Consider the following 144,179-nt stretch of genomic DNA (forward strand, 5'->3'; position numbering starts at 1 on the left):
GAGCCAGGTTCCACTCCCATTTACCTGCACTCACTATGCTGCAATGGGTATGTGTGAAGATTAGGAGTTTACGTAAAATGCCCGTGTGTGTGGGTGAGGTGAGGTGGGGGGTGTGCTACAGTCATTCCCTAGGCTTCAGTTTCAGAAATGCACCCATACAAGTCGAGAGGGAGGGGTGAGCCCATGCACTAGGACTGTGCATCCAGCTGCAAGCTTGGCTGGGGGTTCCAGCACAGAGACTGGGCCGCCTGCACCAGAACCACGGTGTCTGTTGTGACTGACATGCTGTGGCAGAAGCCCGGCAGCTGGTAGGGCAGGACCACAATCCCCCCCAGTCCCTCTCTTCCCAGCTGCCAATGTTGGGAAATAGGGGTGGGAACTATAGCACTGCTCTCTGAGGAAGCCAGACGTAGCTTTTGTTACCATCACCGTCACTGTTCTGGCAGGCAACACTCTGCTTCCAGAAGCCAGCTGAAGGGAAGCAGCCTTAGGAAGCACCTGGAAGGTGCTATGTCCTGGAAATAGCACCAGTGACACCAGCCAGAGACTCCCGTGCCAGGCAGCAAGCTCGGCCCAGAAGGAGTCCCACAGACAGGCAGGTCTTCCCTGGGAGTGCCTGGTGGCAGAGAAGTTTTCAGAGCAAAAGAAGTGGGACTGGTGGGCCTTTCTGAGGACAGAGGTAGAGCACTTGTATGGCCAGGTCGAAGGCTACTCATCTGTACCCCTGTCTATCACCCCTTGCCGTGGTTGTCCCTCTGTGGGTTTGGGTGTGTGAAAGCCCAGGCGGAGCGAGGAGGCAGTCATTCCCCAGACAGGAAAGAATAAAATGAGTGTTCAGAGAAGAGCAGAGGCAAGAAATGGGTGTCACCCAGGGCTTTTCAGGTTTGGGTCCTGGGCCTTTTCTCAAGCTGGCGTCTGGGCCTGGGATTCTGCACGGTCTTGGCCATGAAAGCTCTCCTTTTCTTTTTTTTTCCTTTCCCGGTATCTTTTTATTTTTTATTTTATTTATTTATTTTTTGTTTTTGACAGGCAGAGTGGACAGTGAGAGAGAGACAGAGAGAAAGGTCTTCCTTTTGCCGTTGGTTCACCCTCCAATGGCCGCCGCAGTAGGCGCACTGCGGCCGGCGCACCGCGCCGATCCGATGGCAGGAGCCAGGTGCTTCTCCTGGTCTCCCATGGGGTGCAGGGCCCAAGCACCTGGGCTATCCTCCACTGCACTCCCTGGCCACAGCAGAGAGCTGGCCTGGAAGAGGGGCAACCGGGACAGGATCGGTGCCCCGACCGGGACTAGAACCCGGTGTGCCGGCGCCGCAAGGCGGAGGATTAGCCTAGTGAGCCGCGGCGCCGGCTCCCGGTATCTTTATTTGGGGGCCTTCCCTTCATCCTTGCTGATTTTAACTCAAGTTCCCTTTCTTTAGATAAGTCCCCCCTGCCTCTCCTGGTACCTTTGTGTGTCCCATCTGTAGCCTGGCCTCTGGTGCCCACCAGATCTGGTGTCTGGAAGAGGTTCTCCTGGAATTCAGCTTTGAAGCCCTGTGGTGCATCCCAGGGCCTGACCATCACAAGAGCTCACACAGAGTTTAAAGACTGAGCATCCCAAGGTGAGGATAAAACCTTCCCATAGCTTTGGGCAGAAGCTCGGGCATCTCCCACAGAAGACGGATTAGGGCATGGAGTGGTCAGGGCAAGTCAGGATGCCGGGGATTAAACAGTGCTCAGGAGAGATGGAAGGAAAGGAGGAAACTGAGAAAAACTTTCAAGAAATTTATCTGTGAAGAGGAGACAGCATCATCATGTCTGAGTGGAGCTTATCCCTTGGGTGACAAAAGGAAAGAGTGGCCTCAGGACGGAGCTGGGTTGCAGCCCAGTTATGACTGTGCAAAATTTGAAATGATGGACTTTTGGACATTGGGTCCAGACATCATGGACCTGGTGGTTGCAGGCTCAGGACTAGCCTCCAGTCACACCTACATGGGGAAGGAGTGGGTGGGTGGTCCCATGGGCCAGAGCAGTGCTTCTGGGTGGGATATTTGTTGAAATAGTTATTGTGTGATCCTGAGCTGCCCTTGGCACACATCTTTGGGGTCCTCCAAAGGCTCACGTGTTAAGACAGGATGAGGCCCATTCATTGAGGTCATCACCAGTCCTCAGCCCCATTTAGAACCTGTGAGCAAGCTGGGGTTTGCCCTGGGAGTGAGAACTGAGTAGGGAAGGGGGAGTTGGCCATGCGACCGCTGGCCCCAAAGATTCTCAGGCAGTGACAGTTGCTGGGGGCCAGTTAGAACCTGAGGCAGTTGGAGAGGCTGGTTCCTCTGTAGTGAGTGGGGTTGGCAGTGACAGCTGGGAAGCTAACAGCCAGCAGGTGCTGTCGGCAAGCAGCTGGGGCTGAGGCAGGGTGAAGACCCAGGAAATGTCACATCATTGAGACCCTCTATCCTATTTTGCTTCACAGTTCCCCACTTGCAAGCTTTGGTGGATGGTGCTGAGAATGTGAAGAGCTGGAGGGGCGAGTGCTCTTCCACTTCAGCTGCAAGGTGTAGGGTGAAGTTTACCTCAAGGAGCAGGGGTGGGACCAGAGGGACCCGACCTGCAGGGACAAGTTTTTCCTGTTCTTCCACCTCTGTGGTCAGGTGTTTTCTCCTGTTCTACCACCTCTGAGGTCAGGTGGCCCCTGCACACTCTGGTTACTTTCTTGGCCCTCATGAGCACAGCCAGGTGGGAGTCAGTCTGGTCCTTTACTAAAAGGCCAGTGGAACAAATGGGAAGACCAGGCACTCCCCAAGGAGATCATTGCCCTTGGCAGTAGCATCTGCCGGAGGTGTTGGACTTGACCATGATTTTGGCTCCCAGTTCCCTAACAACCTGTGTGAAAGGAGGAGGGAACGCTCCCTCCCGATTCCCATAGCTGTCACCTGGCCCTCACTGCTCTCAAGCCAGTGGGACGACTGGCTATTCTGGGTGGCCTACCTCCACTCTACTCTTCACAAAACAGCTGGAATTTGAAAGTGGGGCCCTTCCTTCCACAAGCCCTTGCATGGCCTCGGAGGCTTCCCTGGCCTCAGGCCCCAGCGCACTGCCCTGCTAACTACCTGCCTGACATCACTGTATGCTTCCTCCTCCTGGGGACTGTCTCCCTGCCTGCCTCTGGGGCCCTGCAGGTCTCACCAAGAACACACATTCTGGAAAGCATTCCTGTCTCCCAGTGCCTCCCTGCCTGGTCTCTGCCTCTGGTTACACTGTCCAGGGCCATGGTCACAGAGCATGGGTGTTTCTCTGGTCAGGTCTGTCCATGTGTGACTTCGTTTTCTTCCTCCAGTGCTGAATGCACACGTGGTACAAAGCTGAGAAGTGAACAAAATCCAGATTTCTCCTTTGGGCAACCTGGCCTGCCTTCTGCCATGAGGAAGACTCCATTTGTGCCTTGGTCACTTGCTAGGAAGTTTTGGTGGCTTTGTGTCTTACGGGCTGATGCTACAGTATCACAGTGGGGCTCTCGTAGGCACCAGGATTTAACACTCTGGCCTAGGTGGTCCCTGGAGAAACCCAGCTCTTTTTGGACTGTGGTTGGGGCTGTCTCTCCTGCACACTAGATGCCTCCCAACTCCCTTCAACAAGCCTATGGCCTCCTTACATTAAACTCTGATTTCTCTTCCTCTGAATGATTTTAAGGATTCGTTTTTGGCCCTGATCATACTACTCTAGCCTATGTCTTTCACTGATAATTGTTTTTGTGTGTCTGATTTCCCCTCAGCTACTTTTAAACTTTTAAAGGGTGAAGACTCTTGGTTTTGTGCTTCTCACAATGCCTCCAAGGACGTTAACAAAACCCCGACATACGACCCTCTGCACTGAAATCAGAAATATGTGGTTCCTGGTAGAATATAAGGATGTGAGACTGCATATGCACATGGGCAGTTGGGGGTTTTGTTTGTTTGTTTGTTTGTTTTACTGTTTTGATCACTCCTACACCCTTGGAACTTGAGTGTAAGTGCTTGGAGTATTGACACTAGTTGAAGAAAGTAATTTTTTAAAACATGGTGGGGAAAATACACAGGCTCATTCTTACTCTGAAAAGTTCTAATAATAAAAAGCTGTTAACATGGCAGCAATCTTCCCAGTTTTTCCTGATCAGTGGTTTTTGGCTATTTTGAATAATATACTATAATTTACTATTTATACATTATAAATAGTATATAGTAATAATTTATCGGTTGGTTTCTGACGTGTTGAACTCGACCAAATAACGGCACCGCTAGCAAGATTGGTTTAATCTACAGGAAAGTAGTATTGGATGACAGAAGGTTGCTTCCTAGCTGGATACTTCAGAGATGTGACCCTTAGGCAGGGCAGCAGCTTCTTAAAAGAAGATTTGCAGAAGGGCAGCTGGAATACAGGGAGGAGCTCTTCTCTGTGATTCCAGAGACTTAATGCCCTGCTGTGCTCCTAGGCGAAGCAGCCCTGTGACTTTGGGAGGGGAATAAATAGGAAGAGGTCTTACTGGGTTCTCATGAATTTTAACACTGGAAGGGATATTATATCAGTCGCAAGCTTTTCCCAAAGGTTGCCCTGAAGCAGATGGGGTAAAATGTGGACGGGGGTCTGGGAGTCATGCTGCTTTGGGGTGACAGCATGACATATCTGGAACTTGAGTTGATGGGCAGGTACATTACGCAGATAAGAGATGTGTTAACTCGTGCTACCTCACCACTGAGTTTCTGGGCCTGTAAAGCTGATGACCAGATCCACCCAGAAGGCAGGCATCTTTCTTGGTGTAAAGATCTGACCTCCACAGATTTTGGGGGAGATGATCTGTGTGCAAAATGGTTCACACAGTTAAAAGAATCTGAAAATAAGTGTGACAGTAAACAGGAGATGGCAGCCTTTTTAATTTATTTCTTTACACTGTGATAGGTTCCTCCCTGATTTGTACCTTTGTGGGCCCACAAACTTGCCCAAGGTACATTGAAAGAATGTTTCTGATCTCATTGTTTCTAAAACAAGGGAGTTGAAATAGATGATCCCTGGACTCCCTTCAGCTTTACCAGTCTGTGATTTAAGTTTGCATCCCTGAAATAATAGGTGCTTGATAACCTTTTGCTCCGATCCTGCCCTCTTTGGTTTACTGACCTGGTATTCTTTGTTGGCAGCAGGATCTGGGGCCACAATTGCTGCAGCCCAAAACAACTAGTGAGAAGTATTGTGCAAAATGAATTCTATCACTTCTCAGGCTAGGGCTTCCTTTATCCTTGTGGATGGGTTAGAGGAAAAGCTTCATGCCCACACAGCACTGCTTGAATTGCTACTAGTGGAATTGATGGGCAGGTGTGAAATTCTCAAGCTTGCTTGCCTCCCTTTTATCCACAACCCAAAGTTGCTCCCATACAACATTTGTCATTTTCACTGAACACATGACTGAAAATCTGCCTCAGTTCCTTCCTTCCTCTGAGTTGAAATAATGTGACAACACTGCAGCCTGTTCCTCTTTATTTTGTTTGCAAGTCCAAGCATCTTGAAGCTTAGGCATGTTTTTGGTAGCCATGCTCCCTAACTACCAACACAACACTTTTCAGAATACCATGATTACTATTGTGTCAAAAAAAAAGAATACCATGATTATTGATGAGCAATACTATTGATAATAACTACAATGTAGCAAGTGCACTCAGATTATTATGCATTTTCCTTTACAATATTTCTAGCAGGATATTGAATATACTTCCCAATTAATAATTTAGCTATATCAATTCACAAAGTTTTGCTTTTTGATGAATGCTAGCTGTGAGTCAAAACTCCTGGTTGCAAGTGACAGAAACCCAACTTAAACTAGCTTAAGCAAAAGGAATTTCTTGGATCAGATCATTCAAAAGTGTTGAAATGCAATGGTCTCAAGTTTGCCTAAATCCAGGCGGCTCAAACACCATCAAGACCCTTCTCTATCTCTTAGCTTCACTTTCTCTCTGCATTGGCCTATTTTCCAAGCAGACTATGTATGCAGGAGGAGTCAAATATGGCTTCCCTAACCTCACAGTTCATTCTCCAAGCCATGGAAAGTTGTTTCTTTCCTGATAATTCCAGCATAAGTTCTAAGAAGAGGTCTGGCTGGACAGGTTTGGAATGCGTGCTCCCTTCCGAATCAGTCACTGGGACCTGGTTGAGAAAGCACCCTGGTGGGCTGGGCCTGGGACACATCCCTAAAACTGGGGGCCAAAGATCAGTCTCCCCACCCCTCAAACAAAGCATAAGAACTACAGATGAGGAGGGCTGGAAACCTGGATAGACACTGGGCAGGCAAAGTACTTTATCCATAGTTATGGAATGAACAAAACCGATGCCACCTTCCCAAGCCCCCTAGCTTTCCTGGGAAAACCTATGTGGCCATAAGCTGCATGACTGTAGATTACAGCTACCATGACATCTGCCTTGGGTTTTAAAGGGACTTGACATTTCAGGCATGTGTGCTTACCACGTGTGGCCCTTCACCTCTTCTGCACTGGTTCCCTCCAAGTGTTGGTTTTGTTTTGTCACTTCCCCAAGTGACAACACCTATATAGCAAAGAATTTTTGACAATGTGGCAGTTGCATTTTCTTGCAAATATTTAAGAACAGGTTTGGAGCTGCACCCAAAGGCTGCCAAGTGAAGTGGGGGGTGGGAGTGCGGATGGGGGTGGGGAAGAAGCACTGGCCCCACGTGAGAGACCCTGGACTCAACATGTAGGTGTCTATTTTAATAACATTGGTGAAGGAGCCTTATCTCACCTCACTTTTCCTGATTGGCAAAACTGGGATGATTCTATTAGTTTCTTCTGCCTTAGAGGGTTTTGTGGGGGCGGGGGGTGGGGCAAATGAGAGTGTGTGTGGGAGAGTGCTTTGATAGGATGGATAAAGGTCCTACAATTTAAGCTGATACATAAATGGTATGTGGCAGGTATATGCTTGAGTGGGTGAATCTAAGCCTCTTCAACGAGTTGTTCTCCTAACAAAGCTCACTTTTACATCCAGCAGAGACAGAGCCACCTATTTCTGCTGCCAGGGCATGTCACAGCATCACCATTCTGGACAGGGCAGCAAGAGGACCAGGCAGGAGATAGGGCCTCCTCCCGGTCATCAGGGCCCTCCTGGGAGTGCTCCGTGAGGGACCTGGGGCTTAGAGACAGCCTGGGTTCTCGGCGTCCAGTAAGCTCTGACAGCTGTGCAGGCCAAGCAGTCGTCTGTGGCCCACGGGGACTGTGTGGAAGGGATGGCAGACCTCTTCACAGACAGATTGTAGCCCAGGCACTTCACTTTCTTCACTTAAGAGGCTATTTTAAAAAATTGTCCTCCAGAAGCCCGGGAAACCCTGGACAAAAGCGTTCCTCTCTGCAGAGAATGCGGAATTCACCGGAGACCCTAGGAGCTGGCCCGGGGCTGGGATGGTCTCAGGACGGACCCCCTGCTTGGGGCCTGGGTTGTGTCTGAAGAGCTCTCAAAAGTCTCGGACTTTGGGAAGCTGCTCCACTGTCCTTCATCTGTGCGGTGTTAAGGATTCTGTGAGTGCCAAGCTCCTAACTGGAGGGCTGTAACTCAGCAATGAATGATGCCACGCTGCCCTTTGGCCTGCCTTGCTGTCCGTTCTTCCGAAGGAAAAAAAAAAAAGGAACTTTCTAAAGAAAACAGTACCTAGAGTGCAAGCCTATGTGATGATCAGATCGACAATTTCAGAAAACCTTTCAATGTTGCTTGAAAGAGAGGCGGAGGAGCTGCTGCCTCATAGGGACCATGCAATACGAATGCTGGCTTGGGGACAGCTCCTTGGATAAGCCCCTAGGAGAGTTGTGACTCCCCCCACCCCCACCTCCAGGGCTGGGAAATGTGTGCGAGTTAAGTAGCCTCAGCCCGAGGCTGGCCCTGAGCACACACTGGCTTCTCATGGGCACACTGACAAAGAGGTGTTCTTTAGTTCCCAAGGGATTTTAAGAAAGTTTGAATTGGTTACAGACAACTGAAAACTGGGGATTTTCACACACACAAAATTGTGCTTTTGGCTCCTTTTGGGGGCAACAGACTCAGGGATGACATCCTGCTGCGTGTGAAGTTTCAATTTCCACGTCACAGTGAAAGGGTATTGAATGGACACACCCAGCCTCTTGCTCTCGGGTGTGTTTTTCAGTGGTAGCTCCTCAGGATAAAGTGAAAACTTGCAGAGGGTCCCGTGCCAGCTCCCACATGCTGTCCTCTCCCTCCTGCTCTGGATCCCTCCTGACGTGGCAATGAACTTCAGCCGGTGCATTTGAGTCCTGTAGGGTGAGTTCATCGCCCCTGGCAAATTTTCATTTCTTTCATGCTCTTTGGAATTCTTTTCCTCTTCTTCCCAAATTAGCAACATCTTACATGTGTTGTCAGCTCCAACAAGAGAATTACTTTGCTTGTATGTTTGAGTCCTGGGTGGAAATACAAGGTGAATTTAGGGTCCTAAAAAGTTGCTTCCCCTGCCCCTCCCACTCCCAGACCATAATAGGCAAATGTGTGGGCAGAAATCTCAAACAACAAACAGGCAGGCAGTGTCCCTAGGCACTCCTGAGGCACCTCCTGCCCATGCCCCCTCCACAGCCAGCATCTCAGCTGTCTCTCAGTTGTCTTCCTCATTTTCACAGTGCACTCATTTGTCACGGCATATATGCTGACTTCTGTGTTCAGTTAGCTTTGTGACTGTGGTCAGATGGTGTCTCTTCCCCAGAATAAAATCCTTTCCTCACTTGGAATAAAATCCAAGTTCCTGGTCTGGGCTCAGAGGGTGCTGCATGCTTGATTTTGGTCCTGAGTCTCTGAGCTCAACTGGAATCTTTGCTCCCTGGGGCTGCCTGCCTCTCTGGCCTTTGTCCTGTACAGCGTCCCTGGGACACAGCCACGCTGCTTCTCCGTGCCCTCTTTGCAGAAAAGCTCTCCTCAGGCCTCTGCACTCTCTCCTTCTGGAGAACATAGCATCTCCATCACACTTTGGAGAAGACACAGGCTCCAGTCAGTAGAGGAGGGAAGACGCCCCGCATGGCCGGACCTGCCCCCATCACAGTGCCCTTGGGGATCTCTGCCTGAACTTGGCTGCTTTTGCCATTTTTGTGTCGCTAGCTTGGAAACTCCTTGAGGGCAGGGGGCTGGTCTGTTGAGTTCACTGCTTTGCTCGTGCCCACCAGAGTGCCTCAGTAAAAACTGTCGGGGAAACGTTTTGCTTCTCCAGTGTGATCATAAGCTCTTGGGCACGGGGATGCATGGCAGCTTAATCTCACTTTCCTTCCTTCTCCCAGTGAGTGTTCACCTGAGGCTCCCTTGAGTGTAACCAGCCATCACATGGCAGACGTGAATGGGGGAGGACGACACCTAGAGTAATAGTTTTCAAAGTGGGGCTATGGATTTTCTCTTGGAAACTGGGTAAAAACTGGGAGTATGTGAAGTGGGGGAAAAGCTCTGATTTGGATCCTAGTTCTGTTGCTGCCACTACCGAGCTGTGGTTCCCTGGGCAAGTATTTTTATTTATTTATTTTATTTATTTTTTTTATTTTTGACAGGCAGAGTGGACAGAGAGAGAGACAGAGAGAAAGGTCTTCCCTTTGCCGTTGGTTCACCCTCCAATGGCCGCCGCGGTAGCGCGCTGCGGCCGCCGGCGCACCGTGCTGATCCGATGGCAGGAGCCAGGTGCTTCTCCTGGTCTCCCATGGGGTGCAGGGCCCAAGCACTTGGGCCATCCTCCACTGCACTCCCTGGCCACTGCAGAGAGCTGGCCTGGAAGAGGGGCAACCGGGACAGGATCGGTGCCCCGACCGGGACTAGAACCCGGTGTGCCGGCGCCGCAAGGCGGAGGATTAGCCTAGTGAGCCGCGGCGCCGGCCGTATTTTATGCATTCTCCATGTCTCTCAGCCCCTCTGGTCCTTCCATCTCGGATCCATGAAGGTTTCAGGATATTGGAAGTCGCCTTTCCACTTCTCAACTTGAGACCTGGGTCCTTTTAGGCTGGCACTAGCACCATCATGAGGCTGCCTTCATGTGGCTTTTTGAACAGATGTAAATGGGGGCTGGTTGCATAATCACAGGATGACAAAGGATGAAGCATTGTTGTTCCCATGGGGGAGAAAAGGGACAATGGTGAGAGAAGCAATGGCTTCAATGAGAAGTTGAGAGATGTTGGAGGGAGAAGAGGGCTCTGTAGCTGGAGAACCAGGGTCCTGGGCTGTGCATGGTCCTGATGCTCATAGTGTGTTGCACACACAGATGCCCCAGTGTGGCCAATGGCTAATTTGAGAGAACTGGCCTGGAAAAGAAATCTTGTCCTGGTCATGAAGGAGGCAAAGGAGTAGGTGCAAGGAATATTGAACTCTGCAATGACTCAGGTCTGTGTTACACCCAAGTTCAACATGTACTCCCCAGGGTGGGGAGGGAGAAGCTGCTTCATGAGGTTGTTCCAGTGAGGATCCAGCTGAAACCAAGATGTGCATGTGGTGCAGGGTTGAGGGCTTTGCAGGTTGGGGCTTCCCAGCTAGATTCAGGACCTGTCCCTGGTGAATGGCAGACGAGTACTTGAATGGAAAACAAGATTCAGTTGGGCCTTAAGGAAAAATCTCCCCAAGTGTGTCTTCCTCAGCTGCTTCCGGTGGCCTTTGTGTTGGGTCCAAGCTACATATTTTTCTTTCCTACGTTCCTTAGCTAATCTTAACCAGGGCCCAAGGAGTAAAATCAGCCTCAGACTGTAGTCATTCTACTCAGCGTGATGTGGGATTTGTGCTTCTCCGGGAGTTACTAAGCAGCTCATATGCCTTCCTCTCCTTTGCTCCAGTTTGTGTGAGTGAGTTTTTGCCTTGGTTTCCCTGTCTAGCCTCCCAGGGCACTGCCCTCAAAATTCCAGCCTGAGTGCCAAGGATGTTGACTTGCTGCCTGACTCCCTGGTCCTCCTGGCAGGGGTAGGTTCCCCCTGCCATCCATGTCTGGAAACAAGTCACCAACCTGCTCAGGACTTCCCAGAGCTGTGCTCTCTATGCCTGCATCTGCCCATGGCAGCAGACCACTTCTAATATTAACAAGCCTGAGCTTACTGGACCCCTTGGGCTTCATTGTTGACTTTGTAGGTAGGCGAGTCTTCTCTTTCTTATGGACCAGAGGGCCCCTGATGCTCCCAGACCCATGTCCTTTTCCCTCCTGAAGGCTTGCGTCTACACCATGATGAATAGCCAGATCCTCTGAGGAAGTTACTTCATGTTTGAAAACCACCCATCCCAAACCCAACTCTGCCTTGTGAGTATGGGTGGTTGGTGTGAATTTTATCTTTGAATGTGCATAACGCAAAGAAAACTAACTGGGAAAAATAAAATTAGTCAATGAGTTCAGGGATGATACATCGAAAGGAACATGAAAAAAAGCGTACAATTTCAGAGAACTGTGTTGATACCTACAAGCCAATGGGACTTTCAGGATGGCTACACTTTGCAGATGGAGTGTGCATGTGCTATCAGTCAAGAAGGCTTGGGAATATTTGTATCTTTAATCATTTCTCAGTCTTGATCTTCTGGCTATGATACCTTTATTTGGGCCATGGTAAGCCAGAAGCTTCATAGAAAACAGCTCTTTGAGTTAAGGTTTGCAAACTAAATAAGTATCCACATTTTAGTGTCTTTCTCTAACCAGACATACAAAAGAGCTCTTTGTGAAATACAGAATTATAGAATGCTCAGGGGAAGACAAGAGTTTGCCCATCCTCGCTGGAGGCTGAGGTCCTCTCTAAAACCCTTGCAGCCCACCTGTGATTGGCTGCCCGTAGTCTTACCTCTGCTGGTGACAGAGCTCATCAGTTGTCAAGAAAGACCATTGCATAATTGATTGTGCTGTTAGATGGGTCTTGCACAGAGCCCAAATATGTTCCCTTCCCCTACTTTTTTTTCCATGCTTCCCTTTAGTGCTGGATGGAAGCAAATCCTCATTTGCACCTAGGTTCTCTAGAAATCAAAGCCCAAGGCAGAAAGAAGGCATAGGAGTAGGGCTAATGAGGACTGGGAGATGGAGAATCTCTATCAGGGAACTTATGTCACTGAGGGTGACCAACTTCTCAGTCTCCTAAACTGTGCCTCAGAGAGGCCCCACCAAGCCCAGGCTGTTCCATCTGCAGTGGAAAAAGGGGCTACTTCACTTGCTGGTTCCCATGCCAGATGGGGCTGCCAATTCCTGGGCATTCTAGGCTCATGCATATGTGAACGTGGACACATGGTGACCCGTCCAGGCATATGGGTAGGGGTAGGAAAAGGGGAGGTGGCACTTTCAGCCTGTGCCTGTTGAAGTTAGCCACAGCTCTGTGGCCATGGTTCTTACAGCTCAAACTAAGACACTTGTGAGTGGGGGCATAGCAACGATGCCAGGACAACAGAGGTGGACAAGGAGATGCATCTGGGCCCACTGTGATGTGACTGCCACCCACCTCTCCAAAGCCCACAAAGAGATCTATCAGACACTCCTGCAGCCTTGAGGCCCTAGAGGGGTGCAAACAGCAGGTGAGCTACTACTGGACCACAGGAGGGCAGAATGTTGATGGATTCCAATGTTGAAAGCTTAGGGACAAGGAAGAGCAGGAGGGGGACTCAAGGGAAATTCAGACAACATGGCTTATGGAATCAGAAGGTATACAGAGAGCAGTTACTCAGGAACAAGACCGGTAATGCCGTGTAACGCTGCTCAGAAGTGTAAAGGGAAAAGACAGTGGGAGGATCAATGTGCGAGTCACTTTGGGCCCAAAGAAGGGCTGCTGGGTGGCGAGAAGCATGCTTGGAGGGGAGAGGAGTGAGCCCGGTGGAAGGGTCAAGGTCAGTGGTCAGCCCGTTCAGGAAGAGACAGCGTGTGTGGGAACTGGAGGGAGGGGATCCTGCCGGGAGAGCCTGAGGTTAAGAGGAGGAAGAGGGTAAATGGAGTACGGTTCCTAGGAAGGCACAATGGGGACAGAACTCAAACCCCGGGGCTTAGTAGGAAAGAGAACGGAGCGGAGGGCGCTAGCTTCTCTGAAGTATTTGAGATAATACCACCATCCAGAGCACGCTGCAGAAAGAGGTGGAGGTCTGAGGAAAATGGAGACTGCCTGAAACCGGTCTGCGTCGACCAGCAGAGTTTGGGAATCTTGATGCACTTAGAAGAAAATTTCTCTAAGAGGCCGCCAAGTTGAACGGGCAGCCGAAAAGCCAGGACACTTTCTTGGGCTGTCCTTTAACCCCCGATGTTCATCAATTTCTTTCATGGCCCCGGAAGCAGTTCTGCACTTCCGGAAGCTGTTTTGAAATTCCTGAAAGCGGTTCTAGATTCTATCTCCTAGGAGCGTTTGGGCGTGGAATCCCTGGAACTTCCAACTGATTCAGCCAACGTGGTTTCACACAGCTCTCGTCTACTCCCAGTCTGGGGATCTGAAATGTGGCTTGAAAGTACAACCGAGTTTCTGGGAATGTTTGTGACCCCACAGTGGAAGCCATGGAACCTCCGAGAATAGCATAAGTTTTGGGGGTTCTTACTCTTGTGTTGATGCGATGCGGTAGCCATGAGGTGGACTGAGGGTAGAGGTTGTTGAGGTCGGAGGTGGCAACTGCCCCCTCCCTTGTGTTTAGCCTTAGCTTTGTGTTTCTTAGTTGTAGGAACGGTGGCCAAGTTCTCAGGACAATGCCTGAGTTTGCTAAAATGTGGCATATACTTCAACAAATCAGACTTTTTATGAGAATGCCATTCTGATTCAAAACTTTGAAATAGTTAGTTCTGAAGCACTCTATAGTGAGTAGCCCAATTTTGACTTGTGTCCCAGTAAGACTCCCTGATAGTGGGCCTGAGACGTTCCTGGTAGGGACAGAGTAAGGATAAGGAGAAATGTTGATCTGCATGCCAGTGGTTTGGACTTTGGTACCTTCTTTGGGGATACATTTGTAAAGTGAATGGCTACTTATAAACCTAATAACTACTGCATGCCCTGCCTTGGTTTCCAGTGCTCCACGATGTGGTTTGACTCTGGTGTTATCTCTGATCCCTGACAGGAGCCTTTTACCTCAGTTATACTGATAATGTAAGAATGCATCACCCTTGATGCATAGAGCACTCCTGAGTCAGTACCTTCTTTTACCATTGTTAGATCAGTTTCTGGAAGGCGGGATAGTGTCTGTCTGTTTTGTATTCCCAGTGGCCACCATTGAGTAAGTCCTTTTTTTGGATATGCTTACCTCCTTGTATTGTTAGAAAAGCTGCTCAGTTATAAAGACTAGAGACTGAATTTGCTATTGAAATTTCTGAAGCTGACACCCTTTTTTTTCTTTTGCTGTGAAGTCAGAAAATCCTGTTTTCTGGTCTGTGTTATCCTTTTGCACAGTAGTTTCTTTCTCAGGTTCCTCCTCTTTTTTTTTTTTTTTCTCTCCATGGTCTCTCTACTGTTGAATGCGATTCGATCATTTGGAAAACAAATGGTTAGTATCTATTTGCTAAAGCAGATATTTAAAATGAACATTTTGAATTTCATTCCAAATTGCAAGCCACACTAGAAAAACAAACAGTGGGTGCAGATGGCCCTCTGCTGGTTTCCCCCAGAATTGCAGAGCCCCGGTTGGGAAGAAGCTTTGCCCAAACCCAGAAAGATTTAGCTTGTTGGAATTGCAAAGGCAGAGCCTGCGCCTGGTCCTTTGAGCCCCCTCCCTGCAGCTGTAAGGAATGTCAGTAAATAGCTTAGCGTCACTTGGGAGCTTATGTAGCTTTGAAAATCAAATATTTCTGCGTTGCATCTTTGGACTGCACCTGGGCTTGAGGTGAAGCTGCCCTTCCCGATTCATACTCAAGCTTAGAGTCGAAGAGGGCAGGGCTGTGCCCTCTGGGGCAGGCTGGTGCCATCCTATGCTGGGGAACAGGGCCATGCTGGGGTTTTCTCCTTGAAAAATCAAGTGGCTTGACTAGATGATTTTTAAGGAGCCTTCCAGCTGTATATCTATGGCGGGCAGCACCATCTCTGCCTCCTGAGCTGCCAATGGTCAAGGTGGAAAGGGCAGGCAACATGGCAGGTTACCTGGTGCTATCAGACATGATGGATGTCTTGCCACCTGTAGGACTGGACCTGGGCATCTTGAGTTTGCTGGGACACACACAAGCACACACACTTCCTTCCAGGGCTCTGTCCCCAGATGTCTGCATTGGCCAAAGTCCCCTGGGTGTCAGTTACCACCTGAAAATTCTTATTTCTGGTACAGCTTGCCTTTCTCTGGCACTCAACACAGGCACTGTTTCTACAGGTCTCAGCTCTCCCAGGACTTTAATGCTGACACCATTTGTCCTACTCTGAGCAGGTGACTTTGCCTCCCTCTTGAAAGACAGAAGCTAGCCCCAATTCCTAGCCTGTCCTACCTTTGAGCAAATAGCTCTCCCTGGATGTCCAGTATCTCATTTCTCTCTTCTCTTCCACAGCTAAATTTCTTGAAAGCAGTGTCTACATCCACTGTCTCACTGACCACTGCGGTCTGGCTGCCTCCCTCATAGCTACTCTACCCAAATCACACTAACTCAAGGTCAATCATGACCTGCAGGTGGCTAAAGTCAGTGAACCCTTGGAGCTAGTTCTTGTGATTTTCCCAGCAGGGGGTGTTCCCCACTCTTCGATAATATGCTCTTTCTTCTGTCTGTGGCTGCCTATGTTTGGGTCAAGAGTCTATGTCAAGAGTTCTGGTGCCTTTGTTTCTCCTTTGGTTATGGTCCCCTCTGCTTCCCTCTTTTGCTCCACGCACTTCCGCCATGGAAAGAAGAAGGGAACAGAGGCAGGGGCCCAGAAACATAGTGGGGGAAGTGCCTGCATCAGGTTGGATAAAAAGCCAAATGCAGAAGGGACTCCTGAGGGGTGGAGGACTTCACTTGGAAACATGATGATGTTCAAGTGCTCGTGCACAGCTGGGTGGGACCAGCTGTGCATGCACACCCACAGGGCAGGGTATGGGGTGGGCCTGAGGGATTTGCTGGGAGCAGCCCAGGAAGGCTGTCAAGATGGACCAAGATGGGTACGGTAGAGGGTCCTGCACACCAGGGTGGCCTGGTGAGCTGCCTGGGTCAGGGATTGGAGTGGAAGGGGGTGGCAGTGCATCAGGTGGACTCCACAGGGCCCACAGTATCAGGAGGGGCTGGGAGTGTAGGCTAGCTCTTTGGCAGGAACACTTATGTGGAAGCAAAAGTCTAATTTTTTAGCTGGGTTCTAGGAGTAGGACCTGCAATCTCACTGAATGAAACCAGCCTGTGTGCACCCGCAAGAGGCTCCAGGCCGGGGGGTGGAGGGAGTAGATGTTATTCGTCCTCAGAAATCACTGCCAAGAGCTTATTTAATTGGACAGGGCCTGTGGCAACATAAAGCGTCAGGTTCAGATACTCATCCCCCATAGCTCAGAGTGCGTGGGAGGACTCAGACTATCTCTGAGACATTATGGGGCTTGGCAGGGAGAAGCCAAATGTGATCAGTGAGAAATTCATCAATTTTGCAAGAAACTTGAAAGGGACTATGGTAACTCACAATAATGATGAAAATAAAGTAGGAATAACCATAGAGATGTGATGTTAAGTGAACAAAGAGTAAAACTGTTAGCCAGGTCAGGCTTTTATGCATTTGAGTAAAATCTGGGACATGTGGGAAAATGAGATCAGTTCTGTCACAATGGTAGGCATGAGGGTAGCTCAAGAAACTGTTTCAATTAGTAACAAAATGCAATTATTTTGATATGTTTTTAAAATAAATGAACAGAAATTATATTTTCATCTCTTTTGCTTGTGGTGTCATCTGCGCCACACTTTTCTTTCACTGGAACTACTAATGTTTCCATTTGAAAACCACACATGATTAACGTTTCAGTAGCCATTAATTTAAAAATATCTTTTTTTAAAAAAAACATGAAAAAGGCATATTTCTGTTTCCCTGACAAACTATATAAATGGTAAGAGTGAAATGGGCTCTGAATACTAAGCACAGTGTGATCCCATTTGTGGAAAATAACCAGTTGTCTCCAACTGCATGTCACTTTTCTGTTATAAATTCTTTAATGTGTTCTCTTAATTCATTTTGGTTTCAGTATATTTGTTTCTTTTGTAAAATTTTTTATTATAAAGTGTATCACTTATTGCTGCATACCAAATTACCCCAACACTCAGTGGATTTAAATGATAGTAGCTCGTTTATCATCTTATGCTAATGATAAATGAGCAACTTTGCACTGTTGTAGCTGGAAGTTGCTCATGGAGTGGGAGTCAAGACCCCAACCAACACTGCAGTTACTGAAAGTTTTGTATTGGGTGGACTATCCAGCTCTTGCCACTGCCAAAGCTAACGCCACAGCTTCTCCTATGTCTTAAAGTCTTTGTCATTGAAGCACTCTATTGCTGCATTTCAGCATAACAAGTTACCTCAGCAATTAGATGCCCAAAGGCACATTTTAGAGATGTCTCACTCACATGATTGGCACACTGGGGCTGACTACTGGCAGGAGCCCTTGGATCCTTGCCACATGGGACTCTCCATGGAGCCATTGAATTTCCCGAGAAAGGTGATCCAAGAGAGCTAAAGGGTGGGCTAAGATGTCCTCTGTTACCTAGCATGGGATGTTGTACCCTGTGATTTCTGTAATATCTCATTGATTGCACACACAAGCCCTGTGCAGGTATACACAAGTGTGTTAATACTAGGAGGTGAGGAACAGCAGCAGGTGTCTTGCTGACTGGCTACCACAATCTGCCCTGGGGCCCCAGAGGACTCATGTCCTCCTCACAAAACATCTCTGCTCAAGACCCTTGAAAGTCTCATTCTGTGAAAGCCTTACTGTGGTAGGTCCAGGGTCTCCTTATTTCTCCGGCCTGGGTGTCACCAAGGCTACTTGGGTCTAGTTCTTTCCAATATAAGCAGCTAAGAACTACAGAGACAAGTTGTTTACTTCCCACAGGCCTACCACTCCATGGTGGGACAGGCCCAGCGTGTCTAAATGGAGGGTGGGTGGGATGTGATCCAATCCCGAGGTGGATCCAAGGTGATTCTGTAAGGCACCTGGCCCATTTGGAGGGTTACTCCTACAGGATGCAGTCCTGCTCCTGCCTGCCTCCTGGCCCTGCCTCCCCATCTTACTTCCACCGTGACACATCTTTCCTTGGAACCCGTGATTACAAATGAAGAGTTTCCCAGCCATCCTGTCTTTGGATAATTGCGGGTTCAAAAACCACTTTTTGACTGCTGTATAGTATTCTATAGAGTACATGTCCCATAATTTCTTTATCCAGTCTACTGTTGAAGGGCATTTGGGTTGGTTCCAGGTCTTAGCTATTGTGAATTGAGCTGCAATAAACATTAATGTGCAGATGGCTTTTTTGTTTGCCAATTTAATTTCCTTTGGGTAAATTCCAAGGAGTGGGATGGCTGGGTTGAATGGTGGGGTTGTATTCAGGTTTCTGAGGAATCTCCAGACTGACTTCCATAGTGGCTTTACCAGTTTGCATTCCCACCAACAGTGGGTTAGTGTCCCTTTTCCCCCACTCCTCTCCAGCATCTATTGTTGGTAGATTTCTGAATGTGAGCCATTCTAACCTGGGTGAGGTGAAACCTCATTGTGGTTTTGATTTGCATTTCTCTGATTGCTAGTGATCTTGAACATTTTTTCATGTGCCTGTTGGCCATTTGGATTTCCTCTTTGGAAAGATGTCTGTTGATGTCTTTGGCCCATCTCTTAAGTGGGTTGTTTGTTTTGATGTTGTGGAGTTTCTTGATTTCTTTGTAGATTCTGGTTATCAACCCTTTATCTGTTGCGTAGTTTGCAAATATTTTTTCCCATTCTGTCAGTTTCCTATTCACTTTCCTGACTGTTTCTTTTGCAGTACAGAAACTTCTCAATTTGATGCAATCCCAATAGTTCATTTTGGCTTTGACTGCCTGTGCTCCTGGGGTATTTTCCAAGAAGTCTTTGCCAGTACCTATATCTTGCAGGGTTTCTCCAATGCCCTCTAATAATTTGGTGGTGTCTGGTCGTAGATTTAAGTCTTTAATCCATGTTGAGTGGATTTTTGTGTAAGGTGAAAGGTAGGGATCTTGCTTCATGATTCTGCACGTGGAAATCCAGTTTTCCCAGCACCATTTATTGAATAGACTGTCCTTACTTCAGGGATTGGTTTTGGATTTGCAACAAGATGGAGAAATCTGGAAAACATCATGCTGAGTGAATTAAGCCAGTCCCAAAGAGACAAATATCATTTGTTTTCCCTGATCGGTGACAACTAACTGAGCACCAAAGGGGAAACCTGTGGAAGTGAAATGGACACTATGAGAAACAGTGACTTGATCAGCTCTTGTGCTGACTGTTGATGTATAATGTAATACTTTATCCATTTTAGTATTTTTTTGTTCTAGAACTAGAGGTTGAACTCTGTAATTAACACACAATTATTCTTAGGTGTTTAAATCTTAACTGAAAAGTGATCCCGGTTAAATATAAGATTGAGAAAAAGAGAGGGAGGAGATGTACAATTGGGGACATGCTCAATCGGACTTGCCCCAAATGGTGGAGTTAGAAACGTACCAGGGGATTCCAATACAATCCCATCAAGGTGGCATGTACCAATGCCATCTCACTAGTCCAGGTGATCAATTTCAGTTCACAATTGATCACACTGATAGATCTAAGAGTCAAAGGGATCACACAAACAAGATTAATGTCTGCTAATACTAACTGATAAAATAAAAAAGGGAGAGAAGGATCCAACATGAGAAGGGGGAGACACAGCAGACTCATAGAATGGCAGATGTCCTAAATAGCACTCTGGCCTCAGAATCAGCCCTTAAGGCATTTGGATCTGGCTGAGGAGCCTATGAGAGTATTTTAGGCATGGAAAGCCAAGACACTCTGGAAAAAAAAAAGAAGAAGAAGAAGACCTAAATGAAGGATCTCAGCGAGTGTGATCCCAGTGGAAAGAACGGGGCCATCAAGGTAGGAGGTACCTTTCTCTGAAGGGAGGAGAGAACTTCCACTTTGACTATGACCCTGTTGGAATAAGATCGAAGTCGGCGAACCCTGAAGGCTTCCATAGCCTTGGCAACCCATGACTAGAGCCTAGGGAGATTACTGACACCATAAACAAGAGTGTCAAATTGTTAAATCAACATCAAGAGTCACTGTGTACTTACGTCCCATGTGGGATCTGTCCTTAATGTGTTGTCCAATGTGAAGTAATGATATAGCTAGTACTGAAACAGTATTTTTACACTTTGTGTTTACGTGTGGGTGCAAACTGATGAAATCTTTACTTAGTATATACTGAATCGATCTTCTGTATATAAAGATAATTGAAAATGAAAAAAAACTTGGTGTTAAATTGGAAATTACATAGAAAATTAATCAATTTTTTAAAAAAATATCATGCAGGATCTCTGTCATTAATGTGCTGTACACTGTTATTTAATGCTATAACTAGTACTCCAACAGTATTTTTTCACTTTGTGTTGCTATGTGAGGGCAAACTGTTGAAATCTTTATATATACTAAACAGATTTTCTGTATATAAAGAGAATTGAAAATGAAAAACAAAAACAAAAACAAAAAAACCCCACTTTTTATTTGGCACACTCTCTGCTCCTTCAGTCCAAGTTGAAAGTATGTGGGTGTGCTGTCTTAATGGGCTTACACTGTTGGATGAAAGTCACACCTACAAGTCTCTCCAAAATCTTTCTCTACCTTAGGCTGCCACTGAGACTACTGAAAAGGTGATAATATCCTTTTAAATACTTAAGAAGCCATACTGTTTAGTGCAGCAGTTTTTTTTATCATGGGGACAAAGGGCATTGTAGACTTGCTCTGGGTTTCATTTTGATAATATGTACGTTTTTGGAAAAGGCCTTGACTATGATCTTTGGCAGAAGTCTCATCTTAACCTAAGCTCCCTTTGCCATTGGGACAACCTGGGAATGCAGAAGGCCATTCCTGGCTCTTTCCTGCCACAGTCCCTTCTTCAGCTTACCTCTGTCCAGGTGCATCTTAGTGTGAACTCCAAGAAACAAAGTCAGGTGCACCTTCCAGTTTGGCCATATGGCCCCGCACTTTAGGGTACACTTTCCACCCTATGCCTTCTGTAGATGACAATGTGGTCAACTGTGTCACTGTGAGAGACACTCAATTTCCAGTCACAAAGGCCCCAATCCTCTTTAATCCCTGGCTGGAAACCCTGTCATTGTCACTGAGCATTTGCTAACAGTCCCTTCTGAGTCCTTTTAGTCTTCCGGGAACACTCCTAAAGTCCTTCCAGTGTCTTTGCCAAATCTACAGCTTTGTTCAGATTTTAGGTTTTTGTTGCAGTAGCACCCCAGTTGACATTTCCAAACTCTGTTGGTTACTGCTGCTCAACAAATTACCTCAAAATTTGGATGCCTTAGAATGATAACAACTGTGTATTCTGCTCATCCATTTTCTGAGGGTCAGGGCATTCTAGTGAATGACTTAGCCTGGTGGTCCCACTGCAGGGTCTCCCCTGAAGAGGCAGCTCACATGTCAGCTGGAGCTGAAGTCCTTGGAAGGCTCGCCTGGGACCTGCAGTCCAGTTTCTAGATGTCTCGCTCATGCTGCTGGTGAGTTGTTGCTGACTGTTGTCTTCTCCACGGGGCAGCTTGGGGTGTCTCACAGCACGGCAACTGCTTTCTCTCAGAAGGAGCAAGAACTTGCCTTTATGCCCTTGACCAGGCTTGGATATCGAACACTGTCCTCTCTGCAGTGACTGCTCACTCTGCTTATTGTGGGCAGGGATGACCTATGGACCATCCTGGAGTCGGGATACCCTATGAAATGTGTAAACAGAGGAGTGTGTGGTTATACATATCTCTATTTACACAAAATGAAAGCCAACTCTCCTCTCCCCCCAAACCCCCAAAAAAGGAGAATGCACAGGCACACACACACACACACACCCACATGAACATGTAGCGTAAAAGGAAAAAAAAATGGAAATCTATAAATATAATGTATGGGAAATAGACCTTACCAATAACTTCAATTTTTAAGTTTTTATTTCCCACATCCTGTTCCTATCCTGGAATGGGAAGGAGTTGAATTTTGTGATTATATTTCTTCAATCTTCTTTACTTTTTCGGTGGGGGTTGGGGAAAGGAGGAGATGGTAATATTCAGTACATCTAACAACCAAAAGGCCCTGGGCAGTGATCAGCAAGATAGGACAAGGCCATGGGTAACCTGATCTTTCCAGTATGTGCTGGCCAATGTGATGTTTGATTTTACCATTTGCCTTTGTATCACTAACCAATACATTTTAGTTTTTATTGCTTTCAAATTCTGTGTTTTTAATTTAACGTTAACATAATGTGGTGGTTTATTCCTGCTGAAGCATGTAGCAGGAGTTTGTTTCCACTGCTATAGAATGTTCCCTTGTGTGACAATGCCTTTTCTTCACATTTTCTCCTGGTTGTGCCAAAATGTCCTGTTCTGTTTTCTCCTGCTATTCATATAAAGTTCCTAGGAAGTTCTCTGTGCCTTTCTTCCTGATAACTTGTGTAAGAATTACTCAAGGTGCATATATAGCCAAGAAATTCCTGGCTCTCAGAATACAAATGTGTTCAGCTTCAGAAGGCAATGCCAAATTGTTCAAAGTGGCCCTAGGAAGTTCTGTTCTTTTTTTTTTTTTCTTTTTTGGACAGGCAGAATTAGACAGTGAGAGAGAGAGACAGAGAGAAAGGTCTTCCTTCTGTTGTTTCACCCCCCAAATGGCCGCTACGGCCGGCCCGCTGTGCCGATCCGAAGCCAGGAGCTAGGTGCTTCCTCCTGGTCTCCCATGCGGGTGCAGGCTCCAAGCATTAGGCCATCCTCCACTGCCTTCCCGGGACACAGCAGAGAGCTGGACTGGAAGAGGAGCAACCGGGACAGAACCGGCGCTCCAACTGGGACTAGAACCCGCAGGCGGAGGATTAGCCTAGTGAGCTGTGGCGCCGGCCAAAAGTTCTGTTCTTACTAGAGTGTAAAGGACTTTTTTCTTTTCTTTTTCTTTTTTTTTTTTTGACAGGCAGAGTTAGACAGTGAGAGAGAGAGAGAGAAAGGTCTTCCTTCCGTTGGTTCACCCCTCAAATGGCCGCTATGGTTGGCGCTGCACTGATCCGAAGCCAGGAGCCAGGTGCTTCCTCCTGTTCTCCCATGCAGGTGCAGGGGTCCAAGCACTTGGACTATCTTCCACTGCCTTCCCTGGCCAAAGTAGAGAGCTGGACTGGAAGAGGAGCAGCCGGGACTAGAACCTGGTGCCCATATGGGGTGCCGGCGCCGCAGGTGGAGGATTAACCAAGTGAGCCATAGCGCTGGCACCTCAGCATGTTTCTTCAATGGTTTTATATTGTACACTTTGGGACTGGCTTTTTCACTCATCATTTATTTGTTTTATTTATTTGAAGACTAGTTATTTGCTGTTGAGTGTATTTTGATCTTAGGTATTGCATTTTTCTTTTTTTTTAACTTTTATTTAATGAATATAAATTTCCAGTGTACAGCTTATGGATTACAATGGCTTCCCCCTCCCATAACTTCCCTCCCACCCGCAACCCTCCCCTCTCCTACTCCCTCTCCCCTTCCATTTGCATCAAGATTCATTTTCAATTCTCTTTATATACAGAAGATCAATTTAGTATAAAGATTTCAACAGTTTGCACCCACATAGAAACACAAAGTGAAACATACTGTTTGAGTACTAGTTATAGCATTAAATCACAATGGACAGCACATTAAGGACAGAGATCCCACATGAGGAGCAAGTGCACAGTGGCTCCTGTTGTTGACCCAACAAATTGACACTCTAGTTTATGGCGCCAGTAACCATCCTAGGCTGTCGTCATGAGTTGCCAAGGCTATGGAAGCCTTCCAAGTTTGCCGACTCTGATCATATTTAGACAAGGTCATAAAAGACAGAGTGAGGATAGTAACCAATGATCCTAAGAGTGGCATTTACCAGGTTTGAACAATTATACAGCATTAAGTGGGGAAGAGGACCATCAGTACACACAGGTTGGGAGTAGAGCCATTGGTGGTAGAGTAGAGGTTATGATTACAAAGGAATGAGGCCCAAGTGCACTAGACAGGACCTAGAACAAAGGACAGAGTCATTATTAGAGGAGCTAAGAAAGGTGCTGTCTAAGCTACAATTAAGTTTTCTGATTGAGAGGCAAATAGAACCTGATAGAAGGGGCTTGATAATAATCTGGTGGGCTTTAGGCCTTGTAAATTCAGAGGCCCAGGCCTATCTATCTCTTCACATGGGGTATATCCTAAGGGAGGTGTGAACCTCCTAGGGGAAGGCACTCTGTTGACTTTCATGACTTGGCTGGCCTGGGAGGAGAGCTGGCCAGGTAAAGGCAGGTGGCATCTCTAACAAGAAATTTACAGTTCTGCCTGCAATGTTGCTGACCCTACTTGACCATACCCTCAGCTGCAGTGGTTACTTTGGAAGTTGGGCTGAGTGAAGGGCTTTTCAGCTTAGAGCCAATAAGATCTGTGGCTCTGACCTGGGCATCCTTCGACTCCAGGGCAGGTCCATTTCCAGTGATCCAACTCTTGGCAGAGCTGCCAGGGCTCTTCACAAGCTGACTTCTGCTGAAGCCCAGGCTTACCACATTGAAAGCCACTGCAGTGGACTGGCCTGTTGGGTCTCCTTGAGGGCAGATCACTGTACAGATCAGCCATTAATAGGCCTGCCACCCATTGCTTCTGATGCCTAGCTTTCTTTTCCTCCTGGTTTTTGTTAAAGCAGACCAGAGGATGCAAGTCAAGGGAGTGCTCAAGTCCCATCTCTAATCTTCGGTGGCCTGAACTACAAGTCTATAGTCACAGGCATGTTCTGTAGTAGTTTTTCTAAGGTAGACAATGCCCATGAGGAAAATTATATTCTCACTTTAAAACTTTCTTTCCCTTTGGTCTGAAAGGGAGGTTTTTTCTACTTACTGTATATTTCGCTGATGGCGAAGTGAATCTAGCTATGAGATTATTATTTAAGTTCTTATTTTGGCTATGCTATTACAGAAAAATGTTAGCCATCTCTTTTATAAGGTCTAAAGATTAAATTGTGCGTCCTACAGATTCATTTATAATAGAATTAGTTTCCTACCTTGAAGAGAATAGAGAAATGAAAGAACAAGTTGGGCTTAGAATAGAGAAATGAGGGAGCAAGTCCTAGATCGCTTGCTGACAATAGCAATATTACATGAATACTTAGCAAACCGTTTCAACCATTAGATAACAACTTAAGAAAACATTTACCAGAAGGTCCAATGCCTTCTATAAATTTTAAGAATCATGTATTTGAAAACACCTCTTAAATATCTAACATGGTGTAGTTTGTTTAGCCAGTAAACTGAAGCACAACCATCTAAAATGTTTTTAGTTTCTTTCTACCAACACGTTTAAAACATATGATACACAGATTCAGGTCACACAAATTAAAATGTATCTTTGATTGATTTTAGCAGCTTAAATTTATGGACAATCTTATCTATAAGCCATTTAAAATAAAACTCTGAATAAAATTTCCCCATGTGGACATACATATGTACACACATATAACATAGCATAATAGACCAATATAGCAATTTTAATAATAGCTTTTAAAATCTTTAACTCTTTTTGTAGATTGCCAATTGATTTGAATTGCTTTTTGTTTTTAGTAACCTCAGTTAACCATACTTTCTCTCAGTTGGTACTGTTAATACATTATTGGCTTCATCTGTTTACAGAGCCATCCCAAAGTACTGAATACAATAAAAGTGGCTGGAAAAAGTCCATAGGAACCTATAGGAGGAGAGCTAAACACAGAACCAACAGTGCTTTAGTTTTATGAGCAGCACATCATATATAACTATGGATGACAAAAGACTTTAAGTTGCCATGTTTAAAATTATAAACTCATCAACCAACAAGAGGCACTTGCTTACTTCACAGTATTTTTGAAAGCACCTGTAGGATTTTACAAGTATTTAACCCTTTAGGCCTCTGGGGCTTTCTCATTAAGATAACTATCATTTCTAGTAACACAAGATCATTAGACTTTTTAATTCTCAAACATTTGTATTAATAGCATTTTCCATTATAGAAACTTAAAGTCTGGTACCACATCACATCTTGACAGTCCTTCTAATATAATCCAAATAGACTGATTAGTTGGTGTCTCTATAAGATGAGAGACATAGGTCCTTCAATTTTTTCAGTTGGGCCCAAACTGGAAAAACCAAAGTCCAGGATATACTGGAAATTTTAGAGACCAGATTGTTTGAAACTTTGATTTTTTGAATGCCTGTCAAGAATGCCAAGAAGGCTCAAAATCCAAAATACCTGGTTGAAATAAGATTCCTTAAAATCATGACATAACCTAGACCAAATTTGATCATTGTTACAAGGTGATTATTCAAATCTTTGAAAATAAGCACATATTTAAATAACCCATAGCTCTTAATAAAAATTCAGCTGTTTTTGAACAATGAGAATTTAACAGACATCAAGAGAACATAATAGATTACTTTAACACATTGCTTTAACAGAGCATCAGAGTTTAATTTTATGTCAAAGAGAGATTGAGCTTCCTGTGATCTTTTGCTGTGAGGTTTCCTTCCTTTACCTTCTTTTCATATTGGTGACCATGTTTCTATGTTTCTGTGTGTAACACATCTTTAAGCATCTTTTGCAGGGCAGGATGAGTGGCAACAAATTCTTTCAGTTTCTGTTTGCTATGAAAAGTCTTAATTTCACCTTCATTCACAAATGAGAGCTTTGCAGGATATAGTATTCTGGGCTGGCAGTTTTTCTCTCTTAGTACCTGGGCTATGTCTCACCATTCCCTTCTAGCTTGTAGGGTTTCTGATGAGAAGTCTGCTGTGAGTCTAATTGGAGATCCTCTAAGAGTAATCTGACGTTTCTCTCTTGCACATTTTAGGATCTTTTCTTTATGTTTCACTGTGGTGAGTTTGATTACAACATGTCGTGGTGAGGATCTCTTTTGGTCATGTTTATTAGGGGTTCTATAAGCTTCCTGTAGTAAGATGCCTCTGTCCTTCTCCAAACCTGGGAAATTTTCTGCTAGTATCTCACTGAAAATGCCTTCTAATCCTTTCTCCCTCTCCATGCCTTCAGGAACTCCTAGAACCCGAATATTAGGTTTTTTAATAGTATCCTGTAGATTCCCGACAATATTTTTTAGATTTCTAATTTCTTCTTCTTTTCTTTGGTTTGCCTGTTTCCTTTCCTGTTCTCTGTCTTCTAAGTCTGATATTCTCTCTTCTGCTTTGCCCATTCTGTTTTTAAGGCTCTCTAATGTGTTTGTCATTTGATCTATTGAATTCTTCATTTCATTATGATTTCTCATCACTATCACAGTTTCTTGTTCCACTAGTTGTTTCATTTCATTTTGATTCCTCCTTAATATTTCATTTTCACGAGAGAGATTTTCTTTTTTTTTTTTTTTTTTTCTTTTTTTTTTTTATTTTTTAATTTTTTTTTTTTTTTTTATTTTTGACAGGCAGAGTGGACAGTGAGAGAGAGACAGAGAGAAAGGTCTTCCTTTTGCCGTTGGTTCACCCTCCAATGGCCGCCGCGGTAGCGCGCTGCGGCCAGCGCACCGCGCTGTTCCGATGGCAGGAGCCAGGTGCTTATCCTGGTCTCCCATGGGGTGCAGAGCCCAAACACTTGGGCCATCCTCCACTGCACTCCCTGGCCACAGCAGAGAGCTGGCCTGGAAGAGGGGCAACCGGGACAGGATCGGTGCCCCGACCGGGACTAGAACCCGGTGTGCCGGCGCCGCAAGGCGGAGGATTAGCCTGTTGAGCCACGGCGCCGGCACGAGAGAGATTTTCTATCTTGTCCATTAAGGATTTCTGTAGTCCAAGAATTTGTTTTTGAGAACTTCTTAATGTTCTTATCAATTTTTTGAGATCCGCTTCTTGCATTTCTTCTATGTCATCATCTTCATAATCTTGAATTGGGGTGTCTTTTTCATTTGGGGGCGTCATAGTGTCTTCCTTGTTCTTGTTAGCTTGGTTTTTGCGTTTGTTGTTTGGCATGTTGGAGATATTTGGTTTCTTCACTGTGGTGTTTTTTCTTGTTACACTATGGCTCTATATTAAGTGGACTGTCTGCTTTCAGTGGAGCCTTAGAGGCTTGAAATGAGTGTGGACTGAGAGCTGTGTTTGGTTCCTCAGGGTTGAGGGTGTGTCAAAGATGACACTCCCAGGTTAGGTGTGGTAAATCTCTCTTTCTTTCTTTGATTCAAAAGGGAAGTAATTCCGCACAGCTGAACGTAATTGGAGGTAGTTAGCAGGTGAATGATATACCCACAGGAGCCAGAAATTGGAAGCTCTTTCCCAAGGACCACACAGGGAATCTCTGCTGCCCTCAGTGTGGGCTCCAATTCTCCTGCAGTCTCCCACTGGGTTGCCAAGTTAGATGCTAATCTCCTGTTATTTCACCCCTCCCCCCAGAGTCAGGTGTTTCTGCTAGGCTCAGGGCCGGTGCAGACCTGAGGTCGCCCTGCTTATGACGTATGTCCAAAATGGCGCCTGCTCTGTCTTGCTCGCCTTTGAGAGGTGAGCGGAGAGAGAGAAACTTGTGTCCGTATTGGTCACTTTTTTTATTTTTTTCCTCTCTCTCTTCTAGTTAGCCTGGTGAATTTTTCCCCACGGAGTTTCAAGCCTCGTTCCCTCTAGTCTCCTCTTTCCACTTGCCCGCTGGTGTCTCGGGCTATTGAGGTTCGGTTCACCTCGCATCCCAGTGCTGGTGTGTTGAGTCTGCCGCTGGTGTCCCAAACTTGGGCTCCCACGCTCTCCACGCAGGTCCACTGTGAATCACTAGTTCCGGAAGAGTTTCTTCTGCTGTTTCATCCCCTACTCTTCCTTGACCCTGCAGTATCTCCACTTATATTAAACTGTCTCTCCCCCGGACTAATAGTGTGCTCCCTGCCTATTCAGCCATCTTGCCGCTCTTTCAGGTATTGCATTTTTCATCTCCAGAGGTTTGAGATGAGCCTTCCCAGGAGCAGTTGCAGGAAGCTGGATTGGAAGCAGAGCATCCAGGCCTTGAACTGTCACTTGGATAATGCCAGCCTCCCAGAGTAGTTCCTTATCCACATGTGCTGGTCTCTGTTCAGCTTTTCACAGCTCCTTAGACATGGCTTTTGCAAGGCTCTAGGGTAATCTTCTGTGCATGTCCTGTTCATGATTGAGCAGCAAGGGTTCAGGACAGTTTATACAAGTATTTGGAGTCCCTCCTTTCTGGGGTTCCATCTCTCCTGATATACACTTCCTGAATTTCCCACTTGTATGGCAGTGTTAATTGATCTTCATCACCTAACGTATCAAGTCCGCAGTCCTGTGGCATTCTTTTTGCATGTTGACTGTTTTGAATTTTAGCACAGACCAGAGGGTACCTTGACGTGAGAAACCATATAAATGTAGATCTTAACCTGAGGGGTTCACTTCTTTCAGGGATCAAATCAGTACCCTTAAATAGCTGATTTAAAAAATAATATGGAATCCATTCTTATTTTTAGCTGGAAGGAATTGGATGCAAGCTACTAGATCATCAGTGGCACTATTATTCTCATCAGACATTATTTTATCACGATCATCTTAGAGTTAATTGCTTTAACTTTTGTTTGCTCTTAAAAAAGTACCAGTGGTAAGTTCTTCCTGCCAACACTGATGAAAGGATGACAAAATTAGTCAGTACAGGCTGAGCATATTTGGGATCTATGAGATCTGTTTTTTTCTCTCTTTATTTCCTCTTTTCTGGAGCCTTCCATCTCTCAGTTCTGAGGTGGACTCGTTTCTATCTAGGCCAGCTGTGTACTGTCCATCACTGCCCTGAGAATTCCTGTCCAGTTCCACTGTGTTGGAGCGCTGTTTACTCTCATACCTCTCTCTTAGAACATGGAGCCTTCTCCCCCAACTTTCATGGTACTGTTGCATGGTAGGTAAACTCTTTTACATTGTGCATTTGCAAACTTACTCTGCCTTTCTTAGGATTGACAGTTGGGAGAGCTTTAAAATTCTAATTTGGGGATAAAATTTTCCTTAGAAATTTGCACTGTGGCATTATATTCTAGATTGTTTTTATTGAGAAGTGGGGGGTCAACTCTTATTCTTGATCAGTTTTTCCTCTGAGAATATTTTCAGATTTTGGGGGACCAAAATCCCCTAATTTATGATTGTGTGTTATGGCATGGTTCACTTTCCCCTTCATTTTGTCCCAAGAGCTTTCACTATCCTTTTGGTCATGTCATACAATTCTTTTCATATGTTGTCAGATTCCATTTGCTATTTTCATTTTCAAAACCTGTTGATTTTATTATAAGCATGTCCATTGTCCTGTGTCAGTGTAAGATTTGTTGACTGTTTCTTCTTAGCCTCCTGTGGAGATGCAGTGTTAATTCAAGGTGTCTGGGACTTGCTCCACACAGGGTGTTACATGAATTGGTAGAGTTCTCTAGGTTCTTTGGGTGCTGCTTGCATTTCCTTTTCAGCAAGTGATAATAGATGAATATTGTGGGCTTTCCCCTTTTTTAGATCATCTTGAATGGGTGGCAGGTGTTCCCAAAGATTTTGTTTGTTTCAACACATTTAAAAGAGGTGTTTTTACCCATATGGCTGTCTTCTGTACTTTGCTACTGTCTCTGGACTTGCATTGATGGTGGCAGAGTGGGGAGGCAGATGGCATTCTCTCCTTCCTCCACATGCACGTTGTAGCTCCTTCTCCACTTACGTGTGGTTGTTTCCTGCTTCTGGTAGGTTATTCTACTGCTAATAGTTTGCTGAAAATTTTGCATCTCTGTTCAGGAGAGATACTTGTCTATAGTTTTCCTTTCTTATGATGTGTTTGGCTGGTTTGGATATTAGGTAATGGTGGTCTCACAAAATGACTTCGGAAGTGTTTGCTCTGCTTCCAGTTTTTGAAAGGGATTGTAGAGAACTGGTGTGTGACTTCTACCTTCAATGTTGACTAGAATTCTGCAGCAGACACAGTGATTTCTGTTTTGGAAAGTTGTTAACTATTAATTCAGTTTCCTTTACAGATATAGTCCTATTAAGATGATCTGTTTTTGTTTCTTGTGTGGATTCTACTAGATTACATCTTTCAAGCAATCAGTCCATTTTATCTGGGTTAAATTTTGGGGCAGAGAATTGTTCACACTTCATTATTATTATCCTTGTAATTTGTTGGGATTGGTAATGATGTCCCCTCTTTAATTTCTGAAGTTAGACATTTGTGTCTTTTCTTAGATTACTTGGCTAAGAAGTATCAGTTTTATTGACTTCTTCAAGGAGCACAGTTTTTGTTTTGCTAATTTTTAGAAATGGATACACTATTTTCAATTACTTTGATTTCTGCCCTAAGTTGTATTTCTTTTCTTCTGCTGACTTTGGGTTTAATTTGTCTTTCCCCTGTGCCATGCCACCACTGTCCCCCAGTTTTCTTTTTTTAATTAATTTATTTGACAGGTAGAGTTAGAGAGAGAGAGAGAGAGAGAGAGTCTTCCTTTTCTGTTGGTTCACCCCCCAAATGGCCACTACGGCTGGCGCTGCACCGATCCGAAGCCAGGAGCCAGGAGCTTCCTCCTGGTCTCCCATGCGGGTGCAGGGGCCCAAGCACTTGGGCCATCCTCCACTGCCCTCCCAGGCCACAGCAGAGAGCTGGATTGGAAGAGGAGCAACTGGGACTAGAACCTGGTGCCCATATGGGATGCCAGCGCCACAGGCGGAGGATTAACCAAGTGAGCCACGGTGCCAGCCCCTGTCCCTCAGTTTTCTAAGGCAAAACTTTGTGTCTGATTTCCTTAGGTAGAAGCTTGGATTTCTGATTTTAGTCTGTGTTCTTTCCTAACTCACACATTCAATGCTATAAATTTCCCTCTGTGCACTGCTTCACTGTAGCCTGCAAATATTGATGCTTCATTTTCATTTTCTTGAAAATAATTTAAAATTCCTCTTGAGACTACTTCTTCAACTACTTAATTGTGTCACTTTACTCTTCCAAGTATTTTGGGATTTTCCAGCTATCTTTCTGTTATAGATTTCTAGTTTAACTCCACTGTGGTCACAGAGCAGACATTGTTGACTTTATACTTTAAATTTGGTGTGTTTTATGGCCTAGAATGTGGGCCACTTTGGAGGTTGTGCCACATAGCACATGACGAGAATGTACATTCTGCTATTATTGAAGTAGTCTCTAAGTGTCAATTAAATCCTGTTGATTGATGGTGCTGTTTAGTTCAACTGTGTCCTTACTAATATTTTGCCTGCTGGATCTGTCTTTTACTGTGGAGGGTTGGTAAAGTCTTCAACTGTAATAGTGGATTCATGTATTTCTCCTGATATTTTTTACCAATTTTCTTTCATTATTATTTTTGTAGTTTAGAAGCAGAAAGCTCCCATCTGCTGCCTCAGTCCCCAAATGCCCACAAAGACTGGACCTGGGCGAGGGCCACAGCTGGAAGGGATTTCCAATGTGGGTGGAAAGAACTCAATTACTCCAGCCATCACTGCTGTCTCCCAGAGTCTGCATGGGCAAGATGCTGGTCAGGAGCTAGAGCTAAGGATCAAAACCAGGCACTCCATTGTGTGATGTGAGCATCTTAACCCTAAGCAAAACACATACTACTGCTTCATGTATTTTGATTATTTGTTGATAGGCCCATACCCATTGTTAGGTCCTACATGTTAGGGATTGTTATGGCTTCTTGGAGAACTGACTCCTTTATCATTATATAATGTCCCTCTCTATCTATGATGATTTTCTTTCCTCTGAAGTTGGCTTTGTCTAAAATTAATATAGCTACTCCAGCTTTCTTTTTTTTTATGTTAACATGGTATATACGTCTCTATTCCTTTCCTTTTAATAAACCCATGGTTCTTCAAAAATTTAAAGTAGACGTCTTTAGAAATTGTTGTTGGTTGTTCTTGCTGTTTTATAATGCATTCTGATAGTCCTTGTCTTTTGATTTGTGTATATAGACCCTTGATATTCAACATGATTAATGACATAGTTGGATTACAATTACCAAATTTATTGTTTTCTATTCATTGCCCTGGTTGTTTCTTTTCTTTTTCTTCTTCTACTTTTCAACATTATATACGACTTCTACAATTCCATTTTTATTCTTATTTCAGCATATCAGTTGTACTTTCTACAACTTTTTCTATTCATAGCCCTATAGTTTACAACATATATTTACAACTACCCTAGTTTTCTTTCAAAAAACGCTATACCAGGTGGAAATACCAATGGAAATACCAGAATATTTCCATTCCTTCTTCTTGTCCTTATAGCATGTCACTCATTTCACTTATCTATGAGCTGTACTCACTAACTTCATTATTGCTATTATTGTTTTGAACAAACCTACTACCATTACTAAACTAGGAATACAGAAAAATAAGCAATTTTATTCTTCTTCTAACTTCTGTTGCTTCCTTAATGTTCTTCCCGTCTTGATGTAGATCTGAGTTTCTGATCTACATAATTTTTCTTTTCTTTGAATAACTTCTTTTAACATTTCTTTCAAATCAAGTCTACTGGCAGCAAATTTCTCAGTTGTTGTTTGAGAAAGTCTTTATTTCTCTCTCACTTTTGAATGTTAGTTTTTCTGAATATAAAATTCTGGTGGTTTTCTTCTTTCAAGACTTAAATATTTCACTCCATTTTCTTCTCGCTCTTATAGTTTCTGAAGAGATAGGCAGTGGTAATTCTTGTCTTTGTTCCTCAGAGGTAAAGTGGATTATTTTTTCTGAATTCTCTCAAGATTTCCTGTTTGTCTTTGGTTTTCTGCAGTTTGATATGATGTGTCAGTGTAGATTTTTTTTTAAAGATTTATTTTATTTATTTGAAAGACAGTGTTACAGAGAGAGGTCCAGACAGAGAGAGAGGTCTTCCATCTGCTGGTTCACTGCCCAGTTGGCTGCAATGGCCGGAGCTGCGCCAATCCGAAGCTAGGAGCCTGGAGCTTCTGGTCTCCTATGCGGGTGCAGGGGCCCAAGGACTTGGGCCATCCTCTACTGCTTTCCCAGGCCGTAGCAGAGCCCATATGGGATGCTGGCACTTCAGACCAGGGCTTTAACCCGCTGTGCCACAGCATCGGCCCCGTGTCAGCATAGTTTTTTTAGTATGTATCCTGATTAGTAGTCTCCAGGTTTTCTGGATTTGTGGTTTAGTGTCTGTCTTTAATTCTGCAAAATTCTCAGCCATTATTGCTATTTCTCTTGTTCCTTCTGATATTTCCACTACTGTATGTTAAATCTGTTATAATTGTCCCACAGTTCCTGGATATTCTAATCTATATTTATTTTACTTTGTATTTCAGTTTTGGAAGTTTCTATTAACTAGCTCACTAATTCTTTCCTTGACATATCTGGTATATTAATGATCCCATTGGGGTCATTCTTAATTTCTTTATAGTGTTTATTATTTTTGACATTTTCTTTTAAGAATTTCCATCTCTCTGCTTACTTGACCTACTTTCTCTTGACTATTTCCCCAGAATTTTTAAAAAAGATTTATTTGTAAGAGTTACAGAGAGAGGTAGAGACAGAGAGAGAGAGAGAGAGAAAGGTCTTCCTCCACTGGTTCAATCCCCAAATGGCTGGAACGGCTGGAGCTGAGCCTATCTGAAGCCATGAGCCAGGAGCTTCTTCCAGGTTTCCCATGCAGGTGCAGGGGCCCAAGAACTCCGGCCATCTTCCGCTCTTTTCCCAGACCATAGCAGGGAACTGGATTGGAAGTGGAACAGACTGGAAGGAACGGGTTTGCAACTGGCGCCCATTTGGAATAGCGGTTCTGCAGGCTGTGGCTTTAACCTACTGTAACACAGTGCCAGGCCCATTATTTCTCCATTTTTTCCTTTATGGCTCTAAATGTACTTTTTTGTTGAAAGGCAAACATCATTTGCTGGGTGAAAGGAACTAAGGTAAAGAGGTCTTTAGAGTGAAGTTTTATGCTTATCTGGCTAGGAGTTAGGCTATGTTTGTTGTTTGCTGTATCTGTAGGTGTCAGAGGCTCAAACATCTTTTCATTTCCTTGTTTTGGTCTTCCCTGTTGACCTTCGGTTCCCCTAGAGTCTTCTTTTTAAAATAACGTCTGAGACATGCAATTCTTCCAGCTGAATCTTCTGTTACTGCATGGGAGTCCTGCTGGTATGGTGGTAGGGCACGGAGAAAGGGAAAGTGTCTCAGTCATCTAGTGAGGCTGTGGCCTTCCTAAGCACAGTTTTCTTCCCCAACCCTCTTTAGGTGAGCTGAGAAGGTCAGAGGGAACTGGAGTTGAATATTTCCCTTCACTCAGGTCGGTTAGGCGATGATAGAATCCCAGTTGGTCAGGCACTAGTGAAATAGGTTCTCTTGAGGGTAATCCTTGTTGAGATGAACAGATTACTTGGAGTGCATTTCAAAATGCCTAATTTTACCACCACCTAGCCAGAAACGAGGGGAAATTTTTGTCTGATCTTTACTTTGAGAACGTGGTAGAACTACTAGAAGTAAAATTAATGAAAGTACGGCTCCCCTAAGAGCCCATTCGTCCTCGAGTGTTTAGTACTCCAGCTTGTCTCCAGGCTCTCAATTTCACTTTGGTTTTCTGACTCCATAAATGAGTTCTGTGGCTAGCTGCTGCTCCTGGACTTCTGCTCTTGGTAAGCTGAGATGCTGTTCATCTGCCTTCATGTATGTTGTGTTTTTGGGACCATGCTTGTCCTGAGATCTGTTATCTGATGGAGCCCTGAAGACTTGTTGATTTTCAGCTTTTTCCTTCTGTCGATGATAGGGGTGATGATTTCCATGCTCTTTATTTGTTGCACCAGAAGCCAGAAGTCCACACATTTATGTTTGTAAATGATTCCAATTTTTCACCCTTGTTACCAGAGCATCACTGAGTCAAAGTTGACTGATAATGAATGTCTCAATGTATACCTGTCCATTCCTATAGAAGAGTCAGGCAAAAAAGGCTGATTGGAAACTGTGTGTTTGTGTGTGGTTGATTAAATGGGGCAATTGATATGGAATTATTGATGGAGGTCTCTCTTTGAGAGACCTGCAGCATCAGCATCTGCTAGCCTTTTGTGACTTTGAGTTTCTCTGAGAGAATCCTACAGTCTTCTGTTTGTGGGTCACAAGACTGAGGCCAATATTTTGATTTTTGAGTAAGGAAAGTAGGTTATAGATTTAATTTTTCCCCATTAAAATATGCTTCTGCATTTAGTTCTTCACTGTGTCCCTATCTTCTGTACTTGGAATTCTGGGATTCAAAACCCCTACCCTTCATTTTTTGCAGAGAGTAAATCTCTTGTATTCTGCCTGGTTGTAATAGGTGCACTGGGTGACAGCACTTCTTTGTTGTGTACCTTCAATTTTATCTTCAAAGTTATTTGATGCTTTTAATTTCAGATTTTTCCTCTGGTATGATTTTACTTGCTGATGTCTGTCTTCTGTAAATAGTAGGTTTTAGCTTTCTTTGTTTTGCTAAATCACTTGCCATTTGCTTTTCATCTCAGCATTTGTTATTGTTCTCATCAGGTGTCATTCTCTATTTCAATGTGACACACTTAAAGTGGAAATCTCTTCTGTCTTTATTGTCCCCAGGGACTTTTTGGTTTGGGCACTGGACTGACTCCTGGATGATTTCTCAGAAAAACCTTGAATTTGGATGAAAGTTTTCCACAAAATGATACCATTGATTTCACTCTCCTTCCACTACCAGCAGTTAGCACTCATTGAGAACATGGCATCCCAGATATTGAGTTAAATCATTTACATATATTATCCCATTTAAAACCTATCAAAAGATTATGCTCATTTCTTTTAGAGGAATATGAACCTTAGAGAAAGTTAATCTTTTTTTTTTTTTGACAGGCAGCGTGGACAGTGAGAGAGAGAGACAGAGAGAAAGGTCTTCCTTTGCTGTTGGTTCACCCTCCAATGGCCGCCGTGGCCGGCGCGCTGTGGCTGGTGCACCGCGCTGATCCGATGGCAGGAGCCAGGTGCTTCTCCTGGTCTCCCATGGGGTGCAGGGCCCAAGCACTTGGGCCATCCTCCACTGCCCTCCTGGGCCACAGCAGAGAGCTGGACTGGAAGAGGGACAACCGGGACAGAATCCGGTGCCTCGACAGGGACTAGAACCCGGTGTGCGGAGGATTAGCCTATTGAGCCATGGCGCCAGCCTAGAAAGTTAATCTTAATACTGAAAAAAATCACACAGCTGATGAGTGAAAGAATCTTGAATGAGGCAACTTAGTTCTAGAGCTCAATACATATGAAATATAAATCTCCAATTCTATAGAGGGTTAATAAGATATTTAATTATAATAAAAATGAGATTGAAGTAGGAAACTTCTGAATTTTCTACTATTCTTTGTTGTTAGAGGACAGTCTTTTTTTTTTTTTTTTTTTTTTTAGAAGTCAAAATGCTCTGTGCTTTCACAATGGCTATCTTGTCAAAGATATCTTGGATTAGGTATGATAGAGCTTCCAACATTGATAATGGCATACTATGTAATTTCAAAGAATGTTACCAATGGGTAAGACTAAAAATGTTGTACAAAACATCTGCTTGAAGGACTCAGATTGTTTGAGACAGTAAAATGTAGCCCAAATTCACAGAGCAAATAAAAAGGTAAAGAGACCAGCTGACCTGTTGGATCTCAGAGTTTTATGTTCTTGCTTCTTTTTAATCCTCTTTACTTATTGGCAGTAACCATTGTCTCCAGAATAGACCAGCAGCTTGTTGTTCTTGTTTACATGTCTATGCCATGTAAGAGGAGAAGCCTTATGTTCCTCAATGATCATGTGACAGGTTGATTATGACTTTGGCTGCTGAAGGAGGCTAGTCACAGTTGTACATTAGCTGGTGAGTAACAGATGGAATAGAAAAGGTTGAGAAAGAGTTCTTGGTCAAGAATTACAAAGGGGGGGTCATGCTATGGCTTAGCAGGTAATGCCACCACCTGCAGTGCTGGCATCCCAAATGGGCACCAGTTTGAGTCCTGGCTGCTCCACTCCTGATCCAGCTCTGCACTATGGCCTGGGGAAGCAGTGGGAGATGACCCAAGTGCTTGGGCCCTTGAATCTGCATGGGAGACCCGGAAGAAACACATGGCTCCTGGATTCAGATTGGTGCAGCCCCAGCTGTTGTGGCCATTTGGGGAGTGAACCCGCAGATAGAAGACCTCTCTGTCTCTGCCTCTGCTGCTCTGTAACTCTGCCTTTCAAATAAAAATAAAAAAAAAATTATGAAGGAAACTTCCTATCTTGACCTTTTGGTTAATGAGGCTGTCTGATCATGGCAGGGGGACATACAACCACTTGAGAAATTGATGGAAAGTTTCGGCATGACCCATGAAGACACTTGTCTCCCTGAATTGGGCATGGCTTTTCCTGGAGCCCATAGCAGGAGTACTTTTGCTAAGTGAAATCTTCCAAGTACCTATAAAGCAGAGACATACTTGTATTTGATGACTTCAGGCTCACAGCTGCAGGTCAGATTGTTCCTGTAGCAGTAGAGTTTGATGCTTAAACATCCTTTCTTGGAGAAATCAGTAATTTTTCTCCTCCTGAGCAGATAAAGTTGCAGCAAGCTCAAGTGTTTAGCTGCATCAGTAAGAATGCAGCAGCTGGTGAAGCACTAGGGGGAGAGAGAGAATTCTAAGTTCTTGAGCTGAGAAGTTACACATTTCCTGGTCAAAGTTCCCTTACTTAACCATATGGCCAAAGTCAACAAATCTCCTGCCTGGGCTTTGAAGCCTTTCATGTATTCCTTAACGCAGTAAAAGGGAAGGGTCCAGTTTCCTCCATGACATCATTTCGCAGGCCACATAGACTTCACAGCAGAACTTTTGACAGATCATGCAATGGAATCAATACAAGGATTTTATGATTATTGAGAACCCCACAACCCCTACTCCTTAAGTATACTGTTTTCTTGCTGATTAACTCACTATTTCCAGACTTTGAGCTTAAATTTTTTTCCCTTGCTAGAAGATGGCTCTTAGGGTTTACAAGTGCAGTGTAATCAGGTAAAAACATTCATGCAGAGATGACTGTGTTCAGCGTGACAGTAGGCAGGTTATGTCATATCTGTAGGCCACCTACTCGCGGTCTTTGGCCATTGGAGCTTTATGGCATCCCCACACATTTGGTTTTTAAGCTGTTTACCTTTCAGGAAACATGGAGGGAAGGAAAGGAGACTCTGTAGCTTTCCTGAAGATCTTTCTCATTAATGTAAAATGAGAAGCCAAGAAGAAACAGAGCATGGCCAGGTATCGTTAGGAGACATCCAGACAAGACCACCTGAAAAATGTCAGTATGAACCTCAGCTTATCATCAAGGAAGCAAACACGCAGTTCCTTGAGTGCAGGACAGGGAAGGAGAAAAAATAAGATAGAGGGTTGAGCAACGTAAGAAGGGGCATTTGCTTCGTTCCTGTCTCAGCAGCAGGAGTGAAAACACGACATTGTCTTGATTAATTTAGAACTGTGAATTAGGATGGCAACTTACTGCCTCACCTCCAGCCTCGTTTGAGGCCACTTCCTTCATACCTCATGCCTTTGAAGCTCCCAGTGGACACCACTCCTCCTCCACTAAAGCTCCCACACAGCTTGTCTCTTCTGCCTGAATTGCTCATTCTCACATTCTTTGTATTGTTTGGTTCCTTCTGAACTTTCTGATAGTACATTAGAGAGAGGTTTCATTGGAGCAGACAAAATTCTATTGGACAACATCCCTGCAGGGCGCATGGGTCATGCTGGGACTTCTCTGAGCTGTTTCTCTTGCTGCTAATGAGTGACCAGCATGCATTATTCCCCTGTTATTGCTGTTCCTTTGGCCTCTCTGTATTGCCAAAGCAGATTGAGTTGAGGTGGTTTGTAGTTTAAGATGTGGTTTTGTATTGTTTGTGTTTTGCAAGTTATGGTCTCTATACAGTATGTTTTCCTATTACATATATATATATATATATATATATATATATATATATATATTTAATTTCTACGCCTGAGCCCCATCTTTTGGCAAGACTGTAAGATCATACTTAAGCCAAGACTATGATCTTCTTAGGTGGTGACAGCTCTAGATCTACACTGCTGATCAAAGTAGCTCTAACTATGTTGAAGGTCAGTTGACTGACAACAAACTTTGTAACTTTTTGTATGTTCTGTTGAACTGTCATTTGGTGAGTTAGTGGCCGAATAACAGAATTTTAGACCTGGGGGATCATACATCTGTGCACTGCAAATCATGTGGAGGCTAAGAGAAGGATCAAAATCAGAGTGTGTATCACACTTTCAAGATAAGTACTACAAATAGCCATATTAAACCAGAAAACATATCCCACCTTCAATCTCTGAAGCCTGTAGTAGCAGACTTAGGAATATCAGAAAATTGTCTGGTTTTATAATTTCTAGTGTTTTCAGATCTCTGTAGGAACATTAAAGTTTCTGGAAAAGTCTGTAGGGATGGGAGCTGGCACTGTGGCACAGTGGATTAAAGTCCTGGCCTGCAGTGCCATCATCTCATATGGGTACCAGTTCAAGTCCTGGCTGTTCCACTTCTGATCCAGCTCCATGCTATGGCCTGGAAAAGCAGTGGAAGATGGCCTAAGTGCTTGGGGCCCTGCACCAACGTGGGAGACCTGGAAGAAGCTCCAGCACCTGGCTTCAGATTGGCTCAGCTCCAGCCATCACAGCCATTTGGGGAGTGAACCAGTGGATGGAAGACCTTTCTCTCTGTCTCTACCTCTCTCTGTAATTGTCTTTCAAATAAATAAAAAATAAACCTTAAAAAAAGTCTTTAGGGATTAAGTGCAACCTTCTTCCATAAATTGGCACATGGTCCACAGGGGAGCTGTACATGACCAGGCAGCTCTTTCCAAACCACTGTTTATTGATCTCATGACATTTTCTGTGAGCTTTCTAGTCTTGGTGGCATTGTCTAGTTACCCTGGAGTTCTTGGAACTGCAACATACAGGATTTTTCATACCTGTTAGGCCAGCTTTAAAGCTTCACATGAGATGTGAGCAAGGAAAGAAGCACCCCAAGAATATGATTAAGTTCACAGATGGAGAAATGGATTTTCTTCTTCATGAATTAATTTTTTGAATATTTATCTATTTATCCAAAAGTCAGATTTACAGGGCGGGGCAGAAACTGATTTTCCATCCACCAGTTCAGATGATCGCAATGGCCAGGCCAGAGCCAGGAGCCAGGAGCTTCTTCCAGGTCTCCCATAGGAGCCCAAGCACTTGGACCATCTTCTGCTGCTTTTCCCAGGCCATCAGCAAGGAGCTGGATGGGAAATGGAGCAGCTGGGACATGAATTGGCATCCATATGGGATGCTGGCATTGTAGGTGGTGGCTTTACCTGCTATGCCACCATACCATCCCAAATTAATTTGTATAAAGAGATGTATATATTTTTCTGAGAATATAAACTGGTAGGCTAAAATATACCTAAAGTGATATTTGAAAGTATTCTGAAAGTAGGCATCAGTTTACCAAGAAAGCAAGTCCTTCTTTGATTTGCAGGTGGTAACCAAGAGGTTTCACTCTGAAAATCCTAAAATAGTCACTGGGGAGAGTACCCAAGAGATCCTACGAGGTTGCCTGGTTTGCCACACAATTGTAAATTAAGCATGTGGCACCAGCTGATGGAATTTAAAGATCAGCCAGTACAACTGTGGTGGAAGAGAGTAAACTTGTGTTTCAGTTGTGTATCTTCCTCATAGGGTTTATAAAAATGAAGCATCTTCCAGTTGTGTACTAATTTCTTAGTTTCTTACTCAGCTCTATTTATATGAAAACATGGTTATAAAAGTGGGCTCTTATAAAAGAAATCTCTCTTCCTAGTTGTGAGGTGAGAATTTAGAGTTTTGGCTCTTTGGTCTGCTATGGAATTTGCCTTACAAAATGTCATACAGCATCTGAGTCTACTTATTTAGGAACTGTACTGATTCCTTTAAGTAACTAAAGACTATTACATATTACCCAAAGGAAATTGGTAGCAATCAAAAGAAAGTGACTACTGCCCAAATGAAAGTGGACCCGAACCCAACAGATGGTTCAATGACATTTTTAAGGTAAATCATAGTTGATTTATAACCAAATATTGTACTCACCTTAAGTGAGGAGGGGTACAAATATCAGTATCAAGAATAGGGCATTGGAGGCCAGCATTGTGGCATGGTGGATTAAGCCACCACCTATAATGCTGGCATCCCATGAGTGCTGATTTGAATTCTGGCTACTCCACTTTTGATCTAACTCCTTCTAATGTGCCTGGGGAAGCAGTAGAAGATGACTCAAAGGCTTGGAACCCTGCCACCCATGCGGGAGGCCCAGATGGAGTTCCAGGCTTCTGGCTTTGGTCTGGCCCAGCCATGGCTCTTGCGGCCATTTGGGGAGCAAATCAGCAGATGGAAGATCTCTCTCTCTCTCTCTCTCTCTCTCTCTCTCTTTCCTTCTCTCTATATAACTCTGCCTTTCAAAAACATGTTTAGAAAAAGAATAGGGTAACAGAAGTCCCACAGTTAAGAGAGACAACATATCCATCAGAAAGCCAAGACCTTAAAACTGCAAAGACGAAAGTCAGTCGCTAGGGTTATAAAGAATGCAAGCACGCAAAGAATGCACAGCAAGTAAAGGTTCCAGGGATTTGAGAGACTTCCTGATATTTTGGATGGGAGCTGTCTGCCTCATGTTGCCATGTCTGTTTGGTCTAGGGGTGTTGGGGTCAGCAGGTATCTTCAGAAGATTACATTGAAAATAAAGTCGAGTGCCTTGATTTGGATCACTGTCCAGTGTCTAAGGACTTTTGATTTCATTTTTATTCAGAGTCTCAAATCCAAGGATCAACATCTTAAAGATAAAGCATGGTATTGTTGGTCAGCAGGCTGTAATGGAACCCTTTTCGCTGGACTTGAGAGCTTGTATCTCTCCCAGAAGACTACCAAGTCTCTGGGTTTTAGTTTAATTAGTTGGTTAGAAAGATACTGAGGAATGATAAACAGCAAGATGATAATATCAGTCCCTTTAACTATTTAGCCATATATTTAATTTTTAAAGAGATTTATTTATTTATTTGAAAGGCAGAGTTACAGAGAAGCAAAGACAGAGAGAGAGAGGTTTTCCATCCACTGGTTCACTCCCCAGATGGCTGCCAACAGCTGGTGCTGTGGTGTAGTGGATAAAGCCACCACCTGCAGTGCTGGCATCCCATATGGGCTCCAGTTCAAGTCCCAGTTGTTCCACTTCTGGTCCTGCTCTCTGCTGTGGCCTGGAAAAGCCAGTAGAGGATGGCCCAAGTCCTTGGGCCTCTGTCCCCACATGAGAGACCTGAAAGAGGCTTCTGTCTCCTGGCTTCAGATTGACTCAGCTCCGGCTACACCACGGCGCCGGCCCCTCCATGTATGGTTTTATTTTTTTTATTTTTGACAGGCAGCGTGGACATTGAGAGAGAGAGACAAAGGTCTTCCTTTTCTGTTGGTTCATCCTCCAATGGCTGCCACGGCTGGCGCGCTGCGGCCAGTGCACTGCGCTGATCTGAAGGCAGGAGCCAGGTGCTTCTCCTGGTCTCCCATGGGGTGCAGGGCCCAAGCACTTGGGCCATCCTCCACTGCACTCCCTGGCCACAGCAGAGAGCTGGCCTGGAAGGGGGTAATCAGGACAGAATCCGGCACCCCGACCGGGACTAGAACCTGGTGTGCCGGCGCCGCTAGGCGGAGGATTAGCCTGTTGAGCCACAGTGCCGGCCTCCATGTATGTTTTTAACAGAATATAAGATAAGATCTAGGATCATATTATGAGATGTGTAGGGTGGCCAATCACTAACTCATGGAGGGAAAGTCAGTGAACTCCAGTAAGAATTCATCCATGGTCACTAAGGCCAACAACAACTTTGGTCACAGGACTTTGAGGGTTTCTGAGAGAGTTCTGCTAATTTTCCTTTTTTAATTTAATTTAATTTTTTTTAAAATCAGGCTTTCACTACTAAATATGGTGGTTACTTTTTTTTTTTTTTTTTTTTGACTGAGAGAGACAGAGAGAGAAAGGTCTTCCTTCTGTTGGTTCACCCTCCAAATGGCCGCTACGGCCGGCGTGCTATGCCGATCTGAAGCCAGGAGCTGGGTGCTTCCTCCTGGTCTCCCATGTGGGTGCAGGGCCCAAGCACTTGGGCCATCCTCCACTGCCTTCCCAGGCCACACCAGAGAGCTGGACTGTAAGAGGAGCAACTGGGACAGAACTGGCACCCCAACCAGGACTAGAACCTTTTAAAATAACATTTGTTCTGCAGAATTTCAAAGTTAACAGTAGATCATATGATTGGTGGACCTTTTGAATAAGTGGTAGGATTTTTCAAATCTTCACAATGAGTTTCAGTGAAGTATTTTTCTACTACTGGAGATATTCATTGAAATTCTCTAGGTAAGGTGATGGTAATTGCATGAAATCTATGTGGAAGTGTTCAAGGGGGTGTTAAGGACTAATCACTTAATCCACATTCAACCTTGATAGGTTTCTGAGGAAAATATTGGTCACAAATGACATATGTACCCAGTGTCTGCTTGGTAGTTTTAGTAATTTTCAGATCAGAATTCAGTACACCTTATTCCGGTCGATAATTTTATGTGTAATGTTTGTAAGGCTCCACTTTTGAAATTTCATAGCAACACTAGAAGGCTAAGATAAGAGTGGGAGAGAGGAGAGTATTCTCATGCAATATACAGCCAGGTCATTACCAATATTTTTTTTGTCTGATTCTGGAGTCAATAATAGCTTCTTTCAACCTGTCCAGCATTTGCACCTGTGTAGTGTGAGGAAAAGGACTGAGAGGAAGATCCTTACCCAAAAGGTGTCTTGGACTGACTGAAAACAACCTCCCCCAGCGGGTCAGTTCATTCTTCCGAGGTTTGGGAATCGGAGGTCAGAATGGTTTGTAGCCCGCAGGTCTTCCAAATCAGAAACACAGTGTCCGAATGGGATGTCAGCAGGCTGAGGGCCGGGTTTTCTCTGCACGGAGGAGCCAAGCGTTCTAGCCGGAAACCCCTGCACCTGCAACCAGTGGGGGGGCACCCGCACGACCCCCGGCCAGCTAGGCAGTCTCGGCGGCCTCCCCGCCCACCGCCCGCGCGCGTCCCGCAGACAACCGCGCCAACGAGCAGCTCCCTCACGGTCTGAGGCGCGGTCCCGGCCCTCGGGAGGGGCGGCCGCCGGGAGGGGGCCGCGGAGGACGCGGGGTGGGCGGGGCGGCGGCGAGGGGGCGGGGCCGCGCCGCGACCCGGGGCTGAGGACGGCTGCCCGCAGCCGCGGCGCCCCGCGGCTCCCGCACCTCAGCCTCCGACTGCGGCCGCCCGCGCCGCACCCCGTGAAACAGCCCCGCCGGTCAGCCCCGCCGCGGCGCAGGCCTCAGCAGCGCCTGCCCGGGCCGCTCGCCGCCGGCCGGCGCGGAGGAGGTGAGGAGGACGAGCCGCAGGCGCCGTGGGCCAGTTTGGGGAAGTGGCCCGGGCCCGCGTCGTCCAGATGTGCGGCCTCCTGGAGCCGCAGCCGGCCGAAAAGATCGGCAAGTGAGGACGTGGCGGGGAGTTTCAGCCGCGTCGGCGAGTGGCCAGCGCCCCCCACCCCGGTCCCAAGCCCCGCCGCACCTGCCGGGCACCTGCCGGGCAGGGCTGCCGGGAGGGGAGACCCCTGCGCCCCCTGACCTGGCTCCTGCGTGGATGGCTTCAACGCCGGGGCTGGGGGCGTCCACCCATCCCGTGTGCTCGCTCCTGGCGCGCGCGGGCGCGGGCGAGCGGACTCCGCCGCCCCGCAGCGCACCGGGCTGCGCGGCCGCCAGGGTCTCGGGCTAACTGTCCGCTGTTGAGATTTTTTGCACATTCTTCCAATGCTCTTAATTTCCACCCCTCTCTGTCATTTTAAGTGTCCCAAACCTCTATTTACTGTATTTTTTAATACAGTAAGTTCACGCTTACATTCTCTGTGATTGTTGTTACATCAAAATTTATTTCTGAATTTCATATACCCATTTAAGGTATTATTTGTTCTTCCATTTTTTCCTGTCGTCTTCCTGCTATCTAAAAATTTCTAATGCTAGTTTGAGAGTTATGTGTTAATTGTGTCCTTCCAGTGAGTTATTCTTAATATTAAGAATAAGTATTAAGAATAAGTATAAGATTTATGGTTACTGGCGCCATAAACTAGAGTGTCAATCTGTTGGGTCAACAACAGGAGTCACTGTGCACTTGCTCCTCATGTGGGATCTCTGTCCTTAATGTGCTGTACATTGTGATTTAATGCTATAACTAGTACTCAAACAGTATGTTTCACTTTGTGTTTCTATGTGGGTGCAAACTATTGAAATCTTTACTTAATATATACTAAATTGATCTTCTGTATATAAAGAGAATTGAAAATGAATCTTGATATGAATGGAAAGGGAGAGGGAACGGGAGGGGGGGGTTGCAGGTGGGAGGGAAGTTATGGGAGGGGGAAGCCATTGTAATCCATAAGCTGTACATTGGAAATTTATATTCATTAAATAAAAGTTAAAAAAAAAGAATAAGTATTAAGATCTATCTTGCTGGTTTCTATTTTTCAGTCTCCCAAGTGAATCAATGTCTTCCCTCAAACACTACAAATAACTTAGTATTCTCTCAACTTTCTTCAGTTCTTCTCTGAAATATGTTGGTTCCCATCACCCAGAGTTCTAGTTTTAGAACGTTATGTATATATTTTTCTCATTGTCTCTGTCATTCCTTTTATTCTTTTTCTTTTCATTCCCTACTTTTTGTCTTTATTTTTTTTAAACAATGATAAATTTAAAAGCTATTTACTTACATTTTCTTCTTATATATCTATAACAATATCCTGAATTTATTTCCCTCCTAATTGGAGTTCTTCCAAACACTTGTTTCTTTCTGTATTTTAATTTTTTTTTTTTTATTTTTGACAGGCAGAGTGGACAGTGAGAGAGAGAGACAGAGAGAAAGGTCTTCCTTTTTGCCGTTGGTTCACCCTCCAATGGCCGCCGCACCACGCTGATCCGATGGCAGGAGCCAGGTGCTTCTCCTGGTCTCCCATGGGGTGCAGGGCACAAGGACTTGGGCCATCCTCCACTGCACTCCCTGGCCACAGCAGAGAGCTGGCCTGGAAGAGGGGCAACCGGGACAGAATCCGGTGCCCCGACCGGGACTAGAACCTGGTGTGCAGGCGCCGCAAGGTGGAGGATTAGCCTATTGAGCCGCGGTGCCGGCCACTATGTTAGTCATTTTTAAGTGTACAGTTCAGGGCATTCACAAGGTTATAAAATCATCACCACCCCGTATCTCAGAAGTCTTTTTTCCTCCAAATTGAAACTCTGTCCCTGTCAAACAGTAATTCTCCATTCTCTCCTCACCCTAACCTAACCCCTAGCAATCGTCATTCTACTTTCTGTCTCTATGCGTTTGACTCTATGAACTGCATGTGAGTGGAAGCATACAATGCATCCTTTAGTGATTGACCTATTTCCCTTTGCACAGTGTCTTCAAGGTTCTGTTAAGTACTAGCATGTGTCCAAATCCCCTTCCTTTTAGAGGCTTAACAATCCACTGAATGTGTGTCCCACATTTTGTTTATCTATTCATCCATCAGTGGGCACTTAGGTTACTTCTACCTTTTGGCTACTGTAAGTGATGTTGATCGAACATGGAGGAAAGAGAAATACAGGTTTGAGTATTTGCTTTCAATTCTTTTGAGTCTATACAAAGAAGTAGAATTGCTAGATTATATGATAACCCCATATTTAATTTTCTGAGGATTTGTCTTACTTTTTTCCATGGAAATTGTACCAGTTTTACATTTCTATCACTAATGCAGAATAGTTTCAATTTCCCTACATCCTCAATAACACTTGGTGCTTTTTGTTATTTTTAATATTAGCCATCCTAATGAGTGTGAAGTAGGCTACCTGTGATTTTGAATTACATTTATTTTGTGATTATTGATGTCAAGCAGTTTTCCATATGCTTATTGGCTATTTGTATATTGTCTTTGGAGAAATGGCTACTCAAGTTCTTGGTTCATTTTTGAATCAGGTTTTTTATTGTTGTTGAATTGTAGGAGTTATTTCCATATCCTTGATAGTAATTGCTTATCTTGTACATGATTTGCAAATGTTTTCTCCTATTTGCTTGACCACTCTTTCATTCTGTTGATAATGTCTTTTGGTACACTAATGGTTTTCCATTTTAATGAAGTTTAATTTATCTATTTTCTTTTGTTACCTATGCCTTTTGTGTCATAACTGAAAATCATTGCCACATCTAATGTCATTAAATTCTTCCCCTGTGTTTACTTCTAAAATTTTAGAGTGTAAACTCTTCTTATTTTTTATTTTCTATTTTTTTCTTTTTTAAAATTTATTATTTATTTACTTGACAGGTAGAGTTATAGACAGCGAGAGAGAGACAGAAGGTCTTCCTTCTGTTGGTTCACTCCCCTAATGGCTGCCACGGCCGGCGCTGCGCCAATCTGAAGCCAGGAACAAGGTGCTTCCTCCTGGTCTCCCATGCAGGTGCAGGGGCCCAAGCACCTGGGCCATCCTCCACTGCCCTCCCGGGCCACAGCAGAGAGCTGGACTGGAAGAGGAGCAACTGGGATTAGAACCTGGCGCCATATGGGATGCCAGCACCGCAGGTGGAGGATTAACCAAGTGAGCCACGGTGCCGGCCCCTAGAGTTTAAAACTCTTACTTGGGGCCTGGCACTGTGGCATAGCAGGTAAAGCTGCCTCCTGTAGTGCTGGCATCCCAAATGGCCACCTGTTCGAGTTTCAGCTTCTCCACTTCCGATCCAGCTCTCTGCTATGGCCTGGAAAAGCAGTAGAAGATGGTCCAAGTCCTTGGGCCCCTGCACCCACGTGAGAGACCTGGAAGAAGCTCTTGGCTACAGGCTTCTGATCTGCACAGTTCCAGCTATTGAGGCCATCTTGAGAGTCAACCAGTGGATGGCAGACTGACTGCTCTCACTCTCTCTCTCTCTGCCCCTGCCTCTCTGTAACTCTGCCCTTCAAATACATGAACCTTATTAAAAAAAAAAAAAAAAAAGAAAAGAAAAGCAAAGCTTTTGCTATAACATATGGGTTTCTGATCCACCTTGAGTTGTTTTTTGAATATAACAGTCCAATTCCTTCCTTCCTTCCCCCCTTTTTTTATTTTTGCATGTGGATATCCAGTCTTCCAAATATAACTTAGTGAAACGACTGTCATTTCCCACTGGATGGCCTTGGCGTCTGTGTCAAAAATCATTTGACTATATACGTAAGAGCTTTATTTCTAGGCCCTTTATTCTATTGTTCTATATCTATTTTTTGGTGTGCTAGTATAATGTTGTTTTGATTAGTGTAACTCTGTACTAAGTTTTGAAATAAGATGAGAGATCTATATTTTTGTTCTTTAAAAAACCGATTTAGCTCCTTGGAGCCGTTGATATTCTGTATGAATTTTAGAATGGGTTTTACTATTGCTTCAAAAACTGTTTTTGGAGTATTCATACATACTGCATTGACTATGTAGATTGCTTTGGGTAGTGTTAAAATCTGAACAATATTAAGTCTTCTGACTCATGACATCAGATTTTTTTTTTTTTCAGATCTAGATCTTTTATCTGCTAGTTCATTCTCCAAATGCCTGCAATAGCTGGAACTGGGGCTGGGCCTGTAATTCAATCCAAGTTTCTAACATGGGTAACAGACACCTAAGTATTTGAGTCATCACCTGCTGCTTCTTAAAGTATACATTAAGTAGCAAGAAGCTGGAACAAAAGCAGAGACAGGATTCAAACCTAGGTACTACACTATGAGATACAGGTTTCCCCAGCAGAGTTCAGTCTATTGTGCCAAATGCCTGTCTCCTTTCTTCTTTCTTAGAGTAAGCATTTACAGCTATAATTTACATCTTAGCACTGTTTATGATGCATTCCATTCATTTTGGTATGTTGCTTTTTATTTGCCTCAAGTATTTTTGAACATCCCTTGTCTTTTTTTTTTTTTTTAATTTTGACCTACTGGTTCTTTAAGAATGTGTTGTTTAATTTCCACATATTTGTGAATTTTTCTGTTTTTTCTTGCTGTTCATTTCTGGTTTCAGCCCAGTGTAACTAGAAATGATATTATATGATTGCAGTTTTTTTATATTTATTAAGAATTTCTTTGTTGTTGTTAGATGGAGTATTTTGTATGTGTCTGGGATATCTGCCAAGTGTTGTTCAATTCTCCACTTACGGTTTTCTGAGAGAGAGAGGGAGGGAGGGAGGGAGGGAGGGGGAGGATTGGGGAGTGGGGAGAGACAGAGAGATATCCTCCTTCCACTGGTTTACTCCCCCAATAGCTACAACAGCCAGTCTAGGCCAGGCTGAAACCAGTGGCTTGGAAACACATACAGGTATCCCACATGGGTGCAGAGGGTCTAAACACTTGAGCTATCTTCCACTGATTTCCCAGGCACATTAGCAGATAGAGCTGGAACAGAAATGGAGCAGTCAAGACCAAGCTTGTACCCACATAAGATGTCAATGTCAAAAGCAGCGGTTTACCTGTTGCGTCATAATGCCAGCCCTCTACAATTGTATTTTCTAATCTGTGTTGCTGTTGTATAGGAAAGCAGTTGATTTTTATAAACTGCACTTGAATCCACACACCTTGTTGAATTCTCATTCTAAAACCTTACATGGGAGGGGTGGTACTGTGATGTAGTAGATTAAGCCTCCACCTGCAGCACTGGCATCCCATATGGGCACTGGTTCCAGTCCTGGCTGCTCCATTTCTGATCCAGCTCCCTGCTGATGACCTGGGTACTTGGGCCCTTGCACTCACCCTGAGATGGCTCAGGTGATTGGGTTCTGGCCCCTAAAGTGTTAAGACCCAGACTGAGTTCTTGGCTCCTGGATCCTGGCTTTAATCCCAGTCACCATCCACTACAGGACTTTGAGGAGTAAACAAGCAGATAGTTGCTCTTTTTCCACAAATCTGTCTCCCTGTCCCTCAAATAAATTTAAAAAATTTAAAAATTAACTGCATGTTTTATTATATGTAAATTATCATGTTGTTTGTGAATAATGGCAGTTTTGATTCTCCCTTTCCAGTACCTGTAATTTCTATATAGCATTCTTTTATTATTGAAAGGATTAGGACCAATGTTCGATAGAGGCAACAATAACAGACACCGTTATGCTCCTGCTTTTATGAGAAGTTTGGCTGTTATTTCACCGTTAAGGATGTTGCCTGCTGTAGGTTTGGCATTTTTAAAGGCGATTTCCTTTAATTGTGGTTATGCTAACATTTACTTGAATTTTGTACAGTTACTTTTCTTTCTATTGAAATGATCCTATAAGTTTTCTCCTTTATCTGTTAAGGTGGTAAACTATGCTACTAGATTTTTTTTTTTTTTTTTTGACAGGCAGAGTGGATAGTGAGGGAGAGAGACAGAGAGAAAGTTCTTCCTTTTCGCCGTTGGTTCACCCTCCAATGGCCGCTGCGGCCGGCGCACCACGCTGATCCGAAGCCAGGAGCCAGGTACATCTCCTGGTCTCCCATGCGGGTGCAGGGCCCAAGCACTTGGGCCATCCTCCACTGCACTCCCGGGCCACAACAGAGAGCTGGCCTGGAAGAGGGGCAACCAGGACAGAATCCGGCACCCCGACCGGGACTAGAACCCGGTGTGCCGACGCCGCAAGGCGGAGGATTAGCCTGTTAAGCCACGGCGCCGGCCTATGCTACTAGATTTTACAATCACAGTTCATCATAGTGTCCTCATTAGACCTTGGAATCAAGTTTTAACCAAATTTATAAAATAAATTGGAGGGTGTTCCCTTGCTTATAGTATCTGGCAGTAATAAAACCACTTCCTTAATATCCGGCAGAAGTTGCCAGTGTAGTCATCTGGATCTGGTCTTTGCTTGGAGAGAGACTGTCCACTGCTGAGTCTGATTTTCTTAAAGTTTTAGGTTTAGTCAGGGCTTCTTTTCCTTCTTGACGTATTCTTAAGGAGATACATATTTAAAAACCTTGGAATTAAATTCTTTTTACTATACTCCCATATTTTTCTAATCTTTGAATTTCTTTATCATTGACTGTTTATTTGGGTCCTTTCTCTTCTTTTTTCTTGATGCCTTTCATCAGTAGTTGCCCACTTACTAAATCTTTTCAAAGAATTAACCTTTGGCATAGTCTGTTTGTTTTGGGATTTTATTCTTACTCTATTTTCTTTGGGATTAACTTGTTCTTTTTAAAACGTAGGCTGGAAGGTCAGCTCTGTGGCGTAGTGAGTTAAGCCCTCTGAGTGACAGCCACAGATTGGGACCCTGTGGCCCAGGCTTGGAACCAGCTTTCTGCTATTGGACTGCCCTCGCCTCTGGTGCTGCCTGTGGTAGCAGTAACTCCCTGAGGGGCTGGACACTTTCCTCAACTGAAAAATTGGGCTCACTGCTGGGTTCCTGTGATTATTAAATGAAACTGGCGTATGCAAAACATTTATGTGACCCTGCTTTGTGAATGGCCCATAATAACACGCAGAAAATGTATTTTATATTTGTTATCCTTGAATGGCCTGATTGCTAATTGATGGTAGTTTATTAAGTAGATGATGCTGAGAGATTTAGTTCAGCTATTTTTTTATAAAAAGAATTTATTAATATGAGGGTAATTCAAAATGTTCATGGGAAAATGGAATGTATGTGTGTGTGTGTGCAAAAATGAGACAATAACCCATGCGAGGTCGTCCCATCCACACCCAGTGAGGATTTCCACATTTGTGGCAGTCCCCGGGCACCCCAGGCTCTCAGGACAGCCGCTAGAATCCATCCCACCTGTATGTTTGCCGTTAATGTCAGAGTGGACTCAAAATTCAGGCCCTGGATTCCAACGCCTGTAAAAAGGCTTCTGCTAACCAAGGGCCGAGGATATGCTTGTGTCTTTCCAGAGAATGCGGGACAGCCCATTTGGGTACCAGCCAGAAACATCAAGCCTGCAACTGACAGCCAACAAGAACCAGCTGAACAAGACTTAGAGTCTGCCTTGTTAGCAGACGCACCTGCCCTATCATCCTACCCTGAGAAACTGCCCATTGCCACACCTGTTACTGTTTTGTACCTCACTAGCTCTGGTCAGCCACTCAAACGGCCCACAGCCTGTGTGCGGTCATGCCTTTCCTGAGTACCACTGTTCCTCATTCCTACCCCCATCTGAGCAAGCACTCCTGTGGTCTCCGGTTTTGAGCGCTGGTTAGTCAATGACGGGTAAGATCCCCTGGGGGACAACCTAAGACAGGCACAGCCGCATACGGAGACCACGTGGAAATGTGGTCAACAATGGTATGGCCAAGAATCATGCCTCCCGTTGCTCAAAAATAAATGAAAAGGGGGAAATATGGTGGAATGAGAAGGCCATGCCAAGATGGCCACTGGCAAGCGAGCATCAGTTACTCAGGATTGGCTTCAGAAACCCCCTGGGAAACCACCTGGCAACAGAGCCTGCCTGTCAACAGGCTGTGATTGGATGGCTTCGTATACTGCCTGGCAACAGGCTGTGATTGGTTAGGGCATAGACCGCCCCTTGACTGAATTGGCTGCCTTGGCTATTTAAGCTGCTGTACCAACTGAAATAAATGAGTCTGCAGGCTGCTCACCTCTGGCCTGCTTTCACCCGACTCCCAGGGTCTGTGTGGTGACTCCACGCCTCTTGCCCCCTCCACGCTCCTCCTCTCAGAACGAATCCACCTCAACATCGTTCCAGTTTTCCCATAGATAATTTAATTTTCCTAGCAACTTTTATTGAAAAGACCATCTGTTTCCATGACTTTCCATGTTATCTTTGTTGTAAATAAGGTGATACAATACGTGTGAGTCTGCTTCTCATCTTTATTTCTATACCATTCACTGTTTGTTTCTTTTTTTTATATATATATTTTTGACAGGCAGAGTGGACAGTGAGAGAGAGAGAGAGAAAGGTCTTCCTTTTTGCCGTTGGTTCACCCTCCAATGGCCGCTGTGGTAGCGGGCTGCGGCCGGCGCACCGTGCTAATCCGATGGCAGGAGCCAGGTGCTTCTCCTGGTCTCCCATGGGGTGCAGGGCCCAAGCACTTGGGCCATCCTCCACTGTACTCCCTGGCCACAGCAGAGAGCTGGCCTGGAAGAGGGGCAACTGGGACAGAATCCGGTGCCCCGACCGGGACTAGAACCTGGTGTGCCGGCGCCGCAAGGCGGAGGATTAGCCTAGTGAGCCGCGGTGCCGGCCGTGTTTGTTTCTTTAATTTGAAAGGCAGAATTATAGAGAGGGGAGAGGCAGAGAGAGAGAGAGAGAGAGAGAGAGAGAGGCAGAGAGAGAGAGAGAGCGAGCTTCCATCTGCCTGTTTACTCCCCAAATGCCTGCAACTGTTGGGGCTGAACCAAACGACAAGAGCCAGGAGCTTCCTCTGGGTCTTCCGCATGGGTGCAGGGGCCCAAGCACTTGGGCCACCTTTTGCTGCTTTCTCAAGCACATTAGCAGGGAGTTGGATCAGAAGTGGGGCAGCCAGGACTTGAACTGGCACCCATATAGGATGCCAGCATCCCAGGTGATAACTACCAGGTATGCACAACCCCAGCCCCATCTATACCATTCAGTTTGGCTTTTCTACTTCTCAGTACGTGTTTGTTTCTTTTCCCTTGTGTATTTTTGTCCCTTTGCATTTTCTGTATAAAGTTTTAATCTGTTTATGAAGATCCTTGTACAAAATTGTTGGGATTTTGGTTGGGATTCAACTCTATTGAATTGTAATGATTTTTTAGATCAGTTTAGGAAGAATTAACTTTTGAACAATCCATGAAAATGGAATATTCCTCCAATTTAATAGAACCTTATTCCCCCCCCCTTTTTTTTTGTGCTAGAACTTTATTTTTCTTAAGCTTTTCTTATGTAAGCCACTGCAGCGCTGGTCTGGGTCAGCACGGGTCTTCATAACTGCCTGTGCATGGCAGGAGCCTCGAGCCTGCCTGGCTCCTTCCCTGGTGGAGGTGGCAGGAAGGAGTGGAGGAGAGCAGAGGGAAGGTTCCACGGAGAATGACGGACGTCCAGGCAGAGAAGGCGTTTCCCTCCCGGACCCTGGGCTGCAGTGACCCTCGCTCACCTCCAGCACTGAGTCAGAAGGACCACTGGCCCCAGGACTGAGTGGCCTTGTCCCAGCTTCCCGCGCCACCTTCTCGCCCTTCAGTGCGCCTGATGCCCCTGTGCCCCAACTCGCCCTCACCTCCGCTCCCCAGCAGGGTGGCAGCACCCTGAGCAGCAGCTGCAGCAAGAGCCCACCTCTGCGATGAAATTCAAGGCCAACCAGACGTGGACCTATGACCACGAGAGCTTCAAGAAGTGGCCATAGTGCCTGTGCTTCAGGAGCAAGTAAGAGGAGGAGGTGGGGGCAGCTGGCACACAAGCTGTGTGCTATGGCACCACACGGCCAGGCAGGTGGTCCTCCTCCACCTCCGCCAGGCCTAGGTCTGACAGCAGGGCCAGGAGGGAGTTGTCCCCCCCCCCCCCCCCCGCCACGTTCTCTCCCACTTGCTGCTTCTCTGAGTTCATGGAGGAGGCAAAGGAGTTCACCCAGTGGTCGGGCCCTTCTGAGGACGGTGGGTGGAGATGGCCCCCTGGCCCCTTGTGCCTCTTTTCAATTTTCTTTCCATGTTAAGTTCAGTTTGCATTTTCAGATTAGATCCAGGCGCATCGGTGGAGCAGCAAACAGCCTTCATGCTTCAAAATAAAATGCCCTTTGGTCTGGCAAAGAAAAAAAAAAAAGATTATCTTATGTATTTGAAAGTCAGAATTCACAGAGGCATGTACGGACATAGATCTTCCACCTGGTTCATTCTCTATATGGTGCCAAAGGCCAGGCCAGGATGTAACCAGGAACCCAGAATTCCACCCGAGTTTCCCATGTGAGTCGTGGGGACCCAAGCACTCAGGCTTTCTTCTGCTGCTTTCCCTGGTGACTTAGTAGGGAGCTGAATCAGAGGTGGAGCAGCTGGGGCTCAAAATCGGAGCCACATGGGATGCCTGCATTGCAGGCTATAGCTCAACCTTCTGTGCCACAATGTGAGCACAGTAAAGATCTATGGATCTTTACTTTCAGCAAATAGGCTTACCACAAACTATGTTCAAATCATTTTAATTATTAATTTGATTAGTGTTTTCATTTCATTTCCCAATTTTTGCTGGTAGTGTGTCAAAATAAATTTTACTTTTGCATATGTACCTCATGTATTGCTGAGTTTATGAATTTTTCACCTATCAAGTCTAGTCATAGGTGCTTTATGGTTTTCTATGTAAACAATCATCTTATCTACAAAAAGGGGCAGTTTTACTACTTTTCTTTATGCTTTATGTTTTTTATTTTTTCCCCCACTGATTAGGTAGACCTCCAGTGCAATTTAAGTAGACAAAAAGAGAATGACATCCTTGTATCATTCCTGATCTTAGTGGGGAAATCATTCCATACTTTAAACTATATTAGCTGAAGGCTTTTCAAGTTTCTTTGATCAGATTCAGAATTTTTCTCTCTCATCCAAATTTTCAAGAATTTTTTGTGATGAATGTGTATTGAATGTTATCAGTCATCTGCATCTTTTGAGATGGCCACATAATTTTCTCCTCATTCACGTAATGTATTATGATGTGTGTTGATTGACTTTTAAATCGTTTATTTTTATTTGAGAGGTAGAAAGACACAGAAAGAACTCCTGTCCACTGGTTCACTCCTCAAATGCCCAGCAGCCAGGACTTCAGTCATCCCACGTGGGTGGCAGGGACTGAACCATTTGAGCCTGCCAGGGTGTGCATTACAGGAAGCTGGGATTGGCTGCAGAGCTAGAATTTAGATGTAGGCACTCTAAATTAGGACATGGCTTCTTACAGGCGTCTCAACCTTTGGTGCCAAATGTCTGTCCCTGTTTTGATTGCTTTTTGAATGTTAAAGCAATTCTGAGTTACTGAGATAAGACAGTTTTTTTTACATTACTGAATTCATTTGGCTTATATCTTAATATTTTACTGGGATATTAATTAAGAAAATCATCTATAAATTTCTTATAATATATTTGGGTTGTGTATCAGGATTATATAATTATGAAATTTTATAATTATGAAATTATATAATTATGAAATTATATAATTATGAAAGAGATGCATGCAGGTTGTATTATTTTATCCTTAAATATTTCATAGACTTTACTAGCTAACCCATTTCTTCTTGGAGTTTTCCTTAAGGAAAGGTTTTCATAGTTAAATTACCTTAACAGATATTAAGCTAGCCATATACTCTATTTCTCACAGTTTTCAAAGAATTTCTCCATTTCATCTCAGTTTTTGATTGATATAAAGTCGCTTATGGCTTTCCTTGCTCTTTGAATGATGATTGTAGAATTTGTTTGATGTCCCTTTCCATTCTAAATGCAACTGTTTGTGCCTGTTTTTATCTATGATTAACCTAACTTGTGATTTATTCACTCCTGATCTTTTCAACTATTTTCCACTTTGTTAATTTTCTCTTGTTTTTCCTTTTGGCATTTCACTGGTTTCTGAAATTATCTCCATTATTTCTCTTCTTCTTACTTTGGATGTATTTTTCTCTTCCTATTTGAGCATATTCAGGTAGAACCTTGTATCATTTGTTTCTTTTTATGCTGTTAAATTCCTTCTAAACATTACTTTATCTCACATGTTTTGATGTTTTGTTTTCATTTTCATATAATTCAAAAATGTTTTCTAATCTAATGTTTTGATTATTTACCAAGAATATGTTTGGTTAGCATTAATTACCTTTCCCCCCTAGATATCTTGTTGGTAATGGTTTCCAGTTCCTTAGTAGTTAATATATTTCATAAGAATTCAGCATTTTGAAAACCGGGAGAGTTATTTTATGAGTATCTTATTGAATGTGCTCTCTACATTAGAAAGAACTGTATTCTGCAATTGTTGGATATGGTCTTCTGGAAATAACAATTAGCCTCTCAATGTGATTCATAATGTTCATTTTATTCTGTGTCTTTACTATTGATTGTGGAGAGAGAAGGATTTAAATTTCTTACTATGGTTGTGATTTTGTCTATTTCTCCTTTCAATCTCAATTTTGCTCTCATTGTATACAAAAGTTCTGTTATTGGGGTCATATACCTTTATGATTGTTGTCTCCTGATTCATTATTAGTTTGTCATTAATAAATGTCCTATTCTGGCCATACTCTTTGAGTTGTACGTTATCTGATATTAAGATAGCCACTGTAATATCTCATGACTTCTTTCGCAGGGTATATTTTTCCTCAGTCCTTTATTTCAAGCTATCTTTAACCTTATATTTAAAGTATTTCTCTTAGAGATAATGCCTTTATCTATTCTGACAATCTTTGATATTCTGTTGGAGTATTTATCCAATTTGCATTCGATATAGCTTGTTTTATGTTTGAATTTGGATATAACAATTTATTCTTTTCAGTTTGAATAGTCTGTCTCCTCTTCTAATATTCTTCCTTTCCTACATTCTTTTGGGTTGGTAGGATACTTTTCAGAATTTCATTTAAATTCTTCTTTAATAGAAGAATTTTTATTTTTAGCTATACTTCTTTTTGTCTGATTGCTATAATAACATACTCTCAACTTTTAACACTGTACTTAATGATGATAATGTACCACTTCATTTAAATTGTCAAGTTTGTTGTAATGTAATAGGTCATCTTATTCTTATTGTAAGGAAATTAAGAATTGGGAGCTCAGTAAATGTAATGCCTAACATACTTGAAGTTTAATGCAAACATACATTTGTAGAATAAACTCAACATGATTTTCATGCATATTTATTTTTAAAATTTGTGTTCTGCTAATACTTTATGAGTTTGATTTTTGTATGAGGAAAAAAATTTAGCCTGTAAATGTTCTTTAAGTGTTCTTGTCATGTTTTCTTATGAAGGTTATGATAAACTCATGAAGTGATTGAGACCATTTTCATATTTTTCAAAGCTACAATTCTAAGAATGTAAGGATACTTCCCTCTCTTCCTGCTGCTTCCTCTCTTTTTTCCTTCCAAGTCTTGTGGTAACATGCTTTCAAATTACTTTAAATTACAGGCTTAGTATTTTTATTTATTCCTTTTCATCTTTGTTAATTTCTTCTTTTTTTTTTTGCTTCTGTTTGGATAGATTGTTTTGTATTACTCTATTATTCCTCTTATATTAGTGGTGTTGATATACATTCTATTTTGTTTTTTTGATAGGCAGAGTTAGTGAGAGAGAGAGACAGAGAGAAAGGTCTTCCTTCTGTTGGTTCACCCCCCAAATGGCCACTATGGCTGGCGCGCTGCGCCGATCTGAAGCCAGGAGCTAGGTGCTTCCTCCTGGTCTCCCATGCGGGTGCAGGGCCCAAGGTCTTGGGCCATCTTCCACTGTCTTTCCAGGCCACAGCAGAGAGCTGGACTGGAAGAGGAGCAACCAGGACAGAACTGATGCCCCAACCGGGACTAGAACCCGGAGTACTGGTGCCGCAGGTGGAGGATTAGCCTAGTGAGCCGCAGTGCCAGCAGATATACATTCTTAGATTCTTCTTCCAGTGGTTGTACCAGAGATTACAACAGCCCTTCTTGACTTAGCAAAATCTAATGTAAATTTATGCTTTTACTTCCTCCTGGACAGCATCAGGACCTCAGAATTTAATTACACTGTGCTCCTGCAGACTCATATATTGGTTGTCATAAGTTTTAATTCCAAATTCTTTTAATGACCTAAATGAAAGATCTCTGTGAGTGAGATCCCAGTGGAAAGAATGGGCCATCTAAGAAGGAGGTACCTTTCTCTGAAGGGAGGAGAGAACTTCCACTTTGACTATGGCCATGTCTAAATAAGATCAGAGTTGGCAAACTCATGAGGCTTGCATAGCCTTGGCAGCTCATGACAAGAGCCTTGGGTGATTACTGACGTCATAAATCAAACAAGAGTGTCAATTGTTAACAACAGGAGTCGCTGTGCACTTACTCCCCATGTAGGATCTCTGTCCTTAATGTGTTCTACTAGGTGAATTAACGGTAAAACTACTGCTAAAACAATACTCTATACTTTGTGTTTCTGAGTGGGTGCAAACTGTTGAAATCTTTACTTAGTAAATACTAGGTAGATCTTCTGTATTTAAAGATAATTGAAAATGAATCTTGATATGAATGGGATGGGAGAGGGAGTGGGAGATGGGATGGTTGCGGGTGGGAGGGAGGTTATTGGGGGGGGTAGCCACTATAATCCAAAATTTGTACTTTGGAAATTTATATTTATTAAATAAAGGTTTAAAAAAAGTAGGCTGTAAGTTCAAGGATTCAGATTCATTGGCTATGAAGGAAGAAATTAGTGGTTCAGAAGTGCTGGATACATCAGTGATATCAGGGATAATCATAAGGGGTAACATGGCTTCATTGCACTGCAAAGCTTGGGAGAAGAGCCTGAAGCAAGAGTGGGCAAGGAAAGGGGAGGAGGGGTGTGCACATGTGGATGTCAAGGCTTCCTTTCTCTAAGAGAGATGTTGAAAGCAGAGTGTGTCAGGCCAGTGGGGTGGGGAAGATCAGAAATGTGAGGTGCTGCCACTGGGTATTAAGGCAAAAGCTCTGCCCTGACAGTGGACCTCAACAGAGGAAGAGTCAGCAGGGACAGTGGAGGAGGAGACTTAGGGGCAAGAGTGCTGTGTTCTCACCGCACGTGCTATGGCGTACACACAGGGTTGAAGAAGAGCAGACAGGTCGCCAAGCCAGTTGTGGTTACAGCAGCTCGGGCCTGCAGAGTGTGTGTGGACAAAGACAGGAAGCCATCTCTGCCTCGGGTGAGGAGGAAGAAGGGCAGGTAGTGAGGTACTGCAGGCTCCCATTGTGTCTGTTCCATCCCCCAGAAATAGCATTTTTGGACACCGAGTCCCAAAGCTTTCCCTCAGTAGCAGTGAGAGGCAGTTTGGGAGCTGGGGGCAACTCACGTGGATTTCACTGGGCTCCCACAGGAGTCCACCAGCGGAGGTGGCAGCCTCAGTGTGGTGAGACTTCCAGGTCCAGTGACGATCTGCAAGAGGCAGGTGCAGCTCATGCTGGATGCTGGTTTTCATTGGCCCTGCAACTTCACGCCTGGAGATTCTCCTGGGTTATGTCTTCCACCATTGACACATAGTCAGGTTGAGCAGGACGAGTCTCTGTCGGCACCTCCCCACATGTCCAGCCCCAGGCAAGGCGGATGGCAGGGCAGGATTTGGGCCGAGAGTGTTGTACGGCAAGGACTGGCTTCTGGAGAGAGCCCTGGGCCTCTGGATCATCAGGTGATAGGGACTGGTGGTTTCCCACCAGAGGCCCAGGACTTCTCTTGAAGGCGTGGCAGGCTCTTTGGTCTTTCTGGGGCATTCTCTCCTCCAGCTCTTCTTTCTCCTCCTCGCTCTGCCTTTTCTGGCGCTGTTCTTCAGTCCTCTCTTGGTTTGCCCAGAAGCCTGGAAGCGGAGGGTCACAGGACTGCACCTCCTCCTCTTCCTCTTCCTCTTCCTCTTTAATGGAAGGCAGGACACTGAACGTCTGACTGACTTCCTGGCAGTCCAGACGCCGATTGGCCTGGACTCTTTTGTTCACATGGTGCCTGCCGTTGTGCCTTCTTATGGGCAGGGGCCACCACTTCCTACTGCTGGGCCTGGAGCCAGAGCCAGCATGCTCGAGGTCCCTGCACCACTTCCTATACTCCCAAGTGGGAGTGGGTGGCGGTGCAGGTGGAGTGTGGTCCACCCAATCGGGTGGGCCAGTGCGGCATGGCTCAGGAACCACACGGTTCCTGAAGCACGAGAATTTGGGGAGACAATTTCCCATCACAGCGAAGTGTGTGAGTTTGCAAGTGGCAGGATGGAGGAGCTCGGCCCCTCCGCTCCTACGGCATTCAACTCACTGAAAACTGCTGAGCTGAGGGCTTGTGAGGTGGCATCAGAGGCAGTGACAATGCCAGGATGTGTCATGAAGGAGGTTGCCTGGCAGCTGTGGTGGGTGGGGTGCGGTGGTGTCACAAAAGCACCTGGCTCTGAACTTGGCCCCAGCTGGACTTTCTAGCACCTAGGTGTGTCCTGTTGCTGCTGCCAGCTGGGAGTTGATGCTCCATGAGCCACCCCATAGCCTGAGGGGGCCTTAGACAGAGATGTGCCCGAGGTCCTGTGGCCTGGGATCAGTCTCTGGCTCAAGGGGCTCCTTGCCACTATGTCTGGGGCCTAGCTTGGCACCAGTGACCCTGTGAAGCCAACCATCTCTGCTAGTATCCATGGCAGAGCCAGCTACAAGCTGAGCCCAGAACCAACCAGGACTCCCATTCTCATCCAGGTGTCCAGTTCTGGGCCCCTTGGATGGAGCTGTACCTTCTCCATGAACACCCTGGCTAGCCCTGATCAATAGCCTGGCTGCCAAGATTTTCTTGCAGGGGCCATGTGCCCTGACCTGAGTGTCTGATACCTAACAAGACACCCTTTGCTGCCATATAAATTCTCTTTCCTATCTGTTACAATGCAAGCAAACATTTAGGCCTCAAATTTATTTTGTTTTCTTTTTTTTTTTTTACTTCTATTTAATAAGTATAAATTTCCAAAGTGCAAATTTTGGCTTATAGTGGCTTCCCCCCCCAATAACCTCCCTCCCACCCACAACCATTCCATCTCCCACTCCCTCTCCCATCCCATTCATATCAAGATTCATTTTTAATTATCTTTATATATAGAAGATCTACCTAGTATTTACTAAGTAGATTTCAACAGTTTGCACCCACTCAGAAACACAAAGTATAGAGTATTGTTTTAGCAGTAGCTTTACCGTTAATTCACCTAGTAGAACACATTAAGGACAGAGATCCTACATGGGGAGTAAGTGCACAGAGACTCCTGTTGTTAACAATTGACACTCTTGTTTGATTTATGACGTCAGTAATCACCCAAGGCTCTTGTCATGAGCTGCCAAGGCTATGCAAGCCTCATGAGTTTGCCAACTCTGATCTTATTTAGACATGGCCATAGTCAAAGTGGAAGTTCTCTCCTCCCTTCAGAGAAAGGTACCTCCTTCTTAGATGGCCCGTTCTTTCCACTGGGATCTCACTCACAGAGATCTTTCATTTAGGTCTTTTTTGTTTGTTTGTTTTTTTGCCAGAGTGTCTTGGCTTTCCATGCCTGAAATATTCTCATGGGCTTTTTTTGCCAGATCCAAATGCCTTAAGGGCTGATTCTGAGGCCATAGTGCTGTTTAGGACATCCACCATTCTATGAGTCTGTTGTGTATCCCGCTTCCCATATTGGATCATTCTCTCCTTTTTAATTCTATCAGTTAGTATTAGCAGACACTAGTCTTGTTTATGTTATCCCTTTGACACTTAATCCTATCATTATTATCAATTATGAACTGAAACTGATCACTTTTACTAGTGAAAGGCATTGGTACATACCACCTTGATGGGATTGAATTGGAATCCCCTGGCACGTTTTTAACTCTACCATTAGGGGTAAGTCCAACTGAGCAAGTGTTGAACTATACATCTCGTCCCTCTCTTATTCCTACTCTTATGTTTAATCATGATCACTTTTCAGGTAAATTTATCTTTCTTTTTTGACAGGCAGAGTGGACAGTGAGAGAGAGAGAGAGAGAGAGAGACAGAGAGAAAGGTCTTCCTTTGCCGTTGGTTCACCCTCCAATGGCCGCCGCGGCCGGCGTGCTGGAGCCGGCGCACTATGCTGATCCGAAGGCAGGAGCCAGGTGCTTCTCCTGGTCTCCCATGGGGTGCAGGGCCCAAGCACTTGGGCCATCCTCCACTGGACTCCCGGGCCACAGCAGAGAGCTGGCCTGGAAGAGGGGCTAAGAATAATTGTGCGTTAATTAAAGATTTCAACCAAGAGTATTAAGTAGAACAAAAAAACACTAAAAGGAATAAAATAGTAAGTTGTTCCTCAACAGTCAGGACAAGGGCTGATCAAGTCATTGTTTCTCATAGTGTCCATTTCACTTCAACAGGTTTCCTTTTTGGTGCTCGGTTAGTTGTCACTGATCAGGGAGAACATATGATATTTGTCCCTTTGGAACTGGCTTATTTCACTCAGCATGATGTTTTCCAGATTCCTCCATTTTGTTGCAAATGACCGGATTTCATTGTTCTTGACTGCTGTGTAGTATTCTATGGAGTACATATCCCATAATTTCTTTATCCAGTCTTCTGTTGATGGGCATTTAGGTTGATTCTAGGTCTTAGCTATTGTGAATTGAGCTGCAATAAACATTGAGGTGCAGACAGCTCTTTTGTTTGCCAATTTAATTTCCTTTGGGTAAATTCCAAGGAGTGGGATGGCTGGGTTGAATGGTAGGGTTATATTCAGGTTTCTTAGTAATCCAGACTGACCTACATAGTGGCTTTACCACTTTGTATTCCCACCAACAGTGTCCCTTTTTCCTCACATCCTCGCCAGCATCTGTTGTTGGTAGATTTCTGTGTGTAAGCCATTGTAACCAGGGTGAGGTGAAACCTCATTGTGGTTTTGATTTGCATTCCCTGATGGCTAGTGATCCTGAATATTTTTTCATGTGCCTGTTGGCCATTTGGATTTACTCTTTTGAAAATGTCTATTGAGGTCCTGGGCCCATCTCTTAAGTGGGTTGTTTGTTTTGTTGTGGAGTTTCTTGATCTCTTTGTAGATTCTGGTTATTAATCCTTTATCTGTTGCATAGTTTGGAAATATTTTTTCCCATTCTGTTGGTTGCCTCTTCACTTTCCTGACTGTTTCTTTTGCAGTACAGAAAACTTCTCAATTTGATGCAATCCCAATAGTTCATTTTGGCTTTGACTGCCTGTGCCTCTGGGGTCTTTTCCAAGAGGTCTTTGCCTGTGCTTATATCTTTCAGGGTGTCTACAATGTTCTTTAATAATTTGATGGTGTCGGCTAACCCACTGTTGGTGGGAATGCAAACTGGTTAAGCCACTATGGAAGTCAGTCTGGAGATTCCTCAGAAACCTGAACATAACCCTACCATACAACCCAGCCATTCCACTCCTTGGAATTTACCCAAAGGAAATTAATTTGGCAAATAAAAAAGCCATCTGCACATTAATGTTTATTGCAGCTCAATTCACAATAGCTAAGACCTGGAACCAACCCAAATGCCCATCAACAGTAGACTGGATAAAGAAATTATGGGACATGTACTCCATAGAATACTATACAGCAGTAAGAAACAACGAAACCCAGTCATTTGCAACAAGATGGAGCAATCTGGAAAACATCATGCTGAGTGAATTAAGCCAGTCCCAAAGAGAAAAATATCATTTGTTTTCCCTGATCGGTGACAACTGAGCGCCAAAGGGGAAACCTGTTAAGTGAAATGGACACTATAAGCAACAATGAACTGATCAGCTCCTGTCCTGACTTTAGATGTACAATGTAATACTTTAGCCTTTTTAGTATTTGTTGTTGTTGTTCTAGTACTATTGGTTGAACTCAGTAATTAACACACAATTATTCTTAGGTGTTTAAATTTTAACTGAAAAGTGATCCCTGTTAAATCTAAGAGTGGAAAAAGGGAGGAGATGAACAATTTGGAACATGCTCAATCGGTCTGGCCGCAAATGGTGGAGTTAGAAATGTGCCAGGGGATTCCAACACAATTCCATCAAGATGGCATGTACCAATGCCATCGCACTAGTCCAAGTGATCAATTTCAGCTCACAATTGATAGTTCTGATAGGTCTAAGAGTCAAAGAGATCACACAAACAAGACAAGTATCTGCTAATACTAACTGATAGAATCAAAAAGGGAGAGAAAGATCCAACATGGGAAGTGGGATACACAGCAGACTCATAGGATGGCAGATGTCCTAAACAACACTCTGGCCTCAGAATCAGCCCTCAAGGCATTCAGATCTGGCTGAAGAGCCCATGAGAGTATAGCAGGCATGGAAAGCCAAGATATCATGGAAAAAAAAAAAAAAGACCTAAATGAATGATCTCTGTGAGTGAGATCCCAGTGGAAAGAACGGGGCCATCAAAGAAGGAGGTACCCTTCTCCGAAGGGAGGAGAGAACTTCCACTTTGACTATGACCCTATCGGAATAAGACCAAAGTCAGCGAACTCTAAAGGCTTCCATAGCCCTGGCAACTCATGACTAGAGCCTAGGGAGATTACTGACGCCATGAACAGGAGTGTCAAATTGTTAAATCAGCAACAGGAGTCACTGTGTACTTACACCCCATGTGGGATCTGTCCCTAATGTGTCGTCTAAAGCGAAGTGATGCTATAACTAGTACTGAAACAGTATTTTTATACTTTGCGTTTCTGTGTGGGCACAAACTGATGAGGTCTTTACTAATTATATACTGAATTGATCTTCTGTATATAAAGAGAATTGGAAATGAAAAAAAAAAAAACAACCTGGTGTTAAAATGGAAATGGCATAGAAAATTAATTAATTTGAAAAAAAAATTATGTAGGATCTCTGTCTTTAATGTGCTGTACATTGCTATTTAATGCTATAATTAGTAATCCAATGGTAGTTTTTTCACTTTGTGTTGCTATATGGGCAAAATGTTGAAATCTTTACCTAATATATACTAAACTGATCTTCTGTATACAAAGAGAATTGAAAATGAATCTTTACATGAATGGAAGGGGAAAGGGAGCGGGAAGGGGGAGGATTGCGGGCGGGAGGGAAGTTATGGGAGGGGGGAAGCCATTGTAACCCATGGGCTATACTTTGGAAATTTATATTCATTAAATAAAAGTTAAAAAAAAAAGAAACAAAAAAAAATAATTTGATGGTGTCGGGTCGTAGATTTAGATCTTTAATTCATGTTGAGTGGATTTTTGTGTAAGGTGTAAGGTAGGGATCTTGCTTCATGCTTCTGCATGTGGAAATACAGTTTTCCCTGCACCATTTGTTGAATAGACTGTCCTTACTCCAGAGATTGGTTTTGGATCCTTGATCAAATATAAGTTGTCTGTAGATGTTTGGATTGATTTCTGGTGTTTCTATTGTGTTCCATTGGTCTATCCATCTGTTTCTGTACCAGTACCATGCTGTTTTGATTACAACTGCCCTGTAGTATGTCCTGAAATCTGGTATTGTGATGCCTCTGGCTTTATTTTGTTGTACAAGATTGCTTTAGCTATTCGAGGTCTCCTGTGTCTCCATATGAATTTCAGCATCATTTTTTCCAGATATGAGAAGAATGTCATTGGTATCTTGATTGAAATCACATTGAATCTATAATATCTTTTGGGAGAATGGACATTTTGATGATATTGATTCTTCCAATCCATGAGCATGGAAGACTTTTCCGTTTTTTGGTATCCTCTTCTATTTCTTTATCGCTTTGTAATTCTCATCATAGAGATCTTTGACGTCCTTGATTAAGTTTATTCCAAGGTATTTAATTCTTTTTGTAGCTATTGTGAAAGGGATTGATCTTAGAAGTTCTTCCTCAGCCATGGCATTGCCTGTGTATACAAAGGGTGTTGGTTTTTGTGCATTGATTTTATGTCCTGCTACTTTGCCAAACTCTTCTATGAGTTCCAATAGTCTCTTAGTAGAGTTCTTTGGACCCCCTAAATAAAGAATCATATCATCTGCAAAGAGGGATAGTTTGACTTCTTCCTAATTTGTATCCCTTTAATTTCCTTTTCTTAACTAATGGCTCTGGCTAAAACTTGCAGTACTATATTCAATAGCAGTGGTGAGAGTGGGCATCCCTGTCTGGTACCAGATCTCAGTGGAAATGCTTCCATCCTTTCCCCATTAAATAGGATGCTGGCTGTGGGTTTTTCATAAATTGCTTTGATTGTTGAGGAATGTTCCTTCTATACCTAATTTGCTTAGAGTTTTCATCATGAAAGGGTGTTGTATTTTATCAAGTGCTTTCTCTGCATCTATTGAGATAATCATATGGTTTTTCTTCTGCAGTTTGTTAATGTGGTGTATCACAATGATTGATTTGCGAACATTGAACCATCCCTGCATACCAGGGATAAATCCCACTTGGTCTGGGTGAATGATCTTTCTGATGTGTTGTTGCATTCTATTGGCCAGAATTTTATTGAGGATTTTTGCGTCTATGGTTCATCAGGGATATTGGTCTGTAATTTTCTTTCAATGCTGCATCTTTTTCCGGCTTAGGAATTAAGGTGATGCTGGCTTCAGAGAAAGAACTTGGGAGGATTTCTCCTTTTTTGATTGTTCTGAATAGTGTGAGAAGAATTGAAGTTAGTTCTTCTTTAAATGTCTGGTAGAATTCAGCAGTGAATCCATCTGGTCCTGGGCTTTTCTATTCAATTTCTGTCTCAGTTATGGGTCTGTTTAGGTTTTCTATGTCTTCCTGGCTCAATTTAGGTAGGTTGCATATATCCATTTCTGATAGATTTTCCTGTTTGCTGGCATACAGTTCTTTGTAGTAATTTCTTATGATTCTTTTTATTTCTGTAGTGTCTGTTGTTACATTCCCTTTTTCATCTCTGATTTTATTGATTTAGTTCTTTTCTCTTCTTTTTTAAGTTAGTTGGGCCAATGGTGTGTCAATATTATTTATTTTTTCAAAAAACCAACTCTTCGTTTGGCTGATCTTTTGTAATTTTTTTTTGGATTCAATCCTGTTGATTTCTTCTCTGATTTTAATTATTTCTCTTCTCCTACTAGTTTTGGGTCTGGTTTGCTGCAATTTTTCTAGATCCTTGAGATGTATTGAATGCTCATTTATTTGGTGCCTTTCCAATTTCTTGGTGTAGGTACCTGTTGCTATAAACTTTCCTCTTAACACTGCTTTTGCCATGTCCCATAAGTTTTTATATGTTGTATTGTTATCCTCATTTACTTCCAGAAAGTTTTTGATTTCTCTTTTGATTTTTTCTATGACCCATTGTTCATTCAGGAGCATTTTGTTCAATCTCCATGTGTTTGCATATGCTGTAGGGATTCCTGAGTTGCTAATTTCCAGCTTCATTCCGCTGTGGCCTGAGAAGCTGCATGGTATGATTCTAATTCTTTTGAATTTGCTGAGACTTGCTTTATGGCCTAGTATGTGGTCAATCCTAGAGTAGGTTCCATGTACTGCTGAGAAGAATGTAAATTCTTTAAGTGTAGGATGAAAAGTTCTGTAGATATCTATTAGATCCATTTGGGCTAGAGTTTTGGTTAAATCTGCTGTTTCCTTGTTGATCATCTGTCTGATTGATCTGTCTATTTCTGAAAGTGGAGTACTGAAGTCCCCCAATACTATTATATTTGTGTCTAAGTCTCCCTTTAAGTCCCTTAACAAATCTTTTAAATAAACCGGTGCCCTGTAAGTAGGTGCATATACATTTATAATAGTTACATCTTCCTATTGAATTGATCCCTTAACCATTATATAGTGTCCCCTTTGTCTTTCTTTTTATTTTATTTTAATTAATTAATTAATTAATTTATTTTGACAGGCAGAGTGGACAGTGAGAGAGAGAGAGAGACAGAGAGAAAGGTCTTCCTTTTGCTGTTGGTTCACCCTCCAATGGCCGCCGTGGCCAGTGCGCTACAGCTGGTGCACCGCGCTGATCTGAAGCCAGGAGCCAGGTGCTTCTCCTGGTCTCCCATGCAGGTGCAGGGCTCAAGGACTTGGGCCATTCTTTACTGCACTCCTGGGCCATAGCAGAGAGCTGCTCTGGAAGAGGAGCAACTGGGACAGAATCTGGCGCCCCAACCGGGACTAGAACCCGGTGTGCCGGCGCCACAGGCAGAGGATTAGCCTAGTGAGCCGCGGCACTGGCCTCTCTTTGTCTCTCCTAACAGTTTTTGTGTAAAGTTTATGTTGTCCGATATTAAGATGGCTACGCCTGCTCTTTTTTCATTTCTGTTGGCATGGTATATCTTTTTCCAGCCTTTCACTTTCAGTCTGTATGCATCTTTGTTGGAAAGATGTGTTTCTTGTAAGCAGCAAATAGATGGATTTTCTTCCTTAATCCATTCAGCCAGTCTGTGTCTTTTAACTGGAGAGTTGAGGGCATTTACATTCAATGTGACTATTGATAAGTAGTAACTTTGCCCTGCCATTTTCCCAAATATGTTTCTAATATATGCTTTGAACTTCCTGTGATCCTTTACTGGAAAGTTTTCTTCCTTTACCTTCTTTCGTATTGATGGCTGTGTTTCTGTGTGTAACATATCTTTAAACATCTTTTGCAGGGCTGGACCAGTGGCGACAAATTCTTTCAATTTCTGTTTGCTATGAAAGGTCTTTATTTCACCTTCCTTCACAAATGAGAGCTTTGCAGGATATAATATTCTGGGCTGGCAGGTTTTTTTTCTCTTAGTACTAGAGAGTGTTTCTCTTTCCACTTCAGGGACCAGATGACCTCTTGTTCTCTGGGAAATCTTGTATCAAAATGATATGAAAATGATCTGGTTGCTTTAGAATGGACCTAAAACTTTCCCCATGAACCCTCCATGTGGTCTATTCTGTTTACTCTTCCAGTGAGGAGCAAACAGATAAGGCCTCCTACTGGTGACCGCTTTCAATTCAAACAGGCATGGGCCTCTGTCCTGGAGCTCCTAGGCTCCCAGTTGTTCTCAAGGTTGGTGGATAGACCTTTATAGAGTTAAGGAGGAACTCCATGAAATCTGATTTTGAACCCTATGTCTTCAACATGTCAGTCTCCCAACAGCCCAGGTGCATGCTGACACTGAGTTGAAGGGTTTTTGGAGAGTCTGAGATCCCTGGTTGCTCAATGCCTAATAGTGCTGAAAGTGAGGAAATAAGGAGAATCCAGCACCACCCCTACCCACACTGTGAGATAGATGGGCACATGGTCATGACATGTGCAATGACAAAAGCAACTTTACTCTGCTACCCGTTTCTCCATGATAATGGGGTACCCCTGATGCTTTACAACTCTCTGAGGGTCATTCAAGGCCTGGTATCTATCCACCTTATTAGTTTCTGTCACATCCACAGGAGCCTCTCCCCTAATCCCAGATGGATACTGGATAGTGGGAATAGTCCAAAGTTGCTTTTCCCATTAGCAGTGAGCTGGAGCAGAAGGGGAGCAGCCAGGACTCAACCAGTGCCCACATGAAATGCAAGCATTGCAGGCAGAGACTTTACCAGCTGTGACAGTTTTTTTCCAGGGCTGGGCCAGGCTGAAGCCAGGAGCCAGGAAATTCATTTGGGTGTCCCACATGGATGGAGGGACCCAAACATCTGGGACATCTTTTGCTGCTTTTCTAGGTGCACTAGCTGAGAGCTGGTTCAGGAAGGGAGCAGCCAGGACTCAATCAGTGCCCATATGGAATGCCAGCATTGCAGGTGGAGACTTTATCTGCTGTGACAATACAGGCCCCAGTTAATGATTTTTTTTAAAGATTTATTTTATTTATTTGAAAGAGTTACAGAGAGAGAAGGAGAGATAGAGAGATCTTTCATCTGCTACTTCACTCCTCCCCAAACCACAACAACTGTGGCTGGGCCAGGCCAAAGCCAGGATCCAGCAGCTTCATGTGGGTCTCCCACGTGAGTGCAAAGGCCCAAATACTTAGGTCATCTTCTGCTACTTCCCCAAGCATATTAGTAGGGAGCAGAATCAGAAGTGAATCTATCTTAAATTCACTGGGAAAAGCAGCAAAAGATGGCCCAAGTGCTTGGGCCCCTTCATCCGCATGTGAGAGACCTGGAAGAATCTTCTGGCTCTTGATATAGGCCTGGCCCAGCACTGGAAAAAAATTCTTAATTGAGGTTCTCTAAAGGAAGACTTTTAGGTAAATTGCTCAATAGAGGTTCTGATTGCTAAGGGAATCGACTCTACCCAAAAGCATTATTGGGAGCAGCCTTAACAGACAACTTGGAATCACAGAAGAAGACTTTGTGGGTCCTGGGAAGCAGTTCTGCAGAGGCACCCTGTGGGGAGATCTTTCCCATGAATTGGATGAGTACAGCCGGCTCAGTCATGTATATTTCCTCCAGCTCAGCACCTGCCTCTCTTGGCGCCTCTTCCAGATGCTTCTCTGCCTCTTCTGCTCTCTTCCTTTCCTCCTTGGCTTCCTTGTACCACCACTTAGGCAGCTGCAGGTGGGTGCTGTCCTTGGTGCTGCCCTTGCCAGCGACTTGCTGGACTATTCCCACTATCCAGTATCCATCTGTGGATTAGAGGGGAGGCTCTTGTGGATGTGACAGAAGCTAATAAGTGGATGGATACCAGGCCTTGAATGACCCTCAGAGAGTTGTAAAGCATCAGGGGTACCCCATTATCATGGAGAAACGGGTAGCAGAGTAAAGAAATGAGTCCACACTGAGAGGAGGGCATGATGTGCCTTGCAGCCTGCTTGGAGGAGCACAGTGATTCAAGTCCATACTATGGGATGGGAGGAGGCCATGTTTTCATCATTTACTTTGGGACCTTGGCCTGTGCAGGGTGGTGTGGTCCTACCTGAACCTCCTGTTCTTTCCCAGATGTACCTGCAGATTCATGCCTGCCCATCTTATCTAACACAAGGCTCCATCACACAGTGGTCAGAGCTCTTAGTCATAGCTCATCTTTGCAATGACAAAATGCTAGTGATTTTTCTTTTTCAGTGTTTGAGAAACTCTAAACATGCTCCCCATGTGTTTGCTCTGCACCTGGCCTCCACATGGATTACCTTACTTATTCAGCCCCGAGGTAAGTGCTCCCCTTTTGGAAGCCCTCCAGGGCGTGTTCCTGCTGCCTCACCATTGGTTTCCACCGTATCAAGCTTGAGTTAGTCTTTTCAGCTGAGCAGCCTCCTTGAGGTCATGTTCTTTAGGGAAGGGAAGGTGAAATCTTTGTCAGAGAGAGCTTTATGAAAACAACTAATTCACAGTTGTGACAACTGGAACCACTACAGTGGGAGTACTATTAGCTTCAAGCATATACAGATAAAAAGCGCTTCCTTAAACTTTTGTGGCCCTCTCCTCAAATTTGTACCTCCTCCAGGTGTGGTGCATTTTGAACTTGTTTTATTCACAATTATAACTCTTGAGTTAGCAACTCATTTCTGGGTCCTTGAATTCACATGTTTCTTCATTAACCTTTTATATAAGTGGCTCAAAATTTCCTCTGGAAGTGTTTTTTTTTTTTTTGAAAGAAATAATGGGGAGAAACACTATCTGAATGAATTGGAGTAATTGCAAGAGACTCATTTGAATGTCAGTGGTATATATACAGTCCCCTCACTGTGACCCAGCCTGAAATAAGTCTCATAAAAGACACAAGCCCCGCTGTGTCCTGACAACTCTCAGCTGATGATGTTTTATCAATGTGGACAGTGTTTAATAACGTGTGAGTATGTGCACACTTATGCACGTGCACACATGCATTGAAAGGAAACCCAGCCTGTGGTCACAGGCCTGGCTCTGGCTTTGCTGTGGCTCCCAGGGAATGGCAGATGTGGCCTGCTTTGATAGCATGAATTCAGTAGCATTGCTTAGCCTAGGAACCCATTAGGAACATCCTAGCAAATATGATGTATAAAATGTGATGTATAAAATATGATGTATAAAATGTGGCTAGAGTTGACACAACTGAAGCCTGCTTATACAAAGGTGGTAATGACTCAGGCACCTAGTGTGGACCTTCTTCAGCAGGTCTGGGTCATGGCTCTGTCACTGATGAACACTGGGGGGCCCAGATGCAAGAGAATGTCTACCATGGAGACCTCCACCAGGCATCTAGCCCACAGCCACAGCATAGGCCACAAAGAACTCCTTGAAATTTGGCCCCAGGAAAAACCAAGGAGTCAACATCGTAACCTTAAGAGACTCTGGAGATTTCACATCTGCCCAAGTATTATCTCATCAGTGTTGACTATTTTATGTTTTAGAGAAATCATTGAATCATACTGTGCCATCCTTCTCCTGCTTTTAAAGAATAGGTGGGAGAGAAAAAGGAAATGAAGCCACCCATCAGGTAGCACAGTAGTCTCTGGTGACCAGCTGGTTTGTCAGATTTTGAAGATAATCACAGAAGCTCCTTCAGGCCAGTTTTTAGCAGAATTTCTGGAAGCTATGTTAGAAGTGCACAACTATGCACATTTGCAGGCAACCATGAAAGGGAACTCCAGATCCACGTGAGCAGCAGCCCTGTGAGTCTCTGGGGCATCCTGAGGAATTTGAGTACCATTCCCCATTCCACTGAGCATGGACAGCTAATCTTACTGGACTTGTCTTTGTTCAGAATGCAGTTCTGCCTGTCATATACTGAGTGTCTGTGGACTTCTGGTTTTGACAGTGGTGACTTTGGGACAGGTGAAGAATGGAACGGTCTTCTCCAGGGACCAGGCTTCAAGTAAGGTCATCTTGGGGTAAGCTCTGCGTTCTGAATGTAAACCTATTTTCATTGTCATGCCTAAAAATCTGGTAGGTCTCTGGATATTATAAAGATGTTGACTATGGATATAGCTGTATAAACTGCAGAGAGTTTTCTTTTGAGTTGAGGATTTTGTTATGGTTTATGAATGGTATTTTCATATTTAGACTTCAGGGCTGTTTGGGGATCTGCAAGATCTCAAGTGTGACCTAGCAGCTTTAATTCTTGATATTCACCTTTCAGTGAAATGAGATGTCGTGTTATCCCAAAGAAAGAGTGTGTTTTCCTTTTTAGCTTCTAACAAGTTCTGTGTCTAATATTTTAAATGTATATAAAGGAGACATTATAATGTAAAAAATTGGGGAAATTATTGCTAAAAATTAAAAGATACTTGCAAAATAAATAATTTATGGTAATGAAAATACTTGCCACCAATATTATAATATTAGAAGTTTAAGATCTTGAATACAGGGGCCCAGCGCTGTGGCACAGTGGGTTAAAGCCCTGGCCTAAAGCGCTGGTATCCCATATGGGCACTGGTTCTAGTTCCGGCTGCTCCTCTTCTGATCCAGCTCTCTGCTATGGCCTGGGAAAGCAGTAGAAGATGGCCCAAGTCCTTGGGCCCCTGCACCCATGTAGGGGACCCAGAAGAAGCTCCTGGCTCCTGGCTTCAGATAGGCACAGCTCCGGCTGTTGCAGCCATCTGGGGAGTGAACCAGTGGATGGACGATCTCTCTTATTTATTTATTTATTTATTTATTTTAACAGGCAGAGTGGACAGTGAGAGAGAGAGAGACAGAGAGAAAGGTCTTCCTTTTTGCCGTTGGTTCACCCTCCAATGGCCACTGCGGCCAGCGCATCGTGCTGATCCGAAGCCAGGAGCCAGGTGCTTCTCCTGGTCTCCCATGGGGTGCAGGGCCCAAGCACTTGGGCCATCCTCCACTGCACTCCCGGGCCATAGCAGAGAGCTGCTCTGGAAGAGGAGCAACCGGGACAGAATCCGGTGCCCTGACCGGGACTAGAACCTGGTGTGCCGGCACCGCAAGGTGGAGGATTAGCCTATTGAGCTGCGGCGCTGGCCAGATCTCTCTCTCTATCTCTACGTCACTCTGTAACTCTGTCTTTCAAATAAACGTAATAAATCTTTCAAAAAAAGATCTCAAATACATTAAATATTTCTAAAACTAGAGAACATTATGTTAAGTGAAGTAAACCAAAGAGAGACAAATACTTCATAATCTCAGTCATATGTGGAATCTAAGACAAATTTAATCACATGTAAAAAATGCAAGGAAGTAATTTTGCACTTAAAGTATTCCAAGTCATGTGGAGTTAAATGCTAAGTTACAGTTTGACAGCAAGGAGACAATGATCCTGGAGCAAAGCTATGTTTTGTGATTCTTGTGTAAAAATACCAAAGTGAGGGCCTGCGCTGTGGCATAGCCAGTAAACCCACTGCCTGCAGTGCCAGCATCCCATATGGGCGTTGATTCAAGTCTCGGCTGCTCCACTTCTGTTTCAGCTCTCTTCTGATGGCCTGGAAAGCAGTGGAAGATGGCCCAAGTCCTTGGGCCCCTGCATTCATGTGGGAGACCTGTAGGAAGCTCCAGCTCTTGGCTTCAGATTGTCCCAGCTCTGCCCATTGCGGCCATCTGGGCAGTGAAGCAGCCGATGGAAGACTTTTCTCTCTCTCTCCCCTTTTCTCTCCCCCTCCCTTCTTCCTTCTCTCCCTCTCTCCCTCTCTCTCTCCCTTTCTCCATTTCTCTGTCTTTCCCTCTCTCCCTCTTTCCTCTCTCTCTCAATTAAATAAATACATCTTTTTGAAAAATACACAAATGAAACACATCATCTCTCATTTTTGGAGAAAGCTCCCAAGTGAAAAATGTTCAGGACAGCACTCAAATGTTCACTTCTTACTCTGCTAAAATGTCAATATGGATCAGAGCCATCAGACAAACCTCTGTGAGAAGGGCCCTGGCTCCCTGGGCTAGGTTCCTGCACAACGGTGGAGCAGATTGTCTTGTCAGTCCTGAAGTCCATCTTCCCACTTAGAAAACATCAGAATGGAAGGTACAGAAGCTGACTGGGGTCTGGCTCATGGCCTGTTCTCATCTATGAGGAGTCCCTGGTCTCTTGACCTCCATTTCCCCTGTCCCTATGAGGCTATTGGATTTATATCATGGCTCTCCCATGTCAAAGCAGAGAGCTGGATCAGAAGTAGAGCAGCTGGGACTCGAACTGGTCCACATATAGGTTGCTGGTACTGCAGGAGGCAGCTTTACCCATCATGCCACAGCACTGGCCCCATGTGGACCTTCTTGTTCTGGGAATTTGGTGCTGCTTCTTACACTGAGTCTGCTGGGAATACAAAGATGAGGAGGTTACAGTCGTCTTCTACATGCACAGACTCTACTGTGGGCATTGGGCCAGGGTGGCATAGGGTAGTGGCAAGTACCCAACACACGCTAAAGGGGACTTGTCTAGGTGGAAGGAACAGCCCAGTCTCCCTGCCCTTTTCTGAGTTCCTCAGGAACACTCTAGAAAATTCTAGTACAATGTTATGGGGCCTGCATCACTAAATAAGGACTTTGCTTTTTCACCAATTCCTCTTACACTGCAGGTGGGAATACTATAGACTCTCAGGTAAGTATGAACCTTTTCTCTTGGTAGTGATGCTACAGTCTTCCACCTCCCCATGGGTGGGGCTCTTCAGGAGAATATCATTTGGGTTCACCCACACAAGTAAAGGCAGAGCCAGGCTCTCCCTGGAGTCTGCTTCTTGAGTAAATTAATGCAAGAACCAAAAAGGTGGAAGATTTTCAGCTTTTTCTTACCTTCTGTGAGGGTAAGATGAACTTCCATCAATTCATTCCTTTTATGATCAAGTTGGGGAGAGTTTCTGTTGCTAAAAAACAAAGCACCCTGGGACCAATACTGTGATGCAGCAGGTTAAGCCACAGCCTGCAGTGCCGGTATCTGGTATGGGCAACTGTTCGAGTCTTGCCTGCTTCACTTCTGAGGCAGCTCCCTGCTGGAGAGCCTGGGAAAAGCAGGGTGGATGACCCAAGTGCTTGGGTACCTACAGCCACATGGGAGACCCAAATAAAGCTCTGGCTCCTGGCTTTGGCATGGCATAGCCTTAGCTGTTGTGGACTATTTGGAGAGTGAACCAGAGGATGGAGTCAGTCTGTCTGTCTGTCTGTCTGTCTCTCTCTCTCTGTGTGTGTGTGTGTGTATCTCTTTCTCTCCATTTGTAAGTCTACCTTACAAATAAACAACAACAAAGCACCTTGATAAGCATAGCCTAACATGGCTGCATCTGCAATCCTAGGGATGGTTCCCTTGTGGAAAAACAGCATGTACCTTAGTGGATGCTGACATCTGCTTCCAGGTATGGTAGAATGGCTTCCATGAGATGGACCATCTTCACCCCAAGAAGTGAACACTAAAGAAAATTTCAAAGGTATATGTTTGAAATTAGGAGAGAATAATCAAGGCATCTAAGATTTAAGGCTGCAAACCTCAATGTCAAGAAAAGTGCTCCACAATGGGCACCTGGAGTGGTAGTGGTGCTGTCATAGTAGGGTTATGGTGGTCGCTAAGTTTGAGCAATGAGCTTCCAGGATGTCAAGCAGAGTTTGAGGCTGAGAGATTTGCAGTGAGGATACAAAAGTTGGAATTTAAGGCATCCAAGGCAGTAAGGAATAAAGTCCTGGGGCATTGGTATGGACGGTCTCTGAGGTACATCTCCAATATTGGCAGAGGCCAGTCAGAGAAAGGGCGGGGGACTGGGCAAGAATGGTGTGAGGTGGAGGAGTGGGGTGTATGAGGTGCATTAAGTATAGTCTGAGATATTTACCAAAATCCTGGAGGATTGGAGACCTATAGAGAAGGGAGTAAGACTCTGGGTACCTGGAGTGGTAGTGGTGATGTCATAGGAGGGTTGAGCCTCGGGGTTGCAGAGTAGAAGCAGCATGAGATATACAGTCTGATCTTCTGGACCCTCTGCCTACACCTGTCATTTGTCCACCACTATCGTCTTCCAAGCCAGATTATGAGAATCAAAGTCTAGTGAGGAGATAAAGATTTCTGGTACAACAACAGGGAGATCCTATGTCAGAGGACTTGATGACTCTCTGACAAGCTGGCATGTCCAGAGGACATCTAAGAAAGAGTTGTTACAGCACAAGGCAAAGTAGTTGCAGCTGCTGTGATCAAACTCATACATGATACAAGCGTTTCCCAGAGGAAGTGGGGTGGACAAAGAAAACCAAAAACATTTGTTGTCACTGAAGCTGGTAGTGTATCCTTAGGAGAGTTTGGACACAAAAGCTGCTGGGACTTGGAGATGCTTTGCTGTCTGGTGGAGCACTGCCTTTCTCCACTTACCACATCCCCCATCACTGTCTCTTGGGAATTCTTGGAACCTAAAACTCTGTGCCCTTTTCCCCTGGCCTCTTCATACCTGCCTAGGGGTCCAGCAGACTCTGAAGGACTCCAAGTGTTCAGTGCTTCCAAGCCCGGGAAGACAGAGGCCTTCTCAGCCAGTGATTAGGACACCAGTCCAGGAAGGACCTTTCCTGGCTGAGATGGGGGAGGAAGCCAGGGGAAAGGCTGCGGATGAAGAGGGGAGCAGACAAGGGGGAGGGCAGAGGAAGACCTTGGGGTGTGGGGCAGGGAAGGGCTGTGAACTTTTGTGCCCATCCACTTTACACCTACAAGCAAGGAAGCAGTTCTGAAATCCCACCCAAACAGCACAATCCTAGATTTTATGTTAAAGTAAGCTTTGTATGTTTCTCTTTTCACCAGTTTGACTTTTAAGTTTTATTCTTTTAATCCAGCTTCCAGCCTGCAAAGGCAGAGGTATTCTGAGAGAGGCCTTAAGAAAAGGAACTTGAGAGCTGGGGACAGTTGTGAAGCAACATTTGGCCTCAAAGCCTTGAATTCATGATCAATTCTGTGTCTTTTCATGATGTGGTTTTGAGATCATCTTGGTTCTTTCTTTTCTTACCAAAGCCAACAGTGCTGCAATGGTGTAGGCCCCAAGTATTCCCGTAGCTAAGGATCATCTCCACCTGGACCCCATGCTGGAGGATGGCCCAGGGGCAGGAGGTGGAGGGTGAGGTGATTAATGCCTCCCAGGGATCTCATGGGAAGAACTGACAGTGTCCTCCAGCCAGAGACCACCAGGAACATGTAGATCTGAGCACACTGAGTCTCCTGCTAGATACAGGAGGACAAATACACCATGGGTAGCAGCACGGGTCTCAGTAAGAGGGTGTTAGAAAGAACCTCATATATGATTGTGTTTTTCCTGGGTTATTTAGGGTTGAGTCTAAGGAAACAATAGTCTTCTTATTGGGTTAAGTGTTGTCAGTAATCAGAGGAAAATTCTGAGATTGCAGATCTAAATAAATGTGATATAAAGAATGGCAGATTATAGAGGAATAAATCTGTTATTGGTATAGATACAAAAGCCAAGGATGAAAAGAGAGAAAAGGAAGGAAGGAAGGGAGGGAGGGAAAGAGGAAGGAAAGAAGCAGTTACCCACTTAGCAAGGAAAGGGTTGTTTGATATTTTGCAAGTTTCATGTGACCTTATCTGTGGGAAATTCTCTGTGTTACAAAACATGACTTAGCCATGAGCATTTGTTCAATTTGTAATCATCCTTATAACTTCTTATCATGAAGTGAGGTCAATTTCTAGATGTCAGAGGCATTCTTTTTCTTCCTCAGAGGGAAATTATAAAAACAAAGTTCATTTGATACAATCTCCACACTTTACAGTTGAGGTAACTACAGCCCACAGAAGTCATGCAAATGTTCAACCATGCAGAGCTGGATTTAGGTTTCAATTGTGTACATCATGTATCCGTAACACTGCCACATTCCAGGCATGGTCTCTAGTATACCTCCATGTGCATTATGCCATTGAATGCTCAGATACCTGAGAGACAGGTGTTATGAGGACAATGGAACGGACTTCCTACTTCACCTCTGTTACTTAGCTAAAACTTGACAGAGCTGGGAATTTTTTAAAAAAATTTTTTTACAGGCAGAGTTATACAGAGAGAGAGAGAGAGAGAGACAGAGAGAAAGGTCTTCCTTCCATTAGTTCACCCCCCAATGGCCGCTACAGCCGGAACTGCGCCATTCCGAAGCCAGGAACCAGGTGCTTCCTCCTGGTCTCCCATGCAGGTGCAGGAGCCCAAACACTTGGGCCATCCTCTACTGCCCTCCCGGGACACAGCGGAGAGCTGGACTGGAAGAGGAGCAGCCAGGATTAGAACTGCCACCCATATGAGATGCCAGCGCTGTAGGCGGAGGATTAACCAAGTGAGCCGTGTCGCCGGCCCCAAGCTGGGAATTTTTAAAAAGATTTATTTATTATTATTTATTTATTTATTTGAAAGGGAGGGGGGAGAGAGAGAGTTTTCTTATGTATTCTTAGATATCTTTAATTTTTCGATGCTCTTGAAATGGATGCTTTTATCCAGTATAATTCTTCCTTAGTTCTTGGTGGTATTTAGTTCTTGGTCATTAAAGTTCAAGTATTTGTCCTGGCGATAGTGATGGTTCTGACTAGTTCCAAGGACTTTCAGTTGATTGTCTTGGATTTTCTATGTGGACAAACATATGTATAATTTAGAATTCGCTATTTAATTTATAATATTAATTCTTATTTTTCTTGTTTTATTTAATTGGCTGGGGACACTAGTAACATATAAAGAACAGCCCAGAAACAGACATCCTTGTCTTCTTCCAATTTTTAGAGCAAATTTTTGCCGTTTCAAAACTGAGGACGTGTAGTCCATTTTTTTTCTTATCAGAATAGCAAGGTTCTTCTAGACTTTCAGTTTTCTAAGACATTATTTTAAACTTATGAATATTTTAAAATTTTATTTAATGTTTTGTGTGGATCCATTGAGATAATTAAACGGCTTTGTGCTTTAACAAATCATTTGGTGAGTTACCTTAATAGACATGATAATGACTTGAACTTCATGTAGTAATCCTTTCATTCAATGAATTAATTTATTTTGCTAATAGTTTATGTTATGGAAAACAATGCATGAATTTCAAAAATTTTGACACCAAAATATTGGTGCAAAAGTAAGTTCTTTCTAAATTTAATTTTTCCATGAATTTTTTCTGCTATGCTTGTCTGGCCAGCAAACCATAACCTTCATAGCAATGCAACAGTGAGTTCCACGTTTTTGCAACTTGAAAATATAAGTGCCAAGGGACTGATATAAAGATGTAACTTGTAGCATGCTCTGTCTTTTCTTTCTGCCACTAAAAAAAATTCTCAAAAATGCATATCATAAAAATGCCTAGATTTCAATTTTTTGCACAAAATAAATAGGCTTTTAAATTCAGTTTTCCAACAAAAATTTTTAAGTACTTTTGTATATTTAGAAATGTGGAGCAATTTTTTGCTATCATTTGTTTGCCCGGAAGCTGTTAGAAATTAACTCCCTTGTTTTTCCTCTCCTCCATTTTCTGGTCCTTGTAATTAAATTTAGGACATGTCACAATGTTTCTCTTTGTCAACTAGAAAAGGTCAAAGCAAAACAAGAGTATTTATTAAGGGAGTAGTGAATCAAAACCCAAATGTTAGCAACAAAAGCATTGTGGTTTTTTTTTAGTAACACATGAGGGCGCTGTTGGCTAAAAAAAGGATTTATTTTTATTTATTTATTTATTTTTTTTAGTTTAATGGAGTATTTTCCAGCCTTCTCAACTTCTCTAACTCCAGGAGTGCCATCTCAGGACGGTGTTTATATTTTGGAGAGTTTTTATTGCCCTTCCCACCCATCATTTTGAAATACAATCTGAAAGAAAAACAACTCAGATACAGGCAAGTTATGTTGGTGAAACTTCATTTGTTGTCTTCACTTCCCGAGTAAATACAAATCCACAGGTTAATTAAACAACAAAGAATTGTGCATGTAATTCAGGGCCATTTGCTGAACATTTTGTCTATATGTACAGGGACATTTTATTCATTATATGAATTGTCTACTTAGAAATAGGTCCAAGGAAGTGACAATTTTGTTTCTTTCACTTGAGATTTGTACAAGACTTAAGAAGTGAGCAGTGGTGGCAAACTGATTTTACATGATGCAGGCCTCAGGGAACTATTTCTATAGGATGGGGTCTCAGTCCTGGGCCATGGGAACTGTGAAAATTTCTCTCTCCCAGAGTCTGGGCTGGGTATTTTATTTGGAGGGGGAACACTTAGGACCACCCAGGGAAACAAGACAGAAGTTGGACTAGAGAAGAAGGTGGGACCCACACTCCCTAGTGGACCTGGCCTGATGCTTGGTCCCCAGTGTGTTGCAGAGCTTCTCCCATTCTGGAGAGTCTGGCTCTGGATTCTCAGCTGGAAGTGGCTGTGTGGGCTGCTGGGGTTAAGGATCCTGAGGTCTCAGAAGGGTTTTTGGCAGAAAGATGCCGCCTAAGTATGGAGTGCCCATGTCCTTGGTCAGGTTTTGGAACCTTCTCTCAGGCTCTTCTGCACACTTCCTTCTAAAACCCAGATGTGGCTGAGTCTGCATAGTTTGAAGCCTCCACCTTTTGTACCTGATCATCCTTGAAATCTAGTCATGTTCCTCATCCTCCACCCGAGAATGTCCCTGGTGGTGTCTGGTACCCCTGGCTTCCTTTCAACAAGAATCCTGTTTAGTTGGGTTAGCCAGAATCTCCCTCACCACTGCTGCTCCCTCTTAGTCATTTTCCATCCTTTGACCCCTCCCTGCTCCTGGTCTATAAGCTCCCAGCTGCCTTGGCTGTATTCAGAATAGAGCCCAGTCTTCCACCCCAACTGCAAGACTCCATTGTAGTGGTACCTGTACCTATGGTGATAGTCCTGAGTGAAGTTGTACTGTGCTTTAACAAGTCTTAACAAATCATTGAAAATTTTTTTTTCTTTAACACTGCCCCCAGGAGACCAGACAAGATCTTGGTGTGAGGCCATGGAAGGGTGATCAGGAGTGCAAGGTGGGCTCCCCAGTCCCGTTCTCTTCCCTGTCCTGCACTGAGCTTTTGCAACAGGCTCTGAAACATTATTTTCCTCTATGTCTTTGGATTTGTTTTTATTCATTCCAGTTTGAAATTTTATATTGCTGTAGTCATTATTTAAAAGTAAATAAAAGAGAAGACAAATAGCCCTCTTATAATTTGCTGTCAGGTTTTTGCAGGAAGCATTTTGATTTTTCAGTCTTGAGACATTTGCTTCCAAAATTTGCTTCCTTTGCTATACTTTTTTTGTGTTTATAAATTTCTAACTTTTTAAATTTCTCATTGACATTTTGAACTGTTCAGTTCTTTTCACTTTTCTTAGGTACTAAATAGTATGGACTTTCTATATGGAATGATGTTAGCTTTAACTGATAGATTGCTATGGGCAGGTTTTTTAAATTGTCAGTTTTTTTCTAAATGCTGTGCAGTTTGGTTTTGGTGGCTGCTTTGACCCAAAGATTATTTAGGCAATTTCTGAATTTTTAAAGCAGTGGTTGATTTCATTTTAAATTTATTTATGCTTTTGCTTGCTTCTCATCTTCCTGAAATTCAGTTATGGGGAAATAATTTCCATTTCAGTATTTTATTTTTAAAAAATTGTGGTTCTTGTATTGTGGTCCAAGATGGAGAATTTAGATGAATGTTGTATGCTCATTTGATGTTCAATATTGTAAACCTTTCAGATTATCTGCCTCTGAATTCTGGGTCTGCAGGTGTTTTAAACTGACCCTGTGAAAGCATATGCTGAATCTGGAGAGCACTTTATGTGACTCTATGGGGACAGCAAGTGATGGCTTTTTCTCATTCTCATCATTCAGGTGCTCATTCCCTTATCATCTTCACAAACATGTGTGGAGCTTGGAGCCCCTTCCAGGCCCTGCCATGGGTGCTGGAGACACTGAGTCATAGGACAAGACACGGAGTCTTCCCATTCGGGCAGTGGGAAGAGGAGTCTCTAGGCTGAGGGACTGGTGTTCCACACATGGAGTGAGTGGGCCTTCTGGGCAGCGGAGGAGTTTGAAAGGAAGATGGGGGAGCCAAAAGCAGCAGCCGGTGTGTGAGTTCGTTGTGACTTCAGACTCGCCTATCTGACCTCCCTGGGCACAGTTGTCATGGGCTGCCACACACAGCTTTGGCTCTGGATGGAATGCAGTTCAGAGTTCCTGTGGTTTGGAGGTGCCGAATGGCGATGGTGTTTGCAGGGGTCTCTGTGTTGAGTGGGGCCACTCTGGAGGACCTTTGTCATCCTAATAGGATGTGTTCTGTGGGGAAACCCTGAAGGTGCTAGAGACTGCAGGAGTTTCTGATCCCATGGTGCCAGGTGTAACTGTCCCTAGGTGTCTGTGGAGATGTTGGAGGGTGCTTTGGGGGTTCAGATGTTTCCTTTTAGGAAAAAAGTCTTCAGGCAGTAAAGATTGGCTTATTCTACAGGGAGACAAAGAACATTCCAGCAGCACTTCAGCACAGTTCTGCCCAACAACTCCTGGTAATTTTCATCCTGTGTTGACAGAAGATGAAAACCCAGAGATGGCTGGTGACCCAGATATGCCCAACTCTGAGACTCAGAGAACTGTATGCATTCTAATGAAATAATGGTGCAAAGAAAACCACTGATTTCTGATATCCAGCACTGCAAGACACACCCAGATTCTAGAAGAATAAACTGATCAAAACATAAAAAGGTGATGGGATAGCCTAGTTACGACTCTTTGGGCAACTGAACACAGCCTTGGAATATCTGTAGCAATCTCCAGGGATGTATGGCATCAGGTCACATGTCTGCTGCTTTAAGATCCAAGAGTGGTCAGCTTCCAGGCAGAAGAGCAGAGGGGAGATGATGTGGAACCAGGGCATAGAGGACAGGTGATGCCTAGCAAAGAGATCTAGGAGGTTGCCGCACAGTCCAGTGACCACCGAATGCTCATGACAGGTAGAGGGACAGGTGTTTGTCCCAGCAATAGAGATGCTAGTGGGTTTGCCTGCACCCTATGCAGGAGTGCCTGGGTTAAAGTGCTGGCTCCAATCCAGATACTAGCTTCCTGCTAATGTGTATCCTAGGAGGCAGCAGGTGATGGCTCAGGTAGTTCAGTCCCTGCTACTCAGATGGGAGACCTGGATTGAGTTCTTAGCTTTATTCTAGCCAAGCTCCAGCCATTGTGGGCATTCGTGGAGTAAACTAGTAGATGAAAGATTCCTGTCTCCCACATACACTTTCAAAGAAAGTAAGACGCAGACACCAGCAGCAGGGTGGGAGTTTGGGGAGGGAGGCACAGCTGGAATGGGCCAATATAATCATTCCTTGCCCATGTGGCCCCTTTCCCCACTCCCCAATCTCAGGATCCTACCAATGACCTCATTCTCGAGGTCAGCAGTCACTCCTCACTCACATCCCATAAACTGATTGGACTCATTTCTGTTCCGTTTAATGATGTGGAAGAAGATGGTTTTGTTAATATGAGATGTCACCTTGGAGCTTACTGATCCTAACCACTGTAAAAAGTGCTAGTTCTTTACAGATGTTGGTTGCAAATCAAACACTAGTTTCATCAGCTCCATGACATTCTCTACCCCACAGCAATCAATGCCCCAGATGGTGTGGCAGTGCCGTTGGGGTGCAGATACGTGGGACCTCCAGGGTGGCTGATGTCAAGACTGCGTAGCTATGAGGTAGCATTACTGGTCAGAGGGAATGGGGATGGGCCCCTGGGGCTTAAAATGAGACTGTTTTGTCCACCAAAGGCATCACTTAGCAATCCCAATTCAGCACAGTCGTAATTATTATACTCCTGCAGACAAGTGTTTATTCAATGCTGCATTAGTTGGAAATTACACAAATCCCAAAGTATTATTAGGTTCAAAATAGTAACAGGGAAAGAACCATTCTAAGGAGTTGTTTTGTTTTTACTGAGTCCTCGAATCATTCACATTCTAGATAATGTGTTTATTTTAAAACTCTCCTCTAAGATCTATAATTGGGTCTGAACTAACAAATAATAAATAGTATAATTTTAACTGTAGACTGCTTTGAAAAGAGAACTTAATGTCTTCATTAGTTTTGTCTAGTTAGTGTTAGAATGCATATTTGTATACAAAGAAACATTAACTTCTGAGACCTGAACCTAAATTGCATTTTCCTGTGTTTAACAAGCTGAATTACTTCCTAACATCCACAAAAATGGAAGTCTTTCTTGAGAAAAACTTATGAGAGCAGCTCTTGGCATAAACAAGCTTAGTAACTGTAAATCTCTTAGGAGTGTTTCACAGGGCCGGTGCCGTGGCATAGTGGGTTAAGGACAGTGTCTGCAATGCTAGCATCCTATGTGGGTGCTGGTTTCAGTCCTGGCAGCTCCACTTCTGTTCCAGCTCCCTGCTAATGTTCCTGTGAAAGCAGCAGAAGCTGGTCCAGGTCCGTGGGAATCTGCACCCATATGAGAGACCTAGAACTAGCTCCTAGCTTCTGGCTTCAGTGTGGCCCAGCTGTGGCTCTTGCAGCCATTTGGGGAGTGAATCAGCAGGTGCAAGATCTCTCTCTCTTTCCTCTCTTTTTCTCTGTAACTCTGAATTTCAAGTAAATGAATAAATCTTTAAAAAAGGAGTGTTTAATGACAAAGGCATAGTTATGGCTTACCAGCTTTTTCATGTGAGCTTAATACGTATTATGGTTTGCTTCTGAGTTCATGAGCTCAGTAAAACAATGGAAATCCCAGTTCAAAATTGTGTAAATTTCTGTGGCTCCTATAAGAAACCACCACAGGGGCAGGCATTTGGTGTGGCAGTGACGGCACTCTGTAGGATACCCACACCCTCTATCAGAAGGCAGGATTTGAGTCCTGGCTCTGCTCCTGTTCCAGCTTCCTGCTAATGTGTACCCTGGGAGGCAGCTATATTGGCTCAATAGTTGGTTCCATGTCACTCATGTGGGAGGTGTGGATAGAGTTCTGGCTTGTGGCTTTGGCCTGGCTCGGCCCTGGCTATTGTAGACTTTTGGGAAGTGAAACAGTGGATCTGAGTTCTCTCTTTGTCTCTGTCTCTATGCCTTTCAAATGAATAAAATAATATTTTTTTAGATGAAACTACCACAAACTGGGTCATTTCAAAAACAAGTTTTAGTTAATCTGAAGGCTGAAAGACCAAATTCAGTCACTGAGCTGAACTTAATCCAGGTATCAGCAGACTTGTGCTGCTTCTGGAACTCCATGGAGCACTCAATCTTGCCTCTTCCAGCGGTTGGGCTTTTGTGCCACTTCCTGGCTTGTGGTAGCATCACTCTGACCCCTACCTCTATCTTCCATGGCTTTCTTCTAGGCCAGTCTGAAGCAGGAGCCAAGAACTCCATCTTGATCTTCTATATGAGTGGCAGGGGTCCAAGTACTTGAGTCATCATCTGCTGTCTTCTGAGGTGTATTTGCAGGAAATTGAATTAGAAGTAGAGCTACAGGCACTCGAACCACACTCTGATTAACCCACTGTGTCACAGTGTTGACCCTGTGGCTCACTGGCATCTGCACACACATTTTATCAACTAAACACTCCAAACTTATTGTTGAGTTCCATTTTTCCATGAGTTTTCTTAAGTACTCTCAGTCACTGAACATGATTAAAACTAGTATTTTATCTCCATGTCTTGATTTATTCTTTTACTTATTATCCAGTTGGTATAGTTTGTAAAATATTGTGTAGTGTTAGATATGGATGAAATAATGTTTTCTCCACATTGATAAAAGTGTTACTTGAAGAATGTAGGTAGTAAACCTTTACTGCACACCCAAATCATTGCTCTGCAAGGATGAATTTGTAGCAAATGACCTGATATTTGGCCTTTAAAATTTTATGTATTTATTAGAGCTGCCATTTGCGGGTCCACTCTCTAAGAACTTAAAATGGCTAGGATTGGGTCATGCTAAAATCAGCTGTTGCTGATTTGCCTTGGAGATAGGCACTCAGTCCAAGTCTCCTATGTGTATGGCAGCAACTCAGTTACTTGAGACATCGTTGACACCTCCCAGGGTCTCCATTAGTAGGAAGCTTGAGTCAGGAGCCAGCCAGAGCCAGAGCTGCGGCCAGGACTCAAACCCGGCTTTGTGATGTGGAAAGGGGTTGTCCTAACCAGTGTCTCAGGCAACCAGGCCAACTGTCTGCCCTGGGAATTCACATTTCTGAGCACATTCTGGGTTCTGTGTCCCTGCCCTATCTTTTTATTGGGGTGGAATTATGGTCGCAAGTGCTGTACCAAGGCACTCTGTAGTATCTCAGATTGTTCACAGAATTGTTGCCCGATTTAGATCTTGTGTGAATGGATTTTTATTGCTCCAGTCAGAAACTCTCTTTAAAAAAGAGAATTTATTTTATTTATTTGAAAGTTTACAGTGAGAAGTAGAAACAGAGAAAGAGAGAGATCTTCTATCCTCTGGTTCACTTCCCAGATGATCTCAACATTTAGGGCTGGGCCATGCTGAAGCCAGGAGCCAGGAACTTCTTCCAGGTCTCCTACATGAGTGGCAGGGACCTAAGTACTTGGGCCATCTTCCACTGCTTTGCCCAGGCCACAAGCAGGGAGCTGGATTGGAAGTGAAACAGCCTGGACTTGAACCAGTGCTCATATGGTATGCTGACATCGCAGGTGGTAGCCTTATCTGCTACACCACAATGCTGGTGCATGCATACTTTTTTTTTTTTTTTTTTTTGACAGGCAGAATGGACAGTGAGAGAGAGAGACAGAGAGAAAGGTCTTCCTTTGCTGTTGGTTCACCCTCCAATGGCCGCCGCGGCTGGCGCACTGCGGCCAGCGCACCGCGCTGATCTGATGGCAGGAGCCAGGTGCTTCTCTTGGTCTCCCATGGGGTGCAGGGCCCAAGCACTTGGGCCATCCTCCACTGGACTCCCGGGCCACAGCAGAGAGCTGGCCTGGAAGAGGGGCAACCGGGACAGAATCCGGCGCCCGGACCGGGACTAGAACCCGGTGTGCTGGCGCCACAAGCGGAGGATTAGCCTATTGAGCCACAGCACCGGCCCATGCATGCTTTTAAAATAGCCTTCTCGGGGTCGGCACTGTGGCATAGTGGGTAAAGCCGCCGCCTGCAGTGCCGGTATCCCTTATGGGTGCAAGTTTGAGTCCTGGCTACTCCACTTCTGATCCAGATCTCTGCTATGGCTTGGGAAAGCAGTAGAAGATGGCCCAAATGCTTAGAATAGAGAAATGAGGGAGCAAGTCCTAGATCGCTTGCTGACAATAGCAATATCACATGAATACTTAGCAAACCGTTTCAACCATTAGATGCTTGGGCCCCTGCACCTGCATGGGAGACCTAGAAGAAACTTCTGGCTCTTGGCTTCAGATCGGCGCAGCTCTGGCCATTGCAGCCAATTGGGGAGTGATCCAGCAGATGGAAGACCTCTCTCTCTCTCTGCCTCTCCTTCTCTCTCTGTGTAACTCTTTCAAATAAATAAATAAATAAATAAAAGATCTTTTAAAATAAATAAATAAATAATAAATAAAATAGCATCCTCTTTCTATGCAGCAGCTGCCCTTTCTATGTTTTCTCTCAGTGCTTCCAGGCCCACTTTGACCATCTCAGAATCTCCTACTGGACTTACTGGACTGGATTATCTTTGGTTGAGCTTGATGCTGATGCAGTGGCCCAGATATATCTCGTACTGTTACTGTGCCATTGGGCTTCATGGCTGTCAAATCAGTTTGATTCTTCATTTAGGAATAACTTTCATCCTCTTTAAGTGGAGCCCCAAACCCCAAATCCCATTTAAGGATTTCTACTGTTTGAATATGATTTGGTTCCCCAAATCTTACAGGAGTTTAGAGCCCAAAGTCTTGTGTTAATGACACTAAGGAGAAAGTTAAGCCAATGACCGTGTTTAGAGTAGAGAGCTCTGGAAAGTGATCAGATGGAATTAGTCATTAGGGTAGAACTCCTGTGGTTTAATCCTGGTGGCTACACAGAGGCAGACGTAGACTCTTGATCTCCCTGTGTCTTGCTGTGTGATGGTTGTACCATCTCAGGACTCTGCTTATGGGAAAGTCACAGTCAGATGGGCTCCTGGACTTTGAACCTCCAGAACAGTGAGTCCAAATAGACCCGTTTATTTGTAAAGCTAGGCTGCCTCAATCATTTCCCCATGGATGTTGGTTTCCAATTATAAAGAAGGAGATGGAAATGACTGGTAAGGATTTTTTAGGCCCCAGAACTTGGGCTCTTCTCATGTAAAGAGGATTGATGGAAATCTTTACCAGCCCTTCTTTGTGGAGAAATACTTAGGGTATAGCATCATCACCAAGACTCAGTGGCAGCAAATGCTGAGCTTATACAGTCCCCAAAGCCAGGCTGTCTGCTTCAGGGGCTAATGGACATGGCACAGGTATGGCCCTGTGAAGAAAGGCATTTGAGTCCCAGCTCTGCCACCACCTGGCCATGGGACCTCAGCAGGTCACTTAATTTTTGGAAATTTTGGTTTGCTCCTCTGTAAATGGGATTCATAATGTTTCACATTGTGAGGCTGACATGAGATAATACTTAGGTGTTAAGCACATAGCCTGGGGCCTAGGACGTAGAAAGCATTGACAATGTCAATACCTGTTATGAGTGAAGTCTTTGTCTTTGTGTCCTTATGTTTCTCCAGGTGAAACTAAATTTCCCTGCAGTCCCCAGCACAGGTGCAAAGGGTAACCAAAGGAAAAAAACCATGACTGTAAATCTGTCACATTTTCTGTTGATGCAATACTTTAGATATTTAAATATTCATGTGTTTGGCAAAAGCATTAGGGCTAGAGTGATAAATCTGAAACATATAGATAGTTATCTGAGACATTAAAGGGAGACAGATGGTCTTTAGGGCATTGAGGATTGACCAAGTATGCATTAGTAATTCAGGCTGTTATATGTCATTAAGTTTGAAGCCATTTTTCTGTTCCTTCTCTATAAGTTGCAACACTAGGTATGCTGTATCGACAACAGCAAAGTGGAATACAGATCAATATGATTAGCTTTGAAGGGAACTGAAAGTACAGGGAAGGTATACCTTTAAAAATCTGATTTTTCTTATAACGGGAAATAGCTTTATTATTTTGGATATAGGTCAGCAGATAGTTTCTGGTTGTTAAAAAAAACATTTTCAAACTCATACAAGCCGTTTACTTTTGTGGGGAACAATTTTTGGAGTAGAGAGTAAAGACAAGACTTACTGAGTCTTTGTATTTCTACAAATCATTTAAGATACTTTCCTTCATTTTTTTCCTGCAGAAAATGTCTTCAGCTTATAAGTTTTCCTTTTCTTGGCTTTGGTGATATTGTATCTGTAATTTACTTTCTTTTTTAAAAATTATTTATTATTTATTTGAGAGAGTTACAGAGAGAGGGAAGTCTTCATCTGCTGGTTCACTCCCTAAATGGCTGCCATGGCTGGAACTGGGCCACTCCAAAACCAGGAGCCAGGAGCCAGGAATGTCATGCAGGTCTCCTGTGTGGGTGCAGGGGCATGAGCATTTGGGCCATCTTCCACTGCTTTCCCAGACCAGAAGTATAGAGCTGGATCAGAAGAAGAGCAGCTGGGACAGGAACCTGTGCCCACATGGGATTCGAGCAACACAGGCAGAGGCTTAACCTACTATGCCACAGTGCCGACCTCACGTGTAATTTGATTTCTAATTCTCTTCTTATTAACCCATTGTTATGTCAAACATTTGAAACTCGCTTTAGTGCTAATATTATTTTTTAAAGATTTATTTATTTATTTGAAAGAGTTTCACAGAGAGAGAAGGAGAGGCAGAGAGAGAGTATATGAGAGAGAAAAAGGTCTTCCATCCACTGGTTCACTCCCCAATTAGCCACAACAGCTAGAGCTGTGCTGATCCGAAGCCAGGAGCTAAGAGTTTCTTCCAGGTCTCCCACATGGGTGCAGGGGCCCAAGGACTTGAGCCATCCTCCACTGCCCTCCTGGGCCACAGCAGAGAGCTGGACTGGAAGAGGAGCACCCGGGACTAGAACCCGGTGCCCATATGGGATGCCGGCACCGCAGGCGGATGATTAACCAACTGAGCCACTGCACCAGCCCCAGTGTGTGTGTATTTGAGTGAGTTTATTTTCAGTTTGGTTACAAGGTACTGGTAAAATTTAATAGTAGATAAATATGTTGTATTGACTCAACTAAACCTAGGTGTGGTAGAAGGTGTTGTCTGAAGTTGCAAAAGTCTTTCCCATCCTACTGTCTCTACCAGAATTCTGCTAGCCCTCTGTCAAATGGTGGCCTCTACAGCTACTTTTTCTGAATCTGTGTGCTACTTTATGGCAGCCTCAGCTAATTGAGGATGGCAGAATTGAAGCCATGGGACTCGTGTGGCTGGTAGAAAATAAAGTGGAGGGGATGAAAAGCTTCTGCCCTGCCGTCCCTTGGGTTGCTCAGTTTTGTAACTCAGACACTGTTCTGATTGGAAGCCAAGCAGCTTCATAGAGGAGCCTTGGGGACATGCATTCCAGCCGACAGCCGGTGTCAGCCTCCAGGTAGCTGAACTAGTTCCGAATCTGCACCTTCGGATTATAGCAGGCCCAGGAACTGCCCTGACTGATGCCATCTGCTTCAGAACTGAGCCAGTCCTCGTGAGGCCACCGCGTGCGGCTTGTGAGCAGCATAGATACCTGCGGGGTTTACACCAGTGCGTAGACATGCTCGTTGCACAGTGTGACATGACAAGGCCATCGGGTTCAGCCTCTGGTTTTAAACACTTTCCTAGTGTTTTTTAAGAATCCCTTGGATACGTTAGTAGCCTGGATTAAAAACAGCCCCAATTGACTGGTAAAACTGTAGAATTTTATTCAGATTTTTACTATCACCTGTGGAAGAAGTAGATCAATATCTTGATAGTAAGAGCCCCTAGGATTTTCAGATAAGCAATTATCAATGTTTTGATTTCTAGAAAGAAGTTATTTTCACCTTTGAGACAGAAATTGAAACTGTGTGTGTGTGAGTTATTCAAGCTCTAAGCATCACAGTCATCTCGTGATACTGTTTTCTGCTAAAAGGCTCAAGGGCAAAAATAGCAACAACAACAAATAACAGCAATAAATAAACACAAATTGAAAGCTTTGCCCTGAAATCAGAGAGGTTTGCTTTACAAAGGAATGAAAAGGAAAGTCCAAGGAGAATTTGACTTGACTAATTTTATAGATAGATTGGTTTGTGATATTTTAGACAAATAGTAATACTTAGTTATGTCTCTAGTTTTTGATTTGTATCTCTAGTTATTTAAAACATACATTTATTTCACACTGACCTAGAAGAGGATTGTCTGTAAAACTATTCAAAATTTTCATAAATAGTACCCTGTTAAATTCTCATCCAGGCCTCTGTGGTCATACTAACATTATTCCATTTTTGTAGTTAAGGCAACTGAGGCCTATAGAAGTGAGGTAATTTGTTGAGAGTGCTATACTCAGTAGAAGGGCTGGAACCTGGGCTCACAGCCCACATTCATAATGGATCAGTTTCCTCTCCTGCCTTCTTAGCTTAAGAAACTCACTAAAATTTCAGCTAATTGCCCAATTCCTTAATTAACTGGATTTTTCCTCTCCACAAACATTTGAAAAGGAAAATAATAGGAAATAAACTTAATAATAGAGAGTTTTAATGCAAGTTAGTTCAGTTTTGGGGGCTGTCAACTGACACATGACCACACTGAGAGGCCCAGGAATGTCCAAGGTCAGCCCAGCCACAACAGAGGCCCACGATGATATAACTTGGACCAGGGATAATATAATGCAGACTAAGTTCAGAGACCAAAGACAATATAACCAGGACTCAGAGCAGGGCGGGGGATCCAAGGGCGCAGAATTCCCTGACAAAGCAATAGTCCATGAGCCCAATACATTTGTGATCCAGGAACCTAATGACTGACCTTTCCCAGAGGTCACAGTAAGCTGTAGGTCAGGAAGTCAGACAGATGAGCAGACAAGTAGCTCTGTTCCCATCTGACTCCTATCAGAGAACCACTTCAAACAGCCCAAGAAATATCACTGAGCACCTGTCCTGTGCAAGGCGCTGATTCAGAGTTCAGGTGTCAAAAGCACTGCAATAGGACCCCTTGTGTTTAGAATCTCCAGTCCAATGGTACAGACCACACACCACCCTTACCAGGCCACAGAAGGGAGCAGGTCCCTGAGAAGCTTGCTGCGGTGGACGCAGCAGAAGCAGTGTTGTCTGTGGCGCTTCTTCACCACCACACTTCAGAAATGCAAGGTGACTTCCTACATTTGATCTTATCCAAAAGGTCAAGAAGTGATGCCAGGTGACTTCCTGATTGGGGGGGGGGGTGCTTCCTCTGCCTCCCTTGCTCCCTCCACTGCAGAGTTCTTTTCCTACCCATCTGCCTGCAAAACTCACGACCTTTTTGCTCACTTTGTTGCTGACTCCTTGAGGAAGGCTCCTCCCCACTGCCTCAGTACTTAGCAGTTAATGCTCCATACCTCAGCTTGCCCTGCCCTGTGGGGCTGTGTATTGTGCCATCAGATAGTGGGGTCCTCAAGTGTGGTGCATCTGTTTTTCCCAGAGCCTGGCAGTTATTAAGTGCCCACATGGAACAGACCCTAAATCATGTGCTTTATGTAGGTAATTTGTAATTTATGTATTTCATAATTTCCTCACCTCACAAACAAGGAAAGTGAGGCTCTAAGACGTGTGTTGTAAGTGCTAAGAAAAAAAACTAAAGCAGGCTGATGAGACAGAACTGGGAGCTCTTTCTTACAAGGTGTTACTTATGTCTGGTCATCCTTTGCTTTGGATGCAGGACAAGGGCTACAAGAGCCTGGAGCTCAAACACTATGTTTTTCCATAGAATTACAGAAAAGTATGTTTGGCAAGAGGAGCAGCATAGATCATGTAGGTGACATGAGACTTCCTGGATTTGTGACCAGCCCAGGACTAGAGCTTTATCTGAAGTCAAAGAAAGGGTGAAGAAAATTTTATGTTTCAAATTAAGTGTACTGTAGGAGAATATTGTTTTTAAAGATTTTTTTTTGTTTGAGAGGCAGAGTGACAGAGAGGGGAAGAGAGAGAGAGAGAAAGAGAGAGAGGTGGAAGGAGAGGGAGGGGAGAGAGAGAGAGAGAGAGAGAGAGAGAGAGATATCTTTCATTTGCTGGTTCACTCCCCAAATGCCTGTAAAGGCTGGGGCTAGGCCCAGCAAAAGCCAGGAAGTAGGAACTCCATCCTGTTCTCCAATATGGGTGGCTGGGGCCCAAGTACTTGAGTCATCAGCATTGCTCTCCCAGGCACATTAGCAGGGAGTGGGATTAGAAGCTGGGACGCAAACCAGGACTCTCATATAGGATATGGGAGTTCCAAGCAGCAGCTTAACCTGCTGCATCACAATACCCACCCCTGTAGGAGAATATTTTTATGTCAAAGAAGTATTTTATAGGGAGGTTTTATGAGGTAATGAAAAATTCAGTATCTATAAAGTTTTCCAAGTTGGTGTCTCATTTACACCTTTGAAAGTCTAGAAGGCAAGAAGCTACTGGCTGCTGCAATGTGCAACAGGACCAGTAAGTTCCATGGCCACACACTCTCTTTCCACCCCCTTTGCTAACAAGTCAGTCTCTTGGTATGATGCAGTGTATGTGGGGCACTGTGTCAGATGGTGAAACCCTGTATGTGTTTGTTCTGAGGCTCTGTGGGCAGAGCAAAGGCTAAACATATTTGCATTAGTATTAATTGTAGTCATTAGAAATCAGTGGTCTATCCAGGATAGAAGGGCCCAGTGTAATCATCTTGTCACCATGTGTGCAATCAGTTTACATGAAGGGTGGCCCTATTTTAGAGGCTAAACATTGATCTCTATGCTGGCAGGTTGGGCAGTTGGCAGTGGCATGACTAGCTCAGCCCTGGAGAATGAGAGCTCATTCTGTTAGTCCTATGCATCATCTCCATTCCTCCCACCTCAGCTACTCTGTTCATGAGCTCACTGTGACACCAAAGGTGCCCTTTGACAGAAGCCGGCTAACTTCAGTAACTGAGACTCACTGGGGCTTCAGTGTTCTGTCAGTGGTGGATGTTGTCTGATGGTGTCCTCATGCTACACAAAGATCTTCACATTTGGACCCACTCCTCTATATTCATGCATTTGTCTCTCCTCTAGAATGCCTTGAACTTGATAATCCAGTCTTCCTCCATGATGGTGCCTAACCAACCAGCCAGGCCATTTACAACCAGCCATGAGTCAGTACATGTTCTGACCCTGATTTCCTCTCTTCCTACACTAAGCATATGATAAGGTAAAGCACTCAAATCTCTGTCCATGGGGAGGAGTTTTGAGTGGAGCTGTAACACAACAGCTGTCCAGTTTGGCTTTATCTGCATGCTAAGCCAAAGCATTTGTGAACAAAGTTTGCCCCTTGCCCTTCTCCGTGAGTTGATTGTATGGGAGACCCTCACCTCCAGGGAGTGGGGAGGTGTCAGCTGAGAGCTACACTGTAAATGCATTCCATATCCATCTCAGGTGAATGCAAGGAGCTTCTGGCTGTCACTTCTGACAAGGACAGGAAGAGTGCATTTGTCACATCTCTGGTAGCAAATCTGAAGCCATGCTGATCTCTAGGAAAAATACCACATTTTCATAGAAGCTGCAGTTGGGGACACTGCCCCCAGCAGAGATGCAAGAGTGTGCTGTCATCTGTTAGGATCTACCTGCTTATGTAGGTGCCAGCCTGGTGAAGGAACTGGGACTTGATGAAGACCATCACCTCTGCAGTCTCAAGGGTGCTGAACACAGTAACTTGGATTCATCCTGACGTGGTGTGTGTGTGTGTGTGTGTGTGTTGATATTAGGAGCTTCTATTTTGCCTTTCCACTTCTGCCACAGGCCAAAAGACTAAGGGAGGTGGTGTATATGCTATTGAGTCCTTCATCCTAACTATGCATTTGAGATCCAGTGAAATGACCAAGCACACAGTTGGGCTATTTTGAATTGGAAGTGGCCTAGGACTTCATTTATTGCCTGAGCTCACATCCTGGTTCTAACCAGGTGCTGGGAAGATGCTTTGTGTCTCTATGTTTCAAAACCCTCTCAGCCTTTGTGTCAGATTATCCTTGACATGTGCACATGATTCTCTTTCCCTGGTTCACACTTACAGAAGTAAATAGCAAGACCACTTTCAGAGGAAGGACTTGGGGAATCATGGCCGTGCACACACTTGATGGAATATTCTAGATATTCTTTCTCTTGGGGATAAAACCTCTCCTCCAATCACAGAGATCATGGTAGGGAAACTGGATCAAGTATGGGAACTGAACAAGGGGTTGTGAAATTTTATTAAAGCTGATACTCAGCCTCTTAATCATTCATCATCGATTTTTTAACTGTGTATGAGTAACACTCATGTTGGATGCCCATCCGTCTTCCCCAAAGCACACCAAGTTCTGTTAATTATCTCCATAGCTCTCTGTGGGCCAGGCCTCCTGGTTGCCATTCCACTCTTGCTACTCATTTTGGTCCCTGCACTCACCTTACTTCTCCCAGCCTGGTGCCAACACCTGGCATCCCCATCACTCTTGAGTTCTGGAACAGTGCATCCTTCCATCGCTCTGCCCACAGCCACCTCTGAGCTTCTTAGGGATGCTTGTGTCCCTCTCACCAGCACATTCCTGATTTCTGATAAGATCTCTTGGGACAAGGCGGGGGTAGTTCAGGGCCCTACAATAGCTGGATAACATCTGTAGTATGTCTACCTGGGAAGCCTCTTTATGGGTTCTTCTATTTTCCACTACAGCAGTTGTGACATTCCAACTTAACGTAGTGTGCTATTGTAGTAGAGAAAAATTCTCCTCTCTTTTCAATGAACCTTTTTCCTTTCCCAACTTATGTTCCATTAGTCCTGACCCAGAGCCCTCAGTGCCTGGTCTCATATGCACTCCCTGGTTCTTGCTGGGACATACTGGCTGTGTCCAGCAGTGACATCAGTGTTGTCTTCCCATCAGTAGTCCTCTCATTTAGTGGCTTACAATAGCAACTATTTTATTGTTTTTCACAAATTTCTGGCTTAGGAATAGAGGCAGGGCTCAGCCAGGTGACTGTTACAGCCTCAGTGAAGGTCACTTGGTGGGGGCTAGCTGTATAACAGGCTGGTCTGGGGGGGTCTTCACACAGCCTGGTTTGTGTCTTTAGAGGGACAGTTGTAGGGGCTTTGCATGACTCTGCAGTATGAGGATCTCAAGGTAAGTGAACTTTTTAAAATAAGATTTATTTATTTATTAATTAATTTATTTTAAAGGTAGGGTGCTGGGGATGCATGGAGTGCATGGGACACACACACACACACACACACCCCTTCCATTTGCTGATTCACTCCCCAAATAGCCACAAAACAGCCAGCACTAGGCCAGGCTGAAGCCAAGAACTCCATCTAGGTCTCTTGCATGGGTAACAGTGGCCATTATCCACTGCCCTGTCAGGTGCAGAAGAGGAAGCTGGGTCACAAGCAGGGCAGCTGTGACTTGAACTGGTACTCCACGCCAGTGTTGTGGATGGCAACTTAACCTGCTGCGAACAAATGAGACCTCAGCTCATAACGGGAAGACTAGCAAAAAATTTGCCACCACCCTAACCCTTCCATACTTCTTTAGCTGACCAGTATGTGTTAATTTGGATGTACTTTCTTGTGGATTGAACTTTGTTACTGTCTTGATGGCCAGGATGGCATCTGAGAATGGAATTCTCCAGAATACTATAATACCCAGAAGGGTGAGGGGATTAAGATTGAGGGTTGTACTTATTGGCAGGCAAAGCAGAGCCTCTGCATTACTGGAAGCAAGTGGGGACACGGGCCACAGATAGGGAGGAGGAGCCAATTCTGCAAGCCCTGATGGCTCAGGGAATTATGAGGCTCCAAATTTTTCCAGATGGTCCTATCCCACCTTGGGATTCCCCTCTTTCCCCTGTGGATCCATGACCTTGGTCTATCACTTACCAGAGCTGAATCCTTTCCTGCTATACTTCATAGTTGAGCCCTGCAGCTGATCTGTCTTTACTGCCCTTTTGCTGGAGACTGTGTGGTCATGGTGGCCCAGTGACTTCCTCATTTCACTTTAGACAGGAGCTGAATTTAATACAGGCTTTGTTGTCTTTCTACAGTATATCATTGGCTCCCAGAAAAGTGTCTCATTCCATGGACTTTATAATTACTATTTCACCAGAACCTCTTGAATGCCTGTGATGTGGCACCCACCATGGACTCTATTTATAGTGCCCTTGTCTTTATATACACTCTGAGACCTTTGGTACCTGCCTGCCTGCAACCTTCCAGGAGTGATCAGTGTGCCACTTGCCCAGAGGAGGGAGCCTCACACTGATGAGTGAACTCCTGGTGACTCTCCCCTAGGCCTATTCTCAGAACCTGATATCTTCCTTTGTGTTCCTGTGAGAAGGGACTGTGAAGCAGGTATTTGGATGCAGGGTGTTTTGTGGTTGGTACTCTCCAGAATACTATAATACCCAGAAGGGTGAGGGGATTAAGATTGGGAAAAGGGAGAGGCAGAGGTAACTCTGGAGCTGCCTTGGCTCAGGCTGAGTCTTGGCCCTGGCCTTTGTCCTTCTGTGATCAGTCCTGTGTCTTGTGATGGCAGGTCCCGTCCCTGCCTCCAACAAGTAGTCATGGTTTTGGCTGAGCATTGAGGCATCTTCCTTCATCCAGTGGCAACACCTGGCAGTACTCAGCTGTACTCTATAGTAGCCAGCATCCTGCCATGTGGAGAAAGGGCGCATCGGCACTGAAGGGAAAATTTGAGGATGTCCGGTATGATTGACCACACACCCCTTGTTTGGGCCATGAGATGTCACCCTGGAGACAATAATGAGCAGCTGGACAGGTAAAGGCCATGAACTGGGGGATGTGAGTTCATAGCTCCAAGGTAGGCTTGCTCCCAGCAATGGCAGCCAGAGGAAGGGCAACAGCAGAGAGCCCTGGCGTATGCTAAGTGCTAAGTGTTTATTAAATGGGAAGTCTTGAATATATTTAAGGCCAGAACTATAGTGAATAGACTCAAAAGAGGAGTCTAGCTGGGTAGACTGTGGTGGAATTCCTCCTTCTAGTGAGCCCTTCAATGAACTTCAGATACATGTCATAGAAAACCCTTCCTTGGGGTAGGTTCTGGTCTGGATCAGTTCCTTATTATAGCCCTTATTCAGGTATGAGTGAAATGAACTTTTATGGAACAGCTAAAAATCAACAATTTTTTTTGACAGGCAGAGTGGACAGTGAGAGAGAGAGAGACAGAGAGAAAGGTCTTCCTTTGCTGTTGGTTCACCCTCCAGTGTCTGCCGCGGCCGGCACGCTGCAGCCAGTGCACCGCGCTGATCCCAAGGCAGGAGCCAGGTGCTTCTCATGGTCTCCCATGGGGTGCAGGGCTCAAGCACTTGAGCCATCCTCCTCTGCACTCCTGGGCCATAGCAGAGAGCTGGCCTGGAAGAGGGGCAACCAGGACAGAATCCAGCGCCCCGACCGGGACTAGAACCCAGTGTGCCGGCGCTGCTAGGCGGAGGATTAGCCTGTTGATCCACGGCACTGGCCAACAATTTTTAATTATGTTTTCAAGGGATGATGTGGTTGAAGTTTTAAATCACCCACTAAGTGAGTTTTTGGAATAGTCTTATTTGTATTTAGTTAGAAACTGTTTTTGCTCTCCTGCCTGAGTTAGGGAAGCCCAGTCATTCTGGAAAGATTTCCAGCAGGAAAGGTTGGAATAATAAGACACTTGTGGTCAACTAGGGGTCTCAGCCAAATGTTTGTACAACAAGTGTTATAACTAGGGGCAGAAAATTAAGGTATTTTAAAAAAAAGATTATTTATTTGAAAGTCAGAGTTATACAGAGAGAGTAGAGGCAGAGAGAGAGAGAGAGAGAGAGGTCTTCCATCTGATGGTTCACTCTCCAATTGGCCGCAATGGCTGGAGCTGCGCTGATCCAAAGCCAGGAGCCAGGAGCTTCCTCTGGCTCTTTCACGTGGGTTCAGGGGCCCAAGGATCTGGGCCATCTTCCTACTGCATTCCCAGGCCATAGCAGAGAGCTGGATCGGAAGAGGAACAGCCAGGACTAGAACCTGCGCCCATATGGGATGCCAGCACATCAGGCCAGGGCATTAACCCGCTGCGCCACAGCTCTGGCCCCGAAAATTAACGTCTTAAGCTAGAAAACTATGCTTGCTTTTTTCCCTTTCCAGAAATGAGATTTGGAGAGTCCTAGGAGGGCAAGTATGAAAAACAGTGACAGAGATTTGGCCATATGGCCCAAATCAGGAGAGTTAGAAAAGCTGTAAATTGAGAAATATGGATAGGATGTACATGGTGTAATGATGGGCTTTGAACTTGGGTGCAGAGAAAGAGCACGAGGGACCCCTCCCTGTCCAGCCCCACACCTTTTCACAGCAGCTGCTGCTTCCTCCAGTATCCAGTGGGACAAGGTTCACCTTGACCAGGAGCTGCCTGAAACTGCTGTTTTCTCTTGAAACCTATCATGTGTTTCCATTTATTAGTTTAAAATAGGTAAAAATATCACTAAAGCACATAGACATTTCTGAGCCATCCTAGATTTTAAAGCAACAGACGGTTATATGGACATTTGCCAGTAAGAAATATCTCTGCCCCACTCAGAATGCCAAAATACACCCTTATCAAAGGTGCCTCAGCTTCAGACATGACTAAAGCTATGGTTTAAATGAGTCTCTTTGTGCCTAGCCCCATGCTGTGAACAAATTGCCAAGCTAACAGTCTAGGGAGCAAAAAAATATTAACTTTTCTGTAGTTTTTGGATAAGTTGAAAAGGATCTTTAAAAATGTGGTGCTTGAGCCCAGAAAGCACATTCCTCAGACACTTTTACAACCTCTAGAAACATTTCTAACCTCTAGTTGAATGCATAACTCCTCGCTTGCAGCAGAGGGTACAAGGCAACCTGGGAAGGCAATGGGGCCCAACCCTTCCAAGCCTGTGAGGAGGCTCTCTGGGTTTTTCTGAGGAGGTAAAGAGTGTATTTAAGTTGTTTCACTGAGGTCATGAAGGAGCCATGTGCACTTTGCTTGTATTTTATTAAAATTATTTATTTAATAACGTTTTTAACCATGTATTTTATGTATTTGAAAGGCTGACAGTCAGACACATAGATGCACAGACAGGGATTTCCCATCTGCTGGCTTACTTCCCAAATGTCTGTAACAGCTGGGATTGGTCTAGGCCAAAGCCAGAACTCAGGAATTCCATCTAGATCTCCCATGTGGGTGACAGGATTCTAACTGCTTGAGCCAGCACCTGCTGCCTCACAAAACATGCATTAACAGGAAGCTAGAATCAGGAAAGGAGCCAAGTCTGGGACCAGGCACTCTGATATGGGATGTGGAATTCCCAAAAGGCACCTTAACTGCTATGTCAAAAGCCTACTCTGCACATGTTATCTATTTGAGAGTCAGAGTCAGGGGTGGGGGGGACACTCCTACCTGGTGATTCACTCTGTAGATGCCTGCAATGGCCAGAGCTGAAGCAATCTGGGTGTCCCATGTGGGTGGGAGGAACCCAATCACTTGAACCATCACCACTGCCTCCCAGGGTCTGCACTGGCAAGAACCTGGAGTCGGGAGCAGAGCCAGGAAAGGAATTTAGATACACTGATACGGAGACTTCCTGTCCCTTACCTGAGAACTTCTTTCATCCCTCCCACCTGACCTGCAGCCCCTATCTCTGTCTCTGCAAATAGACTGACTTTTCATCTCCATGTTTACTTCTAGACAAGCTTCCAGAGCATCCCCATGATGCTTGCCATAGTGAGGCGACTCCAGGCCATGCTGCTGGCCATGGGAAAGCATTCAGGCAAATGAGAAAGAGAAGACCACAGTGCTCTGGGTGCCCTGAGTGAAAACCCGTATGAAGAAGCGGCAGCAGCTACTGTATTGGTGGCCATCCCAGCATAGCCAGTGGAAACAGCTCTTGCGCACTTCTCATGTGAGATAAGCAGTGTCCTCATAATGTTCATGGAAAGTGAATATTATGGAACAATTGTACATGGGGGGGCAAAATAAACTTGCCTTTTACTTTATTTTCCAAAAAATTTTGAAGTATTATCATACTTACCTGAAATGCAAATTAGGGGGCACATTCAAAACAATCGCATGGAAAGTCCGGTTAGCCTAAATGAGATACAGATTTTGTAAATTGCTGGGTTGGGCCAACTTTTGCCTTGGGGTGAGTGTGAAAAGCAATGTTAGGTTTTGAACAGTGCCATGGTGGCTCTCTCACTTACCTGGCTGAACAAGCATCCCCAGCTTATACAATTTTGAAGCTTCTTTTCCATCACCTGTCACACAGGGGGTTCCAACCCAAAGTGCTACTGTGACATCTATGATGACAGATGTATAACAAGCCTGCCTACGACCCAGACTGACGCCCATAATGATAGAAACTCTGGATTTATTCAACGAGATGGTGCACAGTCAGCATAATGCACACAATGCCTGGCCTTTAGTGAAGAATCAATGCAATTGAACAGGTTTCCTTTCAGGTGCTCAGTTAGTAGAACATGAAATTGAGATATTGAAGGGAAACCAAAATGAAATGAAGAATTCAATAGAACAAATGAAAAACACATTTGATCACTTCTTTCACTATTTTCACCTGGCTCTTTCTCATGGGCCCTGCAAGCTAATGGAGAGAGAAAGCATCAGTGAAACACCAGGTAGATCAGCTTCCCAGTGCCTGTTTACCAGCTGTGCCATGCTCCATGGAGGAGAAGCAGCAGGGTCTTATGGTATCTATGGGGCTGAGGGAAAAGGATTCACAAGGAATGAATTCTTATAAGCTGTGCTTCCATGGCTGCACAATAGTTAAGGAGACATCATGTGGGGAGCAGGAAGGATGTAGAGGGGAAGGAGGAAGGAGACTGCCAGAAGCAGGAAGGGAGTGAGTCGAAGCAACCCATGAAGGCCTTCCTAGTTGGATGAAGGATTACAAAATAAAAGCAATGGGAGCTACTTGGGCTTCAGGCAGGTGCAGCACAGAGAATGATCTGATTTTAGAGATTGAAGTTTGACTTGGGTATCTGTAGGAGTTGTTTCAGAAACCCAATGTATCAGAAGTGAAGCTTGGCTTGGGAGGTCTGGTGGAGACAGCAAACAAATTCAGTAGAATTTAGATATTTAGTGTATGTGCAACCACAGTGAGCACAATGTTTAGGAATTTAAATTGACAGGGTCTGGTATAAAAAAAAGTAAGGTAAGAAAAAGGGAGTTTGTAATGATCCATCACAAGATTCTGGATTGAATCTCCATTGTGCCCTTCATGGACATAGGAGACACATGCTGCCATGGGGAATATTTGATTTCCCTTGGGACAAGAGAAGTTGCATGTACTTTTGGGACAGCTATTTGATGGACAGAGAGGACCAGAACTCTGTGTGGAGGTCAGGGAATGAGAGAGAATCCCTAAGTGAATTAATATCACTTAATTGCTTGTCTGGAATCAAGAAGTGGGGCAGGGGGAGTGGGATTTTCTCCTTCACAGTGTTCAGGAGTGTGGAAAGGATGAAGGTAGGGTGGGGGGTTAGGACATGACCCATGTTTTTTGGAAAGGAAGACAAGAATCAGAATAAAGTAGAAATGTACATGCCGTGCTGAAATGCCTTGTCCACTTGCTTGTGCTGGAGTCCAATGCACATGGAAGCCACTTTTCCTGTGATCTTTGTTACATACAGAAGTAAAGCAAAGGAAAAGCACTGATTGAAGTATCTCATTACTTCTTGTTTTAGAAGCCCTTTGGGTTAAAACTGCAGATGCAGAACCACAGCTACCCACAGAATTACAAAAAACTAACTGGTTACCCACATTCATTTGTGTATTTTGGAAGCTAGCTTAGAGAACTGAAGGAAAATAGCTGTTTTTTCAGTTAGAGGATGAAATACAAGGATGTCAAGCTGCCTGCTTATCTGTCTCTTAATTTGCTTAATTAAGAAAAGCAGAGACTTTTCCTATCCAAGAATTGTTGAGCATGTGTGCGATGATTGCTAGAAATGCAAGTAGCTGCAAAAACAGTGGTTTGAAAAGAGGCAGGGATGATGGGCTATGGTTGCCTAAATAGGACACAGCAGTAGCCATTGGACGGCAACATCTTGATCTTACCTCAGGAGGAGCTTCTTGCTTCTTTTAAGACAAAACTGTTTAAAGATATTAATAATAATGACAAAAAGAAAATAATTTGTGGTGACCAGTTACAGGCATACCTCATTTTTATGGCGCATTGCAGACAGTGTGTTTTTGTTTGTTTTGATTTTATAAAGTTAAAGTTTGTTGCAACTTTGCCATGTTTTTCAACAGCAGGTTGACACAATATTGAAATTAAACCAATTAATATCATTTTGACGACCTCTAAGTGTTCATGTGAAAGGAAGTGTCAACATGCCTCTGAGTTTGAATCAATAGCTAGACATGAACAAGCCAAGTGAAGAAGACACATCAAAAGCTGAGATGAGAGATGGGGGAAGCCAGGCCTCCTGTATGAAACAGTTGGCGAAGTTTTGAATGCAAAGGAAAAGTTCTAGAAGGAAATTAAAAATGTTCCATTGAACACATGCATGATAAGAGAATGACTCTGCCCCATTGCTGATATGGAGAAAGTGTTAGTGGTCTGGATAGATCAAACTAGCCACAATAGACCTGAAACCAAAGCCTAATCCTGAGCTAGGCCCTAACATACTTCAATTCCATGAAGGCTGAGAGGTGAGGAAGCTGCAAAGAAAAGTTTGAAGCTAGCAAGGGTTGGCTCACGACTTCTCCCCCACCCCTTTCCTTTTTTAAATCAGTATATTAATACCAAATAATGTGAGATTCATGACACAGATCATAAAATGAGGAAAGAAGGGGAACAATTCACTGAAGACAACATTTATACATATCTATATAGCAAAGAATATGGTATTTTAAAAAATACTATATACACATGTATATATATGTATATATATATTAACTTCCACATGTGAAATAAAACATGCAGAATTTGTCTTTATGTGTCTGGCGTATTTTGCTAGCAGGAGGATCTCAAATTCCATACATATTGTTACAAATGTCAATATTTCATTTTCTTTATGGCTGAACAATATATATATATATCTCATTTTATTTTATATATATATATATATATATATATATATCGTTTTATTTTATTTATCCAGTCTTCAGCTGATGGCCATCTAGGGAGATCCCATATCCTTGCTGTCATGCATTGGGCTGCTATAAGCAGGGGAACGCAGGTATCCCTTTCATTTGTTGATCTCATTTGCTTTGTATACTAGCTCATATTGTAGATCTAGTTTTAGTATTCTCAGGTCTCAGGTAACTCCATATGGTTTTTTGTAATGGCTGTCCTAATTTGCTTTAACATCAGCAAAAAGTGTAGTAGTGTTCCTTTTCTCCAAATTCTGACTAGCATGTTATTTTTTGACTTTTGGATAATAGCCATTCTAATTGAAATGATATGGTGCCTCAGTACATTTTTAATTTACATTTCCTGACAGCTAGTGATCCTAAGCTTTCATTTTTTGTTTCTTGGTGATTTGCATTTATTTATTTATTTTTTTTTTTAGACAGGCAGAGTGGACAGTGAGAGAGAATGAGACAGAGAGAAAGGTCTTCCTTTGCCATTGGTTCACCCTCCAATGGCCGCCGCGGCTGGCGCGCTTCAGCCAGCGCACCGCGCTGATCCGATGGCAGGAGCCAGGTGCTTCTCCTGGTCTCCCATGGGGTGCAGGGCCCAAGGACTTGGGCCATTCTCCTCTGCACTCCCTGGCCACAGCAGAGAGCTGGCCTGGAAGAGGGGCAACCGGGACAGAATCCGGCGCCCCGACTAGAACCTGGTGTGCAGGCGCCACAAGGCGGAGGATTAGCCTGTTGAGCCATGGCGCCAGCCTGCATTTCTTCTTTTGAAAACTATTTAGATCCTTTGCCCATTTGTTAACTGGATTGTTTGTTTTGTTTTTGTTTATTTTCTTGAGCTCTGTGTACTCTGGATGTTAATCCTTTATAAGATGCACAGTTTGCACATATTTTCTCTCATACGATTGGTTGTTTCTTCATTGTTGATTGTTTCGTTATGCAGAAGCTTCTTGGCTTGATATAATCCCATTTGTCTATTTTTGCTTTAATTACCTGTGCTTTTGTGGTCTTATTCAAAAAATTGTTTCCTATGTCAATGTGTCTGGATGTTTCCCCTAAGTTTTCTTCCAGTGGTTTCATAGTTTTATTTTTAAGATTTATTTTATCTGTTTGAAAGACAGAGTTGCAGAGAGAGGTAGAGACAGAGGAAGAGAGAGAGGTGTTCCATCTGCTGATTCACTTCCCAAATAGTGGTAATGGCTGGAGCTGAGTCCATCTGAAGCCAGATCCAAGAATTTCTTCAGGTCTCCCACTTGGATCCAGGGGCCCAAGGACTTGGGCCATCCTCTGCAGCTTTCCCAGACACATTAGTAGGTGGCTAGATTGGAAGTGGAGCAGCCAGGACTCGAAGCAGCGTCCGTATTTGATGCTGGAGCTGCAGGATGGGGCTTCAACCCACTGCAGCACAGTACCAACCCGGTTTAATAGTTTTAGAGTTTACAATTGGTTCTTAGATAAAGTTTGAGTTGATTTTTGTATAGAATATAATGTACAGGTGTTGTTTCCAACTTCTCCATGTGGAAATCCAGTTTTCCCAACATCATTTATTGAATAGACTATTTTTTCTGCAGGGAATGTATTCATAACTTTGTTGAAGATAAGCTGGTTGTAGATGTGTGGGTTTATTTCTGGGATTTCTGTCTGTTCCATTGGTTTATATGTCTCTTTTTCTGTAAGTACCATTCTGTTTTGGCTACAATAGGACTGTATTATGTTTTATAACCTGGTATTGAGATGTCTCTGGCTTTTTTTTATTGTCCAAGATTGCTTTGATGATATTAGGGTCTTTTGTGTTTCTATATGAATTGTTATTTTCTGTGAAAAATATTATTGGTATTTTGATGGGAGTTGTGCTCAATTTGTATATCACATTTTGATATTTATTAAGTCTCAAGTTTTCAATTCTGTCAGTTTTTCAACAAATATAATATTTATTTTAAAATTTCCATAGTAGTATATCTGTTGCTCTTTATAATTGCATATATAGGACAATGGGACATAATGGATTAATTCTTCCAATCCACAAACAAGGGAGGTCTTTCACTTTTTTGTATTCCTCAATTTTTTTTCATTAATGTTTTGTAATTTTCAATGTAGAGGTCTTGCTCATTCTTGGTTAAATTTATCCTAAGCTATTTCAAAATGTTTTGTAGCTATTGGGAATGTGACTACTTTATTAAGTTTTTTCCTCCACAAGAGAATGGTTCATGAGTTTTCAGGAATGAAGCTGTGTACATAACATCAAAGTGCAATGGGAAACAAGTAGATGTAGAAGCTGCAGGAAGTTATCCTGAAGATCCAGCTTTTCTACACTGAGCAACAATTTTCTTTTTTTTTTAGAAGATTGATTTATTTATTTGAAAGTCAGAGCTACACAGCGAGAGAAGGAGAGGCAGAAAGAAAAGAGAGAGAGGTCTTTTATCCACTAGTTCACTCTCCAGTTGACCACAATGGCCAGAGCCACACCCATCCAAAGCCAGGAGCCAGGAGCTTATTCCAGATCTCCTACGTGGGTGCAGAGGCCCAAGGGCTTGGGCCATCTTCTACTGCTTTTCCAGGCCATAGCAGTTGGATTGGAAGTGGAGCAGCCAGGACTTGAACTGGCGCCCATGTGGGATGCTGGCACTGAAGTTGGTGGCTTTACCCTCTATGCCACAGGTCTGGCCTCCAACAGTTTTTCCATATTGATGAAACAGCTTCTGTTGGAAGAAGATTCCACCTAGAATTTTCATAGCAGGAGTATAAAAGTCAATGTGTAGCTTCAAAGCTTCAAAGGACAAACTGACACTTGTTAGGTGCTAACACAGCTGATATCTTTCAGTTGAAGCCAATGCTCATTGACCATCCTGACAATCATTGTGCTTTTAAGAATTACACTAAATCTGTCCTGTCTGTGCTCTGTACATGGAACATTTATCTCTGCACATTTATTCACAACATGGTTTACTGAATATTTTAAGACCTCTTGCTTGGGGCCGACGCTGTGGCACATTAGGTTAATCCTCTGCCTGTGGCGCCAGCATCCCATATGGGTGCCATTTCTAGTCCTGGTTGCTCCTCTTCCAGCCCAGTTCTCTGCTGTGGCCTGGGAAAGCAGTGGAGGATGGCCCAAGTCCTTGGGCCCCTGTGCCTGCATGGAAGACCGGGAAGAAGCACCTGGCTCCTGGCTTCGGATCAGCGCAGTGTTGGCTGTTGCGGCCATTTGGGAGTGAACCAACGGAAGGAAGACCTTTCTCTCTGTCCCTCTCTCTCACTGCCTGTAACTCTACCTGTCAAATAAATAAATAAAATCTTTTTTTAAAAAAGACCTCTTGCTCAGAAATGTTACCTTTAAAAATATTACTGCTTCTTGAGAATGCACTCGGTTGCCCAAGGGCTCTGATGCGACTGTCAAAGATTCTCGTCATTTTCATGTTCTTAACATAACATACATGTTGCTATCCATGAATCAGTGAGTCATTTCAACTTCCATATCTTATAACTTAAGAAATGCATTTCACAACGCTGTAGATTGCAAAGCCAGTGATTTCTCTGGTGGGCCTAAGCAAACTCAAATAAAAACCTTTTGGAAAGGACTCACCACTCTACATGTCATTAAGAACATCTGGACTCATGAGAAGTCTGGACATTAACAGAGGAGTTTGGAAGTTGAATCCGACCCTCGTGGATAATTGAAGGATTCAAGATTTTTGTGGGGAAGGCAACTGCAGAGGTGGTAGAAACAGCAAGAGAACTAGCATTATATGTGGAGTGTGAAGATATGACTGCATTGTTGGAATTGCCTGATACAGCTTTTAGAGAAGAGTTGTGTCTCAGGAAGGAGCAAAGACAGTGACTTCTTGAGATGTAATCAACTCCTATGGTGGACATTTTGAAAATGACAACAAAAGGATTAGAATGTTACATGAATTTAGTGGATAAAGCAGTAACAGGATTTGAAAGGATTGACTCTGATTTGAAAGTTCTGTAAAAAATTGAATTTAACTTTAGGAAAAGTATAAAAAACATTTCTAGGAAAAATTTCTCATAGTCTCAGAACTGTTAGGAAGGAAATAAGGTCTTTGGCAAGATTACAGACAGTTTTTGTTGTTGTTGCTGAAAACCAACTCCATTGCTACTGAGGTGGGAAGTGATTTGAGCTCCTTTCACACTTGGTTTCATTATTCCTTCAACGAAGCTTTTACGCATGCTACAAATTAAGTGGCACTTAAAACACTGTCAGCAATGGCCAGATGCCTTGCCCTTCCTCGAGGTTACCTGGAAAGTCCTGTATTCATGTGGTGGTGTTCACTCACTTGTCAGTGGAGTTGTCCTTTCATCCATGCCCCTAGCTGCAGACTTACAGCGATCTTGTGAAGTTTTGAGAAGTGCAGTTTGCAGGGAGAAGGATCCAGAGCTGTCATATGCCGAGTGGGGTTAAGACTCCCCACACTTACAGACAGAATAAACTTCCTGAATGACCACCAGAGGGCCTGCATGAGACAGCAGAGGGAGCTCCAGTCCCATTGAGCCTGCTCCTCAGAAGAAGCGCACAAGCCCACAAGTGAAACCGTTTAAATAAGACACAACAAGAAAATAACAAAACGAACCTTGGGTTTTTCTGTATTGGAATATTTTCTTCTGTACTAGTAATAATTAGTTTTTAATAGTGGCAAAGTTCATTTTTATTTGACGCTTTCCACTGATGCTTGCAATCTTCACAATTAAGGATTGGGAAGTATTAACTAAAGGAATAAAAACAAATTGCATTCAACGTATTCAGTTATCCTTTGGACATTAAATTTATGGCTTTTATTCATATTTGGATTTTCTAAAATCTATTTTGAATCAATTAGATTTAGTGGAAAGCCTCAAAGATGGGCCTTTAATAATCCTGGTTCCACATTTAGTGATGTAGGACCTTGGGCAGACCACTAAGATTCAGTTTTTCCAAATGGTTTCTGAATGGCTACTTCATATGTGCCCTGTGAGGGTTATGTGCTGATGCTTGTAAAGGAAGCTAGAGTGTAAGAATTACTGAAAAATTGATTAATTCAGAATTAACATTTTATTGATCTCATAAAAGTTGAGAGCAGAATGGTGGTTACCAAAGAAGGGAGTTGGAGGTTGGGGAAAAGGTTGGTTAATGGGTGCTAACTCCTAGTTAGCTTGAAATATGTTTTGGTGTTCTGTTGCACGTGGGGTGACTGCAGATAATAGTGATGTAGTGTATATTTCAAAAAACTAGAAGAAAAGATTTTAAATGTTTTCACGACCAAGAAGTGATGTTTGAGGAGATAGATATTCCTACTATGAACATTACACATTGTATACATGTGTGGAAATATAACAGGGTAACTCATGAATAGGCATAATTTTATGTCAATTAAAAAATAAAAGCATCTAAAGAATTAAAAATGTCAGTATTTTAATACTTTCATCTACCTCCATGCATTTTGTGTTTTGAATATGTTTTGATTAAATTTTGTATGGTAAATAAATGTGAACAGGATCCTGGTATTTTAAAAACTATGTTACTGTTATTATGAAATAATACATGCTTATTATAAAAACTGAGAGCATTATGAAGACAAAAGTAGAAGTTATTCATAATTTCACTATCTATGAGGTATTTACAAGTATACTTTTGGTCCCTATGGATTGTGACTAAGTATACAATTGAATAGTGATTGAGAGCCTGGAAGGCCATCGGGGATAAAGATGGAGTGAGGATAGATAGTTAATGGGTTAAGGGGATAGTTGGACAGGAGGAATAACTTCTGTCATTCTGTGATACAATAGGGTAACTATGGTTGACAGCAATTAATTGTGTATTTCAGATAGCTAGTAGAGAAGATTTTGAATCACCCCAACACAAAGAAATGATAAATATTTGAGATGGTGAATAGGCTTTTGGCCCTGATCTGATCATTACATGTTTCAGTCATAGATTTCAAATGTCAAACTATACCAATCAATATGAACAATTATCATGCGTCAATTAAAAACAAAAAAAATATGTTTACTGAAAGAGTTTCAAGCATCCTGTGGACTTTTGAACACATGAAAGGTCTAATAGTCTGTTGAGAGAAAAATTGTTGCAGTTAATATAGTCTCTGATGACCCATGAACAGGATGATAAATTTCATTATCTGAATAATTTTATTATTTTTTTCTCATTAAGAACCAAGAAATTATTATTATCCAACCTTCTGTTTCCAATGAAATTAAATGTAAGACAGAAAGCAGAATATATTTTACAATATAGGGTGTTTACAGCTTTGATTTTTAGGACAAGAATTGGTTGAAAAGTGTTAACATCTGACAATATAGTCTACCAGTTCCTATCCAAGGGACTAGTTTAAGTTCAGCTTCACCAGCTCCAGAAAATTGTTGTATTACTTGTGATCATTTAAGTACTTAACACACTGGTTGACTAAGAAGAAAGAAAAGCCCAGCTTTGTACATCTGCTACTCTTTGTTCAGATGAAAGTTATTCTTTGGTCAGAAATCAAGAGTTCATCCTTTGTTGGGAAGCTCAGGGGAAAGACGTTGCCAGACCTCAAGTAATGCTCTGAAAATTCACTTAACAGCCTTTGGAAACACAGAACTCCTTTTATGAGAGTATTAGTTAAGCTCACCTCTCTTTTGGGCATTGATGGTTGATCAATTATTAATTAGGGGATTTGTTTTTTGTTTCAAAAAATATGTAAGTGACCAGGTCTCAGTGTGCCTAGAATACATACAGGTGCTCCTTTAAATACTGAGAAACTGGAAGACTTGGTGCCAGTGCCAGGCAGAGGGGAGCAGCACTGAGAGAGATACCTGACCTCCATGTCCTTTCTCTCAAGGTGGCCAGGTTCTTTTGTTCTGGGGAAAATTCATCTTTGGTCCAGACAAACCCAGTACCCCAAGCCAAGCACAAGCCAACAGCAAAGGTCAGCTCAGTGGCAAAGAAGCTTCCTCATGCCAGCTAATGGGACTTCTCATTTAGAATTATTGGTTCTCCCTGTGCCCCACCAAGCAAGGTACAACTACTATTCCCACTGATGAATTTGGCCCTGTCAGTGTCAGGCGGATGAGATAAAAAGGACTTGCTCCCCTTTATTTATTTCTTTATGAAGATTTATTTATTTAAAAGGGAGAGTTACATAGAGACGTGGGGAAAGAGAGAGAGAGAGAGAGGAGAAAGAGAGAGAACTTCACCTGCACGTTCACTTCCCAGATGGCTGTGATGCCTGGGGGCTGGGCCAGGCCAAAGCCAGGAACTCCAAATGGGTCACTCATACGGGTAGCAGCAGCTCAAGTACTTGGGCCATCTTTTGCTGCTCTCCCAGTCACATTAGCAGGCAGCTGAATCAGAAGCAGAGTAGCCAGGAGTGAAAGCAGTGTGCATATTGGATGACAGTGTGGGAGATGGTGACTCAACTCGCTGCTCCACAATGCTGGCCCTGGTTTGTTTTGGTTTGTTATTTTTGGTGTTTTTGGCTTTCTCATTGTAGCTAGAATCATGCAAGGCTCTGCTGTATCTGTTCATGTGAAGGTAGCCATCTATATCAATCTATCTTAGGGACCCCCTGCCCTCCCCCCCCACACCTACAGCACCAACAGCCTGCAGCTTCTGCTGGTATTTATTACAAACCATGGGACACCAAGGGGGTCTCCAAAGCAAAGCATAGTCCCATTTACTTGGAGGATGGCATGGAGGACATTGGCCACCTTCTAAGTAACGTGGTCACAATATGACTTCTATCTAAAACACTGTGCCTGAGCTACTTTGGTTCCTGTGATGCTTGGGTAGACGTTTTATAGTTGGAATAGGATTTGTATGGGCTCTTGGCCTCTGCACCAGAGGTTGCCACACATTGGTGAAGGGCAGATGATAAAATCCTTATTTTTGCCAGACTGCACAGTCTCTGTCACAGTAACTCAGCTCTGTCACTGTAGCATGAAAGCAGTCACAGGCCATGGATGTGAAGAGTCATGTCTGCATTCCAGTAAAACTTTATTTATAAAATTAGTTAATGGACAGGTAACTGACTGCTCCTGCTCTCACCCACCTCATTCCCATTAGCTCCACCGAAAAGTGGCCAACAGACAACCTGCCAGGAGAACCAGGCATAAAAGGGGCAGGCATCTGTTAAACTTTCTTAAATCCTTATTTGGGTTTTGTCTCCCCATAAAGACTCTGAAGTCCCAACAGACAGCGTGGTGAGATCTTAACAGGGCAGGAGAACCAGCCCCCATCTGGAAGCAGTTGGAACCTACACCTCATATGCGTTTGTGGACTCTATTGGGGTGGGCCTCTGGGGGGTAGGACTCCAGAGAGTGGGCTTCTTTACACATCAGGCTGTTTTCCTCAGTGAATATTTGCAAGCGAGACATAAATTTCTTTCCCCTTCATTTCTGACTGCATTGCAAAATGTGTGCTGGATGGAAAACCCTCCAATAACACTTCCTTCATCAAGGGGCCCCACTGACCACTGTTCCTTTCTGCTGGCCTCTGGCTTTGAAGAGACTGGCTCCCAGCCTGGCAGTCCTGCACTTGGACATGGACCTGGGATTCTCCTGCGAGGGCCCTGCTGCATCTGGACATCCGAACTGATGATGTCACCTCCTGTGTACCCAGGGACTTCATTTTGGTTTCAGTGATTCACAGTGCTAGCTGAATGTTGTGGTGAACTAGATCTTGCCTTCCCGAATGTTCCTACGCGGTCTCATAAGGGGATCCTTTGCTGTGTCTTTGCTGAAATCATGGACTCCAGTGAGGTGTCCTTGATTGAAGATGAGTGTCTGAGGAAGCAGATGAAAGATTTTAGCTTTTGCTGCACAGTCTCTAGGATGGGCCATCCCTTGGTGGTCAGTGGAATCACTTCATAGCTTGTGACTGAGTGAGTCCTTCCAGATCATTAGGATGCATGGAGGCTTGGGTGGAGGAAGGGTAACTGCTGAGAATTCCCAACAGCAACTTGTAGGTGCTGATGAGGAGACTTCAAAAAGTTTTTGTAAAAATGAAAAGATAAATTTACTTTGACACAAATAATTTTGAAGAAATTTTTTCATCATATGTGTTTTACATGAACTTTTGCAGACCCCTTGTGTATTTTCTTCCAAGTCTGAGAAAGTCATGGGACCAGGTGAACTCCATCCTTATGGGGTCCCCTCATTTTTTTTCTCCTTAACATAGCCTCATGCCCCTCAGAGAGAGAAACATTCACTCTCTTGCTCCTCAACTTGATCAGTGCCAAGATCCAGATTCATGTGACTTCTTTTATTTTATTTTATTTTTATTTTTTTGACAGGCAGAGTGGACAGTGAGAGAGAGAGAGGGAGAGAGAGAGAGAGAAAGGTCTTCCTTTGCCGTTGGTTCACCCTCCAATGGCTGCAGTGATAGCGCGCTGCGGCCTGCACACCGTGCTGATCCGATGGCAGGAGCCAGGTGCTTACCCTGGTCTCCCATGGGGTGCAGGGCCCAAGCACTTGGGCCATCCTCCACTGCACTCCCTGGCCACAGCAGAGAGCTGGACTGGAAGAGGGACAACCGGGACAGAATCCGGCACCCTGACCGGGACTAGAACCCGGTGTGCCGGCGCCGCTAGGCAGAGGGTTAGCCCAGTGAGCCGCGGTGCCGGCAATGTGACTTCTTTTTTAAAAATTTTTTAAACTATTTATTTATTGGAGTCAGTACTGTGGTATAGCTGGTTAAGCTGCCACCTGCAATGCGGGCATCCAATATGGGAGCCAGTTTGAATCCTAGCTGTTCCACTTCCAATCAAGCTCTCTGCTAATGATCCTGGGAAAGCAGTGGAAGATGGCCCAAGTGCTCAGGCCCCTGTACTCACATGGGAGACCCAGAAGAAGCTTCTGGCTCCTGGCTTCAAATAGGCCCAGCTCTGGCCAATATGTCCATTTAGAGAGGAACCAGCAGATGGAAGATATCTCTCTCTGCTACTCCCTTTTTCTCTGTAACTCTGCCTTTCAAATAAATAAATAATTTTTAATAATTATTTTAAAAAATTATTTGAAAGAATGACACAGACACAGACACACACACACACAGAGATGTAGGTAGGTAGGTAGGTAGGTAGATAGATAGGTTTTCCATCAACTGGTTCACTGCTCAAATGACTGCAAAAGACAAGACTGGGACAGGACGATATCAAGAGCCAGGAACTCTCTCCAAGTCTCCCATGTGAGTGGACTTCTAGTGACTTCTCAGACACATTAGCAAGGAGCTGGATCTGAAATGGAGAAGTTAGGATTCAAAATTTCCCTCCCATATGTTTGCTGGCATCGAAAGCAACAGATTCACCTGTTGCAGCATGATGTCAGTCCCTAGGTTGGTTTGATTCTTTTCTCAAGGGGATGACCTTGCCCGTCTGTGTTCCCTTTAGGCTGTGAGTGCTGTTAGGGAAAGGGCTCCTGCTTCATTTGGAAATGATCCAAACCCTTTAGTGGATGGTCTAGAATCTGACCCCTCATGGTAAAGCCCAGCTCTAAGTTTCATTGAACTCTTTGTTCAATGTTCAATATTTTACTTGTTGATAGTTTAAAGTGAAGCCTGAAGCCATGGTTTTATCCTACTGTCTGCCTTATTATTTTTCCAGTGTTCTTTAAAAATTCAAACATGGGAAATAATTTATTTAAGAAACATTGCATTAGATGCAGGCATTTTTACATCCACTCAAACATATAATGAGATCAGAATCCAAAGTACAGTAGACTCCACTTATGTGAGGTCTTGTTTTTTGTTGTTTCTGTTAATCTGAGGTCAACTGCAGTCCAAAAATATGAGATGAAACCAATTCATAATTTTAAATTGTGCACCATTCTGAGCAGCTTGGCAAGATTTTGTGCCATTATCCTTCTTCTTGCCTAGGTTGTGATTCATTCCTTTTTGCTGTCTTTCAAGGTTGTACACACTACCTGCTCATTAGCCAGGTGGATAGCAATCTTGCTTATCAGATCAATTGTCAAAGTACTTTCTGGATTCAAATAACCTTTATATAACAGCTTGACACTATGCCATCATGTCTGTTTCATTCCCTGCACCTCATCTCATCACACAGGCACTGTATCATCTCAGTCATTGCAAGAAGGGTGAGTGTGGCACAATAAGATATTTTGAGAAAGAGAGAGAGTGAGTACATTCACATAACTTTTACTGTGGTATATTGCTATAGTAGTTCTATTTTATTAGTTATTATTGTTACTCTCTTAGGATGCCCAATTTATAAATTAAATTTTATTACAGTTATGTGTGTGTAGGAAAAAAAATAGAGGGTTTGGTATTATCTGTGGTTTCAGGCTGGGGGTCTTAGAATGTGTTCCTGTGGATGAGAGGTCCGGAGGAGACCTACCGTAATTCAATCCACACAATTTTGGAGAATGATGAGGCCTCTGCATAATTTCATTTCTCAGGTGAGGTCTCCTGAGTACCTAGAGTGACCTACATATAATGGAGATGAAAACTCAGGCTGTGGGCTTCACAAGGCCCACTCTGCTGTTCTTCCCTTGCTCGCTGTGCCTGCTGTGTGTGAAGACCCCATCATTTTTATTGTGTAGTACAGCTCCACTTATCTCTTCTTCCTTAGGGAGGCATAGGTACTTACAGTCCATCCATCTGATTGGGGCTCACATCTTCATTGGTTAGGTGTTCGTGGATTCCCTATAGCAAGAGAGCAATGTGGTTTGGAAAATCTGCTGCAGATCAAATCCCAAGCAACACTGAGAGACCCTTCAGTTACTGTCTGAAAGTCCTGCCTTTGGAGAGGATGTTCTTGACACCATCTTTGGAGACTCTTTGGTCCCTGGAAAACAACTCCTAAGAGGCTGTGGCTTGGCCAAGTGACAAGCTGGCACATTTTCAATAGATTCATTTTTGGGTCAGTCCTCGCCAGTCTCCTCCACCTTTGCAGTGGTACAGATCATTCCCAGGTTAAGAAAGGACTTTTGTTCTATGCCAGTTAATACCTCAGCTTTCAAAGACAAAAATACCACACACACACACACACACACACACACAAACAAGTGTGTGCGTGCACACACAGACTCTGACAAAACCAGAGATATAGTATTTTTTTGGCAGACAAAGTCCCACTGAGGTAGAAAGCGAGGGCCAGGATTAAGGAAAGAATAAAGATATTTATTAGATGTTTTCCTGAAATTCTGGAAAAAGCTATAAAAGAACAAAAAAATTATCTAGAAAGGCAGAGGTAATAAATATATCCTTACATTTACTCATCAGTGTTTGCATTCACAAAATATTTTAGAGGAAATGAGTGTATATAATACAGCAGTTATTAAGTATTTCCAGAACTATTCTGTAAGGACAATGACAGCCATGCTGTACTTTGAAAGTACACAGTAGGAGTTCAATAGATGTTTGCTGGTCTCCTTATGGGGTGCTACAACACACTTTGAAACTTTCATTTCCAAGCTCCCTACAGTTTTACTCTTTTTTGTAGAACTACCCATTTTTATAATATGATCCTTACATACTATTAAATGCATAGAAGCATAAACTAATGGACACAAATGATAACCATAACAAAGTCAGTTGTTCTTTTGCAGTTGAAAGCCCCACTGAATTAGAAAAAGGAATCATTTTGATATATCACTATAAAGTTTAGTCTACAAAGAACTGGTGAAATAACAGTAACTTACTTTCTTGTTTAGAAATGTAGATTGCAAATAGTTTGGCTTCAAACTATATATTGATATTGAGATCCCTCAGATCAACATTAATGATATCAAGTTTTAGGAAAGCTATGTCGATAAAGATGATACTGTTTGCATTCATGAAGCTATTTGCTCCATTTCTTGATGAAATTTGATCCCTTCAAAGGTCTAATTCTACAAATACACATCCCTAAATTGCTTTTAGATTCATCTGGAATTAGTGCTATATCTTGAGGTTGTTGATGAAAGTGGAACTCCTGAAATTTGCATTATTTTGTTGTGACAACATAATTGTTATTAGGCAAGGATGGACATTGTTGAACACCACAAAGTCATAAAAATGGGGAATCTTTGCCATCAAGATTGCAGATTGGTACTATTTTTCTCTTCTCCTATGATTCATTCTCTGTCTCTGTCTCTCATCATTTCTACTGAAGTGAAGTACAAATCTTGTATCTTTTCTACAGTGTGAGAAAAAAATACTTCCTACAGAGTAAGGACACATTAAGGAAGGCAAGTCCGTCCTGAGCTTAGGACAGAATGGGGCTTCTGAGCAGATCTTGTAACACTGGTGCCGTTCATACGTGCCGCCCTGTTCTCACCTGGAGACAGCTGCAGCAGTGGGAACAGGTGACAGCAGAATGCTGATCACCAGACAGGAGGGAGCTGACTTCAGAATTAAAAGCTTGTCGGATAGTCGTCCTCCTCCAGAAAAGTCCTGTTGTGATGAAAGGTAGTTTTGTTGCACTATTTTTCATGGTGTATCTGGAGTTATAGGAGGATATTGTATCATTTTCTCATTTCCTTTGAATGAAACGGTCAGCTAGAAAGGGAGGATACACCAGCCAAAAATTATCTAAATGAAACCAAATGCAATGGAGAAAAATACTTGGACTTGGTTGTTTCCAAAACCTGTTCTTCCTTTGTGGAATTAAATCAACCCAAACTGCTGTCTAGAATGTAATATAGATTGGGAGGGCCTCTCTCTCTCTCTCTCTTTTTTTTTAAATTTTTGACAGGCAGAGTGGACAGTGAGAGAGAGACAGAGAGAAAGGTCTTCCTTTTGCCATTGGTTCACCCTCCAATGGCCGCCGCGGCTGGCGCACTGCGGCAGGCGTACCGCGCTGATCCGATGGCAGGAGCCAGGTGCTTCTCCTGGTCTCCCATGGGGTGCAGGGCCCAAGCACTTGGGCCATCCTCCACTGCCTTCCCGGGCCATAGCAGAGAGCTGGCCTGGAAGAGGGGCAACCGGGACAGGATCGGTGCCCCAACCGGGACTAGAACCCGGTGTGCCGGCGCTGCAAGGCGGAGGATTAGCCTAGTGAGCCGCGGCGCCGACCGGGAGGGCGTCTCTTTTAACAACGTGTTGGGAGAGCGTGTGTCGGTGCCCACCCTTGGAAAGTTTTATGATGGGCTGGTTTGTAGGCCTGGTTCCTTTCCTGGGGAGGGAAAATCGATAAAGGAAATCCATTTTTTGTCCCAGCCTTGCCCCACTATACATTTGAAATGTTTCAGCCTCTACGACCTAGTGAAGTCGGGCTGGGCCTACCTCAGGCTTGTGGCCGTTCCCTTGCATGGTCCACTGTGCCGTTCACTTCACTGTGATCTGCAGGCCTAGAAGAATAATGATGAGAAAAAAATAAAAGACGAAAGACTCGCATTCTGCAATCTACATTAGAGAGATTTTCCTAATAGAAATGGAGTGGAGAAGTCAGTAGGCAGAGTTCCATAACAAATAGTGAAAATCATAAAATGAAAAAAAGCATATTTCCAATGGCTTAATTTTTCTAGTTTTGAAGTAAAAGTGAAAGTCCCTTTCTCTCCCACTTATCCCTAAAGAAAACCCAGCTAACTTTAGCAACATTCATACCAGACTGTTCCCAGGGCCTCTATGTCCAACTGCACATATCTGCAGAGATTTAGTTTTAAGGTACTTGTAGGATATTGGATCACACAATACGTGTCATTTGTAAGCATCCCTTTTCATTTAATAATTTGTATGCTTTTCCAAGGGAGTTCATGTAAATGTGCTTCATACATGCATAAAGAAATCTTTGAAAATTCATGAATAAATGAGGAAGGCTTAAAGATTACATGATGTGCCACAGAGATATAAGTACCATGTGATCTTACTCATGTGGGTAATAGGAGAAACATAAGAGTAGTATGATGGTTACCACAGGCTGGGAAGAGAGAACTGTTGAAAGGTTAATTAGCAGGTAGAAAACTATAGAGTTAGATAGGAGTAAGAAATTCTGATGTGGGCCGGCGCCGTGGCTCAATAGGCTAATCCTCTGCCTTGTGGCACCAGCACACCGAGTTCTAGTCCCGGTTGGGGTGCTGGATTCTATCCCGGTTGCCCCTCTTCCAGGCCAGCTCTCTGCTGTGGCCCAGGAAGGCGGTGGAGGATGGCCCAAGTCCTTGGGCTCTGCACCCGCATGGGAGACCAGGAGAAGCACTTGGCTCCTGGCTTCGGATCAGCGCGATGCGCCGGCCGCAGCGGCCATTGGAGGGTGAACCAACGGCAAAAAGGAAGACCTTTCTCTCTGTCTCTCTCTCTCACTATCCACTCTTCCTGTCAAAAATAAAAAATAAAAAGAAAAAAAATAAATTCTGATGTTCTATTCTCACAGTGAGATGACTATAGATAATGACAATATACTATAGTCTTTTGAAAAAGCTTGGAGGAAAGAATTTTGAATGTTTTCATCATAAAAAAATGTTTGAGGAGGGCAATAGTTTATCCAAGTTTATGCATGTGTAAAAGCACACAATGTCCTCCATGAATATTTATTATTTTTATATATCAGTTAAAAATAATAAATTATAAGCACACACACATACACAAAGAAAATTCCTGGAGAATGTGTACTAAAAAACAATGTGTGGATTATATTTTTTTGCATCAAAATAAATTTATCTTTTAATTCATATTTTACAAATGTTTTGAAGTACCCCATCCTCTCAAGAAGGCATCACCACAATAAAGATAATGAACTTTACCCATTGTGGTCAGAAGCTACTTAACATGCCTTAAGAATTCTCCCTTCACCTATCTAGCCATTGGTGTGCCTTTTTCACTATACAGAACCTGGAATTTTCTAGATATTGATATAAATATAATCATATGACATTTTAATGTATAATTATTTTGAAATGCAACCATCATGTTGCATGTATCAACAATAGTTCACTCATTTTTAGTAGAATAGCATTAGACTGTCTATGCATCAACCATGTGATGGCTAAGTGAATTGTTTCCAGGAGGGTTTGTTATAAATGAAGCTGCTATGACTCTTCATGTGCAAGTCTTTGTGTGGACAAATGTGTCATTGCTCTTGGAAAAATAACCAGGAATGAAATGACTGTGTGAAGTGATGTGCAGAAGTTTAACTTCTTGAGGAAATGCCAAACCATTTCTAAAGTGCTAGAAGCATTGTAGATTCCCACCAGCAATTCATGAGGTCCCAGTTGTTTTGAATCTCCATCAGTGCTTATCATGATCATTCTTACATTTCACACATGTGCTAACATCTCATTGAGATTGAAATTTGCATTTACCTGATGAATATTGATGTTGATTTTTCTTATCTGTTCTTATTTACCTTCCATATGTTTTTTGATTTCTTGTAAAGATATCTTGATGTTTAACACACTAGTTTTATTTTTATTTGAAATGCAGAACTAGAGAGAGAGGGAGAGGCAAAGAGAGAACTTCTATCAGTTGTTTCACTCCCCACATGGCTGCAACAGCTGGGATTTGACAAGGCTAATGCCAAGAGCCAGGAGCTCCTTCCAGGTCTTCCATGTGGGTGGAATGCCAATGCCCAAGTACTTGGGACATCCTCTGTTGTTTTCCTAGGCCATTAGTAGGGAACTGGATTGGAAGTGGAGCATCCAGGATATGAACTAGTGACCATATGGGTTGCTGGCATTACAGGAGTTGGCTTAACCCACTTTGCCACAGCCCTAGCCCCAAAACTGGGTTTTTAAAAAATGGAAGCGTGAGAATTCTTTAAATATTCTAAATATTGATTCTTTATCAAATATGCAATCTGCAAATATTTTCTCCTTGTGTGTGGCATATCTTTTCCTTGTTTTAGGAGTGTCTTTGGAAGATCAGAAGTTCTTATTTTTTTTTCTTATTAGAGAGAGAGAGAGAGAGAGAGAGAGAGAGGCAGAAAGAGCATTCATATTGCTGGTTCACTCCTCAAATTCCCACAACGGCTAGAGCTGGGTTGGGGCCAGAGCCAGGAACTGGGAATATAATCCAGGTCTCTCACGTGGGTGACATGTACCCCATTACTAGATCCCTCACCACTGCCTCCTACAGTCTTCATTTGTGGGAAGGTGGAGTCAGGAGCCAGAGCAGGAACTGAATCCAGGTACTCTGATTTGGTACCCCAGGCTAAATGTCAGCTTCCAGAAGTTCTTAATTTTCATGAAGTTCAATTAATATTATTTTTCTTTTTTTATTTTTTTTTATTTTTGACAGGCAGAGTGGACAGTGAGAGAGAGAGAGACAGAGAGAAAGGTCTTCCTTTGCCGTTGGTTCACCCTCTAATGGCCGCCGCGGTAGCGCGCTGCGGCCGGCGCACCGCGCTGTTCCGATGGCAGGAGCCAGGTGCTTCTCCTGGTCTCCCATGGGGTGCAGAGCCCAAACACTTGGGCCATCCTCCACTGCACTCCCTGGCCACAGCAGAGAGCTGGCCTGGAAGAGGGGCAACCGGGACAGGATCGGTGCCCCGACCGGGACTAGAACCCGGTGTGCCGGCGCCGCAAGGCGGAGGATTAGCCTGTTGAGCCACGGCGCCGGCCCAATTAATATTATTTTTCTGTTAGGTTTCTGATGTTATAGCTAAGAAATCATTCTCCATCTCCAAGTCACAAAGATTTTTTAATGTCTTCTTTCAGGAGCTTTATTGTTTAATAACGTGCATTTGTGTTTATCACTTTTTTTTAGTAACTTTTGGGTATGGTGTAGATTATGAATTGAGACAGTGTTTTAAAATTCCTAACAGTGTTCCATTGTCCCATCACACCTTTCTGTCTCCCTTGATTCAGCTTTGTGAAAAACAAACTGACCAGACACAAATGGGTTTGTTTTGTGACTCTCTTTTATTCTATTTATCTATATGTCCATCGTACTCCAGCGTAAGATTAATTTGATTTTCATAGCTTTATAAGTCTTGACATTAGGGAATGGAAGTCTTCTAAATAGGTTCCTTTTCAAAGTCACCTTTGAAACAGCTATGAATTTTTTAAGTGTTTTCTTAATTTCTATAAAAATATTTGCTGGAATTTTGATTTCCCTTGTTTGGTATTTTTAGGTCAGTTTGGAAAGAATTGACAATTTACTAATATTGAGTCCTTTGACCTATGAAGAGAAATATTTCTCCATGAATTCTTTGATTTCCCTCAGCAGTGTTTTCTGGGTTTCATATTCCATACCTTCTCTCAGACTTATTCCTTGGTATTTTATGCTTTCTAATGTTATTGTAAATATTCATTTTTAAAACTTAAACTCCAAATTAATGATTGCTAACATAGAAATACAATGAATTTTCTGTACCTATTACTCAGCAACATTGCTAAGCTTTTCTAATTGTCCTGATGGCTTTTAAAAAAATATTCTGCAGGGGCCAGCGCCGCGGCTCAATAGGCTAATCCTCCACCTGCGGCACTGGCACATCGGGTTCTAGTCCCAGTCGGGGCGCCGGATTCTGTCCCGGTTGCCCCATTTCCAGGCCAGCTCTCTGCTATGGCCCGGGAGTGCAGTGGAGGATGGCCCAAGTGCTTGGGCCCTGCACCCCATGGGAGATCAGGAGAAGCACCTGGCTCCTGGCTTCGGATCAGCGTGGTGTGCTGGCCGCAGCGGCCATTGGAGGGTGAACCAACGGCAAAGGAAGACCTTTCTGTCTCTCCCTCTTACTGTCTACTCTTCCTGTCCAAAAAAAAAAAATATTCTGCAGGATTTCTTCATACATAAACCTGTTGCCTGTGAAAAAAGAGTGTTTTTTTTTCTTTTCAATCTAGGTACATTTTTTTTTTTTGTCATGTGTTACTGCACAGATTGGTAATTCTAGTACAGAGTTGAATAGAAGTAGTGAGAATGGATATTCTGGTTTTGTTCCTGATCTTAGCTTTTAACATAAAGTCTTTCACCATTAAGAACTGTGTTTAGGGGCTGTATTGCCTGAAGGTTTTGTTATAGATTCCCTTGATCAGGTTGAGAAAGTTCCCTTCTATTTTTAAGTGAAGTGAGTTTTTACTCAATATTAGATTTTGGATTTTTTTTTTCAAATGCTGTTTCTCTATCTGTTAACATACGCACATGGTTTTTCTATTTCAATCTGTTAATGTGATGAATCATATTAATTGATTTTTTAGATGTTAAAACAATCTTGTACTCCTAGGATAAAAACAATATTATGTTATGATGTATTTATTATTGTTGGATCAGATATGCTATAATTTTCTTTACAATTTTTGCCTCTATATTAATGTGGAATATTGTTCAGTAGTTTTCTTTAATTGTAAATTTTGTTTTTCCAATTTTGATACCAAATTTATGCTGGTCTCAGAATGAATTGGGAAGTATCCTTCCCTTTTAAATTTTCTGGAAGACTCTGGTATAATTGTTATTATTTTGAAGGACCCTTATGGGGGGAGGGACAAGAAACTAGGCCTGGGCAAATATCAGGGGCTTCTTAAGAGGTTAGATGTTCCCCAGAGTCTAGCGGGCAGGACGTTCTCTGGGAAGGAAAAGTCAATCCCCTTCAGAGAATCTCTAGGCGCCCAGAGCAGAGCTGCCCCTCCCCTTCGGAGAGTCTCTAGGCGCGCACTTATGATGTCACTGCGACCGGCCAATCCTGTAACACCTCAGCACTCTCCCTCAGCACTCGCCGGTATGCTAATTGTCCCTCCGAACCAGCCAATCCCGTGCCACCTCTGCATTTTCCACCAGCACTTTCCACCAGCATTCTTCGCCAGCATTCTCCCATATGCTAATGGTCCCTCTGAACTGACCAATCCTAGGCATGTGCATTAGGAATATGCTAATTTGTTGCCTATCTAACCTGTGTGAAACTGCCACTCAGGGCTCCTCACTGCCTGAGGTGGGGGCCCGTTTGCGCAAACGTTCAATAAAAACCTCGTGCTTTTTGCATCAACTCGTCTGGAGTCTGGATCTTTGGGCGTCCTCCCGAGCAAGTGGGCATCTCTGCAACTGAGAGGTCCAACAATTTCTTTCTGGTGATCATTATGGGAAGATCTGAACTACAATTGCTTTTTTTCCCCAAATACTTGTAGGTTGTACAGGTTATCTATATTTACTTTTAGAGAATTTTGATATTTTTAAAATTTATTTTTCATTTTTTTTCTTTGAGAGAGAAAGAGAGAAAAAGAGAGAGAGAGATCGTTCATCCACTGCTAGCTAATACACTCCTTCAAATACCTTCAAATACAAACAGGATTGAACCTGGCCAAAGCCAGGATCCAGGAATTCAATTTAGGTCTTCCATATCGGTGGTGGTGATCCAAGTACTTGAGTCATCATTTGCTGGCTTCCCAGGATGTGCATTAGCAAGAAGCTGGATCAGAAGTGAAGTGGAGGCCGGTGCCACGGCTCAATAGGCTAATCCTCCGCCTAGCGGTGCCGGCACACCGGGTTCTAGTCCCGGTCGGGGCGCCAGATTCTGTCCCGGTTGCCCCTCTTCCAGGCCAGCTCTCTGCTATAGCCCGGGAGTGCAGTGGAGGATGGCCCAAGTGCTTGGGCCCTGCACCCCGTAGGAGACCAGGAGAAGCACCTGGCTCCTGGCTTTGGATCAATGGCTAGCCGCAGCAGCCATTGGAGGGTGAACCAATGGCAAAGGAAGACCTTTCTCTCTCACTATCCTCTCTGCCTGTCAAAAAAAAAAAAAAGTAGTGGAGACTTGAATCAGGCATTCTTTTTTTTTTGACAGGCTGAGTGGACAGTGAGAGAGAGAGAGACAGAGAGAAAGGTCTTCCTTTGCCGTTGCTTCACCCTCCAATGGCCGCTGCAGCGGGCGCATCATGCTGATCCGATGGCAGGAGCCAGGTGCTTCTCCTGGTCTCCCATGGGGTGCAGGGTCCAAGCACCTGGGCCATCCTCCACTGCACTCCTGGGCCACAGCAGAGAGCTGGCCTGGAAGAGGGGCAACCGGGACAGAATCCAGCGCCCCGACCGGGACTAGAACCTGGTGTGCCGGCGCCGCAAGGCGGAGGATTAGCCTGTTAAGCCGCGGCGCCAGCCGAATCAGGCATTCTGATATGGGATGTGGGAATCTCAAATGTTGACCTAACTGCTGGGCCAAAGGCCACTCAAATATTTGCAGCTTTTTCCTGCCCCAAAACATTTTGCCCATTTAATTAGAATTATCAAAATGTTTTATTGTTATTTTTTAAATGCTTGTGGAATTTGAAGTGCTATGATTCTTGGTAAAGATCATTTGTTTTATATCTCTTTTTCCCCTTTAAATCACTATTGCCAGAGGTTTATTAATTATTTTTCCTTTCACAAAAATTTATTAGATACTATGATAAATTACTACAGAATACATATTATGTTAAAATGAATACAAAATATTCAGCAAGATTGCTCAAATACTAAATCAAAAAATTATTTTAATCAATTAAAAATTAAATTATTCCACAAAATAATCTCCTATTCTTTTTTTAAGTTTTATTTAATAAATATAAATTTCCAAAGTACAACTTTTGGATTATAGCGGCTTCCCCCCACCCCATAACCTCCCTCCCACCCACAACCATCCCATCTCCCTCTCCCATCCCGTTCACATCAAGATTCATTTTCAATTATCTTTATATACAGATCAAATTAGCAGGCGTCATGGCTGAATAGGCTAATCCTCCGCCTGTGGCGCCGGCACCCTGGGTTCTAGTCCCAGTCAGGGTGCCCGATTCTGTCCCGGTTGCTCCTCTTCCAGTCCAGCTCTCTGCTATGGCCGGGAAGGCAGTGGAGGATGGCCCAAGTGCTTGGGCCCCTGCACCTACATGGGAGACCAGGAGGAAGCACCTGGCTCCTGGCTTCGGATTGGCGCAGTGTCCAGGCCGTAGCAGCCATTTAGGGGGTGAACCAATGGAAGGAAGACATTTCTCTCTCTCTCTCTCTCTCTCTCACTGTCTAACTCTGCCTGCTTAAAAAAAAAAAGATCAATTTAGTATATACGAAGTAAAGATTTCAACAGTTTGCACCCACACAGAAACACAAAGTGTAAAGTACTGTTTGAGTACTAGTTATACTGTTAATTCTCATAGTACAACACATTAAGGACAGAGATCCTACATGAGGAGTAAGTGCACAGCAACTCCTGTTGTTGATTTAACAATTTACACTCTTAATTATGACGTCAGTAATCACCCGAGGCTCTTGTCATGAGCTGCCAAGGCTATGCAAGCCTCTTGAGTTCACAAACTCTGATCTTATTTAGACAAGGCCATAGTCAAAGTGGAAGTTCTCTCCTCCCTTCAGAGAAAGGTACCTCCTTCTTTGATGGCCCATTCTTTCCACTGGGATCTCACTCCCAGAGTTCTTTCATTTAGGTATGCAGGGATTAATTTTTTGACCTTCTTTGAGAACTGTTAGTTACAATGATTGTATCTCTTAGCTCCCTATTAATATTTCAATGTTTATCACTCTGATCTTTATTGTTCTTTTTATTGTTCCCTTTGATTACTTCAAGATTAACTTTTTTTTCTTTAAAGATACTTTCAGGCTAAAGGAAGAGTTAATTAATTTGAGACATTTCTTCTTTCCTCATATGGTTTTAATACTAATTTTCTATTTACATAACTTCTTTAGCAATATTCTACAAATTTTCATCAGTTTTGCTTTTATTTTCTAATTGACTTTGTAATTTCCTTTTTAATCCATGGGTCATGGGATTCTTGTGAAGTGTGTTATTTAGCTTCTTAATATTTGTATATTTTCCAGATATCTTTCTATCACTTATTTCTAGTTTAATTTTGTTCAGAGGATATATTTTGTGTTATTTGAAATTTTCTATTTTACTTTTTAAAGATTTATTTATTTGTTTATTTGAAAGGCAGTTACAGAGAGGCAGAGAGAGAGAGAGAGAGAGAGAGATCTTCCATCAGCTGATTCATTCCCCAAATGGCCATAACCACCAGAGCTGTGCTGATCTGAAGCCAAGAGCCAGGAGCTTCTTCCAGGTCTGCTACGTGTGTGCAGGGGCCCAAGGACTTGGATCATCTTCTGCTGTTTCCCAGGTGCATTAGCAGGGAGCAGGATCAGAACTGGAACAGCTAGGACTCGAACTGGTGCCTATATGGGATGCTGGCACTGCAGGCAGTGGCTTTATCCACTATGCCACATCACCAGCCTCTATTTGAAATCTTTTAAATGTACTGAGACTCTTTGTTTTAATTCAAAGTAAGCTCTATCTTGGTAAATGTTTGATGCTTACTTGAAAACCACATATGTTATGCTGTCATTGGGTGGAATGGCTTTTAAATGTCAGTTTTGTTGGAGTTGGTTGACAGTGTTTTTGGAGTCTTCTATATTCTTGTTTTTTTTTAATTTATTTGAAAGAGAGAGAGAGAGAGAGAGAGAGAGAGAAGGAGAGAGAGAGTCTTCCATCTGCTAGTTCACTCCACAAATGGCTGCAACAGATAGAGCTGGCCCATTCCAAAGCCAGGAGCCAGGAGCTTTTTCTGAGTCTCCCACTTGGGTGCAGGGGCCCAAGCACTTGAATCATCCTCCACTGCTTTCCCAGGCACACCATCATGGAGCTGGATAGGAAGTGGAGAAACTGGGACATGAACTGGTATCTGTATGGGACGCTGGCACCATAGGTGACAGCTTTACTTACTATGCCACAGAAGCGACCCCAATGTATTCTTCATGTGTTTTTGTTTAGCTTTAAAATCAACTATTGTGAAGAGATGTTGTGAAGAGATGTTGAAGTCTCAGATTTTCATTATGGATGCTTAAAATTTCTAACATAAATTCTATCAGTTATTTTTCTTACTGTTTAAAATTCTATTATTGTTTGCCTACACATTTATGATTGTGATATCTTCCTGGAGACTGAATCCCTTCATAATTATGAAATAGCCATCTTTGGGGAGAGTGTTTTGGGTAGAACCACCGCCTGTGATGCCAGCATCCCTTATGAGCAACTGTTTGAGTCCTGATTGCTCCATTTCTGAGCCAGGTCATTGCTAATGAACTAGGGTAAAGTAGCAGAGGATGGCCCAAGTGTTTGGAACCCTGATGCCCATGTGGAAAATTTGGAGGACACTGTTGACTCCTGGCTTCAGCCTGGTCCAATTATGGCTGTCATGACCATCTAGGGATGGATAGAAGATATCTCTCTGTGTCTCTTCTTTTCTCCCTCTCTCTGTAACTCTTGCAAACAGATTAAAAAAAAAAAAGAAAAAAAAGAAGAGAAAAAGAAATGACTACCTTTATCACTGGTTATACTCTTTGTTGTAAAATCCATTTAGTCTGAAACTCCAGTTTCTTTTGTTAAGTCTAGCATAATATATCTTTTTGCATTTTTTACTATTAATCTATGTTTTAGATATTTAGAGTGGGTTTCTTGAATTCATTGTAAAATTTAGCCTGACAATTTTCTGTCTTTTAATTAGCTATTTAGACCATTTACATTTAGTGCAATTGTTAGTATTGTTGATTTTAAATTCATCATCTTACTATTTCTAAAAAGTTGTTCACCTATTATTTCTTTTTCCCCTGTTTTTGGATTAATTTAGCATATTTTGTGTCTTTATTTTAATTATTTTGTTGATTGTTTTGTATGTCTTTTTGCTGTATTATTTTAGTGGCTTCTTTAGGATTCATAGTATAAACCTCTATTTTATCTTTGTTTAATTTCAAGAGAGAATATAGTTTTTCAGTTATTATGTAAGAGTCTTTTAATATGTAGTTTTTTCCCCATCTGTTTTTTGTGTTATTATTTTCAAACATTTTAATTTTACATGTAATTAATTTCATAATAAATAATTTTTGCTTTAAGTAGTTAATTATCTTTTCAGAATGTTTGAATAATTCTTTTTAAAATTTATCTAAATTTTGCTTTTTATTTCTTTGTATAGACCTTCATTTCCTCTGGTTTTGATTTCCATCTGTCCAGAGAAATTTTTTAAAAAGTGTTTCCTATACTATAAATCTGCTAGTTATAAAATTCTTGAGATTTTTGTATATCTGAAAAAGTGTTTTGCTTTAGTTTTTTTTTTTTTGACAGGCAGAGTTAGACAGTGAGAGAGAGAGAGAGACAGAGAGAAAGGTCTTCATTCTGTTGGTTCATTTCTCAAATGGCTACCACAGCCGGCACGCTGCGCCTATCTGAAGCCAGGAGCCAGGTGCTTCCTGCTGATCTCCCATGCAGGTGCAGGGGCACAAGGACTTGGGCCATCCTCCACTGCTTTCCCGGGCCTTAGTGTTTTTTTTTTTTTTTTTGTTTGTTTGTTTGTTTTTGACAGGCAGAGTGGACAGTGAGAGAGAGAGAAAGGTCTTCCTTTTCCATTGGTTCACCCTGCAATGGCCGCTGAGGCCAGTGCACCGTGCTGATCTGAAGCCAAGAGCCAAGTGCTTCTTCCTGGTTTCCCTTGCGGGTGCAGGGCTCAAGCACTTGGGCCATCCTCCACTGCCTTCCCGGGCCACAGCAGAGAGCTTGAGTGGAAGAGGAGCAACCGGGACAGAATCCGGTGCCCCAACTGGGACTAGAACCCGGTGTGCCGGCGCCACAGGCGGAGGATTAGCCAAGTGAGCTGCGGCACCGGCCACAGGCCTTAGTTTTTGAACAGTATTTTCATTCATTTTAGAATTCTACATTGAAATTTAATTTCTTTCTTTTTTTCTTTCTTTTCTTCTCTCTCTCTCTCTTTTTATTCTTTCTTTATTTTTAGTGTTTTTTTTTTTTTTTTTTTTTTTTTTTTGACAGGCAGAGTGGACAGTGAGAGAGAGAGAGACAGAGACAAAGGTCTTCCTTTTGCCGTTGGTTCACCCTCCAATGGCCGCCGCGGTAGCGCGCTGTGGCCGGCGCACCGCGCTGTTCCGATGGCAGGAGCCAGGTGCTTCTCCTGGTCTCCCATGGGGTGCAGGACCCAAGGACTTGGGCCATCCTCCACTGCACTCCCTGGCCACAGCAGAGAGCTGGCCTGGAAGAGGGGCAACCGGGACAGGATCGGTGCCCCGACCGGGACTAGAACCCGGTGTGCCGGCGCCGCAAGGCAGAGGATTAGCCTAGTGAGCCGCGGCGCCGGCCTTATTTTTAGTGTTTTAAAGATGTTCCACTGTCTTTTGGTTTGTGTTATTTCCAGCATGAACTCTGCTGTCATTTTTGTATTTGTTCTTTTGTCCATCAAATGCCTTTCCTTCCGGATGATTGTAAGATTTTCTTTATCATCAGTTGTTGGCAATTTCATTATGATATGACTTAGGATAATTTTATTTATATCTCTTTGATTTGTGTCTTCTCTTTTTGTTTAGCCTTTTATATGTCTCTACTTCACATGTTCAGTTTTTCCTCTAACACGTTGTCTGATGTCCTGTGTTGTAATAACTGGGCTTTGTGTATCTTTGTTGTACTTTTAGGAAGGAGGTAAGTGCAACTCCTTATATTTTATCTTTTCATTGAAAGTCCTGTTGGTCTTTGAAGTGTGTTGGTATTTGTAGGATTTTTATAAGGTGACTTTTGCAAAAATACTTGTTCCAGACACACAGAACAGCTAAATTAAGATTCTGTAGCATGAGTGTGTCTGTCCTGTTTGAAGAACTTCCAAGAAGCCTGAGAGGCTGAAGAAGAGTGCACAGAGGGTGACAGTAAGAGATGCACTCAGAGTAGCATTTGGGAGTCAAACTGTGTATACCCTGCAGTGTCTTTTGGTGTTTTTGAGTGAGGGTTAAAAGGGTTAACTGACTTAATGATTTAAATAATTGTTCTGACTATTGTGATGAGAATGGAATCTGGGGTGGGGAGAAGTATGGAAAATTAGATGGTGAGTGAGGAGACCATTGTAGTCATCTACCCACGCATTCATTGTTCATCCATGTATCCATCCATATGTCAATAAAAATAATCATCAATGGGAGAGAGAGAGAGAGAGAAAGAGAACCATAGCAATAGCAATAATAATGTTTATTTGGGAACAGCAGAACATGATAATGGGAATAAGAGTGCATTGCAATGAGAACATGTGTGCCATAGTAGACTACAGGAGTATTCAAGGAAGTTGAGGAAATGGAAAGATTTTATAAGCAAAAATGAAGATCATACCAGGTATTTTGAAATAGTAAACTTTGGTCATGGTGATTAATAACCAGAGTTATTTAGTCCAAATTTGAGCAGACCATTGCTGGGTTAGTACTTTTTGTATAGGTTGTGGTGTCTTTGTGTAATGTTGTGGTTTTGGTAGAGTCTTTTGTGATTGTTATTTTAAGACAATTATGCATAAGAAAATTTTCTTCATAAACTTCTGTCTTTAATTATTTTATGTTCTAAACTACACTCTGGCCTCAGAATCAGCCCTTAAGGCATTTGGATTTGGCTGAAAAGCCCATGAGAGTATTTTAGGCATGGAAAGCCAAGACACTCTGGCAAAAAAAAAAGAAAATGACCTAAATGAAAGATCTCTGCGAGTGAGATCCCAGTGGAAAGAACAGGTCATCAAAGAAGGAGGTACCTTTCTCTAAAGGGAGGAGAGAACTTCCACTTTGACTATGATCTTGTCTAAATAAGATCAGAGTCGGCGAACTCAAAAGGCCTCCATAGCCTTGGCAACTCATGACAAGAGCCTAGGGTGATTACTGACGCCATAAACAAGAGTGTCAATTTGTTAAGTCAACAACAGGAGTCACTGTGCACTTACTCCTCATGTAGGATCTCTGTCCTTAATGTGCTGTATGTACATTGTGATTTAATGCTATAACTAGTACTCAAACAGTATTTTACACTTTGTGTTTCTGTGTGGGTGCAAACTGTTGAAAGCTTTACTTAATATATACTAAACTGATCTTCTGTATATAAAGAGAATTGAAAATTAATCTTGATGTTAATGGAAGGGGAGAGGGAGCGGGAGATGGGAGGGGTGCGGGTGGGAGGGAAGTTATGGGGGGGAAAGCCATTGTAATCCATAAGCTGTACTTTGGAAATTTATATTCATTAAATAAAAGTTAAAAAAAAACAAAAAAAACCCACCAAAAAACATTATTTTTTTTAAAGGTTGATCAATACAGATGACTATTTTAACTCTGACAACTTTTACCTTCCTTTCATATACCCATAATGCTTAAAGAATTGCCACAATTCTATTGACATTTCAAAATTTATTTATCCATTCATGAAGTAACATTTGAGTACCAACTACTGGTAGTCTACCTGTGAAAAGACAAAAATATCTCAGTCCTAATGGTTTCTCATTCTAACAGGATTCACTGATATTAAAGAAACACTCTCACCATTGCTTAATAGTTTTGAATGCTGCATAGGAGGCAACAGATGTGCTGAGAATATATAATGGGGAACATATAATTAAGCATGACACCACTGAACTTGTACAAGAAGATTTATTTATTGTTTATTTATTTGAAAGTGCAGTATGAGAGAGAGAGAGAATCTTTTATCCTGGTTCACTCCCCAAATGGCTGCAACTGCCAGTGCTGTGTCATATCAAAGCCAGGAGCTTGGAACTCCACACAAATCTCCCATGTAGATGACAGGGCACAAGTACTTGGGTCATTTTCCTTGGCTTTCCTAGGTGCAATCCAGGGAGGTGGATTAGAAGCAGAGAAGCTGAGACTGAACTGGTGCTGTGATATGGGATATTGGCATTGCCAATAGCAGCTTAACCCACTGCGCCATGATGCTTGCACTTGGATTCTCTTTTAGAAGCAAGATAAAGCTTGAGGTAGAGAGAGGTTCAGACACTTCTCTGTTGAGTGATACTGAGAGGCAAAGGCTTTCTAACTCTCTGATCCACTTGGCCATATACTTACTAGGTCTGTGATCACAGAAGCTGATTTGTCTTTCTGAGGCTTAATTTTCTCATTTTCAACAATACTAATAATGTCTGATTCATATGTGCAGATTAAATACTTTATGTAAACCATTCTTCAAATGTAAGATACAATTATTTTACTAGTGCAGAACTAGGCAAAACCAAATGAGAGCAGGGTTGAGAAGTTTGGTTTTCTTGTTGTTGCTGGTTTGTTTTTGTTCTTTTGCTTTTAAGTTGATTCTAAAAATCTCAGAAGCTCAGCTTCTGGAAGCATCTGCATTGTTTCCTGAACATTAGGTGACCAGTTAACCCTGAGATGTATAAATGTGATGTCTGTATCATAAAATCCTAGGCAGATTGTATTCACAGAATAGACATTATTGCTATGGTGCTTATCACAGATAGCACAGGATATTGTTATTTTGCAAACCAGTCTAATGAATGATAAATTTTCATGTAAATAACACTAAAAAAAAGAAGAAAAAGAAAACCAGTCTTTGTCTTGAAAAAGCAAGGTAAAGATTTCCCCTAGTCTCCTCTTTTGGCTTTCTGTATCTTTCAATAAGCAGTGAGATCACCTAAGGCTCCAGGTTAACACTAAGTCCAGAGGTGGTGTTTCATCGACTGGTCTACACCCTCTTGCTCAAGAGTTTCAATCTAAACTTGCTTTTCATGGCTTTTAAAAACATTTTGTTTATTTTATTGTTCACTTGGCTAATCCTCTGCCTATGGCGCCGGCACCTCGGATTCTAGTCCCAGTCGGGGCGCCGGATTCTGTCCCGGTTGCACCTCTTCCAGTCCAGCTCTTTGCTGTGGCCCGGGACTACAGTGGGGGATGGCCCAAGTCCTTGGGACATACACCTGCATGGGAGACCAGGAGAAGGACCTGGCTCCTGGCTTCGGATCAGCGCAGCGCTGGCTGTAATGGCCATTTGGGGAGTGAACCAACGGAAGGAAGAGCTTTCTCTCTGTCTCTCTCTCTCACTAACTCTGTCTGGCAAAAAATTAAAAATAAAAAAAATAAAAAAAGGCAGGGAGAGAAAGAGGGAGGGAGGGAGAGGGAAGGAGAAGGAGAGAGAGAGAGAGAGACACTCTCCTACTTGTTGACTCACTCCCCAAATGAAAGCAACAGTCATGACTGGGTCATGCTGAACCCATGAGCTGGGAGTTCGGTGTAGGTCTCCCATATGAATGGCAGGGGCCAAGATAATTGAGCCATCACTTGCACCAGGAAGCTGGAGTCAGGAGCCAGAGCTGGAAATTAAACTCATATACTTTGATCTAGGATGAGGTGTCTAAGTGTTGTCTTAACCACTATACCAAATGCCTGCCTCTCCTCTACATTTCTAAAATGACAGTTATGGGGGGATGGGTGTTTGGTTTGGGTTAAATGCCCAGCTTTGGCTCCTGACTCCATCTTCCTGCTAATGGAGACCCTGGGAAGCAACAGTAATGATCAAATGACTAAGTTCCTGGAGTGAGTTCTCAGATTCTAGCTTTGGGGTCCATTGAGCACATTAGAGGAGGAGTGAATGACCAAATGGGAGCATTATCTCTCTATTTTAAATAAACAATGAATTACAAAAAAATAAAATATCAGTTGGTACTTTTTTATAGGCTAACAGCACCACTTTCTAATTTTTTTAAAGATTTATTTAGTTATTTGAAAGAGTTACACTGAGAGAAGGAGAGGGGGAGAGAGAGAGAGAGAGGTAGGTCTTCCATCCTCTGGTTCATTCCCCAAATGGCTGCAGTGGCTGGAGCTGTGCCAATCCGAAGACAGGAGCCAGGAGTCAGGATTTAGGAGCTTCTTCCAGATCTCCCACGGGGGTGCAGGGGACTAAGGACTTGAGCCATCTTCTACTGCTTTCCCAGGCCATAGTAGAGAGCTGGATTGGAAGTGGAGCAGCTGGGACTTAAACCAGCGCTATATGGGATACTGGCACTGCAGGTGGTGTGTTTCCCTGCTATGCCGAAGCACCAGCCCCTCAGTTGATACTTAATGCCGCTGAAATGACTGTGAGTTATGGCTGGAATATTCTAGGGGTGAAAGGGCAAGCACTGAAGGATTAAAGAGGCACGCACCTGCACGGGTGGATCTGTGCCTTAAAGATCCCTGAAAACTCAATCAGTAATTGATTAAACGTAATGCATAATCGGAGACAGACAAATCACAGTTTGAGTCAACACGGGAACAGTGTTAGTGAGCCTGAATCCCCAATGCTGCTGGACCTGAGCATCTTAGGCCTCCAGCAACACCTCCTGGCTACCCACATCCAGGTCAGCCCTGCGCCCCACCCGAGGCCAGTATTCTGCATTGTGGTTCTGAGTAAGGGGCCCAGGTGGTGTTTCTCCGCAGTCTGTGTGATCTTTCTGATAGCACCACCTCTCTCCCCTTAGGGAGCCTCTCATTTTGGCCAAACATTATGAATTTAATATTTAATGTTAAAAGAGAAACGGTTCAGAAAGTCTAAGAACTCTCATGTGCCTCGTGGCAATTATGAGATCCCTGGGCCCCCCTTAAACAAAGAGCTTTGTTCTTTTAAAGCAATTACCAGAAGTAAAACAGCAGTAATGCCAGTAAAACTTTTAAAAGGCACCTTGGCAGGAAGAAGATGAGTTGAGGCTGTCTGTGGGTAGCTGGGCTTCCAGCTATGACCCTGGAGTTCTATAGCCATAGCTTCTGCTTGCAAAAGCCTTGCCTGTGATTACTGCAGATCTTAGCTTTTAGCCAGGACTTTACATCCATAGGAAGGGAGACACTGCATCAGTGACATAGTACCATGAGAGCATCCTGAGTCTTGAATTTGCAAGAGTACTTCAAAAAGTTCATGGAAAATGGAAATGAAGACTTCGTGTTGGTGCTTTTTTTTTTTGGGAAACCCATGCATACTTTTTTCATATGATGCATTTTCTAAAAATATTCATTTGAAATACTATGTTGCAGAGAGAGAGGGAAACAAACACACACGCACACATGGGGAGGGGAGTGGAGGGGAGAGAGAGAGAGAGAGAGAGAGAGAGAGAGAGGGAGAGAGAGAGAGAGAGAATCTTCCATCTGGTGGCCACAATGGCCACAATGCTGGGGCTGGGCCAGGCTGACACCAAGAGCCTAGAAATTATCAAGGTGTCCTGCAAGGGGGGTTGGGGCCCAACCACTTGGCCATCATCTGATGCTTTCCCAGGTGCATTATCAGGGAGATTGATGTGAAAGGGAACAGCTGGGACTTGAACCAGAGCTCATATGGGATTAGTGCTGCAGGCAGTGGCTTAACTCACTGCACCACCATATATTTTTCATCAACTTTTAAAAGACCTCTTATGTAATGGATTTCAATTTTTTGGCACCTTAGTAAGCTTGTCTTTGAATTCTTTCTCCACAAGCTTTTTGAAGAACCCTTGCATTGGTCGAGCAGTTCTCTAGCATTTTTAGTAGCAAATGATTGAATTAATAAAAATGGCTAAGTGATATTAAAGACTTTTGTTGGTGAGTCATCCTTTGTGGAGTGGAAAGAACGCTCACATTCTGGCAGTCACACTTGTGTCATGCAGACCCTAGCTGTCTTTTCAGCTGTACTTTCTCCAGATTCTTCCCTGGAGTCTTACCCCTCAGAGGCTTCATCCAGGGGCCCAGCCTGCATCTGCCCTCCTCATCTCTCTCTGCCTCCTGCAGCCTGGAGTGTCTGTCTCACGGTGCCTGCTGTCCTCACTGGGGGAGGGCCATGCTTCTACTCATCTGGATGAGTCATTGTGGGGGAAAGGGCTGCAGGCAGGCAGACGGGAGGGCAGCAGTAGGAGACGAATCCTCCCCGCAGAGTCCTTCTGCTAACTTGACCTTGTCTTCTCAGAGAAGTCTTCTACCTGGAACTTGGTCCCCTCCCCACAGTCTCAGCACTCACTACTGAAGACTGGCCCCTCCTCCTTTTCTTGGATTCCCTCTCACTTCAGGGCATCCTTCTTCTGTGTTTCATTTCCCCACTAATTTTTGCCACATCAAACAGCCTTGATTTGTAGCTTTTGCAGTGAATTCCTTTTGGATAAGAGCAGGAAGCCTCTGGTCTCTGTATTTTTATTAAAACAATCAGATTTATGTTAGACCTTTCAAAACTACTAAAATGATGCAAGACCTCTGCAAATTTATTTTCGTCCTGATTAATCTATGAAGGCATTTCAAAAAGCTCATAGAAAGGTGGAATTGAAAAAATAAATTCAAGGGCAGGCATTCGTCCTAATGGTTCAGATGCTGGTTAGGATGCCTGTGTCCCACACTGCAGTGCTTGGGTTCAAATAGCTGACTCTAGTTTTCTGTTAACGTAGACCCTGGGAAACAACTGGTATGGCTCAGTGATTGGGTTCCTGCCACCCATCTGGGGGAAATTGACTGAGTCCGAGCTCCCGACTTTTGCCTGTGCTGGGGGTCATTGTGGGCATTTTTGGGGGAGGGAAACAGTTGGATGGGATCTCTCTCTCTCTCTCTTCCAAATAATAAAATTTAGAAAAATTTATTTTGGTGCAAAAATTTTTGATATGCATGCATATTTTTTTCATCACACATATGTTCCATAAACTTTCTGAAGATCCCACATGATTTGTTTATCTTAAAGAGGATATTTTACTTATATTTCTACAAATTGTTCTTTCCAAAGCACATTATATCTAAAGATCTCTATGTTAGTTCAGGTAGATCACCAAAAGTTTTTTGGATTCTTTTGTAGTACTCTACTAGAAATGTATGGCTGTATATAAATATTTTCTTATTTGATGGATATAGGGGAGCTGAGGTGCACATTTCTATCAAAGTATCTTAATTGTTTAAAAATAGCTCTTCAGAGAAGAGAGAACTTCCACTTTGACTATGGCCTTGTCTAAATAAGATCAGAGTTTGTGAACTCAAGAGGCTTCCATAGCCTTGGCAGCTCATGACAAGAGCCTCGGGTGATTACTGATGTCATAATTAAGAGTGTCAGTTGTTAAATCAACAACAGGAGTTGCTGTGCACTTAACTCCTCATGTAGGATCTCTGTCCTTAATGTGTTGTACTATGTGAATTAACGGTATTACTAGTACTCAATCAGTACTTTACAATTACGGAGATTGGAGAATCAAGCTGGCTAAAGGAGGAGAAGAGAAAGGAGAGAGACTCTGCTGGACTGGTAATTCACAGACACACTATCCACTCCTGAAGAATCCAACCTGTTTTGAAAGTTCACCTTAGGAAAACATGGATGATATTTACTCAGTTAATCTTTGTCAAGTACATGCTGCATACCAGGCCCTGCTATTCACTGTGGATTCTGTACAGAAAATAGTAAAACCAGACATGGTGCTTACTCCCTGGGACTTATTGCCCTGGAGCAGAATGTGCAGAGATGTACAAAATCATGCACCATATAATGATGTCTTATTCAATTATAGGTGGAATATATGACAGTGGTCTCGTAAGAATATAACAACTGAAAAGTTCCTAACACTTAGTGATGTCATAGGCATTGTATCATGGTGGGCAATGTGTTACACATGTGTCTGTGTCTGTGGAGATGCTGGTGTAAGCACACTTACTGTGTTGCCAGTTGTATAAAAGTAGAGCACATACAGTTATGCACAATGTGTAGTACTTGATAATGATAACAAATGAGCATATTGTGGTATATGTATTTATTTTACTACTGAGCATTATTTTAAAGCATATTCTTATTTATTAGAAAAAGGTTGACTGTTAACCAGCACACCCTTGTCACACTGGCAGCAGGCTCATCATCCTGCATTTACTGTATATCTTTATTGTATCTAAAGATCGTCCGAAGTGACTGAGCTTCCCCTATAGGTCTGTGTCAGTAAGGTCTGAGATGTACGCTCCATGACAAAAGGCAACTAGAGATGTATTTCTCAGAATGTGTTCCATTGGTAAACCACACGTGACTGTCATCAGATAGGCTCAGAAATGAATGTAAAAGCTTAGCTGTGGCCAGTGATGGCAAGGGAAGGCCAAGGATCTGGGAAGCATAGTGCACAGGGCCTGTCCTGGATGGGGGTTCAGGGAAGATTTGATGGAGTCATGTTACAGCTCAGTCTGAAGCAGAAATAGGATTTTGACTCATCACAGGTTGAGGAACTCCTAGGCAAAGGGCAGATGTATTCAGGGACCCTGTGTTGGTGGCAGAGGTGGTGTTTGAGGAGCAGGGTATGCTGGGACTTGGCCATCTTGGCAGCAGGGAGCATGGTGGAGACAAAGGGAGTAACTTTGGCAGGTGCATCAGGAAGAGCTTTGTGGGATTTTTAGTAGGAGCACAGGTCAGCCACTGAAGAGGATTATATAATCAAATTTGTTTTTGTTAAGAATTTCCTGTCTACCATATGGAAGGCAAATGTTGAAGGACTGCGTCGACATTTGGAGTGAAGTTAAAGCATTGTGACAAATGAAAGCATGGTTTCCAGGAAAAGGGTGGAAGATGGAGTCTGAGATTCCTAGGAGAGAAAATTTCCTGATGCGGAAATGGGACATTCAGAGGCGGAGAGAGAGATAAGGAGAGAGAGAGAGGGAGGGAGAGAGGAGGAGGAGAGAGAGGAAGAAAGGGAAAGAGGGTGAGGGGGGATAGGGAGAATAAGAGGGAGAGAGAGAGAGGGAGGGAGTGAAGGGCACACACAGAGAGAGAGAGAGAGAGAGAGAGAGAGAGAGACAGAGAGAGAGAGACTGTAGACAGACTCCCAGGTTTTGAGCTCTCCAAGCAACTACTTGGTGGTTTCATTCACTTAGAGAGCAACCACTGGAAGAGGACTAATTAATTTTGGGAAACATTCTAAATTTAGATGTTGACAATATTGAGATATCCCTTTCTGATACTCCAGTGTAGTTAGCTAGTAAGCAGTTTATATAGATATGAATCTCAGAAGTTCAGTGGAGATGGACTTAGGAATTTGGGAGTCATTCTGTGACCATGGGTATGGATCCAGTGCAAAATGAGTGACCTGTAAGTGAACCTTGAGAAATTGTAGTATCTAGCAACTGGGCAGAGGAGGATGATCCAGCAAAGAAGATTGAGAAGGAAATGGAGGAGGAAAACCAAGAGAATTGTTTCCTGGAAACCAAAGGAAGATGGTATTTCAAAAAGGAGAAAATAATAGTCAATGGTGCCAAATGCTACAGATGGTCAAATAATATGAGGACTGAATAAATGCCATTGGATTTAGCAATGTGGAGATTCTTGGTAACCTCAGGAAAATTAACTTCAGAAATTAAAGTGAAATCCAAGTGCAGGGAAACTTTTTACCCAGTATGAACTATAATAATATTTTTAGAGCACCAGCTCTGAGTTTAAATTGTAGATAAACACTGACCTCTGGCTTGGCTGATTATACAAAAAGATATGCCATGTGGATGTTTTTGGAAAGGTTTATAGATTTCTGGACAAAGGAGTGGGGAAGCAAGTTTGAGTGTAGAGGGATGAAAGGTAATCAGAAGATCTGACCTGAATCGTTGGGCGTCCCTTAGTTAACTGTAACTAATTAACCTATAGGCCACTTGTTTGTGTGATGCACCTCTTGCATCTCCAAAGCTGCAGACCAGGATAAACTCTGAATCATTAAAATACCAGTACTGTGCATACTGTTCCTTGGAGGCAGAAGGACAAGACCCAGAGTTCCGTCCATTCTTCTGCCAGCTCTACATTCAATCAGGGATAACTCAATATATTCAATTTTTTTTTCCACTTGAAAACAAAATTGTTCCACTCTGTTCTCCTAAGGCTATTTGCAGTTTTGAAATTACAATAATTATGTTTAGGAAGGTAAACATCTGATTCTTTCTGCTCACGTAACCTAGGAGGGTGTTTGCTATAATTTTTTTGTCATTAGGTGAGCTAATTCTTTGGTTTTCTATAATCCTGATATTTTGTCTCACGACATGCCTTTTAATTTCTTTGTGTGTATGGAGGTGATCTGTCCCTATCCCTCCCAGTAAGTGAGGTTGTATTTGCTCCTCAGTGGCCTTTTCCTTATAAACATGAGCTCTCTGTAACACCAACACTCCCATATTTTCAGGAGTAAACATTATGGGAGTGGGTGATCCCCTGGTTTCATGAAACCCCCAAGGCACAATAGATTATGTTCATTGGTAGAAGTAAAACTCATTTATCCTCTGTGCCAGTAGTTCTGATGTCTCATGAAGCAGTGTATTGAAGGGCTCACTGGATACTTCAGACATGTCTGGAAATGGTGCATTCATGGAATTGTCTTCAATGGAAAGCCATTCAATGCTTGCTTACAGTCCATGGTGGGCTTTTGGAAATCACTTAGCCCCACCATTATTGCACTTTGGGCTTTTTTTTTTAACAGTACTGGATGGGACTAATTGTTTAGCAAAGGAGCAGATACTCTTGAGTAATGAAAACTCACTGGACTCTGGAACAGTAGAAACTTTGAGAACTATGTCTCAAGAAAGGCAGTTTTAATCACTTTGTATTCTATAGTACCAGTGGGATAATTAAAAGCATGATGATTTAAGCAGACTCTGGGTATGATAGAAGAAGTATTAAATTTAGTTTGGGGTATTTAAATTTCAGAAATCTTATTAAAATCTGAGGATAATGTGGTAGCTGTTAAAAGTTAATCCACTGGAATATGCATAACAAGCGGATGGTCTCTGACTTAAAATGGTTTGGATTAGGACTTTGCAGCATTACCATGGTGTGGAAAGTAGAACCTCTACAAAAAATGAATTTGCATCTTTCCTGGGGCTGGTTTGCAGACTGATCCTCTCTGATATGCTGGGCAGTGGCAGTGAGTGCAGTTCCCGGTTAGCCCCCTCCCCAGTCAACAGGGGTACAAGCCTGCTCTGCAGTGCACTGTGCTGGGATGCTCAGTAAGTCAGCTGTAATAAAATGAATTAGCAGAGGCCGTGGCTCAATAGGCTAATCCTCCGCCTCGTGACGCCGGCACACTGGGTTCTAGT

At 43.4% G+C, this 144,179-nt stretch overlaps 1 long non-coding RNA gene across 2 annotated transcripts; it reads left to right on the plus strand.

Annotated features, from left to right (window-relative positions):
- Window positions 1-51,180: 51,180 nt before the first annotated feature.
- Window positions 51,181-103,467, plus strand: LOC133766548 (uncharacterized). 2 transcript variants are annotated; one of them, XR_009866721.1, is made up of 4 exons: window positions 51,181-51,280; window positions 72,601-72,685; window positions 74,219-74,345; window positions 103,139-103,467. It is a non-coding gene; the product is annotated as an uncharacterized LOC133766548 (long non-coding RNA). The 2 variants fall into 2 exon arrangements; XR_009866720.1 differs by lacking the exon at window positions 103,139-103,467 and adding an exon at window positions 82,065-82,205.
- The last annotated feature ends 40,712 nt before the right edge of the window (window positions 103,468-144,179 follow it).

The sequence above is a fragment of the Lepus europaeus genome, chromosome 9, assembly GCF_033115175.1.
Source record: "Lepus europaeus isolate LE1 chromosome 9, mLepTim1.pri, whole genome shotgun sequence".
Classification (NCBI taxonomy): Eukaryota; Metazoa; Chordata; class Mammalia; order Lagomorpha; family Leporidae; genus Lepus; species Lepus europaeus.